We start from the raw sequence: 111,772 nt of genomic DNA, 5'->3' as shown, positions 1-111,772 counted from the left end.
TCGCTGTGAAAATACAACACATTCTGCGTTGTTTGAACTTCCGGTTTCAGCGATAAGCCATTTGATGATTTGCGTATAAATATTGATAAGAGAACGCAATTTTAGCGATCCAAAAAATTGAAATACTCATCATTCATCATGGGAATATAATAGCCGCGATAAGCAAACTCTCGTATTACTCGTCAATGCAGTATGCATTTCAAGAAATTAGACAATAGGTCCAACAGTACAACAGTCTTATAGCGTGTTATAGCTAACAGACTCGTGCTAAAGCAAAATACGTTTATTTCGTGAAATATCCTAAGACTTTCGAAAATTTGTATTCTTATTCGTTACTGTTAGAATATATAATGTATGTACCTAATAGTCATAGCAACCACTGTTCTTTACTCTAATAAAATTTTCACTCTTGCTTAACGCTTTATAAGGCCGTGGCAACTACGCGTGGAATTAACACAAACTTCAGCGAAACATAATGTTAATATTCGGTAGAACCCATTTATATTCTTTTTGTTGAGAAAATTGCTGAAAAACTTGAAAAAATTGGTGACAATATAGTTACAATATATAGACAATATAGGCCACTGCCCGTTTAGAGCAAAACATTGGTAGCAATATTTTTGCCACCCTCTCGCAGGATCACTTTTAAGAAACTGATCAAGCACTACCATTTAAATCTACAACTATACGAAGTATTCGTTAACATTTAGCTTTTCTTACTGGAAAAATAGTTGGAAAACTTGAAAAAATTGGAGGTAATATAGTTGTCACTGCCCGTCTAGCGCAAAACGTTGATGGCAATATGTTTGCCGCAGCCCGTTAAGCCCAAAAAACATGTTCTCAAATATTGGTTTCTATATTTTTGGATAAATCCGCATAATCTATCACAAAACGCCATAAACTGAATATTACCATCCAAAAAGTTTCCAATTTAATGGTTTTTCTACGAATTTAAACCAAATTTACTGTTGACACTCAAAAACCAAGATCTGTTTTCATAAAAGTGGTTCGTAAATTTCCATTTATACAAATTCAGCAATTTATATTTGTTTATTTGTACGTCAACAGGCCTTGCGGCCCAAATAATAATTTAACCTAAAAACTACGCGCTATTGATAAAAAACGATTTTTCAGCACGTTACGGTTGACGTCAAATTTGAAGCTGGACTAAAAACGGTTAAAATGGCGTTGGAGACTGGTAATCGTGCTGAAACTGCTGTAGTTAGTCCGTCGATTCGGCACGTGTAGAAAGTGGCTATTGCGCAACGTACGACTCCGGACGTGAATATCAAGGTTTTGCAATATATACGGGCAATCCACCCGTGAGGTCAATAAATCGGACACAATTGCTGCTCTATTTACATTGCGACGAACATAAAGAGGGTCTAGGTCGATGAACCTACAGCGTTGTTCGTAGCTTGGGGCTTGGCAGCTGGAAAGAGTTATTCCACGGAAGTCTCCGAAGAGCAAAACGAATGAATCCGCTGCACTGACTCGATTCGACTAACTCCATTTTGATAGTATGGACTCCAAACTGGAGCACAGTATTCAAGATTGGAGCGGACTAATGCACAATAAAGAGCTTTCAAGGAGTAAAAATCGTTGAAGGTCTTGCCGATGCGCACAATGAAGCCAAGGTTTCTGCAGGCTTTGTCCACGATGAACGCGATGTGTTGTTTGAATGTAAGTTTAGAGTCGAGCAGTATCCCCAGATTCTTGACGCAGTTTTCAAGACGTAATGGCGTATTTGACAACTTGTAGTCAAAGGCGAACGGGCGCAGCTTTCTGGAAAATGTGATGACTTCACACTTGTTGGGGTTAAGCATCATGCGGTTGTTGACACACCATTTGGCAAAGGTCGATAGTTCCTCCTGAAGGACAGCGGCGGATCGGATAGATTTTCGACTTTTGAGTATAACTTGAGGTCGTCAGCAAACAAGACTCGCGGACCTTTGAGTAGGTAGTTGACGTCATTGAAGTAGATAAGGAATATTAAAGGACCAAGATGGCTGCCTTGTGGTATTCCAGAATGAGCAGTGAACGGTCCAGAGAGACTGCCCTCAATGTTCACCTTTAAGTGGCGATCGGATAAGTATGAACGAAACCAACGCAGCAACAGACCACCTATGCCAAGCTTATCCAGTTTAGCAATAGCGATTTGGTGGTTCAATTTGTCGAAAGCTGCGGAAAGATCAGTGTAAATGACATCTGTTTGCGACCGAGCATCGAAACTATTCACGAAGGATGTAAGAGTCAAAAGATTGGTAGTCGTGGAGCGCTTGGGCATAAATCCATGTTGGTTAACAGAGATGTACTGTTTGAAAAGTTAACGGATAAGCTGAAAAGATGGCTCATTGGAGCAGCGATAGCGTGGATGCATTTTTTCAGGAACACAGGAGGTATACCGTCCGGTCCAACGGATCGAGAAAGTTTCAACTTCTCGGCGGCCGATATAACCATCACTTCATCGATGGTGAGGTTGTTCAATGAATGACCCAGGAAAGGAACACACTCTGTCGCTGCGGATATCTCTGCAATCGTCAAACTTTCATCAGTAAATATACTGGAGAATTTCTACGCGAACAGTTCAGAAATTTGCTCGCCGTTTTATCATCCAGGAGCATAACCGAGGGTAAACCGTCACCTTAAAAGCATTCCGGCAATTTAAAAACATTGACAATGTTGCCAAATGCTATCAGAATATATTGAGTACATAATATGCTAAAACGATATTGTTAGAAAAGCAAAAACAATATTTTTGGTTGGTGGCAATATAGTTGCCACTGCCTTATAAAGGGTTAATAGACTAAACCAAACGGATCTCACAAGTGGTTATGGGCCCAGAACTGGCCATATCCGAAGAAAAAGATGTCCCAAGCAGACGGAACCAGCAATGGACGAAGCGGTGGAGAAGACGGAACTAGCTATGGACGAAGCGGTGCAGTTGGACGTATCAATGCAGTCGCAATGCCGGTCATTGAAAAGCTAAAGGGTCATGAAAATTACACCAATTGGGCCTTCGCGATGAAAATGACGCTTAACCGAAAAGTAGCAGTGCTAATGGAGCTCTGTATTCGAATCAGAAATCGAAACGACGAGGTGGAAACGCATCAGAGAAGGATGATACCTGTATATAACTGTAAGAAACGCGGGCATTTTGCGACAAAGTGTCCACAAAAGCAAAATTTGTCATAGGGCCCTATTCTGTAAGTCACGTCGAGCAACTCGGCTCGACTCAGTCACTGTCGAGTGTCGAGTGCAAGAAGAGCGGGCAGCATAGCGGCTCAATGCACGATCAAAACAAAGCTAGCTCAGGCGTCACTTGCTAACCGTTTAGTCACTAGCTTTTTGGCGGTGGACTCAGTTGAGTTACTCGACAAAATCGGATCCCGTGTGACTTACATAATACCAAAAGTCGACTAGTCGAGCAAAGTGACACTCGACGTGACTTACAGAATAGGGCCCATAGTTGCCTGATAAGGCTTTATGCAGTGTTTTTGCATCGGGCAATGTAAATGCAAACGAGTGGTACTTCGATTCTGGCGCAACGTGTCATATGTCCCGAGCGCAGTATGGATTCGTGAGTCAAGAACAGATGTCACATCCGGTGAGCACGGCCAACAACGGTAGTATGACGTCAGTTGCGAAAGGCTTAGTTAAGCTTGTACTCAATGAAGGTCCGGTCGAAGTTCAAGAGGTTTTGCAGATTCCAGAGCTGTCCACCAATTTGCTTTCGGTAAGCAAAATTTGTCAGAAGGGTCTTACGATGGTATTCACATCAGATGGTTGTGAAGTGCGTGAAAAGACTGGAAAAGTTATTGCCTCGGGAAAACAGGCGAATGGTCTGTATATGTTAAATCGAGAATACGAGGACTCGCTGTTAAGAACAAGTTTTGAAGTCTGGCATAGACGGCTTGGACATCTCAATTCTCAAAGTTTACGAAAACTGACAAGAATGGCAGATGGTATCGAACTGACCAATTGTGAAATTCCGGAATGCATTACTTGCGTAGAAGGCAAGCATGTTCGGAACTCGTTTCCTTCCAGGAATGCCCGAGCTGAAGGTTTGCTAGATTTGGTGCACTCGGATTTAGTCGGTCCGGTGGAAATTCCTTCCCTAGGTGGAAGCCGGTTTGTAATGACTTTTATTAATGATGCAAGCAGGAAAGTGTTTTTGTATTTTTTGAAAACGAAAAACGAGGCATTTGAGGCATATATTAAGGTCAAGTCTATGGCCGAACGTCAGACAGGACGAAAGCTGAAAATTTTAAGAACCGATAACGGGACCGAATATGTGAACTCAGTATTTCGAGACAGTTTCGAGAAGGATGGAGTACGCCATCAAAGGACATGTCCGTACACTCCAGAGCAGAATGGAGTAGCAGAGCGGGTGAACCGCACGCTAATTGAGATCTATTTTACCGTCAAATATTGATATATTTCGCACCTGTGTTCGAGTGTATCGAGGTCAAGTAGCCGATATTTATTCCGCTAAGGTGGCTGGTTATCAGGACACCGTCATTGAAGGTGCCGTAAAGCCAGTTGAATAAATCTTCGTTGCACACGTTCAATCCGTAGGTTCTAAGTAAGATAACTGGGGAACCAAACCGAGTTACAGTGGTCCAGTAGCGGACGAACTACGGCGTAATATGATGAATTAATGCAGTGAAGATCTCTAAAGTTATGCCCAATCTTAGCAATAAATCCAAGTTGGCGAGTCGCCTTAGTAATAACTGATTCGCGGTGTAAATTGAACGTCAATTTAGTGTTGGGGAAGAATAAATGCTTAATGCATCGGCGTAAACTAAGTTGCAGTCGAGTTCCAGCAGAATTGCCACATCATTAAAGAATAATGAGAAAAGCAAAGAGCCTAAGTTGCTACCTTCAGGAACTCAACATTTGTTGCTAAATATTGACGAAGTATTGGATCCTAGTTTCACGCGTAATACTTTGCAGCCAATCAATCAAGTCGGTAGAGATGACATCAACCTGTTTCTTCTCTCCCATTAGCAAAATACATGTCAAAGTAAACTCAGATTATCAACCTGTTTCTTCTCTCCCATTTATAAAATACATGTCGAAGTAAACTTAGATTAGTTTGATACCCCAGAGTTGGTCCCCATCACCCTCCTCTAGTTCTATCGTTTTTTTTTTCTTCTGATACAACTGCCAAAAGTGTTGACACCAATACTGAACATAGACTCAACTTCCGGAAAATCGATTTCTATGTGCTACTCGACTACTTGTTGTCATCGAACGTACCAGTTAGCAAACGTCCCAGCTCATCCGCGTGGACCCGTTTGGATCAAGAAACTTACCATATCAAGAATTCCTCTCCATTGTACTCGGTCCTGGGCTACTCGTCGCCAATTCGTTGCGCGTCTCGACACACGCAAGTCGGCTTCAACCTGATCGAGCCATCTAGCAAGTTGGACCCCTCTATTCCTGGTGCCGGTGGGGTTCTTAAAGAGAACGGATTTCACTGCACAGTAGTCCGGCATCCTTGTGACGTGGCCGGCCCAACTTTCGTTAGGTGTACGATGGGAATCTCTCCAAGCAGTGCCTGTAGCTCGTGATTCAGAAGCCATTCTCCGCTTTCCGTTTGTACTCTGCCAAAAATAGTCCGCAATACCTTTCGTTCAAATATGGCAAGTGCACGTATGTATTACGTAAGCAAAGTTACTGTCTCAAGTCCGTCGAGGACTGCCAGTCTGATTAGCGTTTTGTACATCATCAGCTTTGTGCGGCGGCGTATGCTCCTTGATCGAAGCGTCTTTCACTTCCAGTTCATCGCCGTCAATAGTAACTGTCCGTGGGAGGCAAGAGTTGTTTTATCTGGAGCCTCTTCCTACCCTGTATTGGGTTTTCGACGCATTGATTTGTAGCCCTATCGTCCTAACCTCCAGTTTTGGTTTGGCGTAGATTGCCTCCGCCGTCCCAAGGTTTCTAGTAATGATATCTAAATCATCTGCGAATGCTAGGAATTGGCTACTCTTGTTGAAGATCGTTCCTCTTGTTTCGATGCCCGCTCACCGGATTATATACTGGACAGTCCATCCCCTTGCTGCAACCCCCTGCGTTATTCGAAAGGACTCGAGAGTGTCCCCGAAACACGCACATAGACGTAGCTTTCAACAACCGCGTAGGTTTGTCCGCAAAACCGTACTCGTACATTATCTGCCATAGGGTAGGGTTCCCATAAAGCACGCCTGATATTGCCCTACGAATTCTCTTGCTATTGGGGATAGACGACGCAACAAAATATGAGAGAGCACCTTGTAGGTGGCGTTGACCAGCGCAATGGCTCGGAAGTTACTGCAATCTGACCGGTCGCCGATTTCATAGATGGGACAAACTATACCTTCCATCCACTCCTCCGGTAGCTTATCCTCCTCCCAAATCCATGAAATTATCCAGTGAAGTGCTGTTGCTAGCGGTTCTTGACTCTTTTCGGCCGATGCATGCATATGATACAGCTTTGAAGTCAACAAACAAATGAATCGTTTGTTTGGGAAATTCTGCAAGTGCCATTTGACATGAGTCAATTTTCATGACTTTTTGACAGCTTTGAATCCTCAAGGATTGTCAGCATGAGCCGAGCTTTTATATACATCAGAGAACAAACAAACCTAAGTCTGATCGGCAAAGTACATTGTAGGATTGTTTGCTGATACGTACTGCGTGATAACTCTTAATAACGTGCTAGTGATATGTAAATGGTGCAAGAATTCGTCCATTTTCAATGGTGGAAAATAAAAATGAATCTCTGAACTAAAACAGAATTCAATATCATTCCCGATTTACTCCATTCCGACGGTCAAGGATGTGACCGCAAAGAGAGTAGTGAAAATGGGGGCTGGGAACTGTCGGTTCTTTACATTAATGCTAATCAAGAATAGGAATGTAATTTCATCCGCTCCTCTTTATTTTCTTTCAAATTTAATACACATTTGTTCTATAAGAAGATTCATAATAAAATACCTTTTATTAATAATTGATCGTCAGTATATAATTAGCTATAAATAGTATCAAAAGAAATTATTCTTTTGATAGCTTTTATTATGAAATATAGCTGTTTAGGATCTTCAGTTGCAGAGGCTGTTTCTTCCTCTCAGTGCTAATAAACACGATTCAAAGTTCATTGTGTTTCGAAGTCATCTTCTAGTACCATTTTAGCAGTTTGTTGTCTTATCATTCCTAGTCACTCCTAAACCGTCTTACACCCATCAAACTAGTCTGAAGACGGTCATATCTTTAAGTTGGGCTGATTGCTCGAACTAGATATGCTGTCTTCGACTAGGTTCAAACGAAGAACTAAACCAAGTCTTTTTAAAAGTATTCAGTTAAATCAGTCGCTAGAATTTTTTTTAATACAGGGCGTATAAATTGTATTCATTGAATGAACAAAAAAAAATAAACATACATTCCCCTTATGCCGATCACAGATAATCTAAATTTGCATCGTACGCTGCGCCCTCCTTTACTACCGCGTGTGGCTTTTGGCAGCAAATCTTTGGAACTAGAGGTAGGCCTACAACTTAACCATCTGGAATCACATGCGTTCACTGGACAATATTAATCTCAACAGCAAGAACCTAATGCAGTAGTAAAGCGGTTCGCTACGTTTTAGGTTTAAAATCGCGTGTACAGTAAATATTCGTGTTAAAGATAAAGGAAATGATCACAGGGAAAAAGTCGTCTCATCAATACTGGTTTTTCTATTGGATGGGGGCCAACTGCAACTCGAGCAAACAAACAAAAAAAAAACCTCGTTACTTATTTCCACCGGAAACGGCAGCCTGCGTTTCCCTTCTAAACGTAATAGTCATATATCCTAAACTGTCGCCTATAGTAATAGTTACCGCTGCGAGCGGGATTTGCTCCTCTGTTCTGGAAGTAAGAGAACGAAACAAAACAGGAAGAAAGAGAACACAAATAGAATTACACAGTCTAGCACTAGCGCGAAGCGGAAAAGCAGCGGTACAATTGCTATTGGCTTTTGCGTTTTTTTTTTTTCGTTCAGCTAGCTCACGGGAAGCGTAGTTTGTTAGGTTGTGCATGCTTTTAATACAAAACTTTTGCAAGTTGTGCGGCTGAAATCCATCCAAAGGAATATTTCTTCGCCGCTAATTCCTAAAATAACGGCATAATTTAAAGAGGAAAAGCATGAAAATTATAAGAATAAGCAGTTGAATAAGCATTTACATTGCAAAGTAATTGTTAACATTTTTATTTGTTTTCAGCCGAAGAAATATTCCTTTGTGAAAATGTTTGATAGGCTGATCCTACATTTTAGATCACTTTTGTGATTCTTAAGGTAGCTCAAATTGACTAACGTTGGTAGAAAAATATCAGCGTATTCCTGACGGTGGTGGTACAATACGGAAGTCAGCACCTTTTAAGTCAGGTAAATGTCAATCGCAATATTAATAACACGACGGATAGTAGTAAACACACGCACACACAAGATGCTGAATTATCATCACAAGCGCCTTCGCAGATACTTTTACGGGAAAAGAAACTGCTCTAGCAACCGGTAGGAAACTGTACTAAACCGTGGTGTTTGTCGACGCGGAGGAAGACGACACTGCGGCTAGTGCACCCATCGACGACGATGGGACACCGCCACCGACTGCTCCGCCGGCGCTAGCGGAGGAGAAATTATTCGGAATGGCGACCACGCAGGCTCCTGCGCGGCTATAATTGACCGGTGCGATTTGCTGCCACTCATTGCTCTCCGTATCGTACTGTTCGACCGTTTTCAGATATTGGTTGCCATCGTAGCCACCGACCGCAATCAGCCAATCACCGAGAACACTCACGCCGATCGCGTCCCGTCCGACGCTGAGTGAGGCAATCTACGGTAGAAAAAAACCAAACCGGTGTGATAATGTTTCGAACGGTGTGCAGGGCCACCGATTTGCCCGAATAGCTTACCAAAGTCCACGTATCCGTTGTAGGATCATACCGTTCTACGGTTTCCGTTCTACACACGGCCGGATTGCTTGCCGGACAATCATGACCGCCCAGGGCATACAGAAAACCATTCAAGACACCTACCTACAGAACAAGTTGACGACGAACAAGAAAATAACAGAGATTTTAGCTGAATGTGCTGTAACATTTCTTCTTGCGATATGTTTCAATGTCAGCCTAATAGCAAGTGGCGAAACAATTTTGATGCTTCCTGCTGATTGCAGTAAAATACCTTCCAAATTTTGATTGAGTTAGCAATTAACAGTCATATGACTATTAACCTTCGACACAATTTAATTAAGCTGATTAAAAAACCGTCCATGACCGCGTGGTCTGAAGAAAAAAACACTAATTAACTTACCCCTACTCCGCCTCGTCGCTTATTCATTGGTGCACGCAGCGTCCACTTGTTCGTATGAGGATCGTAGCATTCCACAGTTCGGTGACAAACGCTGCCATCTCTTCCGCCTGAAACGAAACATCCGTCAGCGATCACTTTCTTTCTAACCAATTTCGTTCGTAAAAATACCGATAACAAACAATCGTCCACCAAGCACCGCAACGCCGGCAGTCGATCTCATGGATGCCATCGGTGCCACGTAACTCCAGGTTCGAGCAGCCGGATCCCATCGTTCCACCGTCGCCAGATAGCTCCATCCATCGTGACCACCCACTGCGTACAAAGGGCCTTCCAGGAAGGCTACTCCCAAACCGTGTCTGCGATTCAGTAAAATAAATATGATTTTTTCTTATCAACTTAAAAAAGGAACAACAAACCTAGGCGTTCCCATCGGTGGTACTATCGAACCCCAAGTCATAGTGGTCAAATCGAAGCACTCCACGGTGTTCAGCGTTTTTAAGCCGTCCCTTCCACCAACGATTATCAGCTTATCATCCATTACAGCTACTCCAAACTGAAGCCTTCGGGCCGGCATATTCTTCAGCAGTGTCCACTTGTTCAGCCGAGGTTCGTAACTTTCTATACTGTAAGTGGCAGGAAAAGTTTATTGCATACGAAATTCAGTAAAAGCTAAAGCTTCTGCCTACCTAATAGCTCCCTTATGTCCATCCATTCCGCCGACGGCCAACAGTTTGCCGATAGTAGACTTCCTTGGTCGGGTTCGTTGTGTCGATATCTGCGATCTTCTGCCGGGGATCAAATGCCACTTGAACGCTTCCATCACCAGTTGCTGGCACGCGTTAGCCCCGCACAGAGCCTCCACATGGTCGACAATAAACTGCAGAGAAGAGTAACTTCAAACCACTCGACACTCGTCACAGACTATAAAAGGCACTTACCGAAGGTTGCAGCAAAGGCAATCGGATCAAGGCCAACAGTTCGGGAATATATGTCTTTCGGTTTTCGGCGTCAAACTGTATCCAGGCCATCAGGGCATGGAACACTTCCTGCTCGTTAGGAACGTTCAAATCATCACTTTGTAGCAAGTTAGCAAGCTGCACGGAATCCAGCTGGAAAAATTCCTGATTCTTCCAGACTTGCATAAAGTGCTGGCAGGTGTAGGCGGAGGCATCCTTCAGCAGGGCCGTGCATCCTTGCTGTTCGGCGAACAGTGAGAAACCCAAGCAATTGGACGGATGAAGTTGACGGGCAAGAAATGTGCAGCACGCATTCACGATCGTGCTCAACTGCAGGAGGCAGGCCGTTGCCAGGAGCGTTTCGACGTTGTCCTCACGCAGCTCTATCGTTCCGGTGTAGCAGTACTGAATCAGCAGCTGCAGGGCTTCGCCAGACACCTCCTGTAGGGTGATTTCCTCTTGTTGGCTTTCGCGCAGATGACCGGTGAACATGGCACCGAAGTAGGCCGATGAGGCGGACAGTACCAAACGGTGGGCCGGAATGCTGGAAAGAGTTTTGACAGGGGAAGCGTAGATTTGAGGTTAGGATAGAATCTTATATTCCTAGCAAGAAAACTAGCTTTGATTAAATCAGTTCCAGCTATGAGGAACGCGTAATGAAATTTCTAAATGATAAGCAGCTTTACGAAAATGAAGACGCTACCGGATGCGGAGAAAAATGACACCAATAGAATCAATCTAACTATAAATAAAAGCGAACTAGGTTGCCTTATCTCAGTCCCAAAGCAGTCTCTGTCACTGAAACAGTTTACTCAGACCACACGGCAATCTCATAAGAGCCGCTAGGGCGACCTAAATCTATTGTCAAATCTAGATTTTCTCAAATCCTAAATTTCACTTATTCCTGGCAAGACTGCTACCACATTCATTATAGTGCCGGTATTGCAATAATTAATTCTTAGCTTTCGATTTCATAGTAGAAGATATCGTGTGACTATAAGGACTATAGAAGTAAATTAGTAAAGTGTCATAAATTTTTGCTACTTAAGGTTATCTTCCAGAATCAACTGACAACAGAAGCGTCTTATTTGTTTGACCGTATAAAATCATTCCTGTCACACCATTTGTCCGCGGGAACTTCAGGAACTCGGGCATCCTTCTTACGAAGTACGGGAACTCCGGAGCTAAAATGAAGAGTTCGGCTGAGAATTCCTTGGAAACGTAATCTGACAAAAACTCAGAAATGGAAAAAATAGATTGCCTCTGGGCTTCCTGTAAAGGAGGGACGGACTCAGTCTGACTCCGTACCACGTAAAAGACCACGAGGATTGGAGCTGCCTAGCAGTGGGGAAAAGCCGGTCCTCAAAAAACAGAAGAGAAGTCTATGCCAAAGAGGATCAGCGGTCCGCTGGCATTGAATCCTGATAATCAGGTCACCCATGGGGCCAGTAGTACCAAACATGTGATTTCTCAAGACGGCCAAAGTGCGATCTAATCAGATTCTTTGCTTCGAGTTGAATCTGTCAAGTCCATGGATCTTGACAATCTGGCAGTACCAGCGCCGAGCGGAATCAAAGTAGTGGTTGCCACAACTGGCCCAGAAAACTCCAGTATGATCCGTAGAAAAGTGGAAAAGGCGAGACTATGCAAAGCTAGTTAATCAGCCCACTTCCCAGATCCAAAGCTTCAGGTACTGGTAAAAAGTAAAATGCGGCTTCCATGAGACCCAAACCTCCAGATATTATATCTCTTACAAAACGGCGACTGGAAAATCTATTAAAGCGCTGAACACTAGGCTGCTGCAGATAAACCTCCATCATGTGAAAGCAGCATCTGGCCAAGGGGTTTATCAAAGACGCTGTGAACCTAGCTCTGATTCAAGAGCCCCAAGTCTTCAAAGGAGAAATACAAGGAATTAAAACAAGCATGACTCTCCGAAAACTGCTATTTTAGTCCTCGTAAATCTAATTTGCTTTCCTATTATAGCGCTCGTTAAACGAGACATCGGACGAAGCTTCGTTGTCTGGTCATAGACTTTACTTTCGAATGGGTCGGTGGTCCAGTGTCACAGGTCTCATATCGAAATCCTAGGAAAACTAAATGAGATCAGTATGCGAATGAACTTGAATCTAAAAGCGTCACAGCAGGAATTGGTCGGTTCAACAACTAGAGTCAGCATCAAAGGTGCTAAAGGAAACGGTAGTCTCTGCATATAATAGTAATTATACATTGTCCGGCTAGGAATGTTCCCTGGTGGAGCGAAAGGCTTGAATGACTTCGCAAAATATTTCTTTCCAGCAAACCTTTTGAGCTATATAACTTATTAATAAATGAGATAATATGTTGTTTACAAACCGAGAACCACAATCCGAGATTTTCCGACTGGGAACTCTTTAAGCATAAGCTTTAAGAACTCTTTATTCCCAGGGTAGCACGTTAGGACCACTACTGTTTTCTCTGTTTATAAACGATATATCCCGTCTATTACCGTGCGGCAGTAGATTGCTTTATGCGTATGATGTCAAAATCTACATGATCGTTCGCAACTCCGACGATTGTCTGAGACTTGTAGAACTGATTAACCGGTTTTCTGAATGGTGCACTTGCAACTGCATGACTATAAGCATCCCAAAATGTACCGTCATCAGTTTCTCCCGGAAAAAACATACATTGGTATACGACTACCGCATCAATGATCAAGTCATGCAACGTGGTGACAGGGTTACTGATCTCAGAGTTATTTTGGATGAGCAAATAACGTTTAGACAACATTACGAGATGATCATCAGCAAAGCAACTCGGCAACTGGGAATGGTATTAAGTATTGGCAAAGAATTTCAAGACCCTGGAACATTGCGCGCTTTATACTGTTCGCTGGTTCGTTTCATTTTAGAAACAAGCTGCGCTGTATAGGACCGCCACTATGACTACTGGTCCCAACGAATTAAAAGAATTCAGAAACGCTTCGTCAGGAAAATTTGCCATATGCTGCCTTTGAGGAGTCCCAAAAGTCTACCATCTTACGAAAACCTATGTAGTCTAATTGGCATTACCTCACTTGAACAACGGCGGAAAGATATCATCGCTAGTATGGCACACAAGATACTAGTGGGGATATACGATAGCCCTGCTGTACTTTCCTCACTCCAACTGTATTGCCCTTTGCGCCCTCAACGACATCAACAGCTTTTACGTATAGTAACACACCGTACCAACTATGGCCTGCATGAGGCAATTCGACATTTGGCAGTAGAATACAATCGTAGTAGACTACTTTTTGACTTTTAATACTTGACCAATTGTAATTGTAGGTGTATATATGGAATCTAGTGTGATAGGGTTTTTTTCTAATTTCGTCGTACCGTTTTAAAATCCGTCCATCAAAATTTTCCATCGTCCGGATTAAAAATCACAACAATGTTTACGAAGCTAACGCGCATGCATTTGTGTAGGACGGCATGACAAATGTTATTCTACACAATTTCTGCAGGTCAGGCAAGTTTTCCTGGCTGGAGAATAACGACAATGCCTTGCGTGAGTTATTTTCATTTATGAATGACGGAAATTAAAGCAATTAGTCGACATTGTCTTCTTCGTCGCACAAAAAAACGTAGGAAATTTGGCTGGTAGGACTTCTTTAATGATAAAAAGCATTTAAATAGATCTCAGCTCATTTTGATTGATCGCGTATGATAGACAACAAAGTAAATTATTAGGGAATAACTAGTTTTGCATTGTGTGTCATAAAAATGCTGATATTTTTAATAATTTGTGTTCGATAGGACGGGAATAGGCAATTACGACGATGTAGCAACATACCCTATGTAATGTAATATGCTATTTGCTATTGTCATAAAATGTATTTAAGGTTAAGAAAAGATGCTGGGTTTTTATGCCTCTTTGAGGATGCGTGATTTGGGCATTTTCAAGGCGGGTTTTCCCAGCCAGAATTTCATTTAGACTAATAAGTCGGTTGAAATTATTCAATAAATATCAATATCAATATATAAGCATAGGATACCGCCCGTGTGCTGCTACTCCGTTATTGACCAGGACCAATGAAAATTGCAAAATGATGGCTGGAAAAAGCATACTTGGAGATTTTCCTACTGGGAACTCTGAGGAGAAACTCGTGACGAAATTTCAAGGATTCGAACCGACGATTGAGTCTTCAATCGACTTGGATGTGGTTGTATATGTCACGACATCTCTAATTGTGGAAGCTTTTCAGGTAGCTTGCCCGCTAAAAACTATTAAGACAACTAGAGGAATACCATGGTGGAGCTTTCATCTCGCGGAACTAAAGAAGCAATGCAGGAGAGCCTGGAATAGACGGCGTAGGCCCGGAAAGCCTATGCAAAGGCCCTAGGATTTTCTGGACACACGAGCTGGCACAGTTTCTGCAGTAACGTTTCCAGTTTCGGCGAGGCAAGACGACTTGCCTAAAATACTATCAAAATCGAAAGATTATCAGATTAATAACATGCGAAGTACGAACGGTGAATATTCGAATGAAATCGTGGAATGTCTCTTTTATGTCACTTTCCAGGTTGTGTGAAGCCTGAAGCTCGAAAAGATCTAGAAATCGTTTTATTTGACTTAGACTCATGGGTTTTCGCTCGGAGACTTGTCACAATTGAAGCGATTGAGTGGGACGTGAACAGCTTCTGTCCATACAAACCTCCTGGAACAGATGGATTCTACTGCAGAAAGGATTTAAATACTTCAAACACAGTCTGAAAAGGATGTTTGTGTGTAGTATTGCTATTGGGTACACTTAGTGACGTGAAATTACAATTAAATTTAAATTTATAGAAGGACGCGCGACATAAGAGCAAGCAAAAAGTTTTAGACCAATCAGTTTAACATCTTTCTTGCTTAAATCACTTAAGCGGATTGTTGACCACCACATCCGCGAAACAAGATTAGTAGAAGTTCCTCTTCATTCAGCACAACATGCTTATTAAAGTGGCAAGTCTAGAACCACTTTATTGCATGATGTAGTGAGTGAAACTGAGGCTGCTTTTTCACGAAAGGAATCTTGCTTAGGAACTTTTTGGGATATTGAAGGCGCGTCTGGTAACGTATCTTTCGCCTCCAATTTGGAGGCTGCTCGTCATCATAATGTGCCTTCAATAATTATATAGTGTATAGAACATATGCTTAGCAACTGATTGCTTTGCTTTTTTCGTCGTTACGGCAAGCAAGCATTTGGAAGCAAACTGTTTGTGGATGTCCTCAAGGTGGCGTTCTCTCGCCTCGTTTATGGAACTTTCTGGCGGATGGCCTACTGAGGAAACTCAATGGTGCGTACTTTTCCAAATAGGACTTTCTAAATTGACTTTCCTACATGGAAAGGAAAATTTCCGATTATGTAATCTATTATGCCGACGGTTTCTTGTACGAAGGTCGCATGGGTGCTGGTTTTTACTGCCGTCAACTGGAATTGGACGAATCCTATTCGTTGGGTAGTTACTGCAAGCGATTTTCAAGCAGAAATCTTTGCAATTATGTGCGATGCTCAGGTTGAACTTTAGAAAGAACTGATAGGCAAGATTATATACCTCTGTTCTGATACCCAAGTCTCTATAAAAGCACTTTGTGCGGCTACTAGAAGAACTAATCTTTCTGAATGCCGACCATCTGGTTTGGGTTCCTGGTCATTCCGGTAGAACCGGAAATGAATTGGCTGATGAACCAGCAATATCTGGAGCAGAAAAGAGTGTTTTCGCTCCAGAACCTGCTTAACCCATTGCGGAATGTTGGATAAAACAAAAGATTCAATCTTGGTTTTCATCTGGATATGAACGTTATTGGAAAAATCTTGAAAATTGCCGTCAAACGAAAAGTGTCATTGTTAAGCCTTGTGACAATGTGGCGATATTTCTTTTGCAGCAGTCTAAGCTGAATTGTTGTGTTCTGGTCACTGCAAACTTAATTACCATATAGCTACGACTCAGCGAGCTGAATCTTTTCATTGTCCTGCAGTAGCACAATTGCGTCATAAGATCTTTGGATCCTACATCTTAAATGATTAGGATTTTAGGAAACTGAAATTGCGAGACATTGTGATTGTCTCTTACCGAAAGCGGTATAAAGTTGTAGGGTCTCTTTATTTTGCGTACACCTCCCAGAGAGTGTACTATTGGGGTATAAAATGGGGAAGGCAAATGACGAAGCGTCCAACATAGCTCCAGCCATCCCAAGCCCCTACTTAGCACCTCCACGTGGGCTTACCCGGTAATGCTCTATTGAGTAGCCAAGCTAGGAGGTGCGATGCTGGGTAGTTCCCGGCTGCCGGATCTCAAAACTGCGGGTTTGGGTGACGGCTGAGCCACACGACCTTGTTGGTAAGCTTAATATAAGTTATTTTAATTATTTGTTTCGTTTTCTGGCCTGAAAAAAGTTTAAATAATGCTCATGGTAGAGCTGGCTCCCAAAATACCGGTAATACCGGTAAAATACCGGTATTGGCAAAATTTTCCGAGTTGAAGCAAATGTTGGTGTTTTTCAGAAAAAAACCTTCAAATTTCAAAATTTCTACTTAGCAAAGTAGAATTTCAACAGAAACAACATGCTTAGAAATACCTATGTTTCTAATACCAGAAAGGATTTTGTTGAAAAGCTTTTTCCGCTTCCGTCGAAGCCTGACGAATGGTTCAAAGTGCGTTAAATATCATTGAACGTTTTCAAAGAGCTCAGTGCTTATGTTAATTCACTGATGGTACAAAGTTCTTTTCCATCATCGACAAACCTGATCGTCATTCAAAAGCGTAAACTTCTTTATCAGCATTTGCCGGTACCATCTTTTCTATGTTATCAATCCCATTTGTCGCAGTCGCAATTAACCGCTTTAAAATTTTGTCAGCTTGACTAATCAACGTAGCTCTTGAAACTTCCAAATATACTAAAGTCTTTATCTTTACTTACAAATTCTTTGACGGCAAAATTGTTCAAGAAAGCGAGTAGATTCCCGTATTCCGATTGTTTTTCCTGGGTTCGTTCTTTGGGAACTTCGAAAAATTCAATTGCAATATCTAAGATCTGAGGTTTGAATATCAGGTTGTTCCAACATGAATTGAACATCGCGCTAGATGCGGGGCACGATCTTCAATAAATCTAGCCAATTTATATGTTTCGCTGACGACGTGGATATTGTCGGAAGGACTTTCCAGGTGGTTGCTGAACAATATACCAAACTGAAACGTGAAGCAGTGAAGGTTGGATTAGTGGCGAATACGTCTGAACCAAGTACCTGATAGAAGGAGGAACGTGATTGAACTCGCATAGGCAATAGTGTGGTAGTCGACGGAGACGAGTTCGAAAAAGTCCGTCGCATCAGGATAAGTAAGTAACGTGAAATGAAGCATTATCTACGTGCAACGTCTGCCTGATACAATAAGCCAAATTGGCAGCGAAGATAAGTTCCAGAGCCGCTTAAACAAGTCGCTAGTAATATTTCGTATTACCTTTCAAATCAACGTTTTGCATAGCCCTTGCTCATTAAGTAACCTATTCAGCATTAATAGTAAGCTATTTTTTGACTCAAATGATGCAACTGTATTCCATTCGAAGAACTGCTGGTGAGATTGTTCTATTTTTGTCCATATATCTTCATGTAATGTATCTTCATATAACACATATATTATTACGTTGCCATATACCATCATTCGCCTCTATTCTACATACCGATCGGAGCCAGCCGGATGCGATCAGAAATTACGCTTCGATCGGAATACAACGTATGCTATAACACACGTCGATCGGGACATTTCTGATCGGAACAGGCCCGATCGGAACGTAGAATCGAGGCGATTATCGTAAAGGGGAAGGAGCATCAGGGTGTCGAATAAATCGAAGACTGGATAAGGGATGTGGTAACCAGCCCAAGTCATATAAGGTCGGAGAGGATTTTGACGCGCCCTTCTAGCACACAAATCATCACGCAAGATAAGTTTGCACGGCGAAGTTATGTATAAATTAGAGATAAATTAGATTCTGCAGTAATTCTACTTGCTTACATTGGAAAACCCTTGAGGTGATGGTGGCTACCCCATACATACATACATGCATACACACATACACCTCCCAGAGAGTGTACTATTGATAAGGTAACTACCAAGGATTGCAGTATCCCCTTGGGGGTCCAAAAATCACTCGGTATATGTTGTGTTGCCAAAATTCTCTGATCCACTCTCTCTTGCTGAACGTGCTAACTCCGTAATGCGTGGACAATTCTTCTTCAAACTTGGCACACAGGCATTAGGGATTAGGGCATTAGGGAATCAGCACTGGGAAATTGACAGAAGGGTAGGAATGCCTAACAAGGGGGGAGAGATCTAAATAAGTAAAAGGGATTGCGTTTCTTGCAACTGATTTTGAGAAAAGACGGGGGTGCCACCGAGGAGGAATATATGGTAAATAAACCTTTGTTTCGTTTCCATTACAGCGATTTTCATTGAGCAAACCGATGCATTATTAGCTACGTGACAGAAGAGGGCCCTGACTGGGAAAGGAACCAACATGTAGGGAGACGAGGAACGTGAGTATGAATATATGTTGCGCTATAACTCCGAAACTTCTGCACTGTTCTTCATCAAACGTCGTTTGTCAAGCACATGTTTTTTGGCATAAAAGAATCAGCACCGGTGGGTTGCCAGAAGAAGGAGACGGTCTCTTACCAGGGGAAAGAAAGGTTCGAATGGGTAAAGGAATATGCTTCTCTTGCAATAGGGTTGCCACTAAAAAGGGGGAGATTCAAAAACGTAAAAAAGGCTTTGTGTCGATTTATAGGGATTACCGAGTAAAAGACAGATTCACAAGAGGTTGGGAGGCAACGTGAGAGGAACTGACACTATTCCCTTTGTCAGTTGATATATAGTTGACATATTCAAATGAAAAAAAGGCATTTTGTTTCGTGCATTATGAGTTTTTTTTGTTACAAAAACGAAAGACAAATCAGCTAGTATCCATATAAAACCATACATAAAAATGATGTGCCAATAAACTAATCACCTTTATTCTTGTTTACGGCCGTATCCTGCATTCGTACGAATAGTTTGTTTCGAACGAATCGGGAAGCACTATTCTCATATTCGAATGAACAAAAGGAAGGGGCGTTCGAACGTTCGAATTGATTCGAACGAAAACAAGAATACGGATCGTCTTAACTTTCGAACGAATATCATTCGAACGAAAACAAGAATAAGGGTGAATACCTTTGTAAAGATTTAGTAAAAAATTATATCGCACAGAGATTTCAGTTATTGATTACATGCCAGGAAACATGTGTGGGACGCAAAGAAACCAACTTAATTTGTTTTATTATAGGAATTGGTTGCCTCCGGTTGCTTTGATTTGGCACTTGGCAACCGACGCATTGAAGGAAAAATCAAATCGAAAGCACACCGACCATGGATTGCCAAAATCAATGAACAGCAGGTACGTAACTATTTTATTTTACCAAAGCAAAATTCAATTTCCGCACTTTTTGCATTATTCGTACCAAAAAGAAACTATTATCTTTTATCATTGCGCGCATAGAAACGGGTGCGAATTATCGTCTATTGTTTGTACACGTATGAAAATGAAAACGGTGGAAAAGGAAACCGCAAACAAGCAAAATTGGGGGTACTACGCAAACACAAATGGTCTGTCAGCTTTCGTTGTTCCACTTTAAAATACGCACGTACTCCTGCTTTGAAGCCATTCGTCTACTTGATACGGGTTAATTAAATCACCCCGTTGTTGGCTCAGCTAAAATAAAATAAATCCCTAGTAATGGAACTACATATGTTCAGTTTATCGCTAGCGATTTATCGCAGTGCATTTGGTCCATGTACAAACAGTTCTCGTTCTAATCATTTCCCATGCATCGATTTTATCGCTAATTGATGTCGAAAAGCAATAATTAGTGAACCCGCAAAGCTGCAAGGTGTGAAAAATATCAATTAGACTATCGTAAAACACAGGACAAATTTACTACGGTTCTTGCATGATAATCACAGCATTTAACAAGCGTACCGTTTGCAGATCTGGGAGCTAAGCCGAGCTGATTGCGCACCCGTCCGAGGCGCAGAAAGAAAAATTGCCGAGTAATGACACAAATTTGCGTTCTGCCAGCCCAAGTAGCGTCCACTTCGCACAGTAGATATTTATGCGGAATGATTTGCTTCCTGGTTGACCATATAAAGCGCTACATTGTTCGGGTGTAGGTCCAACCGCGTTCCATTCGGGCACTGAAAATGGGTTTCTGTTTCAAATGATAGACCAGGCTATGATTAAGACGATTGCAAACTAGCCATGGTACACGTGGCCGGTATTTTAAATTCTAGAGTAAAGGGGCAGAATGATGAACACGAATTTAAATAGGGTTTAATAGAATGATTTCAACTTTCCTCATGAGTCCAACATGCAGCCGCAAAAGTGCAGTATGCCGATGTGACCGGAAGTCTGGCGGGGTAGCCAAAAGACCCATTAATTCGAAACTTCATTCATTATAAGCAGATATTTTTAAACTTTTAAAGCAAAAAATAAAAACTGAGACCACACTAATAACTGTCTGGTAATTGCGTTATGATTCCAGAAAAGGACGACAGCGATCATCAAGAAGAACGCCTTTGCCTTCCTGTTATGCGAGACACTGCTCTCGTCGCGACGCCGCCTTTTGATTTTGTTCGTAAGTCTTTATTCGTAAACTTGTTCTACGGGTCATAGAACCGCATGACGTAGTATGGTACTATGCTAGCCAGAACAGAACACCGGGACTGACTGACTGAGAGTATGGTACGCATGAGCTCATAACTGTTGTGCGAACTTTAGAGGTGGTACACTAAGCGTAATATCCGCTTGTCTTGTCATCGGCCATATAAGCCAACAAGAGAGGTAATCATAATCGTATATGGAATGGAAGAAACCAAGAAAATAAATGCAGAAAGGGTATAAAAAAGCTGTAGGAAATCTCACCCAAACAAAGACCAACTTGGTGGGGGCCGGCGCGCCCTTCTCCCATCCCCAGCAAAGCAACCGCGCGGCTATCCCACGAGAGAAAGAGCTGTTCAACATTGACATTGACTTACCGTTTACCGTCTAATCCTGCGATCAAGATCACGTCGCACAGCTTCTCGTTCTGCAAATATTCTGCAAGTAAGAAATGAAACGTAGAATGAAAATGTAATTGCTTGTTATTGAAACGTGCTGCACTAATGGGGAAGGAAACGTGAGGAGAAGTGCAAACATGGGTCAATGTTCCTGTTTGAGAGAAAACTATGCGGGATGTAATTCGTTCGCTAAGACAAAATAATATACGCGCTCAGCGCGCTTTGGAGTTTTGTTCAGCAATTTTCAACGAATTAGATTTTGGTAGGTAGGTATTTTTGACTATTTTGCTTTTTTTTATATTTGAAATACTGCTTTACTATCAATTATGTTTAAAATATTTTCTGCAGTTATACCGAATTGAGAATGAAAGTTTATAAAAAAATCGTTTTACCGAAGCAACTTTTATATTTGTTGGTGAGTTCATAAAATTGCGGAAACAGGGCATTCATAGCAATGGGATTCTAAATAAAACTCATGATTTATGGTTGGTAGTTACTTAAATAGTTGTCTCCCAGTTCACTAACCCAATAGAAGAGTTTACTCAACTGTAACTGCGACACAAGGCACATAAACTCCAAGATCATTGCCACAAAGAGTGAAAGTCCGTCCCGTCCGTGAAAAATAACCTGTCGCTATTTTTTTGTTACTCTCGCTTCCCGACAGTCGGGTCACTTACCTTGCATTCGCTTAAGCACCAAGTCTGAGTGCTCTCTGCACCGGAAGAACTCATCCTGGCTGACGGACGAATTGAGACTAGCGAGACTGAAGTGACTTTCATCTGTAACTAAACTTATTCGAGCGCTAGCGCTCGATGTTGGGCTGCCCTTACAGGAAATTTCACTCATGATGTTGTTGTGTATTTTCCGCTTGTGTTCACTCCGATTTGTACACTGAATTCCATTCAAAGCACAGCACTAAACCCTAATGCACTTTTTACACTTGGCTAGTTTTGCTTGCCTTCGATTTCTACTGTGCTGCGAAAATTCACTTGTCCGTTCGCGACGATCTGTGTTTTAAGACTGAACCGCACAACCTAGACTCGTACCTACTCCCTAGTGCTTCTTTGTGTTCTGTTCCTTTGGCAAAGAGGCTGGAATCTCCCAGGAGCTGGCTGTTTCTTTCTTTAGTGGTACCTTCATAGTACAACGACGTTAGAGAAAACCATTATCCGAACGGGCCAGACCGAGACACAACACGATCGCGACACGGGACGGACACAGACAGCGAGGAAATTGCACAAGTTTACGACCCGCGATTCGCACACACAATGAACTTCGTCGTCGATCCGCAAGCCAGGCCAGCAAGCAAGAGGCCCGCAGCAAATCAACGCAAGAAAACAGCTTTTCAAAACTGATGAAGGATTGATGTTTTTTGTTTTCTGTTTTTGCATTCACTCTTGCTTGTTTTGCTAGTTGCAGTTGTGTGAGTGAGGGTGGGTGATGTTGCGATGTGTTTGACAGTTGCTACAGGCAGGCTCTGTTTAGTTGAACAGTACATTGAAATTAAAAATCTCGTATTTGGCATTAAAATTTACTTTCTGTTTTCTGTTCTGTTTTTGAAAACAGCAAGGAAAACAGGGACACAAATAATCAGAAATCAGAACATGGAATATACTAAGCTGAACGTGGCCCAGCAGGGCAAGCTGGCTCAACTTGCAAGGGAATTTGGCCGTCTGAAGGTTGAAATCATGGGGTTGACCGTTGGTCGGATACTGGCGAACATAAGACGTCGTCTGGGCAAGTCCTGCTCTACTCTGGCATACGAGGTGAGAATGCTACTTGAGAAAGAAGAGTTGGATTCCTATACTGAGCCCAGAAGGACAGGCCGCAACAAACATTTTTGTTGAAGAGTAGCTTGTTCAACCATTATACAGCTAATTAACGGATAACAAGCGATTGATAAGCTGTTATTCAACAAAAACGTTTGTTGGGGCGGCCCCGATGAAGTCGGAACCGATAGACGAAAGAATAGTTGTTGCAATTGTTGAAAATTCAGAACACGGGTTAGAAACCTTACAGTAATCCAGTGCTATGCGCCAACAAGTGCTGCCGACCAGCAGGTGAAAGAGAGTTTCTACAGCCAGCTGAACAGCGTGATATGGCCTACGAGTGATGAACGAAAACGGGGAGCTGTTTACAGAGTTTTGTGGTAATAACAACATGGTCATTGGTGGATCACTCTTTCCCCATAGACTAGCACTTAAAGTCACGTGGGTTTCCCGCGACGGCCGAACAGAAAACCAAATCGACCACATCTGCATCAGCCGAAAATGACGAAGGAGGGAGTCTTCTTGATGTACGCAATAAACGTAGCGCTGAAACAGTCAAACAGGCCTTGAGCAACTTGAATCCCGAGCTTCGGAGTTGCAACCCGGTGGAACCATCGAAAGGTAATTATGGACCGGCATCAAGAACGCTTTCATCACGACCAGTGATGAAACCCTCGCCAAAGCGCGTAGCGGGCGGAGGGAATGGATTTCGGATGAAATTTGGAGGAAGAGCGGATAAAGACGAAAACCGGCATTGGGCGCGAACCAGATTGGCTAAAGAGCCAAACAGAATGCTGCGTTAACGCGTCCGTCAGCGTCCATTTGGCAGTAAACCCATGAGAAAACTGTCAGAATAACGCTGATGGGCGCGTTGACGCAGCATTCTGTTTGGTTTTGGCCCTTAAGACAGCTGCCCGTCAACGATGCGCTGAACAAGGAAAAACCGCCGCCGGTGGTGATGGTGATATCCGTTTGTTGAACGATATTTTTCGCCGCCTTAGTGGTGGCAGAATGTATACAAAGATGCCGCTAAAGAACAGAACTGGTCAGCTATTGACTGACCGTACAGAACAGCTTAAGCGATGGACTGAACATTTTGAACAACTCTTCCGAGTTTCAAATGTCAGAGACCAACAAAACCAGCAGTGTATGACGCCTACAGTTCGTCGAATTAATCGCGTCAACGCGGAGGCGCCATCGTTGGTTGACATTGAAGCAGCCATCAAGAGTATGAAATCCAATAGAGCGCCAGGGATAGACTGCATTTCATCCGAGATGCTTAAAGCTGATCTATCCAATGGCTTGATAGCCAGATAACGATACTTGATTCTTCTTCTTCTTCAGCAGCATAGAGCCGGGGTGGCTCGTGCTCTTTCAAGCACTCGTCTCCATTCAACTCGGTCTTGGGCCACTCGTTGCCAATTTCCTAGTCGTCTCAGAAGTCGCAAATCGCTTTCGACCTGGTCGAGCCATCGTGCACGTTGGGCCCCCCTGTTCCTGGTGCCGATGGGGTTGTTCAAGAGGACTATTTTCGTCGCACTCTCGTCCGGCATCCTTACGACGTTGTCAGGCGCACCGTAGCCTGCTAACTTTCGCTAGATGTACGATGGGAGTCTCCCCAAGCAGTGTTTGTAGCTCGTGATTCATACGCCTCCGCCACTCTCCGCTTTCAGTTTGTACTCCGCCAAATATCGTCCACAGCACTTTCCGCTCAAACACGGCAAGGGCGCGTATGTCCTCCGTAAGCAGCGTCACGGCTTCAAGTTCATAAAGAACTACCGGTCTAATAATGGTTTTGTACATTGTTAGCTTCGTGCGGCGGCGTATGCTTCCTGATCGTAGCGTTTTACGAAGGGCAAAGTAGGCCCGATTTCCCGCTTGGATGCGCCGCTGGATCTCCTTACTAGTGTTGTTGTCCGCGGTCACCAGCGATCCCAAATACACAAACTGCTCTACCACTTCTAGTCCGTCGCCGTCAACGGTTACCGTCCGCGGGAGGCGCGCATTTATTTTCTTTGAGCCTCTTCCTTTCATGTATTTGGTCTTCGACGCATTTATTTTTAGTCCAATTCTCCTAGACTCCGCTTTCAGTCTGGCGTAGATTGCCTCCGCTGTCGCAAAGTTCCTGGCAATGATATCGAAGTCATCTGCAAAGCCTAGAAGTTGGCTACTCTTGGTAAAAATCGTGCCTCTCGTTTCGATGCCCGCTCGTCGGATCACCCCCTCAAGAGCGATGTTGAACAGCATGCAGAATAAACCGTTACCTTGTCTCAACCCTCGTCGCGTCTCGAAGGGACTCGAGAGTATCCCAGAGATGCGTACGAAACACATCACTCGATCCAATGTAGCTCTGATCAGTCGCATCAGTTTGTCCGGAAAACCGTATTCGTGCATTATCTACCATAGCTTGTCTCGATCGACTGTATCGTATGCTGCTTTGAAATCAATAAAGATGTGATGCGTGGGCACGTTGTACTCCCGACATTTCTGCAAGATCTGTCGGATAGTAAAAATTTGGTCCGCAGTTGCGCGAGCCCCCATGAAACCCGCCTGATAATTCCCTACGAAACCTTGTGCTATCGGTGACAGCCGGCGTAAAAGGATCTGGGAGAGTACCTTGTAGGCGGCGTTTACCAGCGTAATACCACGATAGTTGCAGCAGTCAAGCCGATCACCCTTTTTGTAGATGGGACAAACCACTCCTTCCATCCATTCCTCCGGTAGCTTTTCCTCCTCCCAAATCCTCGAAATAACCCAATGTAGAGCCTTTGCTAGCATTTCTCCGCCATGTTTATAAAGCTCTGCCTGTAGGCGGTCCTTCCCAGCGGCTTTATTGGTCTTCAGCAGCCTGATTTCTCGTTTGACTTCTTGGAGATCAGATGCTAGGACATTACTATCTTCCATGGGCGCTCCTAGGTTAATTTCCGTTCCGCCTCCTTCTGCGACTTCGCCATTGAGGTGTTCATCGAAAAACTGCTCCACGTGTCGACCACCTCGCGCTCGTTTGTAATTAGATTCCCTCCCTCGTCCCTACACATGTCAGGTTTCGGTATGTAGCCCTTCCGAGTTTGGTTCACCATAAAACTTGCGCGTGTCATTAGCTCGGAATAGTTGCTCTAATTCTTCACGATCTCTGTCCTCCTTTTGGCGCTTTTTTTTTCCTCAGGATGGTGGTCAACTGGTTCCTAGCTCGTCGGTATTTGGCCTGGTTCTCTCTTATGGCAATACTTAGATAATTTTTCCAACCAGTTTTTCCCCTCCACCGCTTGTTGGCATTCCCCATCAAACCAATCATTTTGTATACTCCGAGGCTCAATACCTATTGCCACGGTAGCGGCCTCTCCGATGGCCGAGCGTATTCTGCCACAACCGTCTTCGAGGTTTGAAGCATCTAATTCCTCGGAAAAAGGCAGTGCTTCATTCAGTACTCGCGCGTAGTTCTCGGCAGCTTGTGGGTTATCTAGCTGCCTGATGTTCAGCCGAGGAGGACGGCTTTGACGTGTCCGGTATACGGTGGACAGCTTTGACCGCACATGTACTGCTACTAGGTAATGGTCAGAATCAATATCCGCACCCCGACGGGAGCGTACGTTCGTGATGTTAGAGAAAAACCGGCCCTCTATGAGAACGTGGTCAATTTGGTTCATTGTACGTTGGTCAGGTGATCTCCAGGTGGCTTTGTGGATATCCTTGCGCGGGAAAAAGGTACTTCGGATCACCAGGCCTCGGTAAGCTGCGAAGTTTATACATCGTTGGCCGTTATCGTTTGTGTCGGTGTGCAGGCTATGGGGTCCTACCACCGGTCTATACATTAGTCTATACTTAGTTTCCACCGGGGTTGGTTACCCGTTGCCTCCAGCCTCGCGTAGAACGCTTCTTTCTCATCGTCGGGTCTACCTTCGTGCGGGCAGTGCACGTTAATGATGCTATAATTGAAGAAACTGCCCTTTATCCTCAATACACACATTCTCTCGTTGATCGCCTTCCAATCTATCACGCGATCCTGCATTCCGCCCAGCACTACAAAGCCCGTTCCCAGTTCGTTGGTAGCGCCATCGCTCTGGTAAAACTGGGCCTTTCCGCCACGGATACCTTCTCTCCTTTGCGACAGATTTCCTGCAGAGCTACGATGCCGAGTTTGCTGGGTTCTAGCTGTTCAATCAGCACCCGCTCGCAACCTGCGAAATTTAGCGATCTGCAGTTCCAAGTCCCGAGTCTCCATTCGTCGTCCTTATTCCGTCACCGAGGTCGATGCCGAATATTCCGCTCCGAATATGCTTGAATGTTGTTAGTTTAAGTTTAATTTAGGTGTGTAGCCGTACTGGGGCAACACTACCGAGTCTCGCGATGGGGCTGCCATCTCATAGTGCCGAGACGCACTATATCTCCTTCCCGGTTAGTATACGACCTTAGTTTCCACCGGGGTTGGTTACCCGATCTCCGCTAAGGTTGCTCGTATTCCGGCTGGTACCACGAGGAGGTCGGGATCGGAGTTGCTGGATAAGAGGCTAACGACCACTATGGGGTCTATATTCCGCATTATCCAGCCTTTTACCAACGATGCTTGATGCTGGTACTAAAACTAATATAGCCACACGGATCAGACCCTTGCAGGTCTACGGAATATTTAGCGCGGAAACCAGATCACTCAACATACCAAACCACGATTTTTCTACTCATATGTTAGATCCGTATTGCTTTACGCCTGCGATACGCGGTGTGTTTCAACAGAGACAACACAAAAACTGTATGATATTCGAGAATCTTGAGGAGAAGAGTGAACGAGATGTGCAGAACATTCGATTGGAATCCGCCAGGACAACGAAAAAGAGGCAGACCCAGAGGCTCATGGTGACACAGTTTAGCCAACGACATCCAGGCTGTTGACTAGAACCTGTCTTCTTCTACTCGCTATATTTGTTTTCGTTGCGTTGTAAAGGAGATGAAGCTTTATGTTTTTCTGCTTACCAATAAATGTCAATGTGAAGTAAAAACAGCATTCCGTACTATCATAGTACAGTTTAAATTTTGGAATTATGATGATACAAACACATGGTCACTTTAAGATATTTATACTACATTTAATCGCTGTCGTCCTTATCCTTACGATGCGATTTCTTTTTCTCCGATCGGCTGCTGTGTCGGTCACGTTCACGCTCACGGCTGCGAGACCTTCTTCGTGATTTAGACTTCTCACGACTACGGGACCGTTCACGATACCTGTAAAAGAAAACGTTCAACTAGGACCGGAAGAACAAAACACTTGAATTTGACGTACCGTTCCTTGTGGCGGTCTGATTTGGACGATCGCTTTTCTTTCTCTTTCTCGCCGTCGCGTTCCGGTTTCTCCGATCGAGACCGTTCCAAGCGGTCCATCTCCATAACTTCCGTCTTGATTGAAACGCTCTCTCGTTCCCGGTCACGGTCGCGTTCTCGACGATGCTCCCGTTCTCGTTCGCGTTCTCGCATCTTACCGTGATGCTCTCGCTCTCGTTCTCGTTCCCGCTCCCGATCGGCACGAACGTCGCGGTCGTGACCGCGCATTCCTGGTGGGCCCATTCCGGGCGGCCCCATTCCCATTCCCGGTTGCATCGGCGGTGGCATCATCTCCATGTGGGGTTGCATTACCATTCCGGGGGGCATCATGTGCGGAGGTGGTGGTCCAGGGGTAAGTGTTTTAATACCATGAGGCTGCCAAGAACTCTCTTGATTCCATTGAGACTCTTGTGTTGGTTCATATCCATAATCGCCATAGTCAGGCTCGTTGTGATAGAAATCTGGAGGTGCCCCAAACGGAGGAGGGCCCATCGATGGATCATATTTGTTCGAAGTTCGACTGTATTCGCGACGATCAGCGGTCATCACCTGAATAACATTCTCCTTAGGATGACGTGGCATCATGTCTCCGTCTTGTCTGGGATGCATGTTCATTCCACCGATCACATCAATGCCGTTATTCATCTTTCGAGGAGGAGGTGGACCAGACCTCCAATGTGGTTGCATTTGAGCCGCCTGCGGATTATTGATTGTCAATCCTTGCAAACCGACTCCACTTTCGTGCATTCGCATACGCTTTTGTCTCTCACAATAGGCTCGCCAAGTCTCTTCATTAAATCCATAGTTAAAGTAATCTGTTATATCGGCACCAGGCTTGCGCCATGGTTTGTCGTCCAACGAGTCAATGCTGAATTCATGTGCCGGAACTCCGTTTATCGTTCCCACACTCTCAAACTCATCAATGCTAAACTTTCCTGCCGGTTGTTTTGCCTTATCTGGCCCTGGAGCGGCTTGGACGGCCTGTGGTTGTACTATCGGTCCCCTTGGCTTGACGATATTATAACTTGGACCGGATTTAATATCACCAATCACGACATTAATATCATCGTCATCGTCACTATCATCGGTTTCCATTTCTCCATCACTCCGTGCTGTCCGCTCTTCTGGTTCGTGACTTTCCTCTTCTTGGAGTCGTGAATCCTCTTCGGCTTGCTGTGGAAATCATTAAACAGGAATGAACAATAAAACACCAACCCATATGTAATTTGCAGGTTTACTCACAAACTCGTCCTCTCGTTGAGCGGCTGAATCATCCGTGGCTTGAAGATCACTCGAATCCATAGCGTTATCATCATGCTGATGATGGTTATCTTCATCGGAGAAACTGCCACGGCCGCGTTTGGCGGAACTTTGTTCGACATTCTCTGTGTTGGACTCGTCGGCTCCATCGGCGTCCTTGTTACCTTCCGTTGTGCTATCATCCTTCTCATCTCGGTTGGTGTTCCCGTAGAGCCAACTATCTTCATTACCTTCGTCGGCCATTATTGATTACGCTGTAAATTAGGAACAACACAGGCAAAATGTATAAAACTTTTAGTGTTTCACACTATCCGCTTGATGAACTTAAAAACTTGTAAAAATTTTGACGTCCTTGTGACGCAAAAGTCGTGTTTGACGTTTAGCTATACAGATTTAGCTAAAACTCGTCTAAAAGCTAAAACTCGTTTCTTCCGTTCAGACCAGCGGAGTGCTATCCCTATCTTAACGAACGGTGTTTGACAGTCCACTTAACGAAGGGCGCTATTGCAAGAAATCCAAGAAATAGCGCCCGTCTGACAGGTAGATTTGCTGCCAACCTTGTCGAGATGTGCTGAGATGTTGGCAACAAAAAACATGGCATCCATCGCAAGCCCCTGGTTCAGACCAAGGTTCAGACCAGAGCTGCCACATAGAGTGACTATATACAGAGTGGCGACAAGCCATCCCAAATGTATGCAATGCGATTTTTTCAAGGCTTTTCTTTCTCTTTCCTGCATACGCGTTGGATAGGTCGTCTGCTCGATTGGAATGATACTGTCAGATAATTATCATTCCAATTTTTACATTGTCGCCACTCTGTGTATAGTCACTCTACTGCCACAAATACAGATATTTGTGCATGCATAAATTTGGGACCCATCAATTATTTCAGTTGCTGTGATTTCTAGCTCTACTAAGGTTCCTGAATTTTAAAGTACTCCATAAACTGTTTATGTTATTTAAAAGATTAGTTCAAGAAAATAAAATACTCCGGAGAAAACGGTAGGGTCCCAAATTTATGCATGCACAAATATCTGTATTTATGGCAGCTCTGCACTCAAAATAATCCGCACATAACTAATGGAAAATTTCCATTATGAAAATCCTTATGATTATTATGTGCCGCATATAAACACAATCCGCCCAGAAGTACGCATGAAAATTATCATATGAATAGTATGTGCAAATTTTAAAGATAAATTTTAAAAACACATAAATGGTAACTGGTTGGCATATAAAGTTCATTTGCTGGGAACATGGAAAAAATCTATGTGTGAAACAGATAGAAACTATAGGAAAAGTTTTCTCAGTGTGGTTCAGACCAGCCGTCACTGATAAAAATAGACGCGGCCTTACCAAAAGATCTTACACATGAATTTCAACGTGCAAATATTGATAATCTTGTTTCATATGTCAATCATTCGGGTATCAAAAGTGTTTCCCTTCAATTTAACGTGAAATGGAATATTTCATAGAAAAAACACGTTAAACAACCATGCTTTACCAACAAACCTTCAATCAACATGGTAGTCACTGCTTTAGCACCGCAAATCCACGTGTTTTACCATTAGATCATATCCTGTTGCAATCCACATGAAATTAAGGTGTAAGTTTTTATAAATATATCACTGGTTTTACACGTTTAATCAAACGGTAACTCTTATGAAAAGTCATTCTATTTGAAATTCACGTGGCTTTCACGATGAGTTGATGTGAATATCAGATCATCTCAAAGTGTTTTACCCATGGTTTTGCAATTGAATATGATTCATGTGTTATTCCTATGGAACTGTAGTGATTAGCACCAGGAGAATATCTATGTGATCTGCACATTGATCGCACGTGTATCCAGCTTTTTACGCGCTATAATGGCGGACGCTATAAACTGTGTTCGTAATATTCGAACAATCTTTTTGACAACTCTGCATCCATCAAAACTGGGCACTCTTCTCCTGTACGGCAGTGTTGCTTTTTCTTTCGTTTACGCAAAAGAAGGAGGCCAATAGTTTTGTTTACATTTCGCACATTTTTGCTCTCCTTCTTTGACTTAAACGAAAGAAAGAGCACGATAGTGTTGCAAGAGAAAAGTGCCAGATTTGATGTATGCAGAGTTGTCAAAAAGATTGTTCGCATATTACGAACACAATTTATAGCGGCCATCATTATAGCGCGTAAAAAGCTGGATACAGTTTTATAATTCACCGTCATGAATTGTATATGAAGACACGCACGACTACAAAACAATTTATTGTTCATTTCGATTTAACATACTCTAATCATTATCCAGCTTTTTACGCGCTATAATAGTGACCGCTATAAATTGTGTTCGTGATATGCGAACAATCTTTTTGACAACTCTGCATACATCAAATCTGGCACTCTTCTCTTGCAACACTACCGTGCTCTTTCTTTCGTTTACGCCAAAGAAGGAGAGCAAAAATGTGCGAAACGTAAACAAAACTATTGCTTTCCTTTTTTTGCGTAAACGAAAGAAAGAGCAACACTGCCGTACAGGAGAAGAGTGCCCAGTTTTGATGTATGCAGAGTTGTCAAAAAGATTGTTCGCATATTACGAACACAATTTATAGCGTCCTCCATTATAGCGCGTAAAAAGCTGGATACAATTCCAATGTGAAATTGACATGAAAACGATTTAATGTAACCTTCTATTACGATTTTGTGTTATCTGGGGGGGGGTGATCTGACGGAAAACCTCTATTGGTACTTTATGGCAGCAGTTGCGTAGATTTGACAGATTATCTGTCAAATTGCATGGGCGAACTAGAGTGACTACATCCACCTTTTCGCGCGCTTAATGGCGGCTAAGTAGTGGGTACACTTTTCGGCAATGTTTATTTGCTTTTGGGAACTCCGCTCACGTACGCTTGAAGGTTCTACAAAAACAATCAAGGCTGGAAATGTCAAGTTGACGTGAATAAAGTGGCCACCCAGTAAACCATTTGGTTTGTATATCTCGATTGCAACTGAGGTATACGAAATCATATCTGAACGAAAAAGTTATATTTTACGCCATATAAGAGCATATATGTACCAAAGTGGAGGCGATATACGTGCGACAATTTTGACAACTATTTGTAATTCTATTTTGCGCAGTTTTTATAACACGCAACTAAATACTCCTGAATATATGATATAGATATAATCAAATATTGCAATTGTCTATCCTGCTTTATAATTCACAGTCATGAATTGTATATGAAGACACGCACGACTGCAAAACAACTTATTGTTCACTTCGATTTGACATACTCTAATTATTATACAACTCCAATATGAAGTTGACATGAAAACGATTCAATGTGAACTTTCTATTACGATTTTGTGTTATCTGGGCTTGCTAACGTTTTCCAAAAATTGTACCCACCAGCCGCCGTTACGCTCGAGAAAAGGTGGATTGCGGTTTTAAAACAAAATCATTGCGTACTAGTGTCACTTGAAATATAACGTTTAAGCACAGAGAACAGGTTAACAGGCTCGAAGGAAGTAATCGATTTTTTGTGTGTAAAATCTGTCGGTGGCGCCCTTCAGAAATAGTTTGCCAAACGCATAAAAAAATATCCATGTACCTTTATCAAAATTTCTTTGTGCTGGAGTTACATAGCAGCGATGGCAGCGACATCAAGATTTAGTTTGCCACTTACTGCTCGAGGGGTGTTCTACTGAAGCACAGAGAACAGACATTCATCTTGAACCCGCAACGTGTGTAAAAGCTCTGCGGCCATTTTGAAAGTATGTGGTAATGCTGCCGTTACGTGGCGCTCACATCACTAACAGAATGGGCTTTGCTTGATAATGTCTGTCAAGTCACATCAAAGCTTTCGTCGGATTTTCACCAAAACATTTCATATAGTTGCTACAGCAACTGACGTATTGTTTACCCAATCCATCGCACTTAAAATAAAGGTAAACATTTATCAAAAATAGCAATATTTGACTAATTCAATTTAAATCCTGGATTTTGATTACGAATTTCCTAAGTAACAATTTCAGGCTGATCAAACGCTTTTATAGCTGATTTTATTCAACCTGTGCTGATCTATGGTTTAAGTTTAGAAATAAAAACCTTTTTTCAGCTCTTAAACATCTAAATCTGGTGATTTTATCAAGCTTTAGGCTAATTATTAGCTGTTTTCGAAGCTGCAACTTAGCTTAATAGAAAGTTTTTTGCACTTTTAAATAGCCAATTTGCCCCAAAGCTGTCAATTTTATTTTTAGAATGAGAAATAGTTTTGCAATCTGCTTTTTCAGTCGCTTAATTAACGCCTCATCAACCTTTATGCAGCCAAAAAAATCTTTGTTAAATTCAAAAAGATGGAACGCGTCATTTTTATTTTGCCGTAAACATTGTCGAACGCGATATTTTTTAATTTCGAATAACTTTAATTCGTATAAGTTGCATTTGCATCTGCAGAACAGACAGTGAGAATATCTTTACACCTAAAGCCTAGTCCGCCTAGCGTGAAGCAGTCGATAATGTCGATAACTGACAAACTTTTACTGTCAACCGAATTGCGAAATTCTATGATCTGACAGTATGTGTGCTGTGAGCCAAAAGAAAACTTGGTAGAAGTTTGTAAAGCCACTTTAACACCCTTGAGCAGCCTTGAAGTAGTTTGAAAGCTGTGAGCCTAATGAAAGCTTCCACTCTACACTTCAACATCTTTATGCAGCCGTAAAACGGTTTGATGTTTATAGCTGTTTAGAAGCAGATTGTTTAGCAGAAAAATCCGCTATTAAGCTTGTTTATCAGCTTTTGGGAGAGAACTGGTTTGAAAAACATGAAGCAGCTTAAACATCGCTTATGTAAACACCATTTGAGTGCTTACTTTATCCAGCTTTGATCACCTTAAACCAACCTGTAAACAGCCATTGCTCTTGCAATTCAGCTACCGTTGTTACTTGGGTTGAACAATGAACGATCCATTGGCATACAGGCCGCGATTTCAGCAGCCGCCATCTCCTAGATCAATGAATCAAAGCCAAACATTCCACCGGCGGCCTTCGATGAAGTGGTAAAAGTTTTCTGGTGCTCAAAGATGAAAAGTTCACTTCTAGTACCACCGCGGTGGGGTCATGCTGAGTGTAACGATGAAATGGTACACTCCAATAAGGTTTTGCACGGGCGAGCATAACCTCACTTCTTTGACGTCTATCAGTGGTTTGTTTACATAGACTTAGAACGTGGGTTAACATGTTGAAAGTAAATATTGCTTAAGGCCTTAACGGTAAGTCAGAAAAGCACAAAAACTGCCATTCCCAGTAGTTTGGAGGGCGACACTGCTGGATAATATGCTTTTAAAACGTTTAACTTCAATTTATGCATATCGCGTTCGCCTAACAAATAGTAAACAAACCACGAGTGGATGTCAAATGGGTGAATTGCGTTCATTCCGGTTCATTCGTGACGTCACCTTGCAAAACTTTATGCGGAAAAACACTAAATACGATGCCTATTAGCCATACTTATCAAAATAAAGGAAAAATTGAACTGCAATTTGGTTTCGGTTTTCCATGTTTAGCCGTGTTCAACAAATAACATAAACAAAATCGATTCGTTGCTACAACCGTTGCTAGGTTGCTACAGTAACTAACATTAGAGTTGCCAATATTTCGAATATGTAGAAAATGACAAGAATATATAACAAATTTGGCAACGCGGATGTCGGACAACTGGCGCACCCTAAGAGAGATGTCGCTACTGTCTTGTTTAAAAGCTTACACACCATTTGCGTGATATTTTATATCAACATAATTGTCTGTTCTCTGTGATTGAAGGATTACTCGTAGATTACATAAAAACCTTTTACACACATTTTGTCGATTACCTGGTAGTCTGTTCTCTGTGGTTATATGCAGTGATTAAAATTAACGATATTGTGCTTTACAGCTGTACCTGCACTCTTAAATGATTCTACCTGTAAATAGGTCGGATTTAGTTAAAGCTAGGTTGAAAGTACTCAAAATGTCCTTAAAGTGTACAAACTCAAAGTTTAGGTAAAAATTTCAACCAATTTTGGCTACTTGCTACCGATAACTGAATTATTCTCTATGACAAATAACGCAATTTTAAGTTCCTACTACCAATTTTTTGGTTGAAAAACTACTAAAAATCTGAGTTTGTACACTTTAAGGGCATTTTGAGTAGTTTCAACCTAACTTTAACTAAATCCGACCAATTTACAGGTAGAATCATTTAAGAGTGTGGATTAATCCAGATTATTTTTCTCAAATGCCAATGTATTGCAAATTGCATCAAAAACGCGAAATGCAAAAATCTTGCAAACAGTTTACAAGTAAAATGCTAGCAGCGAGCTGTCAAATATTTATGTCAACTTATTGCAAGTGTCAATCCCAATAAATTGACATGAATAATTGACGGCTCACTGCTGGAATTTTGCTTGTAAAATGTTCGCAAGTTTCTTGCATTTCGCGTTTTTGATGCAATTTGCAATATATGACAAAACAAAACAGCAACATTGCAGTTGTTACACAGAGAACAGACATCCATTCAGGAACAAATTTTTCGGGAATTCTTGGATAAAATTTCAAATTAAAATCACCTATTACCGTGGACCCCCGTTCGTTTGACCGTTTTTAATCTGAACACTTTTTAATTTGGACCCCGTTGGTTTGCACGACGTGCAAATTAAAAATGGTTCGAAAGTCATACTCAATATGACATCATTTGCTTATGCAGACAATGCTCATAAACACGATTTGTTTGTGCTGATCTAGCGTGTTTAATCTGTTTCACATTGCGTTTTCCCAACGATTATGGTAGAAATCCGATCGGAGAATGAATATTCGCTGCTAGCAACTGCCTACTGTATCAAACCACCAAAACAATCTTCGCCGTCAGTCAGGTAAACACGTAAACCTAAATTGAAATAATGTTTACCTAAAATTTTGCTTGGAATTTTATGAGCGTGTAGAAGTTTCCTCTTTCGCTGCCTGAATTAGACCAGTTTTGACAGCGGTGAGAAACTTCAAATTTCAGCGCAGCCAACCTAGTCTTCCGGTTGCTAGCGGCCTTTCTTTCTCGATTAGCTCACGAAGATGGGTGAGTTGCTTTTCTGTTTTGTAGCGATAGTTTCTTCAAAAAATGAAGTGAAAATGAGTCGGAAAATGGTTTTCTTAGTGCGTCGGAATTATTATAGCTGTTCAAAAGCATTTTACCATATATAAAGTACGGATTGTGTTTGTGATCCATCAGAAAAAGATAATTCTTGTATCCACGTTTCCGATTCCATTTGTCACTCGTGTGTTTATGTTTGAGTTTCTTCAGTGTGCTTGGACAGGCTGTTTTAGGAATAAAAATTTACTGTTTAATTCCCAGGTATAAGCCGTGATAGTTATCACAAGAGGCGGGCCACTGGTGGCAAGAAAGCCGCCATCCGCAAGAAGAGGAAGTATGAGTTGGGACGCCCAGCTGCCAATACGAAGGTGAGTTAAATTTTTGTAAGGTTACTTTGATGTGGCTAAAATACTTTTTTTTTTCTATTACAGATTGGTGCCAGCCGTATCCACTTCGTACGAACCCGCGGTGGAAATCGCAAATTCCGCGCCCTCCGCTTAGATGCCGGCAATTTTGCATGGGCCTCGGAAGGAACTGCCCGTAAGGCACGTATCATCGATGTGGTTTACAATGCCTCCAACAACGAGCTGGTGCGTACCAAGACGTTGGTAAAGAACGCCATTGTGGTGATCGATTCTACGCCGTTCCGTCACTGGTACGAAAGCCACTACCTGCTGCCGCTCGGCAAGAAGCGTGAGGTGAAAGCCGGCGAGGAGGACGTTCTGGCCAAGAAGCGCAGCAAGCGGGTCCTGAAGAAGTACGTCAAGCGACAGAAGACTGCCAAGATTGACCCCGCACTGGAGGAACAGTTCAACGCTGGTCGTTTATTGGGTAAGTTTTTTTTTGTTTAATGGAAATGTGTAATTAGCGGGATGGTATTTTCTCATGATGATAACAATTGAAGCGACTCACACCCTCTTTCGAGGGCTTCATGCGGTTCGAAGTCTCGTTTTGAGACGACGATTCCGTTTTGTGAAAGATGACTCCGGCTTTGTCATAGTTACACTGATTTGTTCAATCGAAAAAGCCTGTTTGAAAGAGATAATTTCGAGAATCAACTAAATAACGTGTTTTTATTTGCAGCTGTTATTGCTTCTCGACCTGGACAATGTGGCCGCGCTGATGGTTACCTGCTGGAAGGCAAAGAGCTGGAATTCTATCTGAAGAAAATTAAGAATAAGAAATCCAAGTAAGCAACGGCAAAAGCAGCAGGCGGGAAGGAATATTCAAACATTTTACGATGCTTGATGGTACGAAGAATGTGTAAAAGTTAAAAATGTTTACACAGGAGCGTAAAATTACATTACTGAACACTCCAAAGTAAGAAAGGAATACTGAAAAATATTCAAATAAAAATCTTTAAAATGATACACTCGGTAGGATTTACGGTATCGGTGAATTATCACAACCAAACTGCAATGATTGTGATGAATGTTAACGAATGCCATGTAAAGTTTTTTAATTTGTCCAACATTTGAGGTTTAGATTTTTTCATCAGCACCTTCCCAGCTTGTTAGTGAAGGAAGCATACAACTCGAAATTTCTGCGGCAATCGGCGTATCAAACTTACGTTTTTAGCATATAACTAGACGAAAGGAATATCCCGTGAAGTCCTTAAGAGGTAAATTAATTCCGTTTGCGTACAAGCTTGCAAGCAAGGTCGAAGTTTTTCTGCTGTCACTGTTTCCCACCCACTTTTCTTCGATTTCCATCTCCTCCTTTCCTTTTGACTGTCAACCATTCGGAAAGTGTTTTGTTTTTGTTAGTCAGAATTTAGTTTGTAAATCACGCTTTTCCGACGCTCGAGTTCGGTTGGACTGGCTTGGTATTGTGAGTTGTTTTAAATGTGAATCGCTAACCAGTCGTTCTATACACTCTGTTCCGTCAGGTATAGAGTGGAACTCCGAAAGGTGTGAGTTTGATAGAGGAAGAAAATCAATTTGCAGTCTTGTCAGTGTACTCCGGTGTGGTTCGAATCGAAATAATATGCTTTGGATATTAGATGTGAGAATTTGCATATGACCTATTTAGACCTGCCCGGTTGGGTGTGACTGATCCGGCTGGATAGGTGCTTGTAGTTTTAAGGATAGTGCAGGGCGTAACGAGAGCGGAAATGATTCCCTGGATGCGGGAAAAAATTGCCGAACGGAAGGCTCGTTGGCAGCAGTCCAGGAAGCAACAACGGGACGCAGTGAACAGCGGGGCCGGCGAAGGAACCAGTGCATCGACGGGCGGTGCGAACTCATCGCCTGCTGGATCGGGCCTCCGCACCAGTACAGCCAGAGGTTTTCGTTTCTCGAGTAAACATGCCCAACAGCAGCAGCAGCAGCAACAGCAGGCCTCGACTTCCTCGGATCGATCAAAGTAAGTCAAACAATTGTGCCCACAGTCTGATTTAGTTATGCTGGTCTGTCGTTCAAAGTGTTTCATAAATAATGAGGAGAAGATTTCGGAATTTCGTCCGTTGCTTGTTTGCTAATCGGATTTCCGGTTCGAGTGGAAACGGCCCCGATACTAGTGATATTAATTTAGGTACGGTTGTAGTTGAAACATGTACGTTAGGGTAAGAGACGCAATTTTTATATTATATAGATTTTGTACTTTTTCTGCCAATTGAATTAGGTGCCAGACTCAAAAATAGGGTCTTTTAACCGCATTACATATTTTTCTCCATATGGGGTTGGCGGTGTCTCTAGCCTAAGATTTTTCGTAAAAAAAGTACTTTGATTTCGTTTTGCTGCTTAATAATTTGAGTCCTCACATTGTGGTTTGAACCACACGACTTAATTCTTGACTATTTTCAGAAAGCTAAATAAAACGCCAGGCCTGGCTTTTGATCTAAATGCCATTAGTTCTCTGAGGGTCCGGTTTCGGGAGTATCACCTAACCGTTATTAGCAAAGGTTTTACCAGCATCAAGTTTTGTCTTTCGTTAAATAACTTTATCAACCAGATTTCAGTTGCTTTTGCAAACGATTTTATTAATGTAAAATTATCAGATGATAGTGATTAATTATTTAAATAACAGAATTTTTAAGGTTTAAGAAAAACCTACGACTGATCCAGAACTTAGCACTCTCTTGAAGCTATCGAAACGTCTGCTTGTGATTCAACGCTACGGATTCTTAATGTATATACTTTGAGTACGAGTGAGTGCTCCAATTTTATCGTCGGAATCGTAACATCCAGATTTGTCGAAATTCTGAGATTCTTCGTAACCTTTTGTGTAATCAGAATCACAGAAATAGTAGATTTTGACTGTTTTTTCTTTTCGACGACGGGGCCGAACCATGGCAGGATCCTTCCAGCAAGTTGTCGTTGTTGTTGTTCTAGAGGAGTGTCGCGCAGCTAAATTAGTATGGACGGAACTGCTGCTTTCCGACTTTCTTGTGCGGCGTAATTTGCCCGTGGATGATGTTGCCACTATAGGGTTGCTGCGGGGTTCTATAACGTACGGAGCCTTGCGATGGTTAGATTGTTTACTTTTGGCGATATTGCTGGTGCGTTTGGTAATGCATATGCTAAAATCATTCGGGTCCTTGAATGCGTCTTCCGACAAAATCGGTTTTGAGCGCGAAGGTGGAATAACTTTTGCTGTAAATGAATTTCCAGCTTCTCCAGCCTTTGAATTTGTAGAAACTGAGCTATATGGTGAATTAGAACTTCTTGATTGCTTCCTATGTGCTGTAACCACAGCATGGTTGGACGACATTGCCAATCTATCTGAAAAAGTTTCTGCAACGAAATCGACGTTAATTCAACTTGACATATGAGATATCACGATTCGCGAAAAGCGAGTCAGCAACGCAAATCTTTTAACTAGCATTCAGTAACGAATATAATTTGTTATCTAGCAATTTTTACTATTTCCATCTAACGAAATCTACATAAACACGAACGTGGTATATCACGTCACGGTCCACAAAACACAAGCTTGTTTATTAGTATTGGGCGATACCGTATCGGTAACACGCGATATCGATACTCGAGGGCCGATATTTCGATATATTTCATCGATACTTACGACGCCGATCCTTCCTTTCCTTTCTTCCTTTAGTGGCAACGGTCCGTTACCGATCCTGCGCCGAACGAATTATAGTCCTCCAGTACCGTCGGTCCTGGGCTGCCGTTCTCCAATCCCCACGAACACCAGCTGAACGTGCATCGTCTTCGACAGCACACACCCACCGGGTGCGGGGTCTGCCTCGGAGTCTACGGCCTCTTCCTGGTTCTCTGCTGAAAATAGTTTTGGCTACTCTTTCATCGGGCATTCTGGCCACGTGTCCAGCCCACCGCAGCCTGCCACATTGCACTACCGTCACTATATCAGCATATTTGTATACTTGGTACAGCTCGTGATTCATGCGTCTGCGCCACACTCCATTTTCCATTTTGCCACCAAGTATAGATCGCAGAATTTTACGCTCAAAAACCCCAAGCACTCGCCGATCAGCTTCCTTTAGCGTCCATGATTCGTGTCCGTAAAGGGCCACCGGGAGGATTAGTGTTCTGTAGAGCGCCAGTTTTGTGCGAATTTGCAAACTACGGGACTTCAGCTGGCTACGTAATCCGTAGAAAGCCCGATTCGCGGCTGCAACTCGTCGTTTCACTTCGCGGCTTACATCGTTGTCACATGTCACGAGTGTACCAAGGTATATAAATTCCTCCACTACTTCATATCGTTCCCCATCTAACTCCACCTCGGCACCAACACCACTTGAGCTCCCACGTTCCCTACCAGCAACCATCTACTTCGTTTTGGCGGTATTAATGGTAAGTCCCAATCTCGCAGCTTCCCTTTTAAAGGGCCTAAAGGCCTCTTCTACTGCTCTACGGTTGATTCCGATGATATCGACGTCATCCGCAAAACCAAGAAGCATGTGAGATTTCGTGATGATAGTTCCATTCCTTTCCACGTTTGCTCTTCGTAATGCACCTTCCAAGGCAATGTTGAATAGCAGGTTAGAGAGTGCGTCCCCTTGCTTCAGTCCATCCAACGTCACGAAAGCAGCTGAGGTCTCACCCGCTATTCTAACGCATGATTTGGATCCATCCAGCGTCGCACGAATCAGCGTAACTAGTTTCGTCGGAAAACTATGTTCTAGCATTATCTGCCACAGCTCATTTCGTTTAACTGAATCGTACGCCGCTTTAAAGTCCACAAACAGATGGTGTGTCTGCAAGTTGTACTCCCGGAACTTGTCTAGCAACTGGCGCAGGGTAAACATCTGATCCGTCGTGGAGCGACCCTCACGAAAACCAGCTTGGTACTCGCCGACGAAGGACTCCGCTAACGGTCTCAGTCTGCAGAACAGGATACGGGAAAGCACCTTGTAGGCAGAATTGAGCAATGTAATTCCTCGATAGTTTTTACACTCCATTCGATGTCCCTTTTTGAAAATTGGGCAAATGAGGCCATCCAACCACTCCTCCGGCATTTGTTCTTCCTCCCAGATCCTGACAATGATCCGGTGGATTGCTTCGTACAGCCGCTCGCTCCCCGCTTTTAGAAGTTCAGCCGGGATACCGTCCTTCCCAGCAGCCTTACCGTTCTTCAGCTCACTGATTGCCTTCTTAACCTCCTCCTGTGTTGGTGGCTCCACAGCTTGACCATCGCTTACAATTTCTATCCTGTCCCTGCTGATCTCCTCATTTACCTCTCCATTCAATAGTGTCTGGAAGTGCTCCTTCCACCTGGCTGCTACCGCCGTTTTGTCGGTAAGCAGGTTGCCAGCACTATCATTGCACATCACAGGCATGGCAAAATTCCTGCTTCTCACCGTTTTATAGAAACTCCGTGTGTCGTTGCTGGCGTATCGCTCCTTTGCGCCGGCAAGCACGTGTTCCTCGTACTCGCGTTTCTTTAGACGATGGATTCTTTTTTCCGCAGCTCTAGTCTCTCTGTATCTCTCTCTGTTTTGACGCGTTGCCGCAGTGAGCATGCGACTCCTGGCCTGGTTCTTTTCGTCTGTCACTCTCTGGCATTCCGCATCGAACCAGCTGTTACGCTGTCTTCCACGCGTCGTGCCTACCACCTCTCTCGCTGTTGTTTGGATGGCACCATGGATGTTCCTCCACAGCCCATTTATATCTTCTTCTTCTACCTGCTGTTCTGCGATTCGCTGGTGAAGCTTCCTGGCGTACTCCACTGCAACGCCGTCTGCCGTTAACCGCTGGATGTTGAAACGCAGCGTCCTTTCAGTGCAAGCTTTCGCCGTGTTCGACAGCCTTGCGCGAATCTTACTCACTACGAGATAGTGGTCAGAGTCGATATTTGGTCCACGAAAAGACCGTACATCGATAACATCCGAAAAGTGTCGACCGTCAATCAAGACATGATCGATCTGAGAGCTAGAGTCTCCATTTGGATGCCTCCAGGTTTGTTTCCGAATATTCAAACGTGGAAAGTAGGTGCTACAGATGGCCATCCCTCTGGCCGCGGCAAAATTTATGAGCCTCAGACCGTTATCATTGGTCGACAGATGCAGGCTATGTCTTCCAATAACTGGACGGAAGAATTCCTCCCTCCCGATCTGCGCGTTTGCATCTCCGATGATGATTTTCACGTCGTGTTTTGGGCACTCTCCATAGGTCCTCTCAAGCTTGTCGTAAAACTCGTCTTTAGCATCATCGGATTTATCATTTGTCGGTGCGTATAAGTTGATTAGGCTATAGTTGAAGAATTTGCCCTTAATCCTCAACACGCATATACGGTCATCTACGGGCCTCCACCGGATAACTCGTTGCTTTTGTTTTCCCAACACTACGAAACCGACTCCATGTTCAGCTTTCTTACCGCCACTGTAGTAGATGTGGTACTTAAAAGAAGTGCCTGCAATAGGGTCTACTGCACGGAACTCCCTTTCTCCGGAATTTGGCCACCGAATTTCCTGAATAGCAAGCAAGCCCGTGCCGGTTCATGGAGAGTTCGGACATTCCAGGTACCAAGTTTCCAATCGTTATCCCTTAATCGTTTCCTTGTCCCTTGCCGTGTCCTATACCGATTGTTCCGTCCTGAATTTCTTTGTTCGTTGTTCGTGGTAATTGAGTTTTCGGTATACTACCTCACCGGGGTCGCGATACCTACATCCCGCTGATGGGTCTGCCATCTTAGGTATAGCTTGCGGGATACAGCATTTCATATTCAGCCGCCCGTTACGAGACAGACGCTGTGTGAGCCGCCCCTCACCTGGAGAACAGGCGCTCTAGTTCGCACCTCCTAGCTTAGCTGCTTCAGTAAGTACGTGAAGCATTTCCGGGTAAGGCCATCGACCGTCATCATTTGACTTAGATCTGCGTGGAGGCGCCAGGTGGGAGCTTGAGAGAGCCAGAGCTATGTTTGACGCTCCTTCCAGGTAACTCTCTCCATTTCATACCCGCTTACGACGCCGATATTATGCTAAATCGATACTTCCCAAGTAACAACGGTAGCTGAATTGCAAGAGCAATGGCTGTTTACGGGTTGGTTTAACGCGATCAAAGCTGCATAAAGTAAGCACTCAAATGGTGTTTAAATAAGCGATGTTTAAGCTACTTGAAGTTTTTCAAACCAGTTCTCTCCCAAAAGCTGATAAAAAAGCTTAATAGCGGATTTTTTTTGCTAAACAATCTGCTTCTAAACAGCCATAAACATCAAACCGTTTTGCGGCTGCTTAAAGGTGTTAAAGTGTAGAGTGGGAGCTTTCATTAGACTCGCAGCTTTCAAACTACTTGAAGGCTGCTTAAGGGTGTTAAAGTGGCTTTATAAACTTCTACCAAGTTTTCTTTCGGCTCACAGCACACATACTGTCAGATCATAGAATTTCGCAATTCGGCTGACAGCAAAAGTTTGTCAGTTATCGACATTATCGACTGCTTCACGCTAGGCGGGCTAGGCTTCAGGTGTAAAGATATTTTCACTGTCTGTTCTGCAGATGCAAAAGGGGCGGATCATACGGTGAGTGCTTATGGATCAAAAGATGGCGGGTTCAATTCCCGGAAAAAAAGACATGCATTTTTAATTAGTTAGCTTACTTACTTATACGAATTAAAGTTATTCGAAATTAAAAATATCGCGCTCGACAATGTTCACGGCAAAATAAAAATGACGCGTTCCATTTTTTTAAATTTAAAAATAGATTTTTTTTGGCTGCATTAAGGTTGATGAATCGTTGATTAAGCGGCTGGAAGAGCATGTTGCAAAACTATTTCTCGTTCTAAAAATAGAATTGACAGCATTGCGCAAATTGGCTATTTAAAAGCGCGCAAAAAACTCTATTAAGCTTCATCGCAGCTTCGAAAGCGGCTTTTAACAAGTCTGAAGCTTGATAAAATCACCAGATTTAGATGTTTAGGGGCTGAAAAAAGGTTTTTATTTCTAAACCTAAACCATAATTCAGTCACAGGTTGAATAAAATCAGCTATAAAAGTGTTTGATCAGCCTGAAATTGTTACTTGGGTAGCAGCTCCAATGAATTCTCCTCTCCGATCCCAGGAGTGGAACAAGCACAACACAACATGGAGATCAGCGCATACCGGATTCTTGCAGACAATGAGGATACCCAAAGCGAGAGTTCGGCAGGCGGTATCAGCCCGTTTGACCCGAAAACTTTCAAGTTCGTATCTTGGAATGTACGCGGAAAAGAGGAGACATTTAGACAAAATATTTTTTCAGGAAGGATTTGCCATTGTTGCACTGCAGGAAACTCGGCTTGGCCAATGCACCATCGAGACCCCCAACTACATCTAGTACAATGTCAACACAGACCAGGTCAAGAGTAGGATTGGCAGAGGGACGGCGATCTTGGCGGCCAAACACATCGTAGCCACAAACCGATTTAAAAAAGTGAGCAACGATTCATGCGCTCTTCTAGTTGAAATTTCCAACAGAAAAACGATTTTCGTGTCGACATATATCCGAAGTATTACCGGAATAGGTACCAGTGAGTTTGGGAACCTTTCCAGATACATACTGTCGCTGCCCAAGGCTCTAAGCGAAAACATTATTGTAGCTGGTGATATAAACGCGCACGTAGGAACACAAGAGCTTACTGAGACGGAAAAGAGCATCATCGGAAGCAATCTTCACCACAGCTTCTGCAACTCAAGCGGATCAGAGCTAAAGAATTTCGCGACCAGCCACAACATGAAGGATTAACTCACTTTCAGCGCCTCTCCGTCGGTTAAAACCACCTGGTCAAACGGGAAAAGTACATCGCAGCTAGACCACATACTTATGACAAAAATGAGCTTTCTAAGATTGCCGCGTATTAGAGCATACTTAAAGCCGGCACCGATCAGCGACCACAAGATGGTAGAATGTGTTCTTAAACAGAAGGAAAACACAGAAACCATTACCCAACTTCTTCCAAATGCCCATAAAAAAGAGCCAATGCGGCACAAAGAGAATGAAATTAGACCTGGAAAAGCTGAAAGACGAAGAGGAAAGGGACAAATACCAGAAAAAACTAGACCAACTCCTTGACAGAAGCGGGGTAGAGCAAAGCTGGGACCGTTTACAGACAGCCATTTCAGGAGCAGCCGCAACAATATTGCAAAAGCACAACTCTCCACCGACCCCCCGCAGAACAAGTGCACGTAAAGCAGCTTTTTTAGCAAATCAAAAACTCGTGGCGGATAAGCACAACATAGAGCTGAAAGGAATACCTAAAATGGCGCGTATCAACAAGCGTAAGGCTTATGAAGAGCACTTTGCAGAAAAGGTCCAAAAATTCCTAGAGAACGTACAAAACGAAAATGATCTAGCGCGAATGGCAAAAACATTCAGGTTTATCAAAGCTCATAAGCGGCAAAGAGAAACGAGAAAGAGAAGATTTATAAGTACACAGCAGTGGCAAAAAAAGCTACAAGATTCGTGCCCCCGCGTTAGCTTTCAGGTAACGCTTCTCCCGGAAGACGATGGCAGAGAGGCAGGACCAGAACCAACTTGGGAGGAAATATGCGCAACCATGTGGAAAATACGCAATAATAGCGCGCCTGGAACAGACAACATGAATAAGGAACTACTGAAGTACGGCTCACAAAACATGCAGCGGGAACTAACCGATATGATAAAGCAGGCATTCAGAAGAAACGAGATCCCTGAGAAATGGACAACAACGATACAGGTATGCTGGGGGAGGGAGAGATCTCCATCCAGCTTTATTACCGTGGGGACTACGTGCCGAGGAAACCTCCGTAGGGAGTTGTAAGGGACGGGGTACTTTGTGGGGCAGGAAGTAGGGGATGCTTTTATTGCGGAAAGCTGGCGAGGGAAACGGTTTGCAACGGGCATAGATGGGGCATGAAATATCAATACGGAGTGGGGAGGGGATGGGAGATGCGATAATAAAGCTGGATGGACAGTTTGGAGACAGATCATGCGGGATACGGCAGGAAACCCCAAAATTAAATTTAACACCCCACTTCCTCATACAGGTTCCCATCCCAAAAATAGCCACAGCGAAAAACCTCGACGAGTACAGATGCATAACCCTATGCCCGACGGTCTACAAAATATATGCAAAAATTCTGCTAAACAGACTAAGGAACCAAATGAACCCGATCCCAAGCTATCAGATGGCCTTCCAGGCAAAAAGAAGTGTCTGATCAGATATTTGTAATGAGGCGGATACTGGATGAACGCTGGAGGAAAGGATGCTACACAGTTCTAGTCTAAGTGAACGTCAAACTTTTGACAGAATAGATACCTCAAAAGCGGCAGCCATCTTGCAAGATATGGGAGTTTCAAATGCACTAATCAACCGAATAACCAAGGCCTGCTTGGTTGAAAGAACTTCAATCCAATGGTTCGGGCAGCGCACTACAGTCATGAACAAAGCTAGAGGAATAAAACAAGGCTGTCCTCTAAGCCCAGAGTTGTTCATTGTAATTCTGCACCACGTGCTGAGATCTATCCAAGGCTTCTGGCCAGAACTTCGTTTGGAACAGGGAACGGACATCCGCCTCCCGTGTCTTCTGGGATGCGGATGACATCTTATTCTTATCCAACAAAGAGGACGATGTGGGAAAGCTGCTGGACCTCCTGATCCCCTTGCTAGCATCAGTAGGTCTGGAAATAAATGAGAAAAAAAAATCAGAGGGGTTGTGTACAAGACACGACCGCATATATAGGTGACGCAGGACTACGTAAGTCTCTTTGTAGTGATAGTAGCATGTATTCATGCTTGTAATCGTTCGATTCTTCATATATACATGCTATATGCAACATATATAAATGCTATATGCAACATATATACATGCTACATGCGTTGTATGTAACATTTATCAAAGTAGTAACATTGCATTTCTCAATTCTCAAAAGATTGTGCATTTGAAAACAATTTAACAAAATCAAGAACACAAACTATTGCTTTCCTGCTACCTTACTGAAATTAAAGATTGTTTTTATTACCCATGGTTTCCCACGTTGAAGGGATTTTACCAATTCAATCCTATTTTATCAACAGCACATCTTTTCAATACACTTCTAATGAAACGGTAAGCATGCGTATTCACGGGAAACTAGCAGTCATTGACTTTTCGTCGGAAAGCCCAATTTCGGAAGCAGCTTTTCGGCCCAAAAGCGGGATTGTGTTTATAAAAATGTATATACTGCATTCTTTTTGCCAATCTGAACACATCGAATATATTTTCATAAACCGAATTTTTGTTTCAAACAAAAAAACTGCTTTTGAAATTGGCAGCATCGATTATGACTAATTTCACCTTCATACAGAGTCGTATTATAACCGAACACTACAGCTGTAGCACATTTTTCCAACACAGATATCAAATTCGCCGAGGTTTATTCGTCTCGCAGTAAACAATTTGCGATCTGTTGGGACAACGAGCTTGTGTCATTTTTTCTGGCACACTTTCCTAACACAGACATCAAATTGGACTAGGCTTAATCGCGTTCGTAAGAAATCTGTTGGTACGAGGGGGCTTTGTCACTCTTTGTGGCATACTTCCCAAGCAAGGACATCAAAATGGTCTAGGTTTAACTGCGGTGTTAAGAAATCTTGTTGAAATCAGGAAACTTGGTCACTTGTTTTGGCTTACTTCCCAAGCACAGATATCAAATTGGTATAGGTTTAGATCATCGCAAAGAATCTTTCAACCAATCACGAAGCGAGAATTCTGATAAAAGATAGGTTCATTATTTTCAATTTTTCAATAGTTCAACATCAAGAACCCATACTTTTTTTCATTTGGGTCAATTCTTAGAAGATTTTCCGATCGATTGGTGTAAGAATATTGAAAATCGATCGGAAAACCGCGGAACTATTAGCGCTCAAAACCTTTCATTTTTCGTGACGCTCGCATTTTTCGATTTTTTGGAATGACACCCTATCTCAAAACTTGCCGTAAGACGTAGTCCTACGTCAACAAAAGTGCTTTTCAGGGACCTCTACTACACCGCAAATACAGCGCCAGATACATCAAGGAAGTTCGGCAATTACGTGCTGTCAGTGGTTACAACGCTGAAGTACCTCGGATTACTCATCACAAGTAGTTTAGCAAGGCAGGCAACCACCTCAGAGATAGTGGGGAAAGCATATAAGGCTTTCTACCATCTATGCAGTTTCCTGAAAAAGCATACGCTAGAGTGGGATACAGTAAAGCGATTGTATCATTACCTCGTCATGCCACTGGCGACGTATGGTCTAGAGATGTCGACCATCCTCAAGAGAAATCGGAATTCCTTAAGAAGAATGGAGAATGAAATGCTGCTCACACTGAAAGACCTGAGCAAACGGCAAGAGGATACGGAGGAAAGTGCAGACGAAGAAGATTCAGGACGGAACCCTGATACAGAGGGTGACAGAGCGGAACTCGTCACGCTAAGGACTGGGACAGGAGTGGAAAACACAAGCAATGCGAACAGAAAATCGCCAGGCTCGATCGGATCTGACAGCCCATACATTGTACCTCGTTAGCTAAGCAACTATACAATCAACAATAAAATCAGAGTAGCGAGACTAGGATTTTTTGGACACATACTGCGCAGCGAGGAGGACGGTATCCTGAAAAAGGCCCTGGAGCATAAAATACCAACACAAAAGAAAAGGGGCAGGCCGGCGCACTATTGGAGGAACAACATCAGACAAGATATAGACAGGAGCGGAATTCCAATTGAGGCGTGGCATGATGTGGCGGAAGACAGATCAAAGTACAAGGCTTTGACACACTATACAAAAACGCACTGGAATCGGAATACGAAATGAGCGAATCAGAAGATGACGACGATAGTTCGGACAGCTCACTCCTGCCGTCACAGTTTGAAGGGTTCACCGACGAAGAAGAAGCTTTCCCAGGAATCTCCGAGGAAAACTGAATAATTACATTACGCCACTACAACGAAATAAAAGCACTCACCGATTCTTTGTTCTACTTTTTTTCTTTTGCCTGGTCAAACAGGCAGTAGCTTATCAAAAGTACCAAGTATCATCGCTAATCACAACTTTTTCTACATTCTCATTTTCGGTTAACATGAAAATCCCAACGCGAGTCATCAAGAACATCGTTCTATCTTCTCATTTTCGAATTAACGTAAAATCCAATCCCGAGTCAACGAGAGCGTCATCAACTCGAATCCCGGCCACGACACGACACGGAGAAAGCCCGATCGTGATTCCATGATTAACATGAGTAACTTCGTCCCATTTCCCGCATTCTAGCCCCTGCATTTTTTATATCATCTTATAATCATGTGCTGTCATAGTCATCCCATAGATGCATAAATTTAACGCCGTAAATTGTAAATCTCAGAATCAGCTCGAAGGGTCCGCGCAGGGTCGGATCACCGCTGTCTCCTGGCATAGGTGAGCCGACTATGCTTGGGGCTCTGCCTTACCTGTGTTTTAGTGGGCGCCAGTGCCTGTCTCGTCAGGTAGATCTGAAATTAGAGGTCTCTCTGATACTTTTTTGATGACATTACAAAAAGGGCCCAGCGCAGAGTTTTATACGCTATTAAGCGACCAGCTGGTCAACCAAAAAAAAAAGGAAAAAAAGGAATATAGACTCATTATAATGAGAAGCGTTAGTAAATGCTGACATTAGCCTTTAAGTATGCATCCAGTGCTTGAACCAATAGAAATTACTATCAACTGACGATTGAGGGTTATGAGTGGAAATTCCATTGTGTAGGGGATTACAGTCATACATGGATGACAGAAAATTAGAAATAAGAATCGGTTTTCAAGAAACCGGAAACACAATCTAGGCAATAAGAAATATGTAAAATAAAAATAAGAACAAAATTAGGAATGAGAAAACTTACAGGCTAGAAGAGTATGTTGTAACTTCAAGGCGCTTCTTTCCCACTTAGACCGTCGAGAAGTTAAGAAGTCAAAGTAAAGTGCGTTAAATCTATTGAAGTAGGAAAAGTGATGCGATATTGTTCGGATTAAAATTAAATTCTCAGTTCGCAGCGACCACGTGAGCAGTCCCGTGCATTGGGATTTCGTCAGTGGAAACGCGATTCGTCGGTGGACGAATGTGGCTGGATCGGTGGACTAGGTGGATCCTCCGGGTGCTTCTATCATCTCGAGGCGCATTCAGAATGCGGTTGTCATCGGTTTCGAAAACAACGAAACAACGAAACGAAATATTGGTTGTTATTTATTCGAATTTAAAGAAACCAGGTTGAAAGAGGATTTGGGACTTTGGAGTTTGGGAAGTGCAGTTCTGGAGGTGGATTCTAGCGTAGGGTTATGAAAACGTGCTAGCCTAGGCAAACTGATCCGTCTGGCGCTAAAGTGTGGTATTTGGACAACCTACTAGAATTCTCCTTACAGTTTTGAAAAATGGAGTGTGGCCCTAATGCATGAGCCACAAAGTATTTTCAACGGGAACCAGAAAGAGACCGCTGAGTTCGGTGGAGCTCCCGTACTGCCTTTTCTTCTTGCTCCACCAAATCAAGGTAAATTAGGTTATCGTCTAGCGGACTCTGGTGCAAATCCAGAAAACGGCTGGAAGTGAGAATCAGTTTAAGGAAAACAGTCGTTCTTCAGCAAATAAAGTGGACGCGATAGCAGTTCGCTCTTTTGCCAGTTTGCTAAACTACATGTGTTCTTATAAAAATAGAAATTTTCAAACCAATTCTTTCATCATTCATACATTAGAAACTAACGACAGCTCGTATTCAAGCCTCATCCCATGTCTGACACACCGTCGAAACCAGTATTGATTAGTTTTCCTTTCGGTAATTTATTGCAGACCGTGCGGCAGCATCCCCGGCAGTGCTGCTGGGTGTAGTAGTAGTTCCACAATTACTGCAGCCTCTAGCGATGAAGAGCCGCTTCTGCACCGGCGGCGGGTAATACCGTTGCGTATCATCAGTCCTCGCGGTGGAATTGTGTGGCTCGAGGCTACCCAGGACTGCAGTGGGAAGGAGCTGAGGGTGCAGGCCTTGGAACGCTTCGCCAGCTGTTCGTTCTCGCTGCCGCACTTTTCATCCGATCCGGATGAACTTGTCGCCCGGTACAAGCTGATACGGGCCCGCCATCGGACAGTCTTCCACGATGACGACACACTGGAGCAGCAGGGTGTGCGTGCCGAAGGTCAGTATTTTCTCACCCATCAACGCTAATCGGGTTAGCGTGAATTGTTGGGTTGATTGATGGGTTGATAGTGAAAGGGACGGAAAGAGTAGATTGTGATAATCACTTGATTTAAATGCTAATATATTAACCAAATGGAATGTTTGATTATGCTAAATTTGTACCCCGGCAGAGGAGATGTTGCTAGTGGTTAAACGCACGGACTTCATGCCCCCGGAAGAGAACCTTAAAGGACCAACCGTTTCCGAGGTGCTGGCAGCGACCAAGCACATTCCACTGTCCAAAACCAACCATACCACGAACAACATTAACATGGATTTGCTGCAAAGTGATGTGAGTATTTGATGCTAAATGGCTATAACTCTACCAATAACGATTGTTAATTAGTTGCAGCAAGATCTGCGCCGTATATTGATTTCGTTGGCACGATCTTCGGCTTTTGTGATAGGCTCGGGACCATGCGCCGATAAGTTGATTGCTCTGTTTCGGCAGCGATTGGTCAACCGTCGTAAACACCAAGTGCGCTCGATAGAAACTCTACTAGAGATGGGATTTTCCCTAGACAAAATACACCAAGCGTTGGAGATAACCAAGTACCGTTCCTAGCAGATCACTCAGTACAGTAGCAGACACTAACATTTCATTTTAATTTTAAGAAATATTTTTCCTGCTGCCTTGGACTGGCTGATTCAGAACGACAGCTCGGTGAAGCTGCTTGACTGTGATACATTAAGCTCTACAACGATAGTTTCTGGAACCGCCAGCAACGAAGCGACCAGCAGCGGTGGTGGAGAATACAACGGCACAACGGTTCCTACGCGACCGATACTTTCGGAGCGAAACATTGAACAATCGAAAAATACCTCAAATGAAGATTTATCGTCAGCGGATCCCAGCCCGACGACGTTGGAAGACCAGAACAACGAAACCATGGACGAGGCGGTTCGTTTTCAAACGAAAATCGAAAACGTTGAAGTTTTGCTGGACATTATCCGACAGTATTCCGATCGGGACGTTTTTCCAGCACCGGAAATGGTGACTTCAATCGTGGAAATGGGATTCAACGAGAAATGTGTGCGCGAAGCCCTGATTGCAACCCGTAATAACCATGCTGCTGCGGTGAGTTTAAGACTTCTTCCGGTCAAAGAGCATTTCCCAAACAAATTACATCCCTTCGTTTCAGTGCGAATGGTTGCTGGGCAATCGAAGCAAAAGTTTAACCGAGCTACGTGACGGGTTGTCTTCGGATTCGCCCATACTGCAGGTGCTGCTTGCTTCGCCTCAAGTACAAATTAGTTTAGGCAATCCAAAGATGTTTATCGGTAAGTTACCCGGTAAGTTCCCTCCGTTCGACTGAAACTTATAAACTTTGACCTTTAAGCACTGCTCTCAATGCTGGACAACTCGTCTACGATGACGATGTGGCTTAGCGACAACGATACCTCTGCTGTTCTCGGGCATATCCTACGGACGTACCACGAGGAGAAACACATAGTGGCAATCAACCAGTTTAGCAATGCACAAAGCTTTAACTAATTGCATTAGTAGAACGTAACGATACTTATATTTGGCAGATGTTGCTCGATCGAAATTTTTATAGATACAGTGCTAAATCAAAAAAAAAAAAAAATATTTACCTATTCGAAAGCGAAGTAAACTTTTAATGGATACAGATAAAATTATAGGAACGCAAGCAATTTTACAGTTTGATTTTGCTTACATGCCAGTTATGGCCATACATGATTTTATATCTTTCTTAATTTTTTTTTAATTTTGCAGCGACTTTTTTAAAAGAATGATGCTTTTTAGAATTCATTGTTCTGCTATTGTAGCTGTAACTGTAATAATATTTCTATCATCATTGGAAAGTTTCAAAATACGAAACCCATGTTGGGTTTATTCTCACTTTAGACCCGTCGAAACTCAAGTGTCAGAGTGCTTTTAGCTCCCAGATAATCAGCTGGTAGCTAAGATGAACTACTAAATACTAAAGCAATTGATTTTATTTCACAAAGAAAATTACTTGTTGCAAGTATAAAGCGAGCTTTAACGTCAGGTCTTTTTCCCAAAAAAGCTAGAAATATCATCTTTCGCTCATCTCACAGCTGACAGTTGAGTGATAATTATATCGCAGTAAAATGGTTTGCACCAACTAACCGTTACCGATGAATGACGAACGAATAACTTCAGAACTCGCTGAAGGCATCCGTTTGCTATTTAAGTCAAGAAAACCTATGCGTTTTATTTTCGTCATACGTTAACTTAACGTCTAATCAAATTGGGTGTAAGAGCGACAAACTTAGAGAAGAAAACTATATTCATTAAAGCATAAACATTGCATTGTGATACAATTTAAAAGATATGAATAATAAAAAAAACAATTTCAAGTCAGGCAAGCGCTTTGTCACAAACTTATCGCATCGGTCGCCATCATTATTAGAAAGAAAAATTTGATTAAAAGCTTCTTACGATGCGTGTAATAATCCAAATCGATGACACAGTAATGCTTTCCTATTTAACTAAATATCAGCCAGCTATACAACCTAAAAACTACTGAAAACGAATCCTCCACCTTGAGTAAAGATAAATGCTGCACACATTTAATAGGTCCAAGTAGCAATTTGAGTTTTATTGCACTCTTATGATGGCATTTAAGACCAAATTTGGTCATGAAAACCGACATAAAAGTACAACAAAACTCACATTGTTGCTTGGGAGACCTGGTGAAAGCTGACCATTTGCAAAGCTATAACCTCTGTTCACTAAAATCTATCCTACTTCCACGTGGTGCCGGTTGGGGTACGGCTCCCACCCATTCTAAGATAGCACATCAGCGGGATGGGGACCGTAGGCTAACAACCTACGGTACCCGAAAATTCTACGCTACAGAAAATGAAAGACGAAATCGATCTGGATTATTGGCAACAACGTTTAGCATGAAAACACGGACACAAATCGGAACGTGGAATATACTGGCCCTTACTCAGCAAGACAAGCTGGTCGCCTGAAGCTTGAAATTATGGGGCTGAGCGAGGTCTGCTGGCCGGCTACTGGCGAACACAAGACATCATCCGGGCAAGTCTTGCTCTATTCTGGCATACGAGATGAAAATGCTACTCGAGAAAGAGGAGTTAAATTTCTGCTGAGCCCAGGGTCACATGCGGCCCTGATGAAGTGGGAATGGATAAACGAAAGAATAATCGCTGAAGGATTCAGAACACGGGTTAGAAACCTTACAGCAATCCAGTACCATGCACCAACAAATGTTGCCGATCTGCAGGAGAACGCAAATGGTAACGAAAAAGTTATGAAAATTTGGCGGGTATGGGACGAAACTTGTTAAAAAGGCGTCGAATATACGACGGAACAACAACATAGAGGGAGTAAAAAGACAACTGACAAGAAAAATGGCAAAAAAGTGAATGAAGGACAATATGAAATGGCAAACGATGAAAAGATGACAAAATACAAATAAAAGACTTTTTTTTGGAACGGTAGTTCTTTTACAATTGACGTAGGGACGGTTATCGTTGTGACTCCTACCTTTTGTCCAATGCTGGAGGGTGCATGGGTCGAACCAAGCTATAATATGAGATTTTAACCGGATTCGAACCCACCACACCCTCCAGGGCATGTGGTGCGCTGGTACTGATGTACCTTTGAACCATATAGGCGGTGGACAAAAGGAGCCTGCACAACCCCCTTTTATTAAGCGAGCGACGTATCTTCAAGCTCCACCGTTAGGTGGGTTGAGTTTATTTATAGACACAAACAAGGATGGAAAAAGTCATTCACTCAAGTGAGCATTGCTGATTTACGATCATAATCTGTCAAAAGCATAAAGGTTACTACCACTAACGCTCAGCAGTGATCCAGAACTTTACTGATTCGCTCTCGCTGTTAGCTGTGCACGAACCAGTCTCGAAAGCGAAATGATTCTAAAGGGATATGAAAAAAAGTGATTGAATCAGAACCGACACAACAACAAGACGAACGTAAGCGATGGGAATCGGTTTGAACTTGGTTCACTTACGCTCACTGATCGTTCAGTTTTAGCTCAATGGTATTCACACTTCTGCTATAAAAATATACTGTAATTATTCTCCATATGTTTCCAATATTCAAACACTCAATAAGTTCTGTAACTTATTCAGAAGTTACAGAACTTATTGGAGCAAAATTAAAGCTGATTCAAATGATGATTTCAATCATTTTCGGTTCATGAACGATTGAGAAGATGAAAAGCAAAATAAAATCGGTTCAGATTCGCTCAGTGGCAAACGTTTGGTTCGGTTCTTTAGAGTCAGAGAGTGAAAAAAAACTTGGTCTCTCTGAGTGAGCGTCCCAACAACACCGAAGCTGAATTAAAATGCTACTGATTTGGTCACAGCTGATTTAACTCTGTATACAGGTGGTAGACGCTGAATAAATTTAAGCAAAGGACTCAGTATTCTATAAGTGATTAAGCAGTCAACGAACGCGCTATAAATCAGCTGCTTCACATAATAGTGTCACATGCAGATTAGGCGCATCTTCAACCTCTCCGCAACCCGTCAATATTCTCAATAATTGTGCTATACTAGCTGAATAAACGATTTTTCATCTTGATAAACAAACCTCCCACGAAACATTTATGCGCTGATTAAATATTTTAGCAATCATTATTATTCAGCCATAGCTGAATATGCATCGAATAAAATTTATGTAAACAATTGGGTATTTTAGTGGTATATACATTTCCGCATATTCTGATAAGATATGATGCCATTCAATCGCTACATGAAGACTTTTCCGAATTTGACTAATGGAAGTAATGAAAAAACTTTTTTTTTATATTTGAAAAAATTTTTTGGAATAAGACGATAGCTTATAAGTAAACCACTTTTCTTTTTAGCTCGCTTTAGACAACACAGTGAATAGATACACTATGGTCATCGAACGATACAGGTTTCATATGAGAGCTTTAAAAGCTCGGTTAAAATGAAGAGCTCTATCACAGAGATAGAAAAGAGGGAGAGAACTTCTGACATCGAGTCAATCAATCGGCTTGGTTGATATCTGTCAAACAGCAAATCATTCTAGTTTTGATTATTATTAATTTTTTCATCGAATATTGACTTAATTGAAATAAAAAAAGAACTGCGAAATTCAGGAAACGACGGGCTATCAAATAAGATAGAAAAATCCACTTTTTTGGGAAAATTAAAATACCCAATTCTACAATACTTATTCAGCTGAAATTGGAGAACTTATACAACCTATTTTGTTTGAGACAGAAAGAACACTTGTTAAGCAAGTATATAGCCCTTTACATAACCTCTGTGCGCCTTGTTTCCAGCTTGGCGCAAATTGATTATTTAAAAACGCGCAAAAGCCTCTATTAAGCTCCATTGCAGCTTCGAAAGCAGCTATAAGCAAGCCCGAAGCTTGACTTAGATGTTTAAGAGCTGAAAAAAGGTTTTTATTTCTAATACTAAACCATAGTTCAGCCACAGGTTGAATAAATTCAGTTAAAAAACGTTTGATCAGCCTAGAATTGTTACTTGGGTAGCTGCTTTCAAAGCTGCAATGGAGGTTAATAGAGGTTTCTGCGTGTTTTTAAATAACCAACTTGCGCAATGCTGTCCATTCTATTTTTAGAACGAGAGATAGTTTTGCAATGCTTTTTCAGTCGCTTAATCAACGTGAACACAGCACACAGCACGTAAACTTCCGTTTAAAAAAAAATTAATTATATATGCCTGACCTCATTTCAAGGTCAATACAAAAAACACGTAGTTGGTCTAAAGAAAAGACGACAATATGACGACGAAAATGCACCAAAACAGCAACAAAAAAGCCTTCGAAAAAAAACCAAATCAGGTACAAAAAATGAGCAAATGACGAAAATATGACGAAAATACAACAAAAATACAACAAAAATACGACAAATTAATACCAATAAGACAATAAATATGAAGAAAAGACAACAACGAGATGAAACAAAGTCGATATCAGAATGACTAAAAGATAGCAAATAGGCGTCAAAAGGACGATGAAAAAGCGGCAAAAAGGCAGCAAAAAGACGATGGAAACACGACGAAACGGTAATAGCAAATAGGCACAAAACCCTTTGGAAAAGGACGGAGAGCAACAAAAATGCGATGAAAAACCGCCGAAAAACGCCAAAGAAGTGATCAACCAAAAACGCCATAAAAGACGATAAAATATGATAGAAAATTGCTGCAAATAGACAAAGAAACAAAACAACTAACTAATTTTAACTGCCGAGAGCCGGGGTGGTTCCTGTCGTATCAAGAATTCCTCTTCATTGTACTCGGTCCCGGGTTACTCGTCGCTAATTTGTTGCGCGTCTCGACACACGCACGTCGGCTTCAATCTGGTCCAGCCATCTAGCACGTTGGGTCCCTTTATTCCTGGTGCCGGTGGGGTTCTTGAACAGAACGGATTCTACAGCACAGTCGTCCGGCATCCTTGCGACATGGCCAGCCCACCGTAATCTCCCAACTTTCGCCAGGTGTACGATGGGAATCTCTCCAAGCAGTGCCTGTAGCTCGTGATTCATACGTCTCCGCCACTCTCCGCTTTCCGTCTGTCATCCGCCAAAAATAGTCCGCAACACCTTTTGATTTTCAGCTTGAATGCGTCGTTGGATCTCCTTCGTATTATTGTCGGCGGTGACCAGAGATTCCAAATATACGAACTCATCAACCACTTCCAGTTCATCACCATCAATAGTCACTGACCGTGGGAGGCAAACGTTACTTTATCTGGAGGCTCTTCCTACCATATATTTGGTTTTCGACGCATAAGATTCGTAACCCTATCCTCCAAGCCTCCGTTTTTAGTGTGGCGTAAATTGCCTCCTCCGTACCAAGGTTTCTAGTAATGATGTTGAGGTCGTCTGCGAAGGCTAGGAGTTGTCTACCCTTGTTGAAGATCATTCCTCTCGTTTCGATGCCCGCTCGCCGTATCACACCATCAATAGCGATATTGAATAACATACAGGACAGTCCATCCCCTTGCCGCAACCCTCTGCGCGATTCGAAAAGAACTCCAGAGTGTTCTCGAAACGCGCACGTAGCACATCACTCGCTCCAGAGTAGCTTTGATCAGCCGCGTCAGTTTGTCCGGAAAACCGTACTCGTGCATTATCTGCCAAAGCTGTTCGCGTTCAACGGTATCGTATGCTGCTCTAAAATCCACCAAAATATGATGCGTGGGCACGTTGTACTCTCGACATTTCTGGAGGATTTGTCGGAGAGTAAAAATTTGATCCGTAGTAGCACGGGCCCCCATAAAGCCCGCCTGATTTTGCCCTTCGAATTCTTTTGCTATTGGGGATAGACGACGCAATAAAATCTGGGAGAGCACCTTGTAGGCGGCGTTGACTAACAACGTGATGCCGCAGTAATTACAGTAATCTAGCCGGTCGCCCTTTTTGTAGATGGGACAGACTACACCTTCCATCCATTTTCTCCTCCTCCCAAATCCTAGAAATTATCCAATGAAATACCGTTTCTAGCGGTTCTTGGTCATTTTTGTAGACTTCTGCCGGGAGTCGGTTCTTTCCGGCGGCTCTATTATTCTTCAGCTGACGAATTTCTAGCCGGATCTCTTCGAGATCGGGAGCCGGCATGCTGTTGTCATTTGTAGGCACTCCAAGGTTAACTTCCGTTGCGTCTCCTACTGCTATATCGCCGTTGAGGTGCTTATCGAAACACTGCTTCCACCTGTCGACCACATCGCGCTCATTTGTGATTAGATCCTCTCCCTCGTCCCTACACATCCCAAGTAACAATCCAATAGCAAATTGGTCTTATTCATTTCTTATAGTAGTTTTATCAGAGCATTTCAAAGTCTGTTAGGTTTTATAATGTTTCTCCTCAAGTGAATTTTATCTTATTTGACTAACATTTCTGAAGTATGACTGAAGGAGACTTGAAGCATCACCCATAAAACTAAATTATCAATAAGTTTAATGCACCTTATAAGGGGTTTTAAAGGATACTTCATTCTTGCTTAAAAACGACGCTCCTTAAAACTTAACAATAGTTTTGACAAAAACTTATGACATTCTTCTGCAAGATTCGTTTATCTTAACAATACTGCCGTAAAACTCTCTTAAAATCGTATATTCTTCAAAGAGAAATTATACTCTTGAATAAGAACATTCTAACGTAAACAACTAATCTGTCAAAATGGGCGTCTGAACCTGGAGAAAATTGAAGAATACAGATCTTTTAAACAAAAATTTAGCGAAATTCTGTGTAATATTTTGAACACTCATATGAACAATCAGCGAAGTCACAAAACAATAAAGATCTCAGGACTAACTGAACTGGGGAAGGACAGTGCCGGTAATGATGCATTTGCCAGAGGCGGTCCGGGTTTCCTCTAGAGCTTTTCGTATTTTTTAAACTAAATATAGAGTTCATAAGTCAGATCTCTTTGTATGGAAAATGTTTGAAGGCACTGAAGCAGTTGAAGCATAATTTTTACAAACAGTTGTACCGATTGTAAATTAAACGCTTGGAACTGTCGTGCAGTCCAAACAGCACAAACAACACGTTACGTCGACTTCTGCATGAAATCATTAATTTTTTTAATTAATTTAATTTTTCAATAATCTAGCAAAAATAACTGGCGCGTTAAAATGTTCTAACTTTCATGTCACAAAACATCGACAAACCGAGCGTGGCATGAAAAATTACTCATTTATGAGCAACAAAGCAGCTGCTTTTATCACCATTTTTATTTTCAATTTTCATTTATACCCATTTAGAAATAGCAATATCTGTGAATGCTTATAGTTTATAGCTCTTGGTTAATTTAAAACATTTAAGGCTGTGAAAAGTGTATGATGTCTTGCAAGTGTTCTTTGAAGAGACAACCATAAAATCATCAACACTTGTGGCTCTCTTGGAAGTCATTATAAATAGATATCGATAAGAATTACAAGTTTTAAAAGGATCTTTGGAAATTTTCTTGAGAACCTTCTTTAGTGTGGGCCTCCCTCGCCTTATAAGGGTTTTATGGCTGTTTTATCGCAGTTTTGTAGAATTACAAGTTTTGAGATCGGTTTTAAGCAGCAAATTCTGTAAACCTCTTCAATTGCACCTTAAAATTGAAATTGTTACTTTGGATAGCACGTTGGGCCCCTTTATTCCTGGTGCCGGTGGTGTTCTTGAACATAACGGATTTCACTGCACGATGTACGATGGAAATCTCCAAGCAATGCCTCTAGCTCGTGATTCATACACCTCCGCTACTCTCTGCTTTCCGTTTGTACTCCGCCAAAAATAGTCCGCAACACCTTTCGCTCAAATACGGCTAGTGCACGTATGTCTTCCGTAAGCAAAGTTACTGTCTCAAGTTCATAGAGGACTACCGGTCTGATTAGCGTTTTGTACATCGTTAGCTTTGTGCGGTGGCGCATGCTCCCAGAAGAAGCCTTCTTGATGTACGCAACAAACGCAGCGCTGACATTGCATCCGACCATCATCTTGTTATCGCTGAGATACGTCTGCGCGTCGCACGTGTCCAACGACGGGAGGAGAAAGTTGGGTCCGAAAGTACGACGTCCGCCGATTGGAGAATCCTGAGGTGAAAAGGGCCTTTGTTGAACAACTTGAATCTCGAACCTCGGAGTTGCCACCTGGTGGAACCGTCGAAGACCGGCACCAAGAACGCCTTCATCACGACCAGTGATGAAACCCTTCGGCAAAGCGCGCAGTGGACGGAGGGAGTGGATTTCGGATGAAACTTGGAGGAAGATCGACGTGCGGAGAGAGGCGAAAGCCGGCATTGAGCGAGCGCGGACCAGATCGGCTAAGACAGCTGCCCGTCAACGATACGCCGAACTGGAGAGGGCTGTTAAACGTGCTTGTAGGCGGGACAAGAGAGCCTGGAGTGGTGTCAGGATGAATACAAAGATGCCGCTAAAGGACAGAGCTGGTCATCTATTGACTGACCGTACAGAACAGCTTAAGCGATGGACTGAACATTTTGAACAACTCTTCCGAGTTTCAAATATCAGAGACCAACAAAACCAGCAGCGTACGACGCCTACAGATCGTCGAATAAATCGCGTGAACTCGGAGGCGCCATCGCTGGATGAAATTGTAGCAGCCATCAAGAGTATGAAATCCAATAGAGCGCCAGGGATAGATCGTATTTCAGCCGAAATGCTCAAAGCTGACCCATCTTTGTCAGCCCAGATGATGCATCAGCTTTTCAGCAATATTTGGGAAACCGCAACTTTTCCGGTGGACTGGATGCAGGGCATATTGGTCAAAGTCCCTAAGAAAGGAGACCTAACGGAATGCGGTAACTGGCGTGGCATCACGTTGCTCTGTATTACTCTCAAAGTACTCTGTAAGGTAATCCTCAACCGGATCCAGGAGAAGATCGACGTTACTCTCCGGCGGTAGCAAGCTGGATTCCGTGCTGGCCGATCATGTGTAGACCATATCACAACGCTCCGCATTATATTGGAGCAGATCAACGAATTCCAGGACTCTCTTCTGCTGGTGTTCGTTGACTTCGAAAAGGCGTTCGACCGACTCAATCACGAAAACATCTGGGGCGCACTTAGGCGTAGAGGAGTTCCAGATAAGCTAGTCCATCTCATCGAGGCTCAGTACGAGGCGTTCTCGTGCAAGGTTTTGCACGACGGCGCCTTGTCCGACCCCATTAGGGTTACTGCTGGCGTGAGACAGGGCTGCATTTTGACACCGCTTCTGTTTCTTATCGTTATGGATGAGATATTAGTTGGAACAATTGACAGTAGACCAAATCGAGGATTGCCTTGGAATCCCTCTAACGATGGAGCAGCTAAAAGACCTCGATCTAGCCGACGGCATTGTCTTGCTCGCACAACGCCGAAACGATATGCAGAGCAACTCAGCGGAGACAACGCAAAAACTGCAAACATTCATTAACCGATGCCTGGTGGCCTGACAACTGCATATCCAATGGGGAAATCCATCGTCGATGCCATTAACTGCCGGTAGCAACAGGAATTCGTAAATGTAGGTGGAAGTGGACCGGAAACACCTTGAGGAAAGGAGCGAACGAGCACAGAAGCATTCGACTGGAATTCGCAAGGACAGCGCAGAAGAGGCAGACCCAGGCAGGTTCATGGGGACGCAGCTTAGCCAACGATATCGGGGCTGTAGACAACAACCTGTCCTGGCGACAGATAAAAGCCATGGCGGGTAATCATGGCTAAACTGGTGACAAGTGATATATTTAATTGAACAATCTTCTTTGTTTTCTTTAAAAAACGAGTTTAATAAGAACGGATAGTTTTCGACAAATAAATTAGTGTGCGTGTTTCATAAGGTTGTTCAGACGAAAGCATTAAAAATAAAATAGCAATAAAAGGTCAGTCAGTTTGCTAGAATAAAAAGCCGGAGTAGATAGATGAAATCATCAGTGAAAATCGACTAAAAACGTTATTACAAAACAATGGTCTGCTTTTTTTCGCCGTACAGACACAAAATATCGTTTCACGCGCAAAATGTACATGCTTTCCTAAAATCTAATTATTTTGTCTATATAGTACACTCTTTTCTGTCGGTTCTGTTAAAATGGCACACAACAATGGCCGTCTGGGATCTGCGCACTCTGCCGTTTTATGTATTTCTGAAAGGAATGGATGGCTCTATCATCTAGTCTTAGTGGCGCGTGCCGTCGTGCCGTGGGCCGCGGATCCGGCGAGCGGGGTTTCAGCTTTTTCTTCCCTCGACAACGGCACTGCCGGAGGAGGATTTCTCCAGCTCGTTGGTCATATTGGTGCGGACCGTCTTGAGAACGACGTTCGTTTTCTGAATTTGCTGTTTGATGTCGCGCTCGAGTTGCTCTTTGCGCTTGTTGGACGACTTAATGCTGTCGTAGGCCAGCTCCAGGTGACGACGGGTTTGCTTGTAGCGTCGCTTCAGCTCCGCGTAGTCCGCCTCCAGCTGAGCGCAATCGTGAACCACCGCTTTACTAGCGTTACTCGAGGCCAATGACGCGTTGAACCCGCATTTGGCTGAAATATAATAGTTATTGCAGGTGAGAAAACTATTATTTTTAAAGACCGACGTTGATTTACCTTCCTCTTTTGGATCCATTAGCAGATTGCTCATCGACTTCGTCAGCTCGAGTGTCTTCAGCAGTGGCCTAGCGGGACTGGTTGAACTATCAGCTGCCGTCTGCTCCCGGCGGTTTGATTCGGTGTTGGACAACCGACCAGCGTCGCTCTCGATGCCCAAATCAGGTGACGAGTTTTGAAGGCGAGACGTTTCCTTCGGTTTGGCTGAACGATTGCAAGGGTGCAGTTCCTCGGAAGTGTAACCGGATGCGTTGGACCCTTCTGCTCCGGAGGAGCTGTTCAGCCGCTTCGCGGGAGATCTCGCAAGCTGTAATTGAAGCTCGACTAGTTTAGTGTTAAGGTCGTTCTTTTCAGCCTTGACGGCTTCCAGATCGCAATGGACGTTTTTGAGCTGGTCTTCCAGTAAGCGTTTTTCGTTAAGTGCCTTGGTTCGCTCCAACGCAGCCTTGGAAGCTTGCAGTGTTGTTTCGTCCAACGTTTTGCGCATCGTTTGAACATTCTTTTCTGCTTCGGCTAGTTGCTCCTTCAGACGGGTCTCTTCCTCGGACATATTGACAAGGTTAAGATGGGCATCTTCCAATCGATAGTGCAGTTCATCCAATTCTTTAATTTTTTCCAAATAGATGTTCTTGGAAATGTAGCTTTCGGTTAGGCTCGCTTCGAATGAAGCTTGTTTTGCTCGTAGCTGACTGCCGAACGATTCGGTCAGTTCCCGGCGAAGATCGTCCAGTCGGTGGCGTTCCTGATCTAGAAGAGATTCGATTTGGGCTTTGTGTTTCTGTTGAATTTCTATGTGCTCCGTGCGGAGCGTGTCAAGTTTCATGACGGCTACTCGAAGATCCACGAAAGCTTGTTCGCGATCTTTCTTCAGTTTCTCTATGGATTCGTCCTTTTGCTGGATTTCTTTCGTGAGATCTTCAATACGCCTTTCACTGTCGGTGATGCGTTCCTCCTGAATGGTACTTTCCTTCTCTAGGCGTTCCTTCACATGACGGGTGTTCTCCAGTTCCATCTGTGTGCGAGACGTTTTCATTCTTTCCTCTTGCAGCTTATTGTCCAGATCCACCATGCGACTCTGGATGTCCAAAATTTTGCTATCCTTTTCCTGAATGATATTGCTCATCGAGCTCACCGTATCTTGAAGCTGTTTGAGTTCTAGTGTTTGTTTCTTCGCGTGTCCGATGTTTACTTCATTCTCAGAAGTGGAGCTTAGTTCTTGGAGTATTCTACCAGACGAGTTCTTATTTTTTCCTGCCGAATTTGTCAGAGAAGATCGTTCTTCTAGTCCAATTCTGGCAAGAGACACATCACGGTCTGGTTCAGACCATGATTCCGAGTCGGAAATTGGCTCCGTCAGTACCGGTATTAGCTTTCGACGAGAATCACTATGGTTGCTCTTTGACCGGTTCATTGTTCGATCCTCTAATTGCCCTTTCAATTTTCGATTTTCCGCCCTCAAGCACTCGATTTCCTTTGCCGCACTGCCAGCCATCCTGCTATCCTCGTGCAAGTTGAGCGTGAAGTTTTCTTTATTGCTTTCTTTGTCGAATTGGAAGCTGCTATCATCGGCTGCGGTATCAGCCAAAAATCCACTCAAGCAGCTGAGCCCGACGAGGCTGTTTTCCGGTAGCGACATACCGGTAACCGAAATGGACATGTTCAAACTGCGCGAAAGATCCAAACTGCGATCAACGGCCCGTCGCATCGCCTTCCTGCGATCCACCGACAGTGAACCGCAGAATTCTTTGTTTTTCAGTAGGGAATCCAGAAAACCGGCCAGTTCCTCCAGCCGAGCGGTGGAGATCGCACACACATCGACACACTCCTTGCGCCATCGTTGCACCTTCTCCGCTTCGTCTCGGGCCTGGATCAGCTCGTCGTTCAGCTGCTTGATGATGATGTTTTCACTGCGATCGTTCGATCCGGCGGTCAGCTTCTGGATTAGGCTATCGTTTTTCTTCTGCAACACCTTCAGACGGGTCAGCAAAGAGTCGTACTGCTGCTGGCTCACCGGTAGCTGGTTCTGGTCAACGATGACGTTCGGCGGCGATGACGGGTGTGACGTAGTAGCAACCGTCGGATGGTTGTCCGGGTCGGAGATGAGCTGAAAATAAAACGAGTAATAATAAGATTAGGAATGGCATTTGGTGCGTTGTGAGTTAGGTTAGGAACGATGAGCGAATTCCAGCGATTAGATTGCAGTGCCGATAAGGTGCTGTGCTGTGTTATTAATTTTACACAAGCAGGTCTAAATGATAAAGCAATATCTTTTTTCCCTATTTTTATCGATACGTTGCTTGACGGAATCTGCTAATTTTGTCACTTTTAAACGTTAATTACACCCACGGGCTTGATACATATCTAATTCAGTGATTATCACTAAAGTTGATGCCACCTAGAGGCAAACGGTACACCTCCTGTTGTCGATAACACTTGATGGTTCCGAGGACAATTGAAAAATTATAGGAAAATAGAAAAATTCACCTTTTCCGTCACATTTTTTTATATTCTTTAAAATTAGGTAAACTTGTTCGTTAGTTCTTCTACAGTTTTTAACAGGTGGCGAGTGAAAATTTTTAAAGTTGGCCTGCTTGGATTACTACTGGCCCCGATACCGAAAGACAAAGCGTTGTCAAATAGGAACGAATGGTGCCGATTTTGTTCATTCAATTATAAATATAAATAATCGAATTATAGTATTAATTCGGTCAATGTATAATCGGATCGGAAAATCTTCTAAGAATTGACCCAAATGAAGAAAAGTATGGATTCTTGACGTTGAACTATTGAAAAATTGAAAATAATGAACCTATGTTTTACCAGAATTCTCGCTTTGTGATTGGTTGTTGGAAATGACGTCATCAAAGTAGAAACGCGTTTTCACGCTTCGACTTATAATTCAGTCAATTTTCAATAGATTTCCAAGATATTTACACCAATTGATCGGAAAATCGATTGAAAATATTGAAAATACAGAAAACTATTGTTTTTCAATGCGCGTCATTGAAAAATTGAATTATTTTCATATTTTTGCCTTCCCTTGTCAGTGCTTCCCTAGCACGGATGACAGAAATATATACGATCTAAGCTATGAGTTAAGCTTCCTTATGATTGTATTTAATTTACGCCCTGTAGAATCCGATCGAAAATTGTTGAGCTTCAGCTGGTGCTGCTTCCCACGGATAAGGCAACGAAGACATGCAAATTCACCAAGCGAGGTGTTGGAGCTGGAGCACTCGTTTCGCTGCCGTGAAGGAATATCTGGCTGCTGAAGTTCTGGAATTGGCAGGAAATATGCTGCTCGCGACAACGAAACGATCAGAATTAACGTCACTTGCAGCTGGTCATTCGCCAGTCCCGTGTCACCACTGCTCAGAGAAGTGTCTTTCCGAACATCCAAGCTGTTTTGTTGCTGTGCTGCCGAAGAAGACGGAAAAGAAGGCTTAAATTTCCAACATATCACGTCGACAAAATGTTCTTTTAAGGACAAAACATAATGTTCATGAAGATTTGAGAAATTTTCGCTCACTGATGTTAATTCTATTTAATTCAATTGATTCTAATTGCTCCAAGTAAATGGTTCGGTCAAGGTCAAGCGTCAAAATGAATGAAACCATAGGTTTAATAAAATGAAAGAGTTTTAGTAACATCTTTTGCATCTTCATATAAGAATTTGTTCGTTCTTGAAAGAACGGTTTTCGGTAATTGATGAAACCTACGAAACGTGGAACTTAGGGCTTTTCACTCGATTTTCTTTAACAACACAAATTTATCCGTCACCAATGCTACAGTAATAATACGTAGCGTAACTTTTCTTTGGCAGCAAAAGACAAACGGCTCACTGGTAACTTTGCTCTTTTGTTCAGACTGAAATTGAAATGCTCTATTTTATTTAACGTAGACGATAGAATGAAGGACCATGAAAAATAGGTGTGGCCGATTCTTGTCGCTTGCTCTGGTACATAACACGAGGTAAGCCGGCGAGATAAGCAGGGCAAACGAACGTCACGCTCGATTCGTGCACTTTTGCAGTGTGCGTGCAGTGCAGTGTGTTGGAGCTGGAGCACTCGTTTCGCTGCCGTGATGAAATATCTGGCTGCTGAAGTTCTGGAATTGGCAGGAAACATGCCGCACGCGACAACAAAACGACCAGAAGCATCCCACGTCACTTGCAGCTGGCCACTTGGAGTGGTATTTCTCGTGATTCAGGACCGTACACGAACGGCTTCGTTGATCGCATAGCTGATGAAGCTTTCCGGCTGGTCCGTTGCCTTGCAACAAGCCTAGTGCCTGGTTAGCGGTTATCGGTACTCCAATTTACCGAAAAGAGAATTACGTTAAGTGCGTTAGTGCAAGTTTATTGAAAGCTGGAGTTATGATAATCAAACAATCGGTCCTTTCAAGGGCCACAAAACGATTGAAGAGTTTATTATATTTTCTTGCCCAGTTACTACCATAGTAACACAGGCAACGAGGTAAAAGTTGAATTTTTCGCCATTGCGGACGACAAACAAATGACGGAAATAAGTTTTCTGGCCACGGGCGACATTTTCTGCGACTTCCAAAACGTCTGTAAATGCTTTATCAATGTTCTTTTGTAAGCCGCAGAAAAGTGTCGCAAAATTTTCAACTTTTTGAAAACTCGCGCGTGCCGTCTACCGATTACCAGAGGAAAAGCACTATTCAACGTAGAAACATATCAGAAAAATTTATTTACTGATTGGTTTAGTTACTGACTTGGTTTCGTTTTAATAAGATAGATTCAATCAATTCATGGATATAACTCCAAAATCGGTTGAGGATTGAATGTATACAATGGTACTACTTTGATAAACGTTACGTATGTAGCTTGTATACATGAAGAATCGTATTATTACATGCATGGATACATCCTACTATCGCTACAAAGAGACTTACGTGGTCCTACGTCACCTAAGCGGTCGTGTCTTGTGCACAACCCTCTGATTTTTTTGTTTCAAAATCAATAAAGAAGCAAAGTGTAGTCAAATTTTGAATCAAATTTTAGTTCAAATGTAAATTTTACCAACATTTTTTGTGCTTCATTTCCATTTTTTGCTGGTATGTGCTGGTGCTTTCTAATATACTAAAGTTTCTTTTGACACGGGTGAAATTCCGCTTCATTCGGCCAAAATGTATGATCACATTTGCTTTATCGATATTGTTCTTTATTGTACTTGAAGGAAATTGGTACTTTTTTGAGGTTTTGACTTTCGTTATTAATCTTTCATCATTCGCCTTTCATCTACGTTTTTCCGTCTTTCATCTTTTATTTTTCTCGTGTTCGGTGATTTGTTCTTTTTAATATCTCTCTGGCATCCTTACATCACCCTTTTTCTGGTCTCTTTCAGCGATTTGTTGTTTTTTATTGTTTTTTCTTGCGGTTTTGATGGCGCCTTTTTGTTCTGGCATTGTTGCTGTTTTGCTGTCGTTTAATGCTCTCGACTTTTAATCGACTTTTTGCCGTTCGCATCGTTCCTTTTTTTGCTGACATCAAGTCTTTTCATGGTTTTTTATCGTTCCGCCGCTTTCTTCGTTTTTTTTGTCATATTTTCGTCGGCCTGTTTGCTGACCAGACAGTAAAATGGTTTCATTTTTACATCGTCGATCTTTTGTCTTCTTTCTATTGTGTATACGCAATCTCTTCGTCGTCTGTTTTGTTGCTGTTTTGAAGCTGTTTAATCGTCTTTGCGGCTCTTTTTTCGTCTGCATCTGTTTGCAGACATTTCAAAGCAAAGCAAAGCCTAGGAGCTACATTCCGTTATCGAAACTTGACCTTCTGTTTTTATACGACAGACCTCGCAGCCAGCTGTTATAGAGTACAGAACAATTGCAGGGCCAGTTGCTACGATCCTTTTGACTCTAACAGCCGCTCCCAGTCGGGATTCGAACGAACGACGACTGGCGTTTTAGACCAGCGTCATACCTCGAGGCCAACTGGGACATTTCTTAACAGACTTAACAGACATTTCATCGTTTATTAATCTTTTTGAAGTTTTTCAAATTTTGTTTGTAAATCGTCTTTTTGTATATTCGTCATCTTTCCATCGTCTTTTCGCCGCTTTTTCGTCGTCTTTTTGTCATCTATTTGTGGTCTTCTCTTCGTATGTGTTGTTTTTTTGTCATCTCTTTGCCATATTGCTGTCGTTATTTCATGGTCTTTTTGCCACTTTGGCGTGTTTTCGTTCTCTGTTCATTGTTTTTTAACGTCTACTGTACGCATTTTTTTCGTCGGATTAAGCTGTTTTTAAAAATGTTTTTGTCGTGTTTTTGTTTCCTTTGTCGTAAAAAAGTCATGTTTTTTATTTTGGCTGTTTTTCGTCATATTATTGTTGTCTTTTTGACGCCTTTTCGCCGAATCTTTTTCATCCCTCTGGTGTATTTATTTTCTTTTTTGCGTTTTTTAAATTTTTGTTGTTGCTTTGGCGTCTTTTCATCGTATTTTCGCTATTTTTACATCGTTTCTTTGTCTCTTTTGACCGACTTGCTGTCATACTTTTTCGTCGTTTGTGAAGTTTTTGATTGATTGCTCTTTTGTCGTCTCCCATCTTTTTCCCATGGGCATTTCGTCAGTTTTTCATTACCTTTTCGTCATGTTTCCGTCATTTGTATCCGTCGTATTTGCTATCTTTTGTCATTTTATTGTTGTCTTTCCTTTATTTTCATGTATTTTTGCCAGAGCCGTAGCGTGACGTTGTGGCGCCCTTGGCGGAACCCGATTTGGCACCCCCTTGTTTCCTAAATCGTTCGTAACAGGTTAATCATTTTTTCGTATCCGCCCTTTAACCAATACTTCACTGCACTTAACGTATTTGTTGATAAAATGGACTAATTTAGGATGGCGATGAAAAAAGGTGGCTTTAGAGTGGTTCACCGAAACGTTCACAATGGACAATCAAAAGATAGACGTTGGCATTTTATTTATTACTCTTTCGTGGCCTTGGTGATCAGCTCCTTCGCCGTTTTGGCCTCGGTTTTGATTTGAACTTCACCTAAAACTTTTGATTGGTAGCAGTTGGGGAACGTTGGGAGAGTTGGTGATCGTCGGTACAACGTTTATCTCCAGCCGGTTCATCTCCTCTAGTGATCTTTTAATATGATTGGCTAAGGCCAGGGCTGGCCAAAAGATTTGCGCGCTCGTTACGCGATACTTCTTGATAAAGGCGGCAAACTTGTGGTAGGTTTTCTTTGTTTATTTTCACTTACGACCCTTTAACCTTTTCGGTCATTCTGGTCGATGCGAGAGACTTGGTAGGTAGGTACATCGTTCTGTATATTCGTATCTCCTCTTTCGCCGTAAACTCCGAACGAAACAACAGCGGCTTGAAAATTCTCTTCTCGCTGATCGTTAGCCACAGAAGGATCTTCTTTGGGAAGATATACCATAAGGTCGCCATTCACCGCTCAGCTTCATTTACCACTCATTTCAAAGAAAAATGCTTATATCTTTTTAAAATAGTTCATTATTTTAAAAACTATTGACAAACAAGCTAGCGCCCTTGGTGGGGGGCCAGTCTGGCCAGCCGCACGCTACGGCGTTGCTTTTTGCCACTTCTTTGTCATATTTTATTGTACCGTTCTGATTCAAACTTAAAACAGTTTCAAACTTCGAACACTTAGAATAAAATGCTCGCTAGAATCGCTAATTTGATAAAATATTATGCGTATTGTATACTACCGGATAGAGGACATTCTAACGAACACGGTGGTATACAATAAGGACAAATGAATAAAATAGGACAAATGAATGTCCCTTCACACCAGTGAGAAGGACAACTTTCGGTGAGAATATATTTTGATACACACTCGCTCTCACAAGCGCTAGTTGTTGGTGATTCAGGTATACAATAAAATATATCTTTGTCGCAAGTCGATTGCTTAAAGACAATACTTTATCAGAAACTTGAACAAAAGAGGGACAAACAGCAAAAACCTTAAGAAAAGATTAGCTTGCTTTGACCTAAAGTCTGCCGTACAAAAGTTACCAACGTTACCTTGGTAACTACCAAACACTGCCGCTGCCGACACAGTGTGACATGATTAGGATTGCTTTTGTTGCGTACAATACGTGTTGCATACAAGTTTGTCTTTTTCGCAGGCAACAACATCGTTGCACTATGGGCCAGAAATTAAAATATCGGGACAAAAATATTTGCGGTTAAACAGCATGTCTCAGCTCAATGTGGTCTTCGGCAACTTTTTGAATAAAAAATTGATGCATATTTTGAAGGGGTCGTCCAATATTTAAGCGTTACTTAAACAACAATTTAAGTAATAACTTTTTGAGTAAACTTTTTTTTTACCTTTTTGATTTCAAAATAATAAAGATAAACCAATTTCAAGTAATTTTTGTGAAGATATCAAACTTCTACCTTTTACCCATTTACAGCAATAGACGTTTGTTTATAAACGAATCACATTTCTTCTTGTCACATTTCTTCTTGTAACATGTTTATTTCAACAGACAGGTCAATGTGATGTTCTAGAAAATATTTTGAACATAAAAGAGGAATATTTTTGCTGAAGACTGTTTTGCTTTATATGCATTAATTAATAAGATACAACTAATTTTAGGTTGAAAACCGTCTGATGAAAAATCCAAATATCTTGGCCGTCTGCAAGTATCTGCAATTAGTTTGCATGCAATCTGCCCAAATGTGTATTTCAGAGAATACCTGGGAATAGTGCGGATTTTTTTTTCATACATTTTATAACTTAATAAATATGCGTCCTAGCGTCAAACAGTCTTCACAGAAAATATGTATTTCTACATACTAAATTACTTTGTAGAACATTTGAAAGCAATAAAATAATCATGTGCAAAGTTATTGAGTGTAATTGATTTATAAATGCTCTTTTTTAACACATCATTATATTACGTAACCGGTAAGAAATAGATAGTTACTTCATTCAGCAAAGTTGCTTATTTTAGTATTTTCTGCAACTTTTGTAGCAAAAAAATTTTTTTTTTAAATTATTTAAGAAAACAAAAATTTGTATCACCCTAATAGGTGAATTCATGGTCACTCTAATAGTGCAGGAAGATGCGCTATATTTTATTATTTTACTTCTCCGAAGATACCACCCTTGAAAAAATACACATTTTTCATCAAACGGTTTTTAGCCTAAAAACAGTTATATCTTATTAAATAATGCAGAAAAAGCGAAACAGTCTCCTGCGAAAATATTCCTCTTTAATGTGTAAAATGTTGTCTAGAACATCACATTGAGCTGTCTGTTGAAATAAACATGTTACAAGAAGAAATGTGATTTGAGGGGTCGTTTATAAACAAAGGTCTATTGCTGAAAATGGGTAAAAGGTAGAAGTTTGATATCTTCAGAAAAAATACTTGAAATTGGTTTATCTTTAATATTCTGAAACCAAAAAAGTGAAAAAAATTTACTCAAAAAGTTATTACTTAAATTGTTGTTAAAGTAACACGTAAATATTGCACGACCCCTTCAAAAGATGCATAATTTTTTCATTCAAAAAGTTGCCGAAGACTACATTGAGCTGAGACACGCCGTTTAACCGCAAATATATTTGTCCAGAAATTTCAATTTCTGGCCCATAGTGCGTTGTCATGAAACGTCTGTATCCACGATTAAGAGCCCGCTCAATCCATGATGGCAGATCTGTCTGCGAGATCCGGTATCGCAGCACTGATAAGGCGGCATGCCTAAAAATTCTATGCTACGAACAATTCAGAAGATGAAATATCAATGGAATATCGGGATGAACCTACGCAAACGAAAAGGTAGCTGAAAAAGAAGGCATCTCCGTCCACCTTTTGAAAGCCAGGAGCGAACGGCTGTATTGTGCAATCCATCAGGATATGCTAAAGCTATAAACTGAGGAAGAACTAGTTGGAAGGCCTCACATGCCCTATTTACAAAAAGGGCCATCGATTCGAGCAGCAATTTTCGAGGTATTGCTCTTCTCAATCAATTCTACATACAACATTCTCTTCCGCATTCTGTTTACCAGACTGAGGCCATTGCTGGAAACCTTTGTTGATGAATATTAGTGCGGTTTTCGGGAGGAACGTTCCACGACGGACTAAATGTCCACCTTGCGACAAATCCTGGATAAATTCCGAGAATTCAACTTACGGGCTCATCATTGGTTTATAGACTTTAAGGCGGCGTACGATTTAGTTAAACGAAATGAACTGTGGCGGGTTATGCTTGCAACAAAACCGATTAGGCTGATACGTGCTACTCTTGATGATTCAAAATCAAACGTCAAAATTACGGGACACGAAATCTCACTTGCTCCTAGGGTTTGAGTGACGACATCGATATCATCGGTGTTAACCGTAGAACTGTGGAAGAGGTGTATATGTGTCTTAAGGAGAAAGCTGCGAGGATAGGGCTTATCATAAATTCTACCAAAATAAACGATGTGAGCCGGCGGCTGCCAGTAGGGCCTTCTATGGAATGTGTAGCCAGTTAAGATCTCGTAGCCTACAACTTTGTACGAAACTCGTACTCTATAAGTTGCTATTTTTTTCGGTGGTACTCTAAGGCTACGAAACGTGGATGTTGAGAGCGACCGAAGGGCTCTTGGCGTTTTCGAGCGTAAGAACCTGCGATCAATTTTTGGCGGCATGTCAGACGAAGGAGTGTGGCGCGCACGCATGAATCACAAAATATATCAAAGATGTGGGTATTGTGAAGCGACTAAAACATGGCAGGCTACAATGGGCTGGTCACGTAGCAAGGATGCCGAATGAGAGACTAGCGAAAACAATGTTTAGCAGTGAACCCGACAGAGGCCGACGACTTCGAGACAGAACCCGTACCCGTTGGATGAGCGCTGTTGACGAGGATGCTAGAACAGCTGGTGTCAGGGGCGACTGGAGAGCGGCAGCCCAGGACCGAGAAATGTGGAGATGGCTCCTGAATTTAGCACAGTTTCTATAGTCGGATTGTCGCAGAAAAAAGTAAAGTAAGTAATACGTTTTTCTAAGAAAATCAAAGGTTTATAGATCTTTAAGCGTCTTCAGAGTTTGTAGAATTTCTTGCTTTGATATCTATCAAGTTATGTTGCACAATGATTTGTTTCAAACTTTATTTATTTTAAGAAATTTTATATTCGCTTTCAAAAGCGGGTTAAACTATATCCGTTGATGTAGTGTGCAATACGTCGCAAGCTTAATAAGGGAGTTGCGGAGTTTAAAAAAACTTGCAATGGGCTTATCGAATTTTCATAAAAATTTGGTCTGTTCATGTGATCAATGGTTTCAAATGCTTGAAAATGGTGATGTTTTATAGATCACTAGCTGACCCGACAAACTTCGTATTGCCACAAATTAACCTGTGTTGTACATAAATCATGAATCTCGGATGATCTTTGTCACAATCTCGAATTTTGCAAGCCCCCCAGTGGGCGGCGCTTCCGACGGCGGGTCACCGGCAACACTCGCGACCGGCTCGTCCTGAATGATCTAGTGTTACTATAGATAGTTTTTATGGTCTTGTTATTGATTAATGTTTTATGGAAGAGTCTCGAATTTCTCGAGTTGGATTAGTTTTTGAGTTTCGCAAAAATTTCTGTTTTATTTGTATGAGAGTCCATATCCCCCTACCACAGGGGTGAGAGGTCTCTAACTATCATAAAATAAATTCAAGACTCAAAAATCTCCTACATGCTAAATTTGGTTCCATTTGCTTGATTAGTACTCAAATTATAAGGAAATTTGTATTTCATTTGTATGGGAGCCCACCCTCTTAAAAGGGAAAGGGGTCGTAATACACCACAGAAAAAAAATTCTGCCATCTAAAACTCTCACATGCCAAATTTGGTTCCATTTGCTTGATTAGTTCTAAAGTTATGAGCAAATTTGTATTTCGTTTGAATGGGAGCCCCCCCCCCCTCCTAAAAAGGTAAGAAGTCCTAATTCATAATGGGAAAAATGGTTGCCTCCAAAAACACCCACATGCCAAATATGGTTCCATTTGCTTGATTAGTTCTCGAATTATGAGGAAATTTGTATTTCATTTGTGTAGAAGCCCCCCCTCTTGAAGTGTGGAAGGATCCTAATTCACCGTAGAAAATATTTTTGCCTCCTAAAACCTCCACATGCCGAATTTGGTTCTATTGGCTTGATTAGTTCTCGAGTTATGGGGAAATTTGTATTTGATTTGTATTGGAGCCCCCCCTCCTAATGTGGGAAGAGGTCCTAATTCATCACAGAAAAAATTCTTGCCTCCAAAAACACCTACACGCCAAATTTGGTTCCATTTGCTGGATTAGTTCTCGAGTTATGAGGAAATTTGTATTTCGTTTGTATAGGAGCCCCCCCTCCTAAAGTGGGGAGAGGTTCTTATTCATCATAGAAAAAATTCTTGCCTCCAAAAACACCTACATGCCAAATTTGGTTCCATTTGCTGGATTAGCTCTCGAGTTATAAGGAAATTTGTATTTCGTTTGTATAGGAGCCCCCCCCCACTTAAAGTGGGGAGGGGTCCCAATTCATCATAGAAAAAAATTTTGTCTCCAAAAACACACACATGCCAAATTTGGTTCCATTTGCTTGATTAGTTCTCGAGTTATGAGGAAATTGGTATTTCATTTGTACAGGAGCCCCCCCTCTTAAAGTGAGGAGGGGTCCTAATTCAACATAGAAAATTTTCTTGCCCTCGAAAACTTTCACATGCCAAATTTGGTTCCATTTGCTTGCTTAGTTCTCGAGTTATGAGGAAATTTGTATGGAAACCCCCCCTCTTAAAGAGGAGAGGAGTTATAATTCCCCTTATAAAGAGGGGAGAGGTCTCAAATTACCCTAGAATAAATTCTTGTCACCGAAAACACCCACATGCCAAATTTGGTTCTATTTGCTTGATTAGTTCTCGAGTTATGCAGAAATTTGTGTTTCATTTGTATGGGAGCCCCCCCTCTTAGTGGGGGGAGGGGTCTCTAACCATCACTAAAACCTTTCCTGGCCCCAAAAATCTCTACATGCAAATTTTCACGCCGATTGGTTCAGTAGTTTTTGATTCTATAAGGAACACAGGACAGACAGACAGACAGACAGACAGACAGACAGACAGAAATCCTTCTTTATAGGTATAGATACATGAGTAAATATGGATAGAAATTAGGGTGACCATATATTATTGAGAAAGTGCAAAATTTAGTGACTTGATGTAGGTAAACAATTGATCGAGTAAATTAAATTAGTAATCCCAACCAGTGACAAGCCAAGTTTTCGGTATACAGAAAGGGTGCCACCATCACCGCTAAAACTGAACGTAAATAGCCTACATAAAATACTCACAAAAGATACAGCGAAAGACATCAAACTGAACAGACAGCAGAGCAATTTTACGATAAACGTTAAAAACATAAAATAAATATAAAACATAAATAGGTACAGCGTAAATTTCGCTTCTAACAACAGAAGCAAATGATGCATCATGCAAATAGTCCAAAACTAACGTCGCCCAAATAAACTCAAGCTGGGTTTGGAAGTTTTGGCGATAACCTGGCGGAAAGAAAAGAAGTAGCTTATCCATTAGATGGGTTTGGGCGGTTTTTTTTAGAGAGAGGAAAAAGCTCTACCTTTTTAGTGGTTTCTTTGGTGGTAGTAGTAGTAATCGGGGGCAATTCGGAACTCTAAGTAACGAAACATTATTACGGTAAAAGAAAAAAAAAACAATCAAACAATCAAAAATTAGTGGAACAAAATACTGCTGGGTTTTTGTTTTTAACTTACCGAGCTTCGCTTTAGGTGCGAATTTTCCTTCTCCAGATCGGTGATGGTTTTGCAGAGCTTTTCCATCATTTTAGTCGCCTTGATTAGTTCGGAGGATTTTTCCTTTAGACCGGTTTCGGCATCATTCAGCAGGCACAGCTTGTAGGCCAGCTCCGACTTGGTCTCGAACAGAGCTTGCTTCAGTCGAACGATCTGAAAAGAGACGGAAGGATCCGTTTGTTTTTGGGACGAAACGCTCAAAAGTTAATAAATTCAACTGCATTGTTTAGTTGTTTATTTTGTTTGAACAATAACAAAAAAAAGTGGTTAATCAGTTATAAAATGCTTGACTCAAGGCTTGATTTTCTTCATCTCAGCGAACAAGGTCTGAAAAGAAGACTAAACTTTACTTTACAAAAACAGACTTGCTAATCTGGGATGTTAGTCCGGGAAACAACCTTAATTTTGTCGAAATAGGGACTCTTGCTGGATTTGTTCGGTAGAGGCCAATCGTACGAAACAGGAGCAGTTAATTTTCTTGTGAAGATGGAAATTTCCGGAACGGAATCTGCCTTCCGGGGACTTAACCGACGCCGATTAATGTAGCTAGGGAAATCTTTCGAGTGACTTTCGGTTTCGCTGGGAATTGATGCCGGAGAGAGATTATCGAAGGCTAATTTTTGCCGGACACTAACGGAAAGGGGACTTTCAACCGGAGCGGGCATACTTTTGGGTCGTGTTTTACTATTTTCCGAAACGGCTCGCAATTTCAGTTGTTCAATTTCTGACAAAAGTTTTTTTCGTTCTCGTTGAAACTTGGCGACCTTTTCATTGGACATGTGCTGGAGGGAGCTTTTCTTTGTTATTATGTCCTAAATATGAGGAGGGAAAATAAATTTTCAAGCAGTCGAACAGAAAACTTGGCTACAGTATACACTCATTTCTCGCATTAGTCGCTTCTGATCGTTAATAATTTGCAGTTGGTCCGTATTTTCGTTTTTCATTTGTAAGACAGTTTCATTCAAGTGTTGTTTCATAGCCTTGAGTACCTTGTTTTCCAGATTCAGAAAAATAATACGTTCTTCTTTCGTGTTAAGAGAATTTTGAAGCAATTTACTCATTTGCTGCATGACAAGATCAAAGTTTTGATTGAAGTTTGGGATAATTTGGTTAGTCGGTCAAGTAAAAGCACACTTACCTCAACGTCCGTCGCTGATTTTTCGCTTTCCTCAACCTTATCCTTCAGCTCGGCACACTCGTACCGAAGTTCGCTCAGTTCCGAACCCATGGCACCGATCTTGCGATCCTTTTCGTCCAACTGCTGTTGCAAGTGGCTGATTTTCTCACCCAGCAATTGGTTCTCTTCAACGTGCTGTCGCAACTTGTTTTCGAACTCTAGCATTTCAAGCTGACCCTGTACGTTTGCATTCTGCTGATGTTCCATTTTATCCAGGAAGTCCAACAGTCCTGTCTCATTGCACCGACTGCGGGACAGGTTGTGCTGCTGCTGTTGCTGCAACCGATCTGCCGCTTCTAGTTGTTTGATTTCCTGCTGCAGCATGTCGAGTCGCTGCTCTAGGTCGTCTACCACCACGCGGTGCTGCTCTTCGGCCTTTCGCTGACTATCCTCCATCAGTTCCATCGCTTTGGCCGCCTGGCAGAGCAGGTCCTGTTTGTCTTGTAGATCTTTCCGAAGGGACTCCACCTCCACCTGCGATGAAATAGTTGAAACAGAAACAAACAAACAGGATTATTTTAGGTTGTATAAATTCTCTTTGAGATTCGAAAAAGGTCGAATAAAATCATTCTGAAAAAATAGCAGCAGAAGTGCATGCTGGCAGCGCAAGATTGCAACGTTTTAAAAAATGAAACCTAAAATCCACGACCGTTCCGGTATTATTTTAGAAAATTTGCGGTTACCATACCGTCAGAAAGACTTGGTTTGTTCAGAAATTGGCGGAAGAACTTCTCCAGTACTAAAATCGTACTACAGAATACGCCAGCGAAACTGAATTCGGCGCCCACCGACAGTAATAGCAAAGATCGCCAAGCAATGCCAGCTCTGTCGTAAGTAGGCTCCCGTTATGATCCCTGTCGTTTGAGATGTGACTGCCAGTCTACATAAGGCCATTTAGACATACTGGAGGCTTAAGTTATTTTAGTTCTGCACTCGCCCCTTACTTCGGAGGATTATGGGAGCGCATAGTCAGGGCGGTGAAAACAGCGACGGTAGCAGTCGTCGACCATCGTCATTATCACAAGTTCTGGGCCAAATCGGTGGAGCAATCTAGATGCACTTGAGCAGGTAGAACAAGAATCATTACACTGAATAAACTGTCGATATGGAGAATGCCTATTCATTGTTGAATACTACAGCAATTTGCATCGATTGATGCGTGGTGCATAAAAAATTTGCTTTACAGAGAGTGTGCGAGAGTTCTTCGGCGCTCTGATACGTATCCGAGTGTTGTACGGATCCTGAAGGAGTACGGTAGCGAAACGTCATCGATCGTCAGCGATAGTGAGAAGATGTCGAAAATTGAGGAATCGGTAAAAGAAACAGAGCGCCATGGTGAGGAGATCGATTTCGGTTTAGTAGATGAGGACACGAATGGACATGCATCGAATAAGTCGAAGCAACCACTGGAGTGCCAAACTCCGGCTTCCACTTAGAGCAACAACCCGCGATCGAATCATCCGGACCAACCAGGTCAGCTGTCGCAACGTGCACCTACGCACGCTCGAGTTTTATCGAAAATCGAGCTTCAAACATCCCATCCATGAATCCAGGAAACTTGGTAGATGGAAACGATTTCATTCCCGGGCAACGTTCACCACCACTTCACCGGCCGGCTGTGCAAGCTCTGACCGTCAATGACGAGACGGTGTGCATCCTGAATCGAAGTCAGCTCGTCGCACGCCAATCGGTTTCCAAAGATCTGTCAGAATTTAGTGGGAATCCGGAGGATTGGCCGCTGTTCTTTTCTATGTTCAACTCTTCAACTCAAATGTGTGGGTTCTCGAACGAAGAGAACATATTGCGGCTGCGGGCAAGTGCTTAAAGGGCAAAGCCCTCGAGGCGGTAAGGTGTCGTCTACTCCACCCATCAAACGTAATTGAAGTAATGTCGACGCTGAAAATGCTGTACGGAAGACCGGAAGCTATTGTGCAAGCTATTATTCGGAAGATTCGTTCGCTACCAACACCGAACATGGAAAAGTTAGAAACGGTAGTAAACTTCGCGCTTACGGTGGAGAATCTTGTTGCCACGATTCAGGCGTGCGAGGTCAGTGATTTCGTGTACAGCTCGTCGCTTCGGTACGAATTAATCAAAAGACTTCCGTCATCTCTCAAAATGGATTGGGCCAGATTCTCTCGTGGAAAACCGAACCCAACGCTCATCGATTTTAGTGCATGGTTGTACACAACGGCAGAGGACGCAAGCACAGTGATGATCGGCAACAACAGCAGTGAACAGCGACCTCGGGGAGGTAAAACGGACTCTGAATTTTCATTCCGAGTCGGAGTCGATAAGCGGCATGACGAAAACGGCGGCCTAACCCGCTGTTGTAATCAAAGAGCAATGCGCCGTATGTAAGGGGATCTGTCCATCCGTAACGAAGTGCAAGAAGTTCGAAGAATTCAGCTACGAATCTAAGTGGGCAACGGTGAAGGAGTGCAAGCTGTGCCGGAAATGCCTGCGAAAGCACAACGGATCATGTAAGCAGTCGAAACCCTGCGGAACGAATGGATGCGAATTCCTACACCATCTGTTGCTCCACAACACGCAGAAACACGAAGCTTTGAGATCTGCGTAACCGGCAGCAGCCAGCTATTCCAACACTAATACGAAACCGAGAACAGATCATAGTTGCAACATTCATCAAGGTCAGTCGGAGATTATGTTTCGAATCGTTCCGGTGATGCTGTATGGACCTACAAAGACGATACGCGATCGTTGATGATGGATACGAGCTCACTCTAATAGAGCAAAGCCTCGCTGATGAGTTGGACGTGCAAGGACCGAGAAGATCATTATGCCTAAGGCAGACCGGCGGAACACAGAAAATGTTACAGTCTCAACAGGTCAACCTGCAGATCTCCGGTGTGCATAGCTCGAAGAGGTACGAGCTGTCTGGAGTGTACACGATGTCCTCCCTGCAAATTAGTCAGCCAGCGCTGCTGCTTCCGGAACTGCAGAAGAGATATCCTTATCTGGAAGGATTGTCTCTTGAATCGTATAACGACATTAGCCTTCGAATTTTCCTTGGTCTAGATCCCGCTAGGCTTGGCCATGCCATCAAGAGTCGTGAGGGTCACGACAACGAACCTATCGCTGTCAAAACACGTTTAGGGTGGATGGTGTTCGGAAAATGCTCCAACGCGAAGAAAGTTGAACGGTACGTGAACTACCACAGCGTGAAAAGCTGCGTATGCAACAGAGATTCCAATGAGGATCCACACAAGATGGTGAAATCATACTTCACGCTCGATAGCCTCGGAGTCGTTAAGCTGGATAAGCTATTGATGTCGCAGCAGGATCAACGAGCGCAAATGCTCCTAGAAACTCATACTCGTCGGACAAGCGCCGGCCGATACGAATCCGCCCTCCTCTGGAAGTATGATAATGTTCGGCCTCCGGACAGTGAAGCCATGCTGAAGCGGTGGAGATACTTAGAAAATCGTATGAAGAAGGATCATGCGCTGGCCGAGGCGATAAAGTCGAAGATCGACGACCACGTTAGCAAGGGCTACGTCAGGAAGTGAAATCCAGAAGAACTCCAGATTTCCAGATCTCGCGTGTGGTATCTTCCGATCTTTCCGGTTGTCGACCCAAACAAACCCGGTAAGGTGAGACTGGTATGCCACCGTCCACGGAGTGTCGCTCAACACCTTTCTACTGAAGGGACCTGACTAGCTGACATCGCTTTTTTCGGTGCTGGTACAATTCAGAGAGTTCCGGGTTGCTGTGAGTGGAGACATCCGTGAGATGTTCCACCAGGTACTGATGCGGGTAGAGGACCAGCACTGCCTACGTTTCTTCTGGAAAGACGACGATCGTGCGACGCAGCCGAGTATTACCGAAAAACGGGAAAGCCGAGTACGGGAAAAAATGTGTTGGCCGCGATTAGTGAAAAAACCACCAAGCAGAAAAACCTTAACATCGGCGACGAACGCGCCACCGAAAAGGTGCTCGGGATGTGGTGGGATACGTCGAAGGACTGCTTCACCTACAAGGTTTCAGCCCGATATGACCGTCGACCAACGAAAAGAGAGGTTCTTCGTACGCTGATGATGGTGTTTGATCCATTGGGGCTCATCGCACACATATTGATGTTTCTGAAGGTGTTGATTCAGGAGATCTGGCGAACGACGGTTGGCTGGGATGATCCAATTGAGGACCCCCAGTACGACAAATGGCTATCGTGGCTGGCAGTCTTCCCACAGATCGCGACGACTGAGGTTCCGCGCTGTTATCGTACGCTAACGCCCGTAGGTTCCGTAGTGCAGATGCATACATTCGTCGATGCAAGTGAGAATGGATTTGCAGTTACGGTTTACCTTCGATTCGAGAGTGACGAGACCATCGAATGTGTGTTGGTCGACGCCAAAATAAGAGTCGCGCCGCTTAAGTTATTGTCTATTCCCCGTTCCGAATTGCAAGCAGCAGTCATCGGCGTGCGTCTTGCGGATACGATATTGAAATCGCTTTCGATCCACATCAGTCAGCGAACGTTCTGAACAGATTCGAAGGATGCACTCTGCTGGATCCGTTCAGATCACCGGCGGTTTAGCCAGTTTGTAGCATTCCGCATTAGCGAAATCCTCGAAACGACAGATGTAGTCGAGTGGTGATGGGTACCGACGAAACATAACGTAGCCGACGAAGGGACGAAATGGAAGCGAGCGCCTGGCCTAGCGGGTGCCAGGCGTTGGTTCAGTGAAAACGATTCCTAGATTAAGTTTACTCTACCAGTGGTGTGCCTTCCTGGATGGGAATTATGTACTACGTGTCAAGGGTCGCACGAAAGCATGCGTATTCATCGCTAGAGATGCAGCTGAACCAGTTATTTTTCCGCGGGATCATCATGTTACCCGCCTCATCATCTCACATCTCACGGTACGATGCTGGTCTAACAAGCCAGTCGTCGTATGTTCGAATCTCGGCTAGGCGGTGCTTGCTAGTTAGAGTCAGTAGGATTGTTGCACTGGCCCCGTAATTTTCCTGTACTCTAACAGCCGGCTGCGAAGTCTGTCGATAAAGAAGGGTAATGTCTAAAGACGGTATAAACCCATGGCTTTGCTTTGCTCATCATCTCATCAGTCCATGAAAGGTTCAATCACCAGAACCATGAAACAGCGATCAACGAAATACTCCAACGCTACCGTATTCCTCGCCTGAAAGCAGCGTATTGCCAGATTCGGAAAGCCTTCTCGCTAAACCACACCCTCCAGCAATGGGTGACCTTCCTCTAGCTCGGCTGGCCGCATTCAGTCGACCTTTTACGCACATGGAAATCGATTACTTCGGTCCGATATCGGTGTCAAGTGGAAGACGTATAGAGAAACGGTGGGGGGTTATCGCCACCTGCTTAACTACTCGTGCCATTCACCTGCAGATCGCTTACACACTGACAAGTGAGTCCTGCGTTATGGTTATCCGAAATATCATGGCTAGAAGGGGAATTCCTGCGATGATCTACAGTGATCGAGGAACTAACTTCCGAGCTGCCAGCAAGAAGTTGCAGAGCGCAACAGCGAAAATCGACCACGGCGTCCTGAAGAGCGAGTTCGTCTCGAGCGACACGGAATGGTCTTTCAATCCCTCCATCACACCTCACATGGGTGGAGCGTGGGAACGTTTGATCCACAGTGTAAAGCAGAACCTCGAAGCAATGCAGACAAGCAGACATCCAACTCACGAAGTCTTGGAAAACACTTTGGTAGAGATCGAGAACATTGTAAACTCTCGCCCTCTGACCAACATTCCTGTGGGTGGAGACAATCTTCGGGTATTGACGCCTCTGGACGATAGCCCTGTCCTACTCAGAAACAGCGGGAGACATTCGCAGGTGTTAGCAGACCGGAAGCAAGAGCGTAATGTCGTTGATAAATAGCATGAAGACCAACGGTCCTAGAATGCTACCCTGCGGGGTGCCGGAGAGATTCGAGAAATATTTAGATTGCTGATCACCTATCTGCACATAGAGCATACGATTCAGCTGGTAGGATCGAAACCATCGCACGAGCCCAACAAAATGAACTCCAATTGCTGTGGTCAATTCAATCGAAAACAGCTTTTAAAATAGGTATTAACCGCATCAATCTGGGCGCCTACGCTAATGTTATGCAGGTATGTTGCTGTGAATTGATTAACCGCACAAGGTTTATAGCAGTAGAGCGTTGCGGATAGAATCCATGTTGCACTAGTGAGACGTAGTGTTTACAGCTTGCGAAAAGTGCATCGTGTATGATTATTTCCAACATGCACAAATGGGATGTTTCTGATTTTTCTGACATCATGCTGCCACGACTATCGCTCAAGAACATGTCCTTAGGCAATCCTTCCTCTTTCTTTCTACTATTATATTAACGAATGACCAGAATGACTTCGGATTTAACCTGACATTGGTGTTGCAAACGATTGGTATATCGTATGAATTTTGTAGCAGAATTGAATGGATTTTTTTTTCTTAAACTCTTATTCGAGATTCTGCTAAGCGCTCAAACAACTTTGATTGTGGTGTGGATATAAATCAGAATTTTAAGGGCGAAACAATAACAGCAGCATCGATAAAAATAATTCACATGAAAACCATTTTCTAGAACAGGCATTAGATTCAGCGAGCTAAAATGACTTGGAATTGTATGGAAATATCTACTCCAATGACTTGGAATATCACAATGTCTTGGAATGGAATGTATTACAAACCAATGAAGCGCGGAAAATGATTCCACGCCCTAGTTACGGACAAAATATCGTATATAGACCTAACTTCTGGATAAAGATGATGTACCCACCTTCAGATCGATGTTCTGCTTGAACAGATTCTCCGGCACTCCCGGTTCGGTTGGTGACGTAACCCCGGATGCACCGCCGCTTGTGTTGCCACCACCGGTAGCTCCATTCAGCCCTGCGTTTTCCTCCAGAAAGTAGATCCGCAGTTTGAGGTTAAAATTTTCCTTACGCAGCGCCGACATCTGCTCCTCGTACTCTCGTAACGATCGGCCCTGGGCCGGTGAGCTTTGTCCGGCCAGGGTGTTCATCGACGGCGAACGGAAGCCCATCGAATCTGAAAACGAGGTTCAATGCGGGGGGAAAGGTTAGTGGCTGAAGCAGTTTACTCAATGCAACTGGCAGTGCGCTAACAGTCAATAATATGGTCCATTTGCTGTTTTTGCTTAATATCGGTGTCACGTTCGTTCGTAGAATGCAACCGACGCTCGTCCGCAAACTTCGATACACTTTTTAGGTCGATTTTCCGTTCGAGTGGCCACGGTGTTGGTATGCTTTCCCCTGTGTGCGGACGGTTATGACAGTTCTAAAGTAGCGTAACGCGATTAAATGACGGGAAGAACTTCGCGTGAGTCAAAAGACTCATGGCATGCGTTGATGCCCGATCTGCGTTCAATGGTTGCATTCTAAGGCGGAAGTGATTTTCACAATTTCGGGGAGAAAATGCGACCGGCAATTCTTGTCAGTCAGTGCTGAAATCTTAATTTTAAAATTTAAAACTTACATGAGTTATCCATAGTGGCATCCTGTTGATGTGCGGGACTTCCACTGCAAATAGAAAGCAAAAAAAAAACACGGATATGAAATGAAGTGTGTTGAAAATTTGCCCGTCGGAAACCGACGGTTTCAGCACGAGGGGAATCATTTGTTTTCACGGTTTCGAGCAAACGGCAAATTATAGCAGTAGGTCAATAAACAATTTTCCATACGTTCACGCCTAATTGGTGTTGCCTGGTATGCTGCAGCAGCCCACTGGGTATGCACTCAGCTGGGAAGGTGGGGGTGTAGCGTATACATTTAATAAATCACAAACATCTGCGTGGTTCGCCGCGGCCACGCAACATCCGATCCGTTCCGATGATCTGGATGATGGCAGAGTATAGTGTGTATACGAGATATGAGATCAGATCTACAGTAACACAACACCCCCACGCTTGCCGACCGTACGCCCTTGCATGGGCGACAACAAAGTGAACGGACGGAATCGCGAGTCAGCGTGTCTCTAGCGTCTCGGTTGATTGCTGTTAGGTCTAAGTCTGATTGTGACCTGCGTTTGGTTAGTTCGCGAACCCGAAAGTGGCTAATTAGGAAGTATGTTCCAATCAAGCGTATAGCAGCTGGTTAATATTTTCGCTGCGGTGTCCTACTGAAACAAATTAGATAGACTGATGAATGATGGGTCTGCCTTTCAATTGCGTTATCTTTTCTTCCGCACCATGCGAAGAGTTCACAATCAATTAAGATCATTTCTCTCGTCTCGTGCTGATATGCAGTCATAAAGTATGCGATGGTAATGGCAAGCTATTAGTGCGAGCGATGACCGCGGAACTAAACTGTGAGGACTGTCCGAGTTAGTTAGTAACTTGAGTTGAAGGATGAGATCGTAAATGTGGTGGTGAAAAAAAATGTTACGTGCCAAGCGGGCTAATATAAAATTCGAAAAATTGTAATTAGACATGAATAGCAGTGATAGCTGCTTGCAGCAGCTTGCCGCTGCCCGATGAGTTACTGGCTGTGTTATCAGCCGGTTTTTGTAGAGTTCGTAACAAACAGTTTCGCTGGAAAAATACGCAACGCACAGTAGAAAGCCATGGTGAAGTGTTCTGACTGTTTTTTCGTTCTTATCACTACCGCAGGATTCACTGAATTGTGTTTGATGATCCATTTCTGTTCCGATTAAAACGGTTTGTCTATATTACTAACTAAGTAAACGTTGGCGAACGTGTTGGCGAAATGAAATCAAGATACCTAATGGTGTGTTTATTTGGTAGATTTTGACACATTACTTTTTTTGAGGTATTCATATGACATTAACATCATTAACAAAGCAGAATAGAGCATGTTTTAACAGTTCCGTCGATATCGTAAGGCCATTGCAGGGTTTGTTTCACACCTCAAGTTAAACACATTGTCTGATAATCGATTTTAAGACTACGTACGATTCAGTTAAGCGCACTGAGCTATAGAGGGTTATGTCCGAAATTTTTAAGACCAATAGATTGGGCTGATTAGTACCACTCTCGATACTTACACAGAATGTGTCAGGATAGCAGTCTAGATATCGAACTCGTTTGTGACGTTCTACGGGTCAAAACAAATTGAAGAGCTTAACCATTGAAACGTGGAACTTATTTGCTACCGTTTTTTGCTTTAGCATTTCGGGTCTTCAGCATTTTTGTTCGTATAAATACTCACCATAATCTGAGAGCGTCAAAAATTAATCATGGCTTACTACGCTAAAACAAAAAAAAAATCTTTTTTATGTTAGTAGTTTTTCCAGCAAAGTTGTAGAAAATGTAATAACAAGCAAATTTTTTGAAGAAATAACATTTCTACCTCTATCCGGTGCAAAACTATAGAGCATGTGCTAAAAAAGTTCTTTAAAAATTAGTTTTTCATGCTTGTTGGTTGCATTTTACAAGAACACATTGTTCTAGGCAATTATCTAAACACTCAAAACACATGTTTTTGCAGAAGGCCGCAAATCTCTGTGACCTTTTCTTACAAAGTTATCGCTTACTTTTTCAGTGTGCCCTATATATTGCACCTTATCGTGTTCGTGCCAACGATCTAATTGACGCTCACTGCCGGTAAGTTTACTCAGTTATAGTGATCGACATCGGACCGGGTAAAGTCCGGTCCAATACCCGGTCCGAAGTCCGATCGAAACGAAATTTTCGAGTCCGATTTTTTATCGGACCAGAACCGGAACGTAGCGTTCCGGAACCGGACCGGACCGGGTATTCCGTTGAAAGTCCGGAGCATTTTTGGTCGTAATACTGACCGCAGTGGAAACGATGACTAGGACTTGCTTTATATGTTTAAAACTAATTTCTTTTAACTTCCTCAGTATTGAGGAAAAGCAATAATTTCGCTAGCAATAATCCACCTTCTGTTTAAGGCTCCAAAACAAGTCCAACCAATCGATTTATTTTTGAAAAATTAGCAAATATGTTTGGATCTTGAAACCGAACGCTTCTCAGCATCGGCTCGTGCCTTTTGTTCGCTTAAAATTTTATTTCAAAGAACTTATTTTAAAAGTTATGTAATTATGGCACTTCATCTTCTCGGTAATGCCATAGCTAGCCGATTTTCACGCTTATGGTCCAATATGAGAGATAACTCAATAGTTTCATCGAATTTTTCAAAATTATCGTATAGGCTTGGGTCGAAGAGTCTCAGATTTTCATGTAATTTTGCTTACGAGCATAGGATATGAACTTTTTAACGAGAACAATATGTTATCCTATTTTCCCAGAAAACTCCACTAGAAATTTTGCGATTTTTTCGAACACCGCTTATTTCGAAGGTTTATATTTTTAAAACCAAGCATTGCAGAACAATTTTTTATGAAATTTTCCGAATTCTAAGGAAATGTTGGAAAGCGCATGTGCTGAGACTTAGGAAATTTTTAAATACATATTTTCTTCTTATTTGATAATTCAATTTGTCTGTTAATGTCAAAAATTTCACTGCAGTGATTTTAATTTTCTACAGGAGTTTTCCACCATCGTGGAAAATTTTGAGACAAACTTTTTCCAACTGGTATTTTTGTTAAGCGGCTGAGAATTTTTTTGCGTTTAATAAAACAAATGGTTCAAGAGTTATAAACTTTTGAAGCAAGTGATTTCCGAGAAAACTGGAAAATCTGATTTGAAGTTTCCTGGGCAAATAAAAAATCGCGAATTTAAGCTCATTTTCATTAAAAAGAACATAAACTGTGCTTGCATGCAAAATTTCATAAAATTCTGAGAACCTTTGTATGATAATGCTCATAATTGCTAATCTTCTATTTATATAATCTTCTATTTATATAAGAGGCTTATGTCTGTACCGAAAACCAGGTCTCTGACAGGACGTCATAACAGGCCTATCGGTAACTAAAAACAGGTCCCTGACAGGATATCATGCTTTCGTAGCTTTCGTGCTCGACTGGACTCGTCGATTAGACTGCTCGATTTGATTGCTCGACTGGACTGCTTAACTGAACTGCTCAACTGAACTGTTCAATTCGACTGCTCGACTTGACTGCTTGACTGAACAGCTCGATTTAACTGCTCGAATGGACTACTCGACTTAACTACTCGATTCGACTGCTTGACACATTTGCTGGATTTACTACTCGACCCGACTGCTCGACTTAACTGCATGAACTGCTTAACTGGACTGTTCGATTCGACTGCTTAACTGGACTGTTCGATTCGACTGATTCGACTGCTTGACTGGACAGCATGATTTATCTGCTCGACCAGACTGCTCGATTCAACTGTTCGATTCGGCGCTCGACTCAACTGCTCGATTCAACTGCTTGATTCCACTGCTCGACTGGACTACTCGACTCAGCTGGACTCGACTGCTCGAATGATCTGCTTGACTCAACTACTCGATTCGACTATTCGAATCGGCTGCTCGTCTCAACTACTCAACCTAATTGCTCGATTCAACTGCTCGAGTAGACTACTCGATTTGATTGCTCGACTCAACTACTCGGCTGGACTGCTTGACTGAACAGCTTGATTTCACTGTTCGACTTAACTGCTTGACTTAGCCACTCAACCCGACTGCTCGACTCAACTGCTTGACTTTACTGTTTGATTCGACAGCTCTACTTAACTGCTCGACTGGACTACTCGACTGAACTGCTCGACAGAACCGCTTGACCCGACTGCTCGACTCAACGCTCAACTAGACTACTCGATTCAACTGCGCGACTAGACTGCTCGACTCAACTACTCGGCTGGACTGCTTGACTGAACAGCTTGATTTCACTGTTCGGCTAGACTGCTCGATTTGACTGCTCGACTCAACTGCTTGGCTTATGGTTGATTCGACAGCTAGACTTAACTGCTCGATTCAACTGCTCGGCTGGACTACTCAATTAAACTGCTCGACTGGACTACTCGACTCAACCGCTCGACTTAACTGCTCAAATGAACTGCTCGACTTGACTGCACGAATGAACTGCTCGACTCAACTATTCGACTTAACCGCTTGAATCAACTGCTTGACTAAATCATTCGATTCGACTGCTCGACTCAAGTGCTCGACTTGACTACTCGATTCAACTGCTCGACTCGACCACTCGATTCAACTGCTCGACCGGACTGCTTGACTGAATAGCTCGATTCAACTGCTCAGTCTAATCAGATTACATAAATGTTGCAAACAGCCAGAAGTTTTTATTCTGTTAAATAAAATCCAATACGACCATAAAACTATTTGTTTCAGTTTCCGGCTATGACTCTTTTTGTACAACATCTTAGAGCTATATTATGCAATAGAAGAACTCAAAGAACTAATACAAAGAATAAACATCTTCGCAAACACTGAAATATATCCGCAAACACTGGAATGTATCCGCAGTTTTCGGAATTCTGAACAGATATTTATATTTTCCGGATCGTAAGATTCGGGCTCAACTAGTCATAGCAGAATTGAATGGAAAACATTTTATTTTTTCTTCTTCAGCAGCATAGAGCCGGGATGGCTCGTGCTGTTTCAAGCACTCGTCTCCATTCAACTCGGTCTAGGGCCACTCGTCGCCAATTTCCTAGTCGTCTCAGAAGTCGCAAATCGCTCTCGACCTGGTCGAGCCATCGTGCACGTTGGGCCCCCCTGTTCCTGGTGCCGGTGGGGTTGTTGAAGAGGACTATTTTCGTCGCACAGTCGTCCGGCATCCTTACGACGTGTCCGGCCCACCGTAGCCTGCTAACTTTCGCTAGATGTACGATGGGAGTCTCCCCAAGCAGTGCCTGTAGCTCGTGATTCATACGCCTCCGCCACTCTCCGCTTTCAGTTTGTACTCCGCCAAATATCGTCCGCAGCACTTTCCGCTCAAACACGGCAAGGGCGCGTATGTCCTCCGTAAGCAGCGTCGCGGCTTCAAGTCCATAAAGAACTACCGGTCTAATAATGGTTTTGTACATTGTTAGCTTCGTGCGGCGGCGTATGCTTCCTGATCGTAGCGTTTTACGAAGGGCAAAGTAGGCCCGATTTCCCACTTGGATGCGCCGCTGGATCTCCTTACTAGTGTTGTTGTCCGCGGTCACCAGCGATCCCAAATACACGAACTCTTCTACCACTTCTAGTTCGTTGCCGTCAACGGTTACCGTCCGTGGGAGGCGCACATTTGTTTCCTTTGAGCCTCTTCCTTTCATGTATTTGGTCTTCGACGCATTTATTTTTAGCCCAATTCTCCTAGACTCCGCTTTCAGTCTGGCGTAGATTGCCTCCGCCGTCGCAAAGTTCCTGGCAATGATATCGAAGTCATCTGCAAAGCTAGAGTAGAAGTTGGCTACTCTTGGTAAAAATCGTGCCTCTCGTTTCGATGCCCGCTCGTCGGATCACCCCCTCAAGAGCGATGTTGAACAGCATGCAGGATAGACCGTCACCTTGTCTCAACCCTCGTCGCGTCTCGAAGGGACTCGAGTGTCCCAGAGATGCGGACGAAACACATCACTCGATCCAATGTAGCTCTGATCAGTCGCGTCAGTTTGTCTGGAAAACCGTATTCGTGCATTATCTGCCATAGCTTGTCTCGATCGACTGTATCGTATGCTGCTTTGAAATCAATAAAGATGTGATGCGTGGGCACGTTGTACTCCCGACATTTCTGCAAGATCTGTCGGATAATAAAAATCCGTAGTCCGTAGTTGCGCGAGCCCCCGTGAAACCCGCCTGATAATTCCCTACGAAACCTTGTGCTATCGGTGACAGCCGGCGTAACAGGATCTGGGAGAGTACCTTGTAGGCGGCATTTACCAGCGTAATACCGCGATAGTTGCAGCAGTCTAGCCGATCCCCCTTTTTGTAGATGGGACAAACCACTCCTTCCATCCATTCCTCCGGTAGCTTTTCCTCCTCCCAAATCCTCGAAATAACCCAGTATAGAGTCTTTGCTAGCGTTTCTCCGCCAAAACATTTTATTGGTTACTTCTAAACTTACAGATATTTGTATCAAACGTGTCCTGAGTGCATAAAAACTTTAATTGTGTTTTTATCGAAATCAAATTTTCAACAACTCACTGCTATTTTTTATAAAGCGGATAAAATTATCTTCGTTTATCCCATCGTTTTTGCATCGATATTGCCATTTTTGAATTTTAGAGAAGGTGAAAGACTACTTTTTAATTAAATACTGACTTTTATGTCTGAAAGTGCACTATTTTGGAATGCGTTTAAATTTTCGAAAAAAGAGCAGTTAATGGTGCCGCATTTGCCAATTATTTTATATGATCCGTTTCAAGGGGCCGGATAGCATTTAGAAATTACAGAAGGTTCACACATTCAAAGCTTTGCCTTTGACATTTACCTTTTTTTAAAAAATTTGAAAATTTTGCATCCGGACAATTTCGGACTTCCGGACCGGAACCGGAACAGAGCTAAATCGGACCGGAACGAAATTGTACCTAAAAAATTCGTTCCGATTTTTTACCGGACCGGGACTCGGACTTCAATTTTCGTTCCGATGTCGAACACTACTCAGTTACGACGGAAGTTTTGTTGCTTAATGAGACCATTACAAATATTTTTTAAAGTTTTTGTCCTTCGGACGTTGGGCAACTGAAGGGGGGAGGGGGGCGAAAAAAAACAAAGAGATTTTTTTAATCACACAACAAAAATTAAGATTTTTAGCAATTGAAGTTTAATCGTAAAACCCGAATCTATATTTGCTTTAAATATATACGTTATTATTTTCCATGCAAAAATCTTCCAAAATAGATTTAAAATCGAGCGAAAATTTTTTTATCGATTTTCGGAAATTACATTATTTGAGGAAGCACTTTTGTTTCGTGCTAAAAGCGTTAACACTTCGTACTCTTTTTTCAAGTTCTTTAAGCTGTAAAATCCACAAATAATAGACTTTATACAAAATTTTTTTACTCAAGTTTAATATTTTTTTTGCCCCCCGATTTTTAGAGCCAATTTTGAAGGGCGGGGGGACAAAAACTTTCAAAATAATTTGCAATGGCCTAAGATAGTCGCCCAATATGCAACTTCAATCTGCCAGCTATCTCGAGCAGGGATGGAAGATCAGTGATTTTGATAAAATCTGTGAGTTATCGCCACACGCACAGATCACGATCCGTTCAGATCATGACAAATAGTGAATCTTTAGCGTCAATCACAAGATTTTGTTCTCTTAACAGTCTCAGCAGTCGATCAAAGTGTTACATTTTACCTAGCTGCGAGAAAAAAGGTCACACATGTTGTTTGTATTGCGATTCATGCGATGCACACAACCAATCGTCTGTATCTGTTGTATTTCTCAACGCAATCATGCAATGAACATGATCTGACATGAGGTTTGTCAAAATCTGTGCGGATCGCGACAAAGTGTTTGTCGCTTGTAAGTAGTGGTGTCAATGAATCTGAATCTGATGGCTCCTATGATCTTGATCGCTAGAAGCAATTTTTTTCCATCCCTGATCTCGAGGAAACCCACCCCTCATATAGTCTCATATAACCTCCGTAAAGCATTATGTACGAATCTTCTGCGGAACTTCTTCGCACGATTCCTAGGCGAGGAGCCCCAGAGACTCTGTGAATCTTATTCCGTTCCATTCGGGTTTTCAACAGGATACATCGTCTTCGCTTGCATTATCGGTCAATGGCACGTCAAGGTACTGTATCTAGCAACATACGCTCTACCGGCAATTACAGGGTCTGTCCGAAAACCCAAGCAGCACACTTTTCGCACTTATGGTTGCAGAAACCTATTGATGACTGATATTAGTCATTAACCGGTTGCCACAACTGGTTTGTAACAAATGTGCTAGTAGGGAAGTAATACCAGCGAGTGTTTTGTGATGCGACTACACGTTGCAACGTACTCAAATTTGTTGGCATCCGTGAGGGGGGAAGCCAGCTTTTAATCAACAGAAAACAGGTCGCTCAGTCGTCTCCGACCACCCAACAAGCTTTTCCATAAAACGCAGTAACCAGTGTAACGCAGGGGCTTCCTTAATCATATCTTCACACAAAACTTACTGGAAATCCTTTGCTCTAACGAACACTGCAATACGGATGCCTATATGTTCCCCCTCTTTCCATTGCACTATATAAAGAATCGTACTAATTGGGACCTGATTCGGTTCGTAGCTTTATAAAACTGTCTTGTATAACGCATATTCAAATAATCGTCTACCTTCACACACAAGCACGATTCCAGGAATGATATCCTACCACAAACAGAGGCATTACAGTTTGTTTCATAAAGGGTGATTCAAGTTCTGCTGCAGTTTGGTGAACTATGGGAAGCTTTCGTGAAGTCCTCAAAATCCCCTTTCAAGCGAATGGGGGGAAATACGAAATTGACATTTTATTTGTTGGCGACTATCGTCACAGTGGCGAACAAGACGCGGTACTGTACTATCGTTACTGATAAAAATTCTTTTTCAAGACCAGTAGAATAAAAGTTGGATTAAAACAAAAATTTCTCCATAACGGTTGTCTCCTTCCCATCAGCTGATACCATTCATCGACGAACAAGGGGTGATCCGGATGAATAGCAAAATAGGGGCTGTCCCAACTACCTCTTTCGAAGCTGCATGTCCCGTATCTTACCGTTAAAACATTCAACAACGTTTCTGCTCGCCGACAACTAACGCCATCGATATCTGCATTGTGATAATAAAGCGATACTCAATCAACTGCAACGAAAATTCACTGCAGGATCTATGCAAAACAGCACCGAAATTTGCACAGATCACTTCTCAGCATCGGACTTACATCCTTTATTCGACCCCTAACCCTTTTACGTGCCTTTCCACTAGAGCTGTCCACGTGGAAGTCACACATAGGTTATCTACTCAAGCGTGTGTAATGGCCATTGGTCGTACGAAAGTTCTTTGTACACCATGAAGCTTCTAGTTCAATGTACTCCGATAATGGCATAAATTTTGTCGAAGCGAACAACTTGCTGGAAAACCAGGAAGGGCAAATTCATGAATCATGTGCCGTGAACTTTACAAATGCCCCAACCTCTTGGTATTTCATTCTGCTGTCAAATCCTCACATGGGTGGTTTGTGGAAACGTGAGGTAAGATCCATAAAGGCGGCACGCCCACCATCCAAGTGACGAAGTCTTCGAGTCGAAGCTGAAGGAATCGTAAATTCTATGACATCGAAGGCATCAATTAACCGACCATGGTCACGAAGACAGAAGGATTAATTCTGGAAAACAGCTGGAAAATCGTTCATAGTTTGGTGGATCGTCGAATCTTCCCACATTGACTCGGCGTACGAAGTGGTTCCAGCTAGTGAAAGCTCTGAGCATCTGAAAGATGTCGTAGCAGTGGTTGATGAAAAGAGCCGAAATGGCTGGATATACGTGTAGAATTCCCGAGCCGATTGCTCATCCAAAACAACGCAATCGTATTCCGCCAGCATATTCTCATAGAGCTTTCTTGAGCGCTTCGTTGCCTCCAGATTTTGCTTCACGATACGGTTCTTGTTGACGATAAGGAACTTGTGCCTTGACACTTTTCGAACCTAGCCTTTTCTTTGCCTTTTTGGATATAGGATTGCGAAGCTTCTGCCATTTTCATCCGATGTCGGTGACAACTTCGGATTCCGTTTAGAAAGAGCCACTACTTTTGAATGAGTTTTACGATCAGCTGCCTTTGCTTTTCTACCACTTGCGGGTTGTTGATAACGAGATGACGACAGTCAAACGTTCTCTAAATCTAAATTTCAAGACATGACACAACTTTCGAACGGAAAGTCTGGAATTTTCATTGTGAGCGTTTAGGATTGATTAGTGAAGTGTTTGTTCCGAGACGTCATGATATAAACAAATGAACTTATCCCGACCACAAATGCCTACTGAGATTCTACACACTCTTAACGTAAATCATTGAAATTTTGTAAATTTGAACTTATAAGTAAGTAAATGGTACTATTTTCCGACTGTCCGAAAAGAAATTAAAATTAGGTGAGCAACAAATATTAAAATACCATGAACAAAAGTTTACCGAGATAAACAGATTACAAGTTCAGAACCATACGCGGCACAGCGCATTGCTCGCGAATTGTGCCTTGGTAAACACATTTTATCGAAAGGTCGAACCAAGCTGGGGAGCTGTCTAATGTGCCTGCGAACCGCAGATGTAAACAAACTGTACCCAGTAGACGCAGTAGAGTGGTTCGCGGTTTGCGAAATTAATGCTTCACAAAAAGCACACAAATTTACAAAGATTTTTCCTATTTGTTTACGAACTAAAAGCTATAAAGCGACTGCATTACGGAGAGCGATCCACGACTTAACCTAAATGGAGAAATGAAATCATGAACCGCTCTAGCAAAAAAAAAAAACATGGTCATGCGACATTATACGGTCATACCAGTTTACAGTGCCTAATTGAGTCAATTGCCAGAGCACCGGACTACGATGACACACGGTTCTACGATATTTGCGGATACAGCAAGCGAGATTAGATATGAGCGCTGCTGATATTTAATCGCGACGAACTATGTGCAAAATAATTCTAAAGTTAATAATTTTTTGATCACGTAAACATAATTCATTTCAATTAAGTTCCGTCTAGACTTTGTTACGAGTTTAGAATCAACCTTAATTCGTGTCTTAGCTCAGTTCAAGCATGCATTTTTTAAATGAAATTGAAATGACAACTATTATGAATCACGAGCAGTGCGATATAAATATAAAGTTTAGAATGAATAGCATCTACTTTAGTTTGTTGAAGAACGTCAACTGTCATCTCATCAATTCGGAATAATGTTCATGCACAATTTGGGGGGAGGGGTCTTACCCGAATCCGGTAACGCCGAACGCCGACCGTCGGTTCGGTGTGCTGGCCGCCGACCGATTGGGATTGTATTTGAAAATTCCGGACATGACCACCAATCATTGATGAAACGAACGAATCTCGGTAGAGCTCACTCAGGTTGCTCGCTCAGGAAATTGCGCCCGCCGACTGGCGGAGGGCAGGACGGCGCCTGATGTGTTCCGAAACTGAAAGTTTTTCCACCCTCAGAATCCGTCGGATGTAACTCACTCACGAAAAGTTAACTAATCAAAACAAATCGTAAATTTTCACTTTAGTTTAATTTATTTATTTACACTTCTACACCGATGAATTGTTGCGTTTCACTCATTTTGTCTTTCTTGTATAATGAAACATTTTTTTATTTCTAGGGTTCTCATTTGTTATGACGATGAACTGCTTCCTTCGTGTCGCGAGCACGGAATTTGCTCTTTCGGAATCTGTTAAACATGCAAGACACACTTAGGTATTTGTAAATAATGTTGCACATAACTTGTACGGATGATACGGATTATATTGAACAGTTATATTAAAATATTTCTAGATCGTTTTCGACTAGCAGTGTAATGAGATACGTTTAAAAGTTTATCCTTGGATAATTTGTCGTCATTTCAGAATAATCGTTATTATTGATTTGTTGACACTAATGTAAACAACAACTGTTATGGTTGCATGTCGTTGCAAATAACAACTGTATAAAACGCTTCGACATCTTGACTTCATACCATCATCTAGTGATCCATGAAATCGGCACAGGAGTCGATGATGGAAGGAAACAACACATCCGATTTCACCACATGGTTGTAAACAATAAAACGGGAGCACTCTTCTAACCAGCAATAAAAACTTAATAAAAAATCGGTAAAACCCACCCATCTTTCAACTCCGATTTTTCCGTAATCGCTGTCGTGAGTGCAAGTGTGAAAGAAGACAGGGACAAAGAGAAGAGTTGTACTGATTTCGAAACTGATCCACAGACCCTGAGTGCGGCAGGGTTTCCCCAGGATCCGACAACATCTACACTCTGCACCAGACAGAGAAGGTTACACTGGACGAACTTACGGTTTTCACGCTAATTAGCATCGAATCCAACGGGGAAATGGGGCGGTTCTGATTCATTTCCGTTGCACCGGTTCCTTCGGAGCTAAAATAGCTTCAAATACAACTCCGAGCGCGCAGTTTAAGAATGGACCGGTCAAAATTTCCCGTACGTTTACTACCTACAACCGTCCACGGCAAGAAGCGGAAAACACATGTGTCATTGAGCGATGAAGCGCCGCAGCGCATATTATTTGTACCAAGGAGGAAGGAAATTCGATGCCAAGAAAATGGTTTGTTTACCCGACAACGGCTGTCGTGGCAACAAACGGCCTCGACGATCCGCCCGGAGGAGCGCGCGCGCCCGTCCGCTTTCAGTTCGTCATATTCGTGACACTAGAGGAAATGCATTGAAATGGTGCAAAGCCGCTGCTTCAAACAATATGATTACAAAAGCGGACTGCCTAACCTAAAAAAGCGCAACAAGTTACTACCAAAAGGTTATAATAACTTTAAATGTTTTATGCTTGAAATGCGACGAATAAACTCCGCTGCGTTAATAGTTCAAAGACGGTCATACGGTCTATTTCTGGATTACACCTGTTTGAAACCAAATTCTCCGCCTCGCTGAAAATACCTCCGAGCTAAGAAGTTATTCGCCACGAGATAATAAACACCGTCACGAGTAGCACGCACATTTCACGCTGCATTTTATGAAGTTTTCACCGCACACGCACGCAAGCAAACGGGGGGCTAAAGGCAGGTGGTGGCGGCGGCGGCGGCGGTGGACTGCATCTACTTAGGGCTTACGGCTAGCCAGCCAGCCGGTCGGATGATGGTCGAACGGCTACGGCGAGGCACGTTTGAAAAAGTCAAGCATTTATATCTATATTGAAAATTTGTGCATCCACAAGCCGTGCCATCACACAGCGTGAATCGTTGGAATGCCCAGCTCGGCTAGGAAGAAATAAGGCGAAGATTAAGCCAAGTGGTCTATGAGTTATTATAATCTTGGGATTTCACTATGAGATATCTCTTTATTTTACACATCAGCCAGACACTATCGAGCCAAAGCGAAGCGCATCAGTTAACACACAAAGACCACTCAATTTGTTGTAATCTTGATTGGTTGAACGTTGTGCTGTGCGATACGATGTTTAACTTTTGAGTTAATGTCGATGTATAGGTCAATGATGGAGTGAGATATATTTGAATAATTTGGAGAGCAAATATTTCATATTACGTCGTTTCCATTCTAGAGCAAGCTCTAAATTTGGCCCAAATGTATAGGGATAATTAACGAAAATGTTTCAATTAGCCGTCATCGGGTGACCTTTGCTATATGTGACAAATATATTGATGCTTGCAAACTACTGAATAGGGATGTTGTAACATTGGATGTAAATGTAACAATTTTAAGGTAATTAACTTCGTTTGCTGCGCCATTGTTGTACCTAACCCTTTTAACCCTTTATAAAGCCGTGGCAATTATATTGCCACCAACGAAAAATATTTGTTCTGCGTCTATAATGACATCAATATAATTATAGAAGCAAAATAAAAAATTTTTGTTGGTGGCAATATAGTTGCCACTGCCTTATAAAGGGTTAACGCTCGTAAGTGGTATGGTTTACAGTTTGCTCATTTTAAACTTACTATAAACATTGAGACTGCAAAACAGTTTCTTGTTCTTCACTCATCTACAAATGCCGATAATCGACGCAAAATACTGTGTTTCCTTTATAGTTTTTACCGCTTATGTAAAAGATTCCCTTTCTGGGTATGAAATGGGGAAGGGAAGTGAGGAGCGTCCAATATAGCTCTAGCTATCCCAAGCCCCTACCTAGCGCCTCCACGTGGTCATACCCGGTAATGCTCTATTGAGTAGCCAAGCTTGGAGGTACGATGCTGGGTGGTTCCCGGCTTCCTGATCTCAAAACCGCGGTTTTGGGCAGATGGCGGAGCCACCCGACCTTACTAACAGGTAAGCATGATATAAGTTATTTAATTTTTTTTTTCGTTTTAGCTTGTGAAATACCTCCTGTTATATAGTGAAAACTTTGGCCAATACGAGTGTTAATACTGCACATGGATACCAGAAGAAAAAAATTAAATTAATTATTAGAAACACTAATGGAAACTCATAGGATGCAACTCTATTCCATTCGAAGGACTGCTGGTGAGATTGTTCTATTTTTGTCCGAGTCCAAGAGGGAGGGGGCCATCAGAGCACTTGTTTGAAGCGGTGTGCCTAGGGAGAGTGAAACAGTCAACTTTCTAGGGTTAATCTTGGTCCGATTAACAACACCTCGTGGATAATGAGCGGGCTCTTTTCCCCACCTGCTAGAGTGATTCTGCATTAAAACGGCTTATTCAACGATAGGCTCAGACGACTTAGCCCTTGGAAGGAGATTCTCTAAATCCCTGGTACGTGTACGTGATGTTGCTTATCGACCAATTCGACCTTTTGGCGCTTCATACAAGAGTTGGGAAGCATGACCAACCGTTGAATATGTACAACTCTTTTTGACATGATAATTTCATCGCTATGAACGGATGTTCTGCTAAGGAAGGTGGTAGTACCATATATTCATATTCATATTATGTAAAAGATTCCCTTTTTTACGACCATATTTATTTAACCAGGTAAACCGCAAGCTTTCCACAGTGGACCAAAAGGGCAGCTTATAATGACGTCGACTTGCCTTGAGATAAACTTCAAGGCGGCGTATGATTCAGTTAAGCGGAATGAGTTATGGAACATCATGCTTGGACTGATGATTCCAAACAGAATAGCTGACAAATCGGAGTCATTCGGACGGAACGTTAGATGGTCTAAAGCAAGATGGCGGGCTCTTGATTTTTTTATAACGGTAGTTGTTTTTACAATTAACGTAGGGAACGTCAGAATGGAACAAAGATGTTTATAGGATCCAACAGAATAGGACCAGGCGTAAACGCTTAAGAAGTTGTGTACCACTCCTTTTTATTCAAGCTTTGAGATCCGAGGAATTGGAGCCAAATTTAATCGGATTCAAACCCACTCGTCCTCACAAGCCCTGTGGATCGGCAGTATTGATGGATAAAACGTAAACTTAACAACCCCCATATTAAGAGCGACGTACTTCAAACTCCACCAACAGTGGCAGGTGGAGTTATTTTTGGCACATTGTGCCTCTACGGCGCGTCTCTACGGCGAATCCAGTATTCAGAAAGTGGTTAAAGCTGGACGGATACGTAGGGCAGGACATGTTGCTAGAATGCCGGACAGCTATCCTGCAAAAATGGTTTGTCGCATCGAATCCAGTAGGAACAAGACGAAGAGGGGCACAACGAGCGAGGCAGCAAGACCAGGTGGAGCGAGGTCTGACGAGCACTGGGTGCCCGAGAAACTGGAGTCTAGCTGCCATGGATTGAATTAGATGCAGGAATTATGTTACGCAGGCCTTGTTATAAGGCATAAGGCCAATTGAATAAGTAAGTTGTGGTCGTTATGTTATTCATTCGTTAATGTGTTTCGCTATTCGGGCTCCTGAATTTATTGGCAGAAGTGCAGATAAGTGGAGGAAGCGTCACGCGACTCTAGGATTAGCTGACGTAAACATCAATATCAACAACAATATCAGCCCTGGGCCCGTGGCTTACGGATTCACTCAAAACTCTACAAGTAGCGTTTTCGAGTATAGGATCTTACGATCAATTGGTTCTACCGGATTATGAGTTTTGGACTACCGCGTCCAAAACGTACTCATCTGCTGTTGAACCCCTAGATACTGCTTAGTGCAACTGCTTCTTCCGTAGGCGTTGGTAGCTTGTGATGGTGCTGGTTGTCGTACACCACCAGAACTGCCCAAGAGGAAGTGGTTGGGCGTAAGCGCTTTCGCCTCCTCGGAATCCAGTGGTACGTGCGTTAGTGGCCTGGAGTTGACGATTCCGTCTACCTCTATCGCCAAAATGAGTAAGCCTTCATCATTCAATCTCCGTTCCCCATTAGCAGAGGTTGGAAAGCTCGCAAAATGAATAGATACGCCGAGCATCGGAAAACGGTTTTTATCATGATAAAACAGCTACGCGAGGGGTTCAATTCGCTTATAACAATAAGCAACATACACTCACGCTTCATAGCATCGCTGAATATATGAATATCGTGAGAAACGCAAAAGTGCGAATTACCGCCTTCTGCTGCTTGTAAAGCCACTAACACTACTTTAAACTATTCCCTTTTCGTGGTAATATTTTGAATACTTTCCGGCGTCTCCGGGCATCCTATATCCGATAAATCCAACACACTCAATGTTCAATATTCTATTTATGAACGAATTCTGATGTTCAAATTGAGGTTCTGTTCGTGATAAAATTCAAAGCTGATGCGTGCATTATCGACGAGGCAGGCGAATAGTGTATGTTCATGAGGGATGTTCATCGATTCAAATGATCACTTTTCCGTGAATTCTCCAACCACTGCCCATTAGCATTAGGCTTCACGCAACGAACCATTCGTTCCCACTATCCTACCATATGTAAGGCGTTCGGTGGTCGGAACATCCATTTCGAAAATCCGTTGGTTAATGTTACTGGCATCGTTCCGTGGATTTTCCGCATCTGCTCCCGCAGTACGCTGTCGGCTCGCTAGAAGTTCGTCTCTTTGTCAGAGTCGATTGATTTCTAGGGGCAGGGCTTGAAAAGGGATCGCAAGTTGAATGTGACTGCGCAGTTGACCGACTTCTTCCATGCACATGCAGTGGTTGTTTTTTTGTAGTATTGAATCATACAATTGTGCGGTTGCTTTTCGTTAGCGTGGTGATTGGAAGTCATTTGACTGTTTTGCAGTCATTCGCTGCTCCAAACGGTAAAGGCAACTTGATCGAAACGAAAATGTCAAAAAGCTTTAGAACGCGTTCGTTCTGCTGCCTGCAATCGGCGTTTGACTGAGCAAACTGCCAATTGTGTTATGCATAGCGTTCGTATTCCACCTCTAAATGGACGGTGTGAACTTGAATGCGCGTTGGTGTGACTGCGGTAGAAAAAAAGAATCGGTCGAAGCCCTGACTAGGGATGCTCCTCGATGACTTACAAATCGACGTATGCTCATAATACAGGATTCAATTGAGAGTGTATGTTAACATTGAATGGCCCGAACAAATCCAGCACTACGTAGCTGAATGGTCTCGTAAACAACGCTAGACGAGCAAGCGGGAGTGAAGCTATTCACGGAATCTTCGGCTTTAAGTTCTTGATTTTATACCACTCAGACCTTCCGGCAATCATTCTCACGACCGTGCGAAGCTTTGAAACATAATGCTGTTGGCTAACGTTCGTAATCGTTGATTACGATTTCCGAACTTTCGTCGACGACGGGTTAGGTTGAGCGATGATTTGGTATTCTGTGGTAATTTGGTTGTTAATTCTGTGTTAACACATCAATCTCAGCCGTAAAGACTTCCCATTGTACTGACCGGATTAAGTACTTCAAGGCATGTATTAGCTCCGCTTGAGTAAGATTACTGAATACCAGTTGCTTTCGATTCATTGCAGCGCGAGTGTTTCCTATGAAACGGTGAAAGTATGCTGTAGCGTGTAGCCTGTAGCACCCGATTCCAAATGGAAAACCTTTCCAAATCGACCACTAATTGAGGTTCAGCGATGATTCTCGATGAACAAATATAGAGCGTAGTTTCTCTCCAGCATCTTCAGCGCGTGGATCAAATTTGGCTGGATACTGGTCTTCGTTTGCACCATATAAACTAGGAACCGCTGAACCAATCACTGTTGAGCTTGAGCTCTGGACTTGTTCTCCATTTGGTAGCGGTATCTGCTAGATTCATCTTTGTTGGTACGTATCTCCATTCGTCTGCGTTAGTTTCGGTCAAAATTTCTCCAATACACACGGTCACAAATTGCTTGTGCAGGCGTTTGTGGGAATTAGTCCACGGTAGTCGGAAGTCGAGTCCGACCAGAACACTCTCTTTTTTATTTGTATTGAATGCACTTCCATAAGGAACTGTATTGAATGCACTTCCATAAGGAACTGCATCAATCAGACCCCTAACAAAGCTGCTCGTAGCTCCAATTGTGGGATGGACATTGGCTTGATGCCCTTGCCTTTGGCGGCCGCAAGCGAACACTCGACTTTCCCTTTTCTACCAACGGTCCTGAAATACGCTACTGCTGCAAATGCGTCTTCACTCGCGTCCACAAATACGTGAATTTCAACGCGTTGATAACGGCTAACAGTTGTTCCTGGAAAGTAGCAATGCGGAATTCGGAGGTTTCCAAACCACCTGTAGCAGGATCTTGCCCTGCACTGTGTATGTAGATACAGTAATGTTCCGATTTTGTCTACCCCCGATTTTATCAGCTTTTTATCCCGATTTTGTCAGCCTATAAATTTTGTTTAACTTTTGTGCTTTTAAACATGATTTATAATACTTTTCAGCCTGCTTGAAAGTGTTATGATTCTCTGAGGAGAGTTTTTGAATAAAATGATGCCTTCTTGCGAGTAATTCGGGATCAAAATTAGGGTATTTTTATAGTAAAATTTCTATATTTCCTAAACAAGCAAAGATAGAGGTATACTACATTCAGCAATGTTGTGTATTTTTACTATTTGTACAACTTTGTAAGACATGAAAAAGGCATACAACAACTACAAAAATAGCTAAAATAGAAAAACTGATTTTAACGATTGTTCATTTATGAGAAATAGGATTTTTCTATCTTTGCTGAAGAGATAGAAGGTTACTGTCTTTAGCAAAATGTCTTGTAATAATATGCTGTAAAACTTTGCAGAACACATCAATGTGTTATAGTGAAACTGAAGAAAAATAAATTGTTTATTGCACTTTTAGGGGGATTAATCAAAATTTGAATTCCACTGGACGAAAGAACTTTTAATTTTAAGAAACTCTTCCAAAGGTTCGTTAAACCTAAAACCAAGTTTTCCCGCCCAAAGCTAGTGCACACCATAAAAGGTTCTGGACCAGTGTGCTGTGCCCGGTTCATTGAGCTTTCGGTTGACCAATTGAGGGTTAAAATTAAATTTTTAGTAGAAGTCTTCGATATTGCAAGGTCTTAAGTCTTGAATTTTGAAAAAAATTTCGACAAAAATTTTTCCCGATTTTGTCAGTTTCCTCATTTTGTCGGCCCAAAATTCAACATGGGGCTGACAAAGTCGGAACATTACTGTAGTAAGCCGATGGGGTTAAAGAAGTTCACCAAACAATTTGGCCTCAGTGCTACTGAAAATTGAAATTAACGAACGACATTAACGTATGTAACCCCTCGCCCCCTTGCAGTTAGCGGTGAGACAAGAGAACTTCTGCCCTTTTTTGGTGCAACTCGCATGTTTGACGTCAACGGGTATTTTGCGCAGTGGCGCTGTATGCGACATTCAGGCAGTGCACCCAGTATTAACACAATTTATGATAGGAAGTTGCAGGATGCAGTGTAGAGTAGATGCATTAATCATGCGATTAACCGAGGCCTGTAAGGAGACTGAATTTCTTTAAGGTGAAGGTCGACAGAGGCCAGCTGCTTTTTTACTGATTTCAGTATCTGTTTTCACTATCGTTTTGTTTGTGCTAAGTTTATGCTAATTTATTAGTAGTCTGTCTACTAATAATCTGTTATGAAAAATTATGAAACGTAGAATCGCTTATCTATTCTTGCTGTTGAACGAGATCTGACAGTAATTCTATCACATAAAATGCTGTTTACGGTGGATTTTATTATCAGTGAATTTTATAAGTATATTTTCGACACTTTACGACCGTTAATTTAATAGTGAAAATTATTGGCCAATTTCACGGACAACGTAAATATAGCATCACTCCCGTTTCCTTGGTAACGTATCAACAACGACGGTCGCGGATTCGGAATTGCGATCGAAACGAAGTAAAGTTTTTCATATCAATTCAAGTGAACAGTTTGGGCAAAATCATTATAATATCTTACCAGATAACTGTTCGGGTGGTAAATTTAAGTTTTCTGTGTTTCAAGTTAAGTTTCGCGAGTGATGTGATGGATGGAACGGCCGAAAAAAATTAAAGAAAAATCGACGGCGAAAAAGTGAAAATGTAGTGATGAATTTTAATTGGGCAGAAATCTCAGTATTTAGTGTAAGTTATGGCCCAAAAAGCAATAGAACCTATAGAATGCAATGTTTAGTGCTTCGAGTTGCAAGATCTGATTACGGCTAGCAGGTTAGTTGAACTAATTTTTATTTTTTTGTGATGGTTTCCCGAGTCTATGGGAGCAGGTTGGTACACTGAAGAAGGGAAGGAAAGGGTGATATTCGGTGCCATACTGACTGCCTTAAATGGTCTCTGACGACCTTGTCCTTAAACACCTCAAAGGACGGCACGCAACGCACGTCGCCCGGACCCACTTTCATACGTATGATCGTGATTTGATCCTTTGATCATTAGAATGCAGCCACCAGAACATTCTATGCCACCCTATTGGCATCTCTATATCGAGCTGCAATAAACGACAGCGTGAGGATGTCCCGGGCTCAAATTTTGACAGCGGGCCCAAATCAGACTGCTGACAGTTGAGTGAAACGCAGTGGTGAAATGCTGTTTCATTTTCGCGCACACGAGATGTTGGCGGCGAAAACATGGTTGCCTGCCGATGAGGTGTTCTAAGCATACGCTGCGAGAAAAAGGGAGAGATATGAAGGGAGAGATGTGAAGGAAGAGAGAGGAAGGGAGAGATAGGCAGGGATAGATAGGAAGGGAGAGAGAGGAAGGGAGAGATAGGTAGGAAGAGATAGAAAGGAGGAGATATGAGAGGAGAGAGAAGGAAGAGAGAGGTAGGAAGAAATAGGAAGGGAGAGCGAGAGGAAGGGAGAGATATGAAGAGAGAGATAGGAAGCGAGATGAAGGGAGAAAGAGAGAGAAAAGAAAGGAGAGAAGGTAAACGAGAAGATAGAGGAAGCGAGGGATAGTAATGGAGAGATAGGATCAAATCAAAATAGATCAAAAACAAATCCGGAGATAAATTCTAAGATCATATCGATCACATCGTCGTTGCCCACTTTTTCAACAAGTTTTATTTTAATGACGCGAAATCCTATGCTTATGCTAAGTTTTATTTTGATGACACGAACTTTCGTGACACACACACACAGTTTCGAAGTTTTTTCCCTCAGTCACTCCTGCTAGACGTATAATAAAAAAAAAATTCGAGCACTAGAAAATAATACTCAACCCACTCCATGAGTCGGTTAACCGGAAATCGCTCGTGTAAATACCCGCATTCATCAGGTCCTCAAGGCTGGAAGATTTACGCGTAACCGCGTGTGTGTTCTATCTCCCTCTCTGTCTCAGTTCACAGCCGCACCACACATTGAGAACAAAGCGTGAATAAAAAACAATAATAATACGTCGGAATTACTTTTTTTCACAAACGCGTCGAAAAAAAAGCTGTCTGCGAAGATCATTCCGAAGTAGGTAACTTAGATTTTTGATCCAATAAATTCACGTCTCCGGCGTACTCCGTACCGTAGAAGAGTATGGGGTAAAAAACGACGACGTAAACAAAGTGTGCGATGCTGCTGCGTTGATACGGGCCGGGCGGAAAGAAATTTGAATCCTGCCCGGCCCGCCCTGGTCTGTGTGAAAATCTTCTCGATGATGATGGTAAGCAAAATGTATGAAAATTTTGCATCCGTCTGAAAAGCGTTTTTCTGGCAGTGACATATGAAGCGTTCTTAAAGCAACGGCATAAATCTGACCGACTTTTTTTCACTTTTCTAAAACGAAACAGATGCCTTTTTTATTATTCTTTTCGGTTTTCAAATTTTCTTTTCCTTGTTATTTTGAAGGGACAGAAAGTTAAATAATCATTAATTAACGCTAATCCCTTCGTCACAACGTTGCAACAACGGTTGCAACAGTTTCAATGGCCACTTTGATGTCCATCGTTTTCCACTATAGAAGAGTGTTGATTGCCGCCCACACGGTAGTGAAGGAAAAATTCTCCTTGCATCCGGTTGCTTTCTATCTCACAACTAATACTGCCGAAACCCGATTCCGAAAGGAGGCTAGGTCGCCGTGCGGGAGCCGCTCTCCAACCCTGGGTTTAAAAATAAAATTCCGCCGTAAACGTGAGGAATATGGAAAATGGTTTCTAGTAGAGGTATGTACGTTAAATTCATCCCGTGAATTGGTTTTTCTTTTCGCATTGCTTACCTCGTGATCTCGCAGCAATGCAATGGAAGTTTTCCGATGCGATCATCTTTTGGAATTTGAGTCGTACGTGCGCGTCTCGTACGCAGCTACTAAGTGTGCGCTAGTAGGGTGGCGGAAAAGGAAAATGATGCCGCTGCGGTTACAGTCATTAATCTTAAGAATGTTTAGGTATCGAATCTCCAGTCTAAGCCGAACAAAAGATAGTTTAGGCTGGAATCTGGAAGACGTGTGAGTCACACATCGTGCACAGCTCGGGCTTCGACAGAAGAAAACTAAAAATCCAACGCATGTCGACACAATCCATTAAATCTTTTCTGTTGAGTTCTTGATTTTAGGATTTCACACTTTAGATGCGTGAGTTTTTCTAAAATTACCCTTCACAGCTACTTGAGATTTAATGCTCACTAAAACAAAAGGAAAGGTAAAATCAGTCGCTGTTCCTTTTTCCTCCTTCTGAGTGTGTCCTCCCCGCTACACAAACTATCACTTTCGGCGGCGGCATGTGGACGTGAAATTTAAATCGAGAGTCTGCACGTTTTCTTTCAAGTGAATGTCGCTTTTCCGACCTCGGTTACTGCGTTTGCTTGTCAACTTCAGTGTCGACTGATTTGATGGAACCTGCTAACTAGATCTCACTTTCAAGGCATCCTGTTCTAAAAGTAGGTATCCCACCGTGATAGACTTTCCCCGAGCGACAGAAGCGCACATTGTACCGGTCGGTATGATACTGGCTGGCTACATCATCGTGTTACATACTACAGCATGTAAGTGATACACATTATGCTGGCTACCGTGCGAGAAAACAAGCGGTCGGCCGAGGTTTTCACTGTAGAGCTTTGATTTTTGTTTTGCGATTAAATTTACACGCGTCATCAAATGTGTGATGTGGTTGGTTTGTGGTTTGCGGTTTAGTTTCTCAAAGTTGCACAGTCCGTTTACTACATAATGCGACTTGTTTGTCGCTTTGATCTAACATATGTTTATTTTTCATATGTAGTAAATCATCGCTGCATAACAATATAATTTTAATAACAAAAATATCAAAGTTAGAACATGCATCGGTTCTTGAAACCAGAGCACTCAAATGTTACGACATTGCTAAGTGGTAGATTCGGTAGACTCCCTCGTTGCGGCTGTCGAAATGCGAAGTGAAGCGTTAAGTAGCTGCGATAAGAAAAAAGCGGTTGGCGAAGAAGAGTTCTTATCTCCAAAAATAGAGAGCAAATTGTGCAATTCCAATCCGGCATCTTTTGCCTGTGCCCGAACATGTTGATACCTAACCCATTTTGGGGCGAGTGGAGTGTGCGGCAGCAATAACAATTAGCTGCTATTCGACGTCTGGTCTGGTCTGGTCTCACAGCCAGGGCCGGTGGTGGCTGGATTCGCCTGTGTACACGCCTCCACACATGGCCCAGCAGCGGCTGAGTTTTCTCATCAGCGTTTTGACACGATCACACGAGAATTTCAATTCAATAGCGCGCAAATATATCGTCAACCTATTCCCGGCGTCCATGGAGATTTATTTTTGGTATCCGTTACAGACTCCAAAGAGCCGCCTTCTCACTGATTTTGTTATGTCAAGCAACCGCTTTGCTCTCTGCTCTCGTAGTGTTGAATTACGATCGACCACGTGCTTTCTCAGCTTAACATAAATACCGACTCGGTGGCAGCAGCGATTAACTGGGCGCCAATGTGCTTCTGTCCCATTTATAATTCTGCTGTAAAACAGACGAATTTATTTCCTTCAAACGAGGCAAGCTGATCCAATTTCAGAAAAAAAATCAATCTTTAGAAAACAATGCTCAATAGGCCATGAAAAAATCCCCACTGTCATGCGGTTGAATCAACACAACTGCATGCTGGTCAAGTAAACAACTAACAACACTGATCGGTAACCTGAAATATCCATCATTATCATAAAATAATTCATTCTAATTGAACAGCGAATGAACAACCGTGGGTAATACAATAGGCACGCCCACGTTTAAAACAAATCCAAGTTTGAAAGCTATGAGTTCGCCATAACTTGTAGATTGCTGTAGTCAAGTTACAGATTTACAGGTAGGTCTTAGCTGAACTATTATTTGATCTACCAAAAAAAGTAGAACGTCAAATGCCACGCACTAATATGTTTCCATTGTGCTCCTAATAGGCCACAACAACATACATTGTAATGTTCCAACAAATCCCTACAAAACAAGTACGAACTGTAGTTTTTTTTCCACCATGGAAACACCTTCGCAGAAGCGAAACAATTAATTACTTCGCACCGCTTGATCGGTTCTGGAAGCTCTCTTCTAGTCTCGTGCGGCACCTCCGCA

At 42.7% G+C, this 111,772-nt stretch overlaps 5 protein-coding genes across 5 annotated transcripts; 2 read left to right on the top strand and 3 right to left on the bottom strand.

Moving 5' to 3' along the window:
- Positions 1–6,987: 6,987 nt before the first annotated feature.
- LOC128741178 (kelch-like protein 5) lies at positions 6,988–22,736 on the bottom strand. Its single transcript, XM_053836795.1, has 10 exons — positions 22,070–22,736; positions 21,372–21,432; positions 10,276–10,837; positions 10,024–10,214; positions 9,754–9,960; positions 9,506–9,693; positions 9,338–9,444; positions 8,938–9,060; positions 8,556–8,858; positions 6,988–7,890 (listed from the first exon to the last, which is right to left on the bottom strand). The coding sequence occupies exons 1-10, from the start codon at positions 22,236–22,238 to the stop codon at positions 7,813–7,815; spliced, it is 1,989 nt and encodes a 662-aa protein (XP_053692770.1). The 5' UTR covers positions 22,239–22,736; the 3' UTR covers positions 6,988–7,812.
- Positions 22,737–28,181: 5,445 nt separating this feature from the next.
- Positions 28,182–30,056, bottom strand: LOC128742759 (pre-mRNA 3'-end-processing factor FIP1). The gene is made up of 3 exons (XM_053839210.1): positions 29,720–30,056; positions 28,440–29,650; positions 28,182–28,381 (listed from the first exon to the last, which is right to left on the bottom strand). The coding sequence occupies exons 1-3, from the start codon at positions 29,978–29,980 to the stop codon at positions 28,243–28,245; spliced, it is 1,611 nt and encodes a 536-aa protein (XP_053695185.1). The 5' UTR covers positions 29,981–30,056; the 3' UTR covers positions 28,182–28,242.
- A 6,743-nt stretch (positions 30,057–36,799) lies between these two features.
- On the top strand, positions 36,800–38,214 carry LOC128741343 (40S ribosomal protein S8). Its single transcript, XM_053837103.1, has 4 exons — positions 36,800–36,818; positions 37,095–37,201; positions 37,265–37,664; positions 37,917–38,214. The coding sequence occupies exons 1-4, from the start codon at positions 36,815–36,817 to the stop codon at positions 38,024–38,026; spliced, it is 621 nt and encodes a 206-aa protein (XP_053693078.1). The 5' UTR covers positions 36,800–36,814; the 3' UTR covers positions 38,027–38,214.
- Positions 38,215–38,642: 428 nt separating this feature from the next.
- On the top strand, positions 38,643–54,130 carry LOC128742841 (ubiquitin-associated domain-containing protein 1). Its single transcript, XM_053839319.1, has 7 exons — positions 38,643–39,197; positions 52,034–52,377; positions 52,550–52,710; positions 52,765–52,970; positions 53,034–53,496; positions 53,561–53,699; positions 53,759–54,130. Exons 1-7 carry the CDS (start codon positions 38,947–38,949, stop codon positions 53,911–53,913), a joined length of 1,719 nt encoding a protein of 572 aa, XP_053695294.1. The 5' UTR covers positions 38,643–38,946; the 3' UTR covers positions 53,914–54,130.
- Positions 54,131–63,942: 9,812 nt separating this feature from the next.
- LOC128739263 (centrosomin) lies at positions 63,943–98,391 on the bottom strand. Its single transcript, XM_053834741.1, has 8 exons — positions 98,206–98,391; positions 86,937–86,980; positions 86,218–86,489; positions 79,394–79,906; positions 78,217–78,408; positions 78,063–78,116; positions 64,478–66,581; positions 63,943–64,414 (listed from the first exon to the last, which is right to left on the bottom strand). Exons 1-8 carry the CDS (start codon positions 98,289–98,291, stop codon positions 64,110–64,112), a joined length of 3,570 nt encoding a protein of 1,189 aa, XP_053690716.1. The 5' UTR covers positions 98,292–98,391; the 3' UTR covers positions 63,943–64,109.
- Between the last annotated feature and the right edge of the window lie 13,381 nt (positions 98,392–111,772).

The sequence above is a fragment of the Sabethes cyaneus genome, chromosome 3 (assembly GCF_943734655.1).
Source record: "Sabethes cyaneus chromosome 3, idSabCyanKW18_F2, whole genome shotgun sequence".
In the NCBI taxonomy this organism is placed as follows: Eukaryota; Metazoa; Arthropoda; class Insecta; order Diptera; family Culicidae; genus Sabethes; species Sabethes cyaneus.
The sequence above is the reverse complement of the archived record's forward strand: the minus strand, read 5'-3'. Positions and strand labels throughout refer to the sequence as shown.

Bases quoted from the DNA above. Each gene is read 5' to 3' on its own strand.
- LOC128742759 (XM_053839210.1), bottom strand. From the start codon at position 29,980: ATGGCCGACGAAGGTAATGAAGATAGTTGGCTCTACGGGAACACCAAC. The intron at 29,651-29,719 runs GTGAGTAAACCT...TGATTTCCACAG, and splicing joins CTCAACGAGAGGACGAGTTT to CAAGCCGAAGAGGATTCACG. The intron at 28,382-28,439 runs GTACGTCAAATT...TTTCTTTTACAG, and splicing joins TCAGACCGCCACAAGGAACG to GTATCGTGAACGGTCCCGTA.
- LOC128739263 (XM_053834741.1), bottom strand. From the start codon at position 98,291: ATGTCCGGAATTTTCAAATACAATCCCAATCGGTCGGCGGCCAGCACA. The intron at 86,981-98,205 runs GTAAGACCCCTC...TTCTATTTGCAG, and splicing joins TTCGGCGTTACCGGATTCGG to TGGAAGTCCCGCACATCAAC. The intron at 64,415-64,477 runs GTAAATCAACGT...ATTATATTTCAG, and splicing joins AATGGATCCAAAAGAGGAAG to CCAAATGCGGGTTCAACGCG.
- LOC128741178 (XM_053836795.1), bottom strand. From the start codon at position 22,238: ATGAGTGAAATTTCCTGTAAGGGCAGCCCAACATCGAGCGCTAGCGCT. The intron at 10,838-21,371 runs GTAAGTCAATGT...AACTCTTTCCAG, and splicing joins GCAGGATTAGACGGTAAACG to CATTCCGGCCCACCGTTTGG. The intron at 7,891-8,555 runs GTTTAGTACAGT...TCTTACTTCCAG, and splicing joins CCGCGTCGACAAACACCACG to AACAGAGGAGCAAATCCCGC.
- LOC128741343 (XM_053837103.1), top strand. The intron at 37,202-37,264 runs GTGAGTTAAATT...TTTCTATTACAG, and splicing joins GCCCAGCTGCCAATACGAAG to ATTGGTGCCAGCCGTATCCA. The intron at 37,665-37,916 runs GTAAGTTTTTTT...TTTTATTTGCAG, and splicing joins CAACGCTGGTCGTTTATTGG to CTGTTATTGCTTCTCGACCT.
- LOC128742841 (XM_053839319.1), top strand. From the start codon at position 38,947: ATGATTCCCTGGATGCGGGAAAAAATTGCCGAACGGAAGGCTCGTTGG. The intron at 52,711-52,764 runs GTGAGTATTTGA...ATTGTTAATTAG, and splicing joins TGGATTTGCTGCAAAGTGAT to TTGCAGCAAGATCTGCGCCG. The intron at 52,971-53,033 runs GTACCGTTCCTA...TTTAATTTTAAG, and splicing joins CAAGCGTTGGAGATAACCAA to AAATATTTTTCCTGCTGCCT.